The 144,179-nt window shown below is 36.7% G+C and overlaps 2 protein-coding genes across 3 annotated transcripts in view; one reads left to right on the top strand and one right to left on the bottom strand.

The window, feature by feature from the left end:
• The window catches only part of LOC113106226 (UPF0524 protein C3orf70 homolog A-like), an 18,712-nt gene extending 2,545 nt beyond the window's left edge, over positions 1 to 16,167 (top strand). Inside the window, exon 2 of the mRNA XM_026267926.1 lies at positions 13,191 to 16,167. Within this exon, the coding sequence (XP_026123711.1) occupies positions 13,191 to 13,828 (638 nt within the window). The 3' untranslated portion in view covers positions 13,829 to 16,167. The remainder of the gene's footprint in view (positions 1 to 13,190) is intronic.
• A 10,455-nt stretch (positions 16,168 to 26,622) lies between these two features.
• Positions 26,623 to 140,751, bottom strand: LOC113106217 (VPS8 subunit of CORVET complex). Of its 2 annotated transcripts, XM_026267907.1 has the most exons (46): positions 140,562 to 140,751; positions 140,178 to 140,246; positions 138,879 to 139,009; positions 138,675 to 138,771; positions 138,326 to 138,358; positions 138,190 to 138,244; positions 137,943 to 137,948; positions 137,236 to 137,360; positions 137,050 to 137,136; positions 136,901 to 136,968; positions 136,025 to 136,178; positions 135,045 to 135,104; positions 133,733 to 133,840; positions 133,362 to 133,442; positions 133,098 to 133,268; positions 131,796 to 131,870; positions 128,240 to 128,275; positions 128,059 to 128,149; positions 127,716 to 127,762; positions 126,919 to 127,008; positions 126,143 to 126,189; positions 106,634 to 106,856; positions 106,477 to 106,566; positions 99,946 to 99,997; positions 99,065 to 99,107; positions 98,913 to 98,985; positions 94,871 to 94,990; positions 94,665 to 94,736; positions 93,049 to 93,168; positions 92,745 to 92,801; positions 92,572 to 92,654; positions 90,480 to 90,564; positions 90,294 to 90,392; positions 88,042 to 88,131; positions 86,024 to 86,070; positions 72,571 to 72,721; positions 69,989 to 70,078; positions 66,817 to 66,999; positions 66,613 to 66,694; positions 63,870 to 63,952; positions 57,842 to 57,922; positions 50,976 to 51,145; positions 49,308 to 49,476; positions 48,018 to 48,071; positions 45,299 to 45,379; positions 26,623 to 26,817 (listed from the first exon to the last, which is right to left on the bottom strand). In XM_026267907.1, exons 1-46 carry the CDS (start codon positions 140,631 to 140,633, stop codon positions 26,674 to 26,676), a joined length of 4,245 nt encoding a protein of 1,414 aa, XP_026123692.1. In that variant the 5' UTR covers positions 140,634 to 140,751; the 3' UTR covers positions 26,623 to 26,673. The 2 variants fall into 2 exon arrangements, with proteins under 2 accessions (XP_026123692.1, XP_026123700.1); XM_026267915.1 differs by lacking the exon at positions 137,943 to 137,948.
• Between the last annotated feature and the right edge of the window lie 3,428 nt (positions 140,752 to 144,179).

The raw sequence follows: 144,179 nt of genomic DNA, 5'->3' as shown, positions 1-144,179 counted from the left end.
ACTGGGAGCAGAACTTCTGTTGTACCTGACTTTGTTTTTCAGTTCACATCTCAGCTGTGCACATCCCTTCAGGAAACACAGGCTTGGATTTCTTAAACAAACCCAACAATTTCTATATTTTTATGACTGACAAGTTGAAAAAGAAATTAATCAGGATATGACAGAGAGTTCACATAGCTCTGTCAAAGCTCAAGCGCTAGTCTGGGCTTGGTGCTAAGTTAAATGTCAGCACAATTTATTCCTAGCTTCAAGGTCTTAGCTTTGACTTGATTTTTTAAAGTTCAACCTTTCAATTTTTTTGAGAAAAAAATCGATCATTTTATATTGAGTGGTCATTTCACTCAATATAAAATGACAAAGTACAACATCAAACTCACCCATTATATAAAATTAAATTGAGAATGTCAGTTATATTCTGAATTCACTTCCTGAATTTAAATTGATGTACAAACAGGATGCAGAATTCCAATTTGAGATAAAGGAAATAAAATGAACAGTGTTTGAAACCGAAAGAAATTAACATGCTGGAAAAATACCAGAAAGTGTCAATTTTAATAATATAATTAATAATATATTTGATTTTTCACTGAATAACATATACTCTCTTTTTTTTTTTCTTTCTGAAAATAATTTTTAATCCCAGAATTAATTTTATTTCCTGAAAATCTGTGTTTCCAGGACATTTTATGCACTGTATTGCAAAATTATAATGTGTAGTTTAGAGAAATATAGAACAAAATATTTCTATTCAGAAAAATGTAGGCTATTATACAGGACACAAATAGGCAACTAAGTCTAAATTAATGATGTTATTATTTATATTTTGTGTCCTATTGCTGTCATTCTAATTAAGATTCCAATTCAACTTCCTGTACTAGTAGGTTGTGACCACTACAGGAATACATTATTATATTAGTGTCAAAGCCATGTGTACCCAGACACAACAACATACTGTAACTGTAAAGTTCATTTGTCACAATAATTATCTGTTCTCATTAAAGGGAGGATGTGAATGTTCGCAACACTATGAGCATTATGTAAACATGCTAAATATTAATTTGATACTTTGTGTGATGCAGCACAGGCTCTCAGGCAGAAACAGTGTTGGTTAAAATGGAATCACAAGGTTAGTCTTGGGAGCTTGACTGACATTTGCTCCACTTGTGAGTTGAATTGCTAGAGTTGTATCTTCTTTCATGACCCGGAAAAGATAATACCATTATTATACAGTGATTCTTTATGTGTGCTGTCAGGCTTGTTTTGGGCACTGTATAAATGAGGAATACAGTACAATTAGTGGACCATTATGCCAAAAATAAACCCTAGGCAAAAAAAAAAAAAAAAAAAATACCATTTCCCACTTATTACATTACTATGTTTTAAATAAAAAAAGTTCAGGAGAAACATATTTCATGTTGTAGACACACACACACACACACAAACACACACGCAAACTGATCCCAAGATATCGTACAATACCATTGTCTTTTAGTCTCACACACTGTACAGTATAAAGCCCAGAGGCAGTTATAAATGTATTTATACATATTTGCAGGAGTGAATAACTGAATACAGATTGGCTGTATCCTTTGAGTTATATCTTTTCAGAGGAGTTCTTTTTCAGACCCTTGAGAATTCTGATGTTTCCTACTCTCATATTCCTCTTTTTCTGTCTTTTATTTGTCTTTGCTGTTTGGTGCATGTAAACACAGCAGGCATTGTTTTTGTTTACCTCCCTAAAGGTTAGCAGAAAGATATGCCGTTTGGGGACTTCAAAACATAGAGGATGCTTTTAAGAGTTCACTAAATCTGCTGTGTGCAGTTAGATTTTTAGTACTTATTTCCAATTTTTTTAATTATTATTATTATTTTTTGCATCCTAAAGATGTCTCTGAGATCTAAAATGAACGACATCCCTCAAAAATGCCAAAACTAGGGGTTGTCCCTGACTAAGGATTTTCATAGTTGAATCTGAATTTTTGAATCTTGCTGATATTCGACTGATACGCGGATCGTGTGTTTTGGGGGGTGGCAAATTACATCACCAGAGCCAAGTCAGACTTTCGACAGTCATGATTACATTAACAGGGAAATGTGTAACAGACGCCTTGCAGATACAAAAGGGGTAAATAATGTTTTACATTTTGATTAAAAGATACATTAAACGTAAGCGAAACCCTAAAAATTCAGTGCACTCATTATAACGTCATGTAAATGAACATGTATAGTAGTTATTAATGTTCTGCATTTCTGCATTTCATTTATCTCATATAAAACACGCTTCGTTATTTATAAAACATTATGTTATTATAATGACTTAGCCCAGAATGCATGAATGTGTCTGTGAGGCTTCGAATGACCTCCCTTTGTGAACTTGTTCTTCACACAACATCGTGCAACTAAACTCCAAAAATTCACCGTGCTTTATTATAATAGTGTTATTATTATTATGTTATTTGAATGATAGTCCCAGTCCCAGTTATTAAAGGGGTCATATGACGTTGCTAAATATAACATTATTTGGTGTAATTAAATATGTTTATGTGGTTTAAGATTAAAAAAACACATTATTTTCCATACAATTCATAATATTGTTTCTCCTCTATGCCCAGCCTTTCTGAAAAGCAAGGTGTATGCTGATTGACCAGCTATCCAGTGCTTTGTGATTGGACGAATACCTCAAGCGTGTGACATATTGTAAATGTTACACCCTTTACTATTCTGTGATGCTGTCTCCCGGCACGATAAAACAAAACCAATAAAACCCATTACAAACGAGGCATTTGTTACATCCAGTGGGGACATAATTACCGTTTATAATGACTAATACTGTCTTTTAAAGTGGTGTATTGCGCTTTCATATTGCGCTGCGTAAACTTAAAACCATGTCTGCATTTGTGATCGGACAAACAACAAACAACAAACAACAAACAACAAGCACTACTTTGCACTCAAAACATTAGTTTGAATAGTCAGTGGCAAATTTTTTTAAATATAAAAAGCACCAGACTGTCCTTGTAAAGTTGGAACTGCACCACTTTATAGAAACAGCCTTTGTGCCACAGATGTATTGTAGGCTACTGGTTAAAGAAACAGACCTCATCCTCCATAAAGGTGCACACATCTGAATATTTGGGTTGAACTGTTCTGGAACAGTGTTGTAAATACAACTTAACCTCTAATTTCTAGTTGTGCCCTCTTTTGGAAGACCAAAAAAATAGTTTTGCTTTCACAATGAAACACATAGCTTCTCCACAACATGGCAGCGGCCGCAACAGTGTGAACATTTGGGCGGTGTTATGCAAATCTTCCCACATTGTGACGCAGAAATGTGGGGGCGGGTTAGAACGAGCCATTTTAGGAGGGCGTGGTTGACTCTTTAATCGATTATAAAGAATATTTATTTGGATTTGAGACTTTAGTCTTTGCAACTTTACAGATTTTCTTTATGCACCAAGAGCTCCAAAGAAAAATAAAAAATTTAAAATCGCATCATATGACCCCTTTAAAATTCTGCATTGTTTGACCACAAAGCTGTGCTTGAACACACTGCTCAGACTACAGCCGACTGTAAACTAACACGTGTTATGCATCTGCGTGAGAGGACTGTCTACTGTATATCAGCAGCTATCAATAGTATATAGTCATCATTCAAAATGGGAAACGGAAACAATGTTATACAAGATATACGCAGATAAACGAAAGCAAATAAAGCAGCGCTTGCTTACCATTTTGAATATCAATTATGTTGATAACTTTCTTCATTTTAAGCAGCTCATATTTGAAAATATTTGCATATTGGAATGCTTGGGTAAGATCACTTGACATCAGAACTGCCTTCTCTCTGTTTCGCCGGCATTTACTTGCTCGTTTTCATCACTTGCGCTTTAATTCTCAGGCATTGGCTCGTTCACTAACCTGAAGATCCAATTAGATTTCTCACTCTTGGCCCTAAACTACAGTAATTCAAAATGTTGAATTGGGCAAACTGCTGCTGATATGAGCTGACGTGGAAAAACTAGCAGCAGAAAAACTAGCCCGACAGATGCTTGCCGAAGTCCAACCATCATCTTGGTGTGTCCCAGCCTTAAAATGATCACCAGGGGCCGCAGGGTCATCTGTCTGTACAGTTACAGTAGCCAATGGGATTTAGAGAAACAATAATAATTAATTTGTGATGATGGTCACGAGTCTGAATCAAACAAACTTTAAATAAATATTATTCATAAAAAATATAAACCAGATGGATAGTGTTCTCCTCAATAAACAGCACTCTAAAACTGTAAATATGCGCACAGCGTGAGATGATGCTCAGTCTGTTCTTGAAGCCAGTCTTGACTGCCAAGGAAACATATCAGAGACACAGAAACTGAGAGGGAGAGAGTCAGAAAGACTAAGAGTGAATGTTCTACCTGAGATGAACCGAGATCGATGTGCGAACATGGCATTGCCTGTCTAATCCTGACGATTGATTCACACTAAGGGATTTTCAAGTCCTTCATCATCAGTCTTCATCCAAGCCCACCTTCACACTTCTCTGAGACCAGTCCAATGTGTAATTAGAGATGAGCAGGACAGAGAGATTGCAGGAGTGTAGAGCTCAACTCCTCTCATCTGTGACTTCACTTTTCTAATCAGGGTTCTCTCCTAACCTTTTATCAAGACTTGCATCTCACACAGTCTGAGTGGGAACCAACCTCACGGTTCTTGAGATTCTATTTTAAGGATGCAACAAAAAATGAACTCCTCCATATTACTGGCAGCCACTTACAGTACCATTTATGTGAAGTATATGATCAGAAGAGAGAAAGTAGGGCTCTTACAGTGAGAAGTTTTAACGTGTACATCCAGGCAAAAATAAAGAAATATGACTTTATTTAATAATCTTTATGTCTTTACAATCCCATAGGTTATTTTTTAAAGTCATTTTGAACCGCAAAATTTGCTGGTTTCAAATAGGGAAGACCTATGCAATGATTTTTCAAAATTCATGTTTTGGTGTACCCCAGAAAACAATAACATGGAATTGGAATTTGTCTGTTAAAGGGATTGTTCATGGCAGTCATTACTCAGACCATACTATTTTGTTTGGATAGTCCAAGCAAAATTGGACCCCACTGATTTTAATTGTATAGAAAAGAAACGAAAAAAACTGGAGAGAAGTAATCATTTTCCACTATACATTGAGCATGTCAAACGTGTTGAGAAGAACCACTGGTCAAAATCCTAGAATTAACTAGCTTAACCAAAAAGGATTTCTTGGAGAAACTTTAAAAAAATCACCAACTAGATTTAGGTGGTGATTAATCACCAAACCGACACAAAACTAGCATAAACCTGCTGTACCAAGCCCAAAGCACATATAAAAATACAATAAAACAGAGTACTCAAATTCAAGTAATACTGTAGACAGACCAAGTCCAAGTCATTGGTTTGCAATTAAAATGGACTTCTCAATTCTCAAGAGCAATGTATACTGTAGAACTTGCTGGTTTGTAGAATGACATTTTATTTAGAGCTAGGTCATAGTCATAAGTAATTGTAATTAGGACAATATAACATTTAAAGTACTGTAAATGCAAATTCATAATTACTCAAAACTGTGCCTCGATTCAAGTTTAAAAGTCTCAAGCTCTAATTTCTGTAAAACAAGATGATATGGAAAGTCCTGCTCATGTCTGCCTATAAACACTTGAATGAAGCACAAGCACAATAATTTGAAAATAAGGATACCAACACTCACAGGAGCAGTTCTTATCTGTAGAGACATTTTGAGTGGTTTCCAGTTAGCAGAGATTTTAAATGTCCTCATATGGACCTTAAGTGATTCTTCACTGATAAAACTCACTGCGATACTTGCTTGATCACTCAAATGCCATTTATTTATATGCCCCGCATGTCTAAAAGTGGTTTCCAGTTTCATTAGCTTTCATCATTTCATCAAAAACAGACTGGAAACTGCAGCTCTGAAGCTTTCTGTTTTGCTGTAAATGGTGTGGGTGGGTAAGCTTTCAATTAGGTAGTGCTCTCCTCCTAGCACTTGGCATGGACTGCTAACCCGTCACATGGTTATTGATTTGTACTTGGCCTATAATATACTGCATTATACGGTCAATGACACATGGTCAGTTATATCTGTCATGTGCAGAATGACCCAATTACTTCGCTGATTTTGTCTATACAACAATGATTTTCTCATGAAAACTCACTGGTGGCCTATTATAACTACTTTCAAATGTTTCGCTTTTCATTATTTATAGTCTTTTTCAAGCAGCTTTCAACAGATTTAATAATAATAATAAAAAAATAATATATATATATATATATATATATATATATATATATATATATATATATATATATATATATATATATATATATATGTATGTATGTATGTACAGGCCCGTCGCAACAAGGCAGGCAAACCAAGCAATTGCTTGGGGCCCCGAACTGACCTGGGGCCCCAAGACAACGACTGGTTAAGAATAAAATGCAACGACACTGTGTGAGCGCCCCTTTGATCGTCAATGCAGTAACATGTAATGACACTGTTATCGGGATCCCCCTCAAGGGGGCCCCTCTCAGTTGTCGGTGACAGCAGCAGGCCAATAAGGTCAAGTGATCTCTGCTTTTTTTTTTTCGAATGGAAGGAATATGGTTACTGTAATATGTTTTTTTTTTTTTTTACGGGATAAGGAAAACGCAGATCAGAAATCGCAGACTGCAAGGAGTCAGCAGTGTTTTGATTTGAGGGCTCAGGCAAACATAAAGAGAACGTCGTGGCGTGTTTCGATTGCAAGAATCGCGGAATCCAGTCATAAAAACGGAATTTACAGTTTAACGCAGAATGACACGTAATTTGCCAAATTTTGAATGAATGAATTAAAAATAGGTCATTGCACTTACATCAAACCACGATACAGACTAATATCTGTAAATATTAAGCAGGAACAGTCTGTTTAAATATGAATCCTGCATGTTCTGCGTGTCTCTGTTAATGAAAGGAGCAGAAGCGCGCGGTGACGCTCGCGGTGATTTCAGTCTTGCGTCTGATGTCTCACTAAATAAGGATGTGAACACATGAACAACATCTACAGGACTGCTCTTAACAAAAACTTTAGTTTGCTTAATTTTCAATAATTAAAAGATAAATTAATGTTTGGTGTTTAATGTGCATCTCAGAAAATGCTTTATTTAAAAACCCACCTGAATGGCACTTAAATGCACTTAATTCATCTGTCAACTTTATTGTCATTGTTCAAAATACAAGTACAGACAGAGAAACAATTATTAATAATTAAATGTTTTTTTTTAAATGTATGCATTGCATTCTATGCATTTAAAAAAAAATAAAAAATCTAAAAAAGGAAACTTAGTTGTTAATTTAACGCACCCCTGAGCTGGTAATAGTGACCTCTTTCAATATGCTAACAGTGAAATGGTAAAACGTACTTCACAGGTAATTTCAGATTTTTGTTTCAATTATTTCCCAGCTACACCATCAACTTCATCCTCAACATCAACAGATGCATCACTTCTCAGTGCTGATTTTTCCTCTATAAAGCACAAGGTACCAAAAGCTCTATAATTATAGCTGATATCCTGCACAGCCCAGAGTTTAAACTAAGTTTGTGCTGTCATATTGTCCCACCAAACTATTTTTTCAAGCAGTATTTGCACTGTAAACTTTTTTTAATTTATATAAAGTGCGGGTGAACTTAAACTGTATGGCTATGCTGTGGTTCCTGTAGGCTTTGCGTGTGTGTGTGGGGGGGGGGGGGGGTGGCTCTATGTCCATTTTGCTTGGGGCCCCCAAATTCCTTCAAACGGCCCTGTGTATGTATATACATACCATACAAATGTGCATGTTTATGTATAATACATTTTTGGACAAATATGTGTGCACATACGTATATAAGTAAATTATATAAGTAAATCTGAAAGAAGTGTATTTAAAACATTTATTACAAAACATATATACAAATTAATCTACATACACAGAATATATATTTTTTTACATGTTATTGCTACATATAATAGCATATACAAATCATCATACAAATATTATACATACGTATTTTACTATGGAGAGTTTATTTATGTTATATACTTAGAGAATCTATGTACAGTGTGTGAAAATTATATATGGCCTTACAAGTAACATTCTTGATAAAGGACAATAAATGTCATTTGGGAACTCATGGGAACATTAAGGTCAGCAGCACAATTACTTTAATAATGATTAAACACTATTTATGTTTTATTTGAGTCTCTTCTGTTAATTAGCATTACTCACATCAACACATCTACATCAGATCAGATAACATATACTCTGTCTGAAGGATAGTGATGGATATAAACACACTTTTACAGGCAGTATGAATGTTTTTGTTCCTAATAATGTCTTTACTTTTGTGAAGCTTAATCTAATAAGACAGACAGGCCAGTAACAGTTAGAGTGGCAGAAGAATACTTGTTCTTGACAGGATGTTGATGTGATTATTAAGAGGGATAGTTTTTTTCTTAGTGGCTAAGAGTTTCTGTACAGGCCTCAAAGCATCTATCATTTGACATTTCACACATGACTGCAAACACTTGTTATTTCAGATCCATAGCGATGTGGAGGCAATTGTAATGTAGATACATTCATCCTTCTTTCAAATTCTTTAGCTTGGCAGAAGAAAAAGTGAAAGTGGCATGGTCACAAAAATGATCAGTAACTATACTGAATAGTGGGCTTAGAGGTTATTGGCTCTTGTTCTTATGACTCTGGGGCAAGCCTTTTTCCTTCTTTTTATTTAAATATCAGTTAAGTAGGCTAGCTCTGTCTTTTTTTTATCAAAACCAGATGAACATGCCATTCTACCACAGCTAACATGAATCTAGGTGCTTAGGTAGCATATTTAAGTCAATTCCCCATGTCATATGCTTTGAATGAATTTTTTGTCATGTCTGTGCATATAATTCATATTCATTCAAGTGTCCCTGTACATTTTTTTGTCTCTCTGTCCTATTTCCCTTTAAATGCTCTCTTATTTTAATAATATATATACATATATATATATTTTTTGCCATTTTTACCTTTATCATATAGGACAGTAGGTACTTGACAGAGTGCAATGTGGAAGAGAAAGAGAAGGAAAGGATCGGAAAGTACCACAAGCCATTTACCTGATACAATGAGCCACACACGTTTTAATGTATATTCCATACAACCCCTTCCAGTTTCTGTTCCCATAATTTACAAATTGCATATACTGCACATACATCTAAAGCAGACCCAGGATTGAGAGTCTTGAAAGAAGTTGCACAGTCAAGGACAAAGATAATGAGAAAGTAAGTGTTTATCTAATTTCAGAAAGTGAGAAAGAGAAGCGTTTGTCAGTCTGGAGAAGCAGAACCTGAAAGTGATGCTGGTAATTATGGTTCATTGTCAGTAACTGCCACAGTTGAATGACATTTTTCAATGCTGTTGGAAATTCAAGGTGGTTTTCCTAAGGGGTTGAGATAAATAGTAAATCTACAAGGTGGAAAATAAGCTGGATAGAGCAGATAAAAGTGTGCTTTTTTACAGAAAACAGTGTTTTGGAGCAGATATCTGTGATACCAGACTTCTTTTTGTCATCTAGAGATTCGGATTAGATAGAAATGATTCTTTCTCCAGCCTCACAGCCAGCTGGGCCTCAGAATGTTCCAGAACAAGGAATCTATTCTATCTTGGTAGGGAATTCTGCCTTTGAGATACTAGCCATCAAACTCTATTCACTCTACGGGGGAAATGCAGTGGAATTGCTTTTAGATGAGACTGCACTCAGTGATGCTAAAATAACTACTGTTCTGTGATGAGCATGAGCACGGAGGAGATGGAAGGATATAAAACAGGAGCGACGACAGTGAAGGATGAGAGAGGACCAGGCCTGGATTTTAGTTGTGTTTGGTTTTTGTTTGTGCACGGTAGTCGTCCGCGAGGGGCTGCCACGCTGTTATTTCTTTATTTTTATTATTAAAGTATTGTTTGATTGTCCGCCGGTTCCCGCCTCCTTCTTCCCGTGAATATGAAGTTTGAACAGCGTTACAATTTTTTAGGCCTGGGCGAAAAATCGATTGAATGAATTAATTCGAATTTTTTGTTACAGGCGATTTAAAAAATAAGTAAATCGAGTTTTTGTGTAATGGTGCATTTTTAGCTCCCCGAAGCTTCTCAGTTAACAACGGCTCTGTGTAGTAACAGCTGCTCGATGTGAAATCACGCACCTGAGGGAATTTACCGCTGATTAGAAAACCGGCTTTACTGGCGAGATGCGCATTAACGATCGGCCGATCATGATCGGGGCATTCCTACTTTCGATTAAATAAAAGCAAAATTTGCTTTAAGTTGTCTGCTGTTTGTACTTATTGCTTTCCTTAAGAAGGGGGGGGAAATCGGAAAAAAATCGGAAATCGAATTAAAAAAAATAAAATTGGAGATTTTTTTTAATCAAAATTAATTTGAGATGAACCGAGAGAAATGAACCAAGAGAAAACATTACTGTCTCCAGCCGCGAGAGGGCACTCTATGCTGCTCATTGCTCCTGTAGTCTACACTGAAAACATAGAGCGCCCTCTCACGGCTGTAGATAGTAATGTTTTCTCTTGGTTCTTGGCTCTAAACAAATGTGACTTATAGTCCAGTGCGACTTATATATGTTTTTTTTTCTCTTCATGACATATTTTTGGACTGATGCAACTTATATTCAGGTGCGACTTATAGTCCGAAAAATATGGTAATGTATATGTTTACCTATACAAAGACTAAAAAATATAAACTATATGAATGCTTCACTTAAATACTGTGCCTATACACAACTAACCTACTGACAGATTTTGCCTATAAATGCTTCACATAATATTGAACATGTGCAAAGAGAAACATTGTATCTCAAGTAGCTGGCTGGGGAACAGTGCAAGATGATTTGTAGTGCATGAACATGAAAAAATACACATATTACTAAGTCTTTTGTGGGGTTATGTACACACAGCAGTGTGTGTGAAAATTGTCTTGTGTGCATAGAGGAGAGTGTGTTACTACAGGTGGTTTGTACAGGTGATTTGAGTTCAGGGCTCTCACAGCCTGGGGCTGTTGAGCAGTCTGGTGGAGTTGGCTCTGATGTTTAGGGACAATCTTCCTGATGGTAGAAGCTGAAAGATACTGTGGGAGGGATGGGTGGGGTCCTTCACGATAATGTTGGCTGGCTTTACACGAGCATCGCGTAAGGAAAATGTTCAGGATGGAGGGGAGAGGGGCACTGATGATCACTGTATTCACTGTCCGCTGGAGCATATTGCGATCTGCTGCACTACAGTTCCCATACCAGACAGTGATGCAGCTGGTCAGCACACTCTCTATGGTCCCCCTGTAGAATGTGCATCGGCATCTACAGTGAAACATCGTGATGGACTATGAAATGTGGGGGGCGGGAGCGGGGTGTGCCCGAAGCATGAAACAAATAATGTTTTCTTTGGAGCCACTAAAAGGTTAGCTTGCTGGCGATAGCCTGTTGAATTACAGTGCATGAAAGTTCACTTACCATTAAACAGAGTAAGGAGAGATGACTGAGGATGATGGCAAATTATTGCAGATCCTGAGCATCAATGACAAACATCTAATCTTGTAAAATGGCAGTAAATACTGCTGCTTATATAGTATAGAGTCCTTGTGATTGCAAAACTCAAAGGTGAAAGTGAAAGTAATACGCGAGCGCGCATTCAAAAGTGGTTTCCATAGCAGCGGCTCCCTGATGCCTGCAATTTATATACAGTAGCCCATGATTATGCAATGATATAATTGCGAGAAAAAGCATAACATTTTTTTCTGTATTACTCTTCATTTCCTTTCCGATCACGGAACTGGGATGCGGCAGACTGTGGGAGAAGGGATGGGGGGAAGGAGTCACAATGTCTGCTTAACATCATGATGTCTGTCAGCCATCGGTGATGGATGATGGCATCGTCTAATATCCCTAACCTAGTGGTGAGAATGGATGAAGGGAGACATGCTCTTTTAGACGGTGAAGAAAGTATAGGCGCTGTTGTGCCTTATTGGAGAGGGACATGGTGTTGGTGGTTCAGGTGAAATCCTCTGTGATGTGCACCCCCGGGAATTTAGTGCTGCTGACTCTCTCCACAGTCGAGCTGTCAATGGTCATTTTGGGATGGTCAATGAGGAGTTTCTCCTGAAGTCCATCACAGCCTCCATTGTCTTCCCCACATTGAGGGACAGGTTTTTATTGCCACAACATTTGGCCAGCTTTGCCACTAACTCTTTGTAGTGCATTTCATCGCTGTTGCTGATGAGACCTACCACTGTTGTGTAATCCGCAAACTTGATGATGTGGTTGTAGCTGAACTTGTCAGTGTAGTCGTGGATCAGCAGCATGAAGAGCAGCAGGCTGAGCACACAGCCTTGTGGGGCACCTGTGATTGGATTGGAGTCAGTGCTATGGGATGGTAGTTGTTTGGACAGGACACAGGTGATTTACTTGGTACCTGATTGTTGTGAATTTAAGACGTGGCGATGACAGCCTGGCTCAGCGAGGTGTTAAAGTTATCTGTCAGGACCTCTAGCCTTGCGTGGGCTAATCCTAGATATGGTCTTCCTTACGAAGGCTGTAGACAGACAGAGTGCCTGGTCGTTGGGATGTATGGGCAGTTTTTGTGCAGGTGTGTCATTTTGCCTTTCAAACTGGGAATAAAAGTGGTTGAGTGCATTCGGGAGGGATGTGTCATTATCACAGGCCTGTGGTGGGGGCTTGTAGTCAGTGATGGTCTGAATTGCCTGCCACAGGCCCTGTGTGTCTCTAATGTCTGTAAAGTGATTGTTGATTTTTTGATTGTTGAACATCTATCACAGCTATCACTAGTACAGCAGACAAATAACTAACAGCTCAAGACTATATCAACTGTCTATATTAAGCTCAAGACTATATCAACTGTCCAAAGGGATTTGAATTTAAGTTTTCAGCTAGAACTAATTTACTTTTGCTCAACCTCACTTTTTTGGCATGTATTTTTTAGAAACTTCTCTCACATTCAGTTGGTAATACCAGTTTCTCCGGCTGCTCAGAAAGAATTGTTTTGGGGGCATTTATTGTATTCGTTACACATGCATGTGCATGAGCAAGTGGTAAAATCTGCTATTTTTCTTTTTGCAGGTAAATATGTCTACCAACCCATGACCAGTGTATGCCAACTTCCAAGCACGCCGGTTCCAGTTGCCCCCTCAGGTCACACTCTCACCATGAACCTGTCTGTTTCCTTGACCGAGCGCTTTCTCAGGACAGCCCCCAAGTTCAAGGCTCCACCCTGCCCAGAGTTGCCTGAGTTCTGTATAATCTCTGACCTCTTTGTGGATGATTACATGGTAAAACGTATCAACGGAAAGATGTGTTATGTGCAAAGGCCGCCTCCACCTACACCAAAGTCTACACACCGACCCCAAACACCGGCACCTCAACCTGCACCCCAACGTACTAACAAGCACACACGGCAGGTGGGCCCAACTATTAAGCACAGCCAACCAAACGAGAAGAGCTCGGGCCCTAAAATGGACCACTGCTCCTCTCCCTCCAGCTCAGAAGACTCTGGAATCAATGCATTTGGTCTGCACTACATGGAATCCTGCGATGAGGACTTCTTTGTGGATGATGATGATGAGGAAGAAGAGGATGATGAGCTGAGTACCGATGGAGACTCCAGTCCTGGTAGCCTCTGGGATCAGGATGAGTGCACTTTACTGTCACCATCCAAATCAATGGTTGAGATCATTGAGAAGATTGAGACAACGGTTTGAAGTGCCTGTCAGTAAATACCACAGTTGAAATTCCTCAGTCTCGGAAATACTTCCCTACACTATCCTACCAGCAGGTGCATGCGTCTATTGAGCCAATGCAAGCACACGCTCCCTTTTATGGCTGCACCATCCGAGGTTGTCCCAGAAGAACCCTCGAGAGATGAGTCATGGCAACTCTCTCCAGTACTTACTACAACTCTCATTTTCCCTCTAGTCCCTTATGCATGGTGAGGCTAATGTAGGTTACACGCAAGTAAATGCGCTGACAAATACATATTGTGAGAAATTCACCCAAATGGGACTCAAAAGATGAATATTTCATGAATGAAAAGATTTAAGACAGTCAAACTCAAAAATATGATGCTATGACTCTCCTTAGAAGGATCAGATACACTCTGTCCAATGCATAGAAATGGAAGAGAGCATGGCTGATGCAATATAAAAAGACCTAGACTAAGATGGTCTGTGTGTGTTAGAAGGATGAAGAGAACGCTAGAGAGAACCTTTCAACATCCTCCTGTTAGAGAATCAGTCAGAACAGTGGTTAAATCATGCATGAGCTCAGAGGATGGTAATGAAACTTTGCGATAAAAAAGAGATTGAGGTTCGTACTTGAGGGAATACCCCTTTTCTTAAACTCTCTCACATGCAGAGATTCCTTGGAGGCAGTCAAGTGTTCATTACCAGACATTTCTTGTCTGGCACCAGACTGTGGGGTGGATCAGTCCTCCCATCGTCATAGTCTTCAGAGTTTGTGGCTTCTTTAGGAGTGGAAAACAACTTTTTGACAATCAGTTAGAGAAAAAGTAGGTTTAAGCTAAATTCTGCAAATAATATTAGAATAAAATTGCGTTGCTCATACCCCAAGAATCCCATTGTGGTCTATGTTCCATTCTGTCAAGCACACATTGGCAAAGCCAGAGGACTGCTTAATGGCCATTCACACAAGATGTGTTTTTGTTTCCATCTTCCCTATTTTTTAATTGTTGGTCAATATAAATGTGCTGGACACATGCTATTGTCTCTTGCTGTTTTTATTAAAGGTGCATTTTAAGGGATAGTTCATCCAAACATTACAATTCGGATTTAATTTACTCACTGTTATGTCTACACAAATCTGTATGACTTTCATCTGTGAAAGATTTTGAGAAATTATTTTGTATATATTGTAATTTGCAGGTTGCTTTTGGCAAAACAACTTACATTGCATTCAAGGTATACATTGTATAAGGTAAACATTGTATTAAACCCATAACCTAGACATTGCTGGTAGCATGCCTGAGCTACAGGAACGCTAAAAACCAGCTTTCAGGTCATTTCTGTCACCCTGTCTAGCTGTATTTAACGCAAGAATGCACCCTATGTGAAGGGCCCCTTAAGTGTCTCTTTGGCTTTAGGGTTTAAGAACATTTGGCCCATTCAGACTTACCATAACATATCTGGATCTTTTTTTAATCATTGTATTAAAATATATCTTATTATATTAAGAACATTTTTACATTTCCAAGAACAGATATAGACTAGCCCAAAATGTAAAAAAAAATGTTTTTTTTTTAATTTAAAAATGCAAACACACGACCTATGTCGGGTCCAGGGTGAAAAGAAGTGTTTCTTCTTGACACGCTTCTACCATCCCCAACCCCCCACCCCCACCCCCCAAAATAAAAAAAAAAGAAAGAAAGAAAGAAATTTAAGACAATAAATTTACTAACTGGGTCTACGAGCTGAAACCGCCAAGTATGTACTGACTTGTTAAAGCCAAGTGAACCCTTTTAATCATCCAATCTCATTTATTTCAAGTATTGGTTCAAAAAAGTTATACTAGCTTACTTGTCAACCCCATGTAATATATAAGCACATATGTAACTTCACTGCCTGAATAAAAATACACACTTTGGAGTTTTTTCTGATCATGAAAAGACAATGAGCCATTGATGGTGCAGGTATGATTCTCTCCTTGTTACTGAATGAATGAATAAGACTATCCCTGTCTCTGCAGTTTTGATATCAGGGACTGATGTAGCTACAAATATATACTGTAGACATGCAAATGTTTATCAAATATTAAAACATGCCCTATTGTTTTGCTTTTTTTCTCGTATTAACTATTGTTAACTCACCTCATATTTTTTCTTATAAAGAAATATAAAAAATATGAAATGTTTCTGTCTTTCATTCTGAGAATATGCTCATGCATTTTGGTTAGTTCCAAACTGAAGTTTTACACATGCTGAAAGTGTTAATATATTTTCCCTGAAACAATCTTTTATGGATCTTCAGCTGTTAAAGAGTGGATCCTCTGCATTGAATGAGTGCCTTCAGAATGAAAGTCCAAACAGCTGATAAAAATACCACAATAATCCACAAGTATCCACACCACTCCAGACCACCAATTAACATCTGGTGAAGTGAAAAGCTGTGTGTTTGTAAGAAACATTTTTTATTTGATTTTATAATTTTAACTTGATTAACTTGTATTGTACATAACTGTTAACATCTCGCAGCAAGTGCAGAGACTATTATCTATACCCTATACCCTATATCAGTAGAAGTGGGATTGATTGACAGGGAGGAAAGATAGTACCGAGAGCTGCTTGTACAAAGGCCACAATTCTTTTGCAGTTGAGAGGCAGGTGGAATGAAGAGCCGGCACAATCCTTTAAATGAACACTAGAGAACTGGAGTGCCTATCACAGCTACTAGAAACTGCTACTGCCAATAAAAATAAAAATGCAATACTACAGATTTAAACTGATCCTTAAACCTCGGATCATTACAGTTATGTGCATTATAAATATAAATAACTTGGTTGCACTTTATTTTACAGTACGTGTACTTACATGTACTTATAGTGTACTTACAGTGTATTTATCTAAGAAAGTTCTGGTAATACAAGGTAACTACATCGGTTAGGGTTAGGTTTAGGGGTAGGTTCAGGGTTAGTACCTAGTTATTACATAGTTATTGTAATTACTATAATAAGTACATAGTATGTACATGGGGAACAGGACAGTAAAATAAAGTGCTACCAATAACTTTGTTTATGTCACAGTGTGACAAATGGCATGTGGAACTTATTCCCGCTGAAGCAGTGTTCCCGGGAGAACGCTTTGAGTGTAACCCTGTTCCCAGGCCTGTGTGTGCGTTTGTTGCTGTGACAACCCCAAATGATGGATTGGCAACAGGTGTGGGGGATTTACTCAGAGTTTGCGTGAGGCCTCATCAACAGTGGAGAGGATAAAAAGCAAGAGAGAGAGGTGGTGCGTGTGGTTTTTCTCCCTTGTGAAAAGTCGTTTTATTGGGTGGTAATAGTTACTGGAGGACGGGTGAATGAAGAGGACAGTGTTGCTTGATGAGGGATTTCGAGAACAACAGCAGGAGAGTGAATTACCCTGTTTGCATTGGAGAGGAGCTGAGTAACTGAGAACTGAGTCTTGTAATTGCACACGTTTGACACTGAATTGGATGTGGTTTGGAGTGTTTGGATCACGATCATAAATATCACTGAGTGGATTGTATTGATTCATTACCGATCTCTTACCTCTCCCTCTTCTATAAATGGTGATGTGAACTCTGCCTGTGACTGTGAAGAAAAAAACATCTCAGAACATCCTCAGTGGCAGTGAGGATTGCGCCCTCCCCCTTCCCCTCGGACAGAAACCCGAATGTGAGTGCTGGCTTTAAATTGCACTTCGTGAAGTGAGTTTGCAGTGGCTAAAATTGATGTTTTCCCCCACAATATATGTTTGAAGTGGAATTGTCGTGTGTGTGTGTAAGCTACATTCCTTTTTGCCATGCACTCTCTATGTGTCATGAGGGCTGACTGTCAATAGTAAGAGTCCTGCGACACTGATTTGTTCCAACTGTCTGGATGTTGAGGATTTATCATCTGGGATGTGAATTAACCCCTCTGTTGTGCTAATAGGAGAAGAGATGCCCTGTTGAAATATTTACTATCTGCCTCAGAAAAGCTCTGTGCAACCTGTTGACTTCGAGTCTGCTGTATCCCTGCCATTCAACTGTATGGTGAGAGGTGTTCGCTCCTTCCAATACATGCGAATTGTATACTTGCCTGAAACATCCATTCTGTCTGTCTCAGAAGAAGCCCCATTCAGCCTGTTGACTTCGAGTCTGCTGTATCCCTGCTATTCGTCTGTATTGTGAGAAGTGTTCGTTCCTTCCAATGCATGTGAACTGTATACTTGCCTGAAACATCCATTCTGTCTGTCTCAGAAGAAGCCCCATTCAGCCTGTTGACTTCGAGCCTGCTGTATCCCTACTACTCATCTGTATGAGGAAGCCCCATTCAGCCTGTTGACTTCGAGTCTGCTGTATCCCTGCTATTCATCCGTATTGTGAGAAGTGTTCGTTCCTTCCAACGCATGTGAACTGTATACTTTGTCTGAAGCATCCATTCTGTCTGTTTCAGTAGAAACCCTGCACAGCCTGTTGACTTAGAGTTTGTTGCATCCTTGTGGCCCACCTGTGCTGAGAGAGGTGACTGTCCTTTGTCACGAACGTGAGATGGGCACGCTTTGTCTGGAATATCCACTCTGACGGTGTCAAGAGAAGCCACCTTACTGTAAGACCGTGCACCTGCCGTATACGTACTCGACTGATATCATTCACCTCAAATTCCGTACCTGTGGAAGAAGGAAGGAAGGTTGGAATTACATACTTACCGGAGGAGACTTACCGGACCCCTCACTTGCCAAACACATCCCCACCTCAAGGCTGTGTATCTGCCGTGTACGGACCTGACCGATATCCATCCGTCCCAAATTCTGCATCTGTGAAGAAGGGAAGGGAGTTTGGAAGTATTTAATTACCAGAGGAGACTTACCAGACTGCGGGCTTGCCGATTGTATTCCCACCTGTGAAATACCTACTTGACCACCCATCTGTCCATCTATTGCGGGGCCCGCACAGAGGAAGAGGGCGGGATAGTCCCCGGTCGCTGCATTGTTTACCTTCAAGCCCTGAGGGTAACAAAGAAGATTTTAGGTTAGGATTCCCAATTTGCTTTTACTTCAAAATAAAACTTGTTAAATTTATTCTCTGTCTCCGACTCTTCCCTCTGATACGCTCCTCGAGGTGGTCCTGGTTTAGGGGTGGGCGCAGTCCAGCTTGGCCCTCCTGACCTGTGACATTTACATTACCCCAAACTGAACAGTTAACTAGTTTTCTCTTTATAGATTGAATGCAATAGTACATGAACTAACAGGTCAGACAACTGCAATTACATTGCATTTTCAATGAATGATGCAATGCTATGTAAACTAGAGCAGATGTCTGCAACAGAGCCCAGCTTTATGGATGCAGGGTGAAGAAAATAAGGTAGTCTATCAAGACTTGGAATCGAACAACCACTGGAAGGGGTACCAGACCGCATCAGTCTTGCAAACAGAATGACTAAGGCGAAGCATAATAAGATGAAAACATGAAGAAAACAGTTGACTGTAATGCTCACATCATTGTCCACACAGATCTGAAGAATCCACTCAGTGATAGAGCACACAGGAAACTCGTGCTAATGAACAAACAGAAATGTTGGATCCGGCATGCACTCATCCCCACAGGTTGTCAGGGAGACATTTATCTGGGGATGCGAGGAGAGAGAGAGACATAAAAAATATAGCTACAAGGTATCCTGTAGCTAGAGAGAGGGAAGTTAGAAAAAGTACAAAGAAGTGCACAGTCAGTCTCAAGCCCATCTAGAAAGACAGAGCTCATCTCATTAGATATGTGCTCTGTTTGAAACAATTAGTGGAGAATTAGACCATTACCCCAGGGCTGGAATCAATTGCAAAAAGTAAACAGTCTTTTCTTTCATTGTCAGAATGTGGTGGTGGGGTTCACTCAGTTTGATGGGGTCTGATGTTGTTAATCTTCATGCAAACAGTGCAGCACAGCAGGCAGAGAGCTAGACTGAGAAACATCTATAGAATTCAGCTAATTAATCCAAGCTAACCTAAGGCAAAAAACACAACACTAACATTCTGAGACAAGCATTCTTTTTTGCTTTGAGCTGAAAATTGGAAATAAAATTCAGAATACCACTTTAAAAAGTTTTTTTTTTTTTTTTTTTTTTTGTGCTGGGAGACACCTCTAAATGATCGTGTTTGGTTCATTTCAAGAAAATTACGCAACATGTTAAAATAATATTTCAGTGAGGTGGCATTTGCAGCATTCTTATTCTTGGCTTGTTATCCAAATAAAGACTTTATCAAAAGTTAAGACACCTACAGTGGATATAATCTCTCCCTTTTTAAAATAATCACCATTGTGTTGCTTTGTAGCCTGAAATGATGGACAAAGTTTTTTTTTTTTTCCCAGTTGTATTTACTCAGTGCAACTAAAAATATCCCAATTAAAGATATAACACTAACAGAAAAAAACAAAAAACAAAACACAGATTCACCGAGATTAAAGGATCACTTGATGGCTTTTTTTTTTTTTTTGAACAACCTAGTATGTTGGGATATGTCTCTGTCTACACTAATTTTGCAATATCTGCCCACACTTCTTTGCATTACTTCTCAAGTTCAGTTAAATTTAGGGTGAGTGTTTGTGGACTACAGTCTTCAAGTCATTCCACAGATTTATTAGGAGATTTAAGTCTGGGCTCTGACTAGACCATACAAGGAAATATCAACATTTTCTCCTTCAACCGCTGTGTGCTTTGGGTCATTGTCATGTTGGAAGGTAAACCTTCTTCTAACTGAGAACTTTCTGGCAGAGGACAGCAGATTTTCCTCAAGAATTTGATGGAATTTTGCCCCATTCATTTGTCGTTCTACCCAGACAAGAGCTCCAAGAGTTCCTGCTGCAGAGAAACACCCTCATAACAGGATCTTATCACCTCCATGCTTTAGAGAATGCTGTTATTTGGATGTTGGATTTCCTCCAGACATGTCGTTTGGTGTTGAGGCCAAATAATTCAATTTTAGCCTCATTTGACATCAGGAAGGTGTTTTGGCAAAGCTTAGTTGTGACTGCATGGGACCTTACTTGAGGAGTGTCTTTTTTCCACACAAGCCACATTTTTTGAGAATTGATGATATTGTTGTCACATGCACATTATCACTCTTTGTCATAATTCCTGCAGCTGCTTCAGAGTTGCTGTAGGTCTCTTGGTCATCTCTCTAATCAGTTTCCTTCTGGCTCTTTCATTCAGTTTGGAGCAATATATTGATCAGTGGCCTGTGTCTAAATAGCTTCCACTTCTTAATAGTAGACTTCACTGGGCTTCTAGGCACCGATAAAGCCTTTGAAATGTTTTTGATCTCCTGTCTTGTGCCTGAAATGACCACAGCTGATCACAGCTGAAAGTCATATGGCTTTGTGTGTCATTACACCTGATTGAGTTTACAAGTCATTTTTAAGAGGGGGTGATCCTTTTTCCAACTCCGTGATTTTTTATTTATTTTTTTCCTGACATGTTGGTATTATATCTTTTACTTGGATATTATGCGTTGCACTGAGTAAATACAGCTGAATAAAACAAAAAGTGTTTCCATCTTTATTTCAGGCTGCAAAGCAACAAAATGCTGGAAGTTATCCAGCATAACCAAAGTACAACAGAAGTAGGGAGATGGTGTTTCAAATAGTTTGTTTACTCTGAACACAACTAAGGACATGATGATGATGAATTACTATTGTGAACAGAGGCAAGGTCCTTGAAGAGCAATGAATCTCTCAAAACATATTGGAGTTTCTCTCGAGAGTGTGATAGCAGAAGGCATCAGAAAACACTGGAACGTGACGCAAATGCACTGAGAAGCTGTCAAGCCCACCAAAGTTACATGTGAACGCACCTCTCTTGTTTAATGTCCAGCAGCGATAGGCTCAGAGTCTCAATGAATGCTGGATTGTGAGGGTGGGTGGTTTCAGGTAAATTGCCCAGACAAGAACATTGACTTTTGAATTAGCAGGACACTAATAAATTCAGCACAGCCAATAACAGCATTGGCAGTGCAATTATTTAACAGCACATTCAGTCAGTTTCACAACTTGTAAGGCCTCAACAATTACCCTCTATATCTCATTTAGCTTAGAGTCCTTTTTTCTTTTCTTTTCCATGAGATCAAATATTTACAGTGTGAGCATAGAAGTGCCGCGCTGAGACATGGTGCGGTTCAAATACTCAAGAGAGGCCAGCTGTGCTTGATTCAGATCATTAAAAACTAAGAAAAAGGGGACTGGAGACCAAACACTCCTCCACGAAGCTCAATCAGCTCAATCATAATGGGAACAAAACCTCTAGCACTGCTTCGTTTATTATTCAAGATAGGGTTTTTGCGGATGAATCATAATTCTTTTAGTTGTGTTAATTGCTATTGCATAAGTCATTGTTGGGGAAATTACAGAATACATTTTCGACAAACATTTTAGTGGATGGCCTCTCATTTAACAATAAAAGGCATAAATCAGTCATTAGACCAGCAGAAGCTACAAAGTCCATATAGAAATAAAAATCCATCTGTTGTGGATGGTGATTATGGTTCCAGAAGTGATACTTTCAGTGTGTGTGTGTGTGTGTGTGTGTGTGTGTGTGTGTGTTTGTTTAAATAAGGGACACTCTCTGTTTTATATCACATATGCAACAAGTACAAGCGATACTTGACTACACTGTAAATAAAAATGAAATTCTAAACAGTCATAGTGCACATCTGCAGTATGGGTTAGGGTTAGGGTTAAATATGCTCAAATGTATTTAAAATGCAATCCCTTTCATTTTTACCATGAGACACACATATTTCACATTTTTTCCTGTTCTAATTCTAATCAGATTTTTTGTAACAGGTTTTTGTTTGGCTGTGAGACACTAAAACAGGAAACTATGTTGTATAATAAAGTACGTATCGATTTGCCAACCAAAACCAAAAAGCTGTTAAACATAAAAGCTCATAAAACATCAAATTGTAGTTCTATAAGAGAATATTAACACTTTACTAAATTATCACATATATTATACAAATGTCATCTTAACTTCTACTTAGGCAAATTAAACTACGGTTAACCAAAAAACTTCTCTTCTCGGTTTGTTTGTCCTGAAGTTGTTGTTTTGTTGGAGCAATATAATAGACTTTGACAGACTGTTTCTTGATTCACTCCTCTTGCTTTTCTTAAAGGAGAACATGCTCTCTGTGTGGATGATGGAGTTCTGAGGATGAATGAGTCTATAGCCAGCATGACCAGATCTGCAGCTTGAATCCTTTCATCCTTTCAGCTCTTATAGCGGCCCAGCCTGGATCTTCCTTCCTCGGCGTAGTGTAACCTAGCAACAGCCAATGTTTTCACATTTCACACAGTTTACGCCAATTTACATTCGTCTCCTATTCTAATCGGACATTTTTTTCTTACATTAACACATATACAAAAATTATTAGAATGCAATAAATACTGAAGCGCTCTTGGCTGTAAGATACTAAAAATGCAACCATTCTGTATTACAAAGGGTTTGGCAATCAAAACGCTACATTAATTAACCCCTAGAAAATACATACACACATACCTAGTTCACTGAACACAGGTTGACTCTTTGTGACATGAAAAAAAAAGGACGCTAATCCATGCTTCAGAATCTTGAAAGCAATTGCACTAGATCACAAAAGACATCTAAATAGGTGTCCTTGAAAGGCTGCACTTGAAGCAAGTTTTCTTAACTCTTTTTAAAATAAAAATAAAAACCCAAGCAATGCACTTCACAGTTCCTGCACTTGATTTCATGTCCAACTGTTTATGTATTTCATATTTATATGAAGAACAAGATCAATACAGTGCAATATGATGCCGAATCTTCACTCTTCCCATCTCTCTGTGCTTTTTAACAGCAACGCTTTATTCTTGCGTTGAAGATGTGCGCTTTAAAAAGGCTTCAGTGTTAATGCATTCAGTGAGATTCCACTATTAATGCATCAGACACCTTAATGTGGTTGGCAATGCATCTATGCATATACAGAAAAAAAACTGATCTTTCTCTCACTTTTTTGAAAAATAAATAAATTTAAATGCATTACACTTCATTCATATTATGAGTATGAAAGGTCACACTGGAAAACTTTTCACAAATGGCCTGTGATAACTTCTTGACCTGAATGCACATTTTTCATGTTTCCTCTAGCACTTTAGAGACACAGGCCAAGGCTCAGCACAATTAGAGGGATTCAAAGCCATCATCGAAAAACACTCCATTCTTTTGATTGACTCTCTTTCACTGCCCACACATGGAAGCGCTCACCAACACTTAGAAATTGCCTTTTATCCGAGCTGTTCAAGTGCAAAAGGGAGTATTAAAAGTAGGAGGTGAGGTAGAAACAGTCAGGCCTTCTATCTATGTATAGAAATGTAGTTGTAAAAATAAGATCCAGGTACCATATCTTACTTCAATAAGCATTTTAGCTGTGGCTGTGTTGATTCTTTCTATATAAAAGATCATATATGAGACCCTGGACCACAAATTATTCGCAATTGAGATTTATTCATCATCTGAAAACGGAATAAATATGCTTCCATTGATGTATGGTTTATTAAGATCGGACAATATTTGGCAGAGATACAACTATTTGAAAATCTGGAATCTGATGTTGCAACAAAATCGAAATATTGACAAAAACACTTTTGAAGTTGTCCAAATGAAATCTAAGCAATACATATTACTAATCAAAAATGTAGTTTTTATATATTTACAGTAGGAAATGTACAAAATATCTTCATGGAACATGATCTTTACTTAATTTCCTTTGGCATAAAAGAAAATAATAAGATAATTTCGACCCATACAAGTTTTTTTTTTTTAGGCTATTGCTAAAAATATACCCCATAAGACTTGTTTTGTATATATAAAATATATCTATATATTTATTTATTTTATTTAATTCTACATTTAGTACTGGCCTTCATAAGTTATTAAATTCATTTTCCAGAAGATAAAATAAGTATAATTTACCCTGCTCATCCAATCCAAAAAGTTCACCGCCTCTGGCTCTAAATGAGTCATTACCTTCTTGAGCATCAGTGAATGTTTTCGTGTTTTGAAATTGTGGTGTATAAATCCCTCAAATTGTCCTCGGTGTGAAAAGACGGATCTCAAAATCAAACAGTCACTGCTGGAAAGGGTTCAAATATGCAGAAGATGCTGGAAAACCAGGGAATGTGCAGAACCTGGAAAAGTTTTCTGAAGAACAGCAGGCAGCTGAACTGTTCAGGACTCGTGAACAACTAGCACAAAACATAAAACAGTAGTGGATCATCCTGGTAACAACACACACTGTTAAGAATCAAGCCTATGAAAGAATCAAGCATATTTAACAGGGTTTATTTTCTAAATTCCTAAATGTTCCTGTAGCTCAAGCGGTAGAGCACTGCGTTGTCAATGATTTTTTTATTATCTTATTTTTGTTAACATTATTAACATTTTGCATATTCTACAAGGGGTATGTAAACTTATGAGCAGAACTGTAATTCAAAGGGGAAACACTTTTTCATACCCCGTTGGCAGATATTTGTTCTATTAAGCAAAAATTAAGTTAATTTTGCTCAGAGAACAAGAGTTTACATCTTCATTTTAAAGGTATCTTTAAATATTTGTATTGGAAATCAAGAGAAAATACTAAATAAGGTTTGCTGCAATGCATGCAACAATTAATTTCCTTAACCTTCTGAATTTAAGACTTTCTGCTCTGGTTTAAGACCTTTTTAAGGCCTTTAATTTATAGAAGCACAAATCCAGACTCTTTAAGACCTACAGAAATGAAGCTACACAACACACAGCTGCATCAACAGGGCAGTGTTTGCAGTGCATCTCTGTGCCTTACACTGTTTAGGACACTGAAATGAGCTTTTGATGAGAGAACAATCCTCACTCAGAGGCTGTAGGGGAACAACGCCTGCTCTCTATCTCTTAAAGAACTCTGTGTCTGTTCTCTAGCACACACATCTCACTGTTCCCTGTGTAAGAAACAGTGTGTATATTAGAATCAGTGATACTGGAGGACCACTGAGAAAGTTCTGCATGCCTGGAATACTGAATACTAGCTGGTCTGGTTCAGTGACCGGTTTTAAAAAAAGAAAAAAAGAAAAAGGTCACAATAGACCATTAGGATAGCGGAGAGGATTGCAGGGGTACCCTTAAGCAAAGTCCTAGCTTTGCACAGCCAAACACAACCTCTCTGAGCTTTACAGATGCTAGAGAACAGAGGCACAAAAGCAGCTTCTTCCCTCAGAACACTAAAGCCAAAGGATCGCTCACAAACACTTAGCGCTGCCTCAGTGGTTATCTTTATACTGCAATATTTTTGAGACATGCAGCATTCTTATTTATTAATATTTTTTTGTTAATGTACTTTATTAGTGCTTTAACGGCAAGGAAATATGTTAAATTATATTTAAAATAAATGTAAATTAAGTTTAAAATATTTTCATTAAATTATTTTTAATGTTAAAATTAAGTACTTGTTTGGTAACAAAGTCAACTTCCTCGTGCCTGTGTGATCATAAAAGGCAAATAAAACTTTTTTTGTATACATTTTTTTTTATTTAGTTTGCCTTAGGTAGTTAAGCTACTATTTACAGTGCCATCGGCCGAGTGTAAAGTCATTTGAATATCACTTTAATCTGTTTGACAATATACATGTTTTTACTCCATTGAGCATTTCTGAAACTTATGAAAAAAACAAACAAACATATATTAACTAGTAATCACCAAAGCTGTGACGATTAATTTGTATCAGCCGATTTGACACAGTAATGACTGGCATTATTTGTTGAAACACAACATCTCAGACATCTCTGTACAGACATGGTAGTGGTTTATTATGATTTGTAACAGTGGGCGGAATCATCTACTCCTCTACCAGTGGCGGAGGAGAAAGCTTTAACTGGAAATTCTCGCTGTGGTAAATACTTCCAGTTCCTGGATGGACAGGGTTCGACAGGCCGGCCCTCTCATTGCCATGAGAATGTGTGAGTTCTGTCAGAACGGCAAGCTGAAAAACAAAGAAAAAAACAACAACAATCTGTAGTCAATAATTAAATAAACCGCTAAAATACTTAATACTTACAATAACATTAATATTATATTAATATAATATTAATGTTATTTATTATCAATTTTTTTTTTCTTTTAAAAACATCCCCCTCTGGTTTGCTCACAAATTGCAATCAGATAATAATAAAAAATATTAATAATTATTATTATTATTAAACAAATTTCTTAAAATTGAGCAATACAGCACAGTCATTCACAAGAAAAAATATATTATATATTAAAGATGCTGCTGTAAGGCAGGAAGAACCTCTAACATTGATCTCCTGAGATACGGACAATACAACAGTGAATAAACATGTAGATATCTGTTTCCACATGTCACTGAGAGAAGATGCGGGAAAGCTTCTTTCTCATCTGTTCTTTCTGCACCTTCCCTTCACTCAGAATGATCAATAGCAAAACAGAATGTTCAAAAGAATCAGTAATATTCATAATCATGTTTGGTATCATTTGAAATGTCTCAGTGTGACTAATGCAATGGTAGATTCAAAGGTAAGTAAGATCCTAAGAGTTAAGAGATATTTTGCGTAGTGTAGAGGGTGTCTTTCCCGGTGTTTTTCATGCAAATTACCATCTGTTCCCAAAAGGTGTAAACCTCTCCTCATCTAGGTCTTTTAGTTGTTATGTGGTTAGATTAACTATAGGGGCTAGATAAAACACTATTTAAGTATTATCAAAAATGGTGCGGCATACTTCATAGTACTAGCATAACCTTGAATTATTGTTTGAGCTGTAGATATAGATTCCTAACGAACAAGTAAAATAAGGTGAAGTGAAGAGTAGAATAATCAAATGTCAAAAGAATGGACAAACAACCCATTTGCATTTCAATCCAATTTAATCTCATCATAAAATAGATTCAAAATAGAATTTAATTTAAATTAAATTACTTTGCGCACCAAAAAAGCCTGAACACACAGGAAACCTTCAGACACCATTGGATACCTCCACTGGGCCAACTGGGTGGACACTAACTGCCACAGCCACACTGAACCTAGCTGCAAATAAGTAAAACAATAAATAAAAAACCCATTTGCTAACAGTACAAGATGAATAAACAGTGTTAAAAGCTTTTTAATGTATTTCAAAGTGCCTTCCCTGTAGCAATTTCAGATCTTTTCTGAATACAAGCTTTAATTAAAAAATTTAATCATTTAAAAAAAATGATTAGTATTTTTTCTGCACCCAACTGACAAAGTTTGGTCACCTGTGATTTTGTTTACTGAGTACCATAAGGCATCTGCTTATACATATCTATGGTTTCCACCATCCAGAGATGTCCGAATCATGTTCACAGATATAATGAATTAATAGTTATTTAGATAGTGAATAAATTATACAGAGTAAGCGAGCAAAGAACTTTTACATTGTCCAGGAACAGTACAGTCATGGCCATAAATTTTGTTTTGCAAACTTTGCTGCATAAGCTGTTGTAGTGTTCATTTACATTGTTTCTAGATTAATGTGTAGAGTGATCAGATGCATTTGAAATAATTGCTAAAAGCTTCATTGGCCAAAAAAATTGTCTTTTCAACCAAGGGAAAGGCTCTCTCATAATTCTGCCCAAAAATGGTATCAAAACGTCCTGAAAGAGCGACTTCTTCCAACAATCCATGAGGAGTTTCGTGCATTTTCCAGCAAGATGGAGCACCATGTCACAAAGCAAGAGTTATAAAGAAGTGGCTGGAAGATCATTACACTTAAAATTTGGATCCATGGCCAGGTAATTCCCCGGATCTCAGTACCACTGAGAAACTGTGGTCAGTCCTCGAAAGATGAGTGAACAAGCGGAAGCTCACAAATTTTGATCAACTCTGAGAACTAACAAGACAAGAATGGATCGCCATCAGTCAGGATTTGGGCCAGAAGCTAATATTCATTTTCATTTTATTCGCGACAGCATTCATGGATTTAGTTTAACTGTACAGCAGAATTTTTTTCCACGTGTGTTGTCATAATAAGTTTCTAAAAGCGGAAACTGCATGGTAGTGTGGTTATAATGCCATTGATAGGCACCAATGAACAGGGACGAGCCATTGTTTAAAATTTTAATTTCTCTGGATTTATAAATCCTTGGGAACTTTTGGGATAACAATTACTCAACCTCATGAAATATATAACCGTGCAAGTAGTCTTTGGATATTTTAATAAGAAAATGTGACAAAAATTGTGCCTTTAAATACGGAAGTTCTAAGCGGCCATGCATTATAATTTTTTTTCCTTTTTGTTTTCTCGTTATAATGAATTAATTTTCTCGTTATCTCGACATAACGAAAGTCGTTTTCTCGTTATAACGACTTATTTTTCTCGTTATCTCGACATAACGAAAGTCGTTTTCTCGTTATAACGACTTATTTTTCTCGTTATCTCGACATAACGAAAGTTTGTTTTCTCGTTATAACGACATGACAGTTTTACTATTGCTATAGTAACGAACTCAACTTTGACAGGCATCTGATGGACAACCATGCAGGCGCTCTTACTGTAGCCTATATTTCAGCAAATGTAGCTTCGCCTAGGTAATAACGTCTACAATACTAAATATAAATAAAGGCTGATCAATCACTGTTGATTTTTACAGAGACAGTACAACGAACTTTTTGTTTTTGTAATTAACATGTTTAAATGGGACCACCGCAAAATTAGAGCTGCTTGGATTAAACTCACTTGTCATTTTCCCTTTATTTTAAATAAAATAATATATAATTTGTAATTTGTAGTAGTCATTATATGATGGCAGATATCATGTGTGTTACAAGCTTCTGTTTGAAAAGAGCTTTTATGTGTACGTGTAGTGTGTGTGTGTGTGTGTAGAAAAAAACGATTACAACATTATAGAACAAAACTGAATTAAATTAGCCTATGGATTTTACATATACATCACATTTCTCATCAATATGGTTAACAATAAAGATTAGTAATAAGGAAAAGAAGCACATCAGCCTACATCGTTAAATCCCGTCCTACTGTAGAAAAACAGAATACAGTGATGTCAACCTTGGTTTTGATAAGCAGTTATTTTATGACACAGAACGCGTTGGTGAAACTCATGCATCTAGCAGGAACTTAATACACAAAATATTCATATTGATTCAAACATTTAAAATTTATGAATTAATTAAATGTCAGTAATGAAGACTGCACAAATTATAGCGATCTCGAGGAAGGTCCGCGTACAGTAAAGTGGAGAGTGTACAACACACCATCATTTATATTCAGGTCTATAGTGCCACCTGCTGGCGCAGTTTTGTAACTTCTTAGAGAAAATTAAGTCGTTATAACGAGAAAACTAACTTCGTTATGTTGCGAAAACGAGAAAATGAAGTCGTTATTACGAGAAAACGAACTTCGTTATGACGAGATAACGAGAAAATTAAGTCGTTATAACGAGAAAACAAGAAGAAAAAATATTATAATGCATGGCCGCTTAGAACTTCTGTATTTAAAAGACTTAGTTCACCTAAACATTTAATTCTGTCATCATTTAACCACCCTCATTTTATACCACACCTTGAGTTTATTTGTTCTCAGGAACATTAAAAGAAGATTTTCTGATAAATTCATTGACGATGGATGTCATTGATCATCAAAAAGTATCACTTTTGTGTTCCACAAAAGTAATTATACATTTTTAAAGTGACATGCAGGTGAGTAAACGATGACAGAATTCAGATTTTAGGGTGAACTATCCCTTAACATGCATTTCATGCAACAATTAATGTCAATTATCATGATTTTATTGACCACTGAACCAATCTGTTGGTGTTGGTCAGTATACGTTATGCAGTAACCTGGGTTGCACCATGAAGAAAGATATTCAGAAAAGTTAAAAAGCTTAAATACAGACTCACACCACCATTCATTAGCAGCATTAGCCTGTCCAGAGTCATTCATTAATGTGTATACTTTCAGCAGGGACCTTATTACAGCCAGAGCAATCAATGTGCATTTAACCAAACCGCATGAATCAAACAGCATAATCTATCCTTCTCACTTTGAAGCCCTCCTTTGCATCTTTATCTTCTCCTTCCCTCTCTGATCTCACTCATACTTTCCCCCTCTCTCATTCCAGTCCACTCCTTCTTTAACGAGTATCTTTTTTTTGTGGGCAAACCAACTTTCAGCATCAAATCCATTAGCGTTACTGTTTCAATTCACTCATTTCATGTATTCTTCTTTCTCCTGCTGTTTATCAGCAGTCTTTAAATCAGACTGCCATTTATAAGCCATAGTTCTATTTCTCATGCTTCTTTTCTTTTTTCTTTACTTCTCTATCTAAACCGGACACCTGCTAAGCAAAGTCTCCGGAGAGTGATGGATAAAAGCAAATACAGACACGGAAAGCACGTCAATGGCTAATAATCGCTTCTGTCATCGCGGTGGCTTTATCATTACCCCCATACTGTTAGCAAACAGGCTAAACACGGAGTAAGAAGTCTGGACACGTCTGATGCCAGTAACAATCTTTCTATCATATTTTACTATGAGCAATTTTCCACACTGCTAACCAGGGTTGATATTCCTCTGGGAAAAAGCTTTAGATACTACAATAACCATGTTTCATTCAGATTTTTTACCACTTTTATAGGATAAACTTATAGAAATGGTTGTTTATTTGCTTGTCTACTTTACACTGTAAGACAGAGACTACAACACATCTGTACACAAATTCATGCGTTGTACTTCTGAGTGTGTTAGCTTGCAACAGGGTGGTCAGGGTGAGTCATTCATGGAGGCGATGGATAGAAAGTTCGCCTTTGTGTGAAAACTATGGTGTATGATTTAATTACACTGGTGGAGAGCTGTCAAAGTGCGGGATATGAAAAAGGACACACTTTGTACTATGTTTTGTGCGATGGTGCCTACTGTAAAATCCATATATGGATAAGGGCCTGAAGAGAGCCTAAAGGTTTATTCACACTAAGAACTGTGTGACAAAGCAACCAATTTGCCCGAACCACATAGACATTGAGCTGTTGATATTAGCGTCCGGGTAAAAGGAAAATAAATCAGCTTAATAGGAGTCTGAAGGAATGTATATTTCTTTCAGAATATTTTGTTATAGAAATTTGTGCTTGATAAATGCAGAATTCTCATATTTGTGACTATGTATTCTAGAACTGTGTTTTCTAGTGTGTGGGAGATCATTTGTAATACAGTATATGAATGTTTCTGTGTGTTTGTAATGGTTATTATGATGCTGCAGGTAGACTTTCTCATTCAGTGTCTGGTTTGACACGTCACTGTATTTGGCTCAAAATAACTTTTCAATGAGAATGAAAGTCTAATGGGTTTTGATTGACAGTTGACAGTGATTAACTGATAACAGAATCTTAATTTCTGGGTGAACAATTCCTTTAAGTTGCAGGTTAAGTTACCTTTTTAATTTTGTGCCATTTCTTTAATTGCCTTTTCATTATTTTTTAAGATTGCTTAAAGGAGAAATGTTTAAGAATGTGCAATTTTGGGCCTATACCCGAGAACTTGGGATATTGTATTTTGACTGGAAGCAAAAGTTTAGAGTTAAAACATTTTAATGATGGATTTGTTTCTACAAACACGCAGTTTCTCACTTCACACGATGTTGATCGATGGGCTGAAGTCGTGTGTTACATCTGTTAACAGTTGCATTAATCAGCTGTTTGGACTCATTTTGATGGCACCCATTTACTGCAGCGTAATCCATTGGAGAGCAAGTGATGTAATGCTAAATTTCTCCAAATCTATTCCCATGAAGAAACACATCTCATTTACATCTTGGATGAACTGAGGGGAGAGTACGTTTTCAGAACATTTTGATTCAACTATTCGTTTAAGGCCATGGATCAGATCTCCCAGGTCACGTTGAAACATTTGTTTTAACACAAATTAAACATTTTTTAAGAGTCAATAGCAGTAAATAGTACCCCTAAGTGAAAAAAAAGATCCATATAGTCTATCATACGCCCTTTTTTCTCCTCCCTCATTCTGTCCTTTCACCTCTCTTAAATCTTGTCCTTCTAATTCATTCATTCCGAACACCCTCCACCATTTCATTGCTCCTGCAATTTCATTATCCTTCCACTCATTCCTATCAACACAATCCCTTTCCTCCAGCTCTATTTCTCTTTATTGCATGCTTGTCTCATCTGTCTTCACATACATTTCTTTTTCCAGTGGCTTCATCCGTCTTCCTCGCCTTCTTCCTGGAACTGCAGCGCTGAAGGGAAATGGACCGACTGGGACCTCAAAGACAGCAATCAAAGCTCAGCCCTGACAAAGCATCAGAGAAACCCTGACCTCCTCCCACACGCACACAGATTTCAGAAAGACTATAAAATAAAGCACACACAAACACATGAACACAACACATCTTTCACTTCCTCCTGGTCAATATCAAATGATCCTGTTAGGTTAATCAGCGGGTTAAGCATGTTTAGCACTTCAAAAACTCCCATACGGTCACACACATGTGATGGTGCTGACATAATTACGACCGGAGTTTATTGCCAGTGTCTGGTAGCCTTCTCATTAATGCTTTGAAGAAATACACACACACACACACACACACACACACTTGTTTTGCTATCTTAGTAAGGATATAGCATAGACCTCTAGTATAACAGGTTAATGATATTTTCTATCACCTAACCCAGGGGTAAGCAAATCGCGGCTCTTTCATCTGTCTCCGGTGGGTCCCTGTAGCATGGGCAGAGAATATGCAGAGGACATGTTCTCCTGACTTTTAAAGGTCCCGTTATTCGTGATCCCGTGTTTTAAACTTTAGTTAGTGTGTAATGTTGTTGTTAGAGTATAAATAATATCTGTAAAATTCTAAAGCTCAAAGTTCAATGCCAAGCGAGATATTTTATTTAACAGAATTTGCCAACAACGAACGACCAGTACCTCCGCCCACATGAATATTCCATAAAGGGGGCGTGGTCTTGTTGTACTCCGATGGAGGAGGGGGAAGAGCTGCGTTTGTGTTTGTCGCCATGTCGTCGAAACGCTTTTATTTTAATCTCGGAGTCCAATCACCTTTGTTTGGGCTTCCCAGGGATGCTGTACTTAGAGATCAATGGTTACAATTTATGTTTAACTCGGTTCCTGAAAATTATAATCCACATGTAAAACTATGTGCAGCACATTTTTCTGTGGACAGCTTCCTCAAACTCAAAGTATTTATTAGCCAATTACAATATATATTTTTTGTCAATTAGACAAACATACATAATTAAATATTATTATTATTATTATTACATTTGACATTTCTGTCCCCCTCACCTCTGAAATGATTGCTGTGTCCCTTTCCTGTGATGTATATGAATTATTAACTATATGCTGTGTTATCTTCATTTTAGGGATCAAATATGTTTTGTGGCTCCACGTGAAGTTTATTCTGTGAGAAAGGGGCCAAAATGGCTCTCTTTAGGTTAAAGTTCGCAGACCCCTGACCTAATCCAATCCCTTCCCCCAAACACAGAAACATGTACAGAACGCTAGACTTCAATAAAAACATATTTTGGATGATTTATAAGGCTTTATAATGACCAGTAAAATGTCCTCAATAGCGGGTTGTCAAAGTATTTCACAATATAATGGTGCTTTTCCACTGCATAATCGGCATGGTACAATTCTGTAGGGTTCCCTTTTGGGGGTTTTCCACTGGGAACAGTACCAGGTACTTTTTTATTTTAGTACCACTTTAGTTGAGGTTCCAACTGAACTGTACCGTTACCAAAGCATTACGTGTAAACTCTGCTGATCACGGATTGGCCGGAGAGAATCTTTGCTACCTGTATCACTTAACTTGCGACACAAATACAGAACCCCGAACCCCGAAAGCCGTACTGAGCCAGGTCGTATCACGCAGTGGAAAAGCGCCATGATGACATTTGGTCCTCACAAGTACTGTCAAAACATGCATAGACACACACACAGTTAGTATTCTCGGGTGTTGGGAGTGTCTCTTTAAACACATATACACATCAAAGCGTCTGCTTTTCACTTCTCATTTTAATTAATCTCTCACTCGAACACACAAACATCTTCAATCTGTTCAGCTCAGTTTCTTAATACATATGTGAATTCCATAATCTTTAACCTAGACAAAGGAACAATGGGAGACACTAACCACACAAGCACAAATACACACATTGTCTGACACTCCTGTCTTTTTTTTTTTTCATCTACTCATCCTCTGAAAGCATTTACTGTTTAATTAAGGAGCTCAGAACTGAGCTGTGCAGTTCGTCTGTGTTAATTATGGGAAGTCTGCTGGGAATGTGTATGTGTGTGTGCTGACCAAACAGTTGTAATAACACTCTTGAGGATGATGGTGTGAAAGGATCGGCACAAAAGACTGATACATTTTTACCTGACTATCAGGCCTAATGGGAGATGGCCACTGACACTGACTGTTTGGTGTGGATACCATTTAAAAAAAAAAAAAAAAATTAAATTGAAATCTTATGCTTAACAAGGCTGCATTTATTGGATCAAAATATAGTGAAAACACTAATATTGTGAAATATATATATCGGTTTTCTATTGTAATGTATCATAAAATGTAATTTATTCCTGTAATGTAAAGATGAATTTTCAGGTGAATCATTCCTCAAGACAAGGTCCTTCAGAAATCATTCTAATATACTGATTTGCTATTCAAGAAATATTTCATTTTATTATCAATGCTATTAATTCATTTTGGAAACCATGATATTATTTTCATGATTTTTTTTAAGCATTATTTATTTAGAAGGATTTAAAATTGAATGTGTCCTTGCTGGAAAAGGTATTAATGTGGTTTATTTTTCTATTTTATTTCTTTTTTAAATTTCACTAACCCCAAACTTTTGTTAGGTATAAGACTATTAGCTGCCATGCCTTTCTTTAACAGTTGTTCTACAGAAACATGACGAGCCCTAAAAAACAATCAAATGGTTTTCTAGAAATGGACCTAATTTCTCACTCAACATGGCTGTTTGAAAAAAAGGGTGGGGGGGACACACTTCGCATTCTCTGTGCAGTCTATCTATGATGAATGAGTTTATCAGAAAAAGATAAAATGCATTGCATGCTGACCATGAAGTGGGGTAAAAGCGGTGTGTTTCAATACAGGATCTGTACAGTATTCAACTTCAGAGACCACAGCCTTTTCATTTTACTGTGAGGAGATTTACTTGCACTCTAAAAAAATCTGGGGTTATTTTTTTAACCCAAATGCTGGGTTGAGCCTTATGGGTAATTTTTTGGGGTTATTTTTTAAGTGTTTGGGTAGTTTTTGTGTTACCCAGCTCCTGGGTCAAACGTAAAAACCTAGTGTTTGGGTTGTTTTGCAGCTCCTGGGTCAAATGTAACAAACCAATATTTGGGTAGATTTTGTATTACTCAGATCCTGGGTCAGACTTATCCCAGCGGTTGAGTTATTTATCGCAGGTATTTGCTTCTCTTCTGGAGAGAGCAGTTCTTACCATCAATTGAATTGATGCATTCATCTTTAAATTACAGGTTTGTATAAATTTTATTTTGTCTATAAAATCATTACTGTGCTGAATATCGTTCAATTTTACACAGAGCAACATACAGGCGCGCGGTATGAATCACCTTTAATGAGTGTCGCAGTATTTTCGAGTGATGGAAAAGCCTGATGCTTTGCATAAAATAAACAATTTTATTCATAAAGATACAGAATACAAATATTCCCTCAGAGCTGTTTACTGTTTGTTTTTGGGCAGGTTATAAAGGCAATTGCAGTATATGTCGGCTACGAGTGAAACGGGGGGGGGGGGGGGGGATTTGGAAGAAAGTTGTTTATAAATTTTTTACCTACCCTGCCTTTAACCCAAGATGGGTTTCAGTTCTATATTTACCCAGCCCTTGGGTTAAAAACAACCCAATTAGGGTTGTTGTATACAACGACTTACAGATACATTTCTGTCACTCATACAGAGTAGGGAGAGAATGGTGTGATATGAGGAAAGAGGGAGATTGAACAGTTTTTTAATGTCCGTTTTGTGTGATAAGGTGTCAATGTTTCTTAAAACATTTTTATTAGATTTAAACTGACTGACAATTTTCAAATAAATGAAAACTTTGTTTTTGGTCTTTGGATTGATAGGGAGATTGGAGAATTGATGAAAAGAACAAGTGGAAATGGTATTGTGTAATGACAAATCTGAAGTAGTCTATTTTTTTCATGCTCTTTTTCTGTCTCACATTTTCACTTCATTCCTGTGTCTATTCCTTCTTTTCATTCCTTCTTTTCAGTCCACACACAGAGGAAAGATTGGCTGTTTGCATATTAAGCATATTAAGATTGGCATTTGTTTCGACTGGAAGGATAGTCTCTCATTAGCACACAACCACACACACACACACAGCTTATAAAAAGTATTCATACTCCTTCATTCTTTTTCACAATTTATGTTGCAGCCTTATGCTAAACAACGTTAAATAACTTTTTTTCCCACATCAATCTACACTCCATACACTATAATGACAGGAAAAAACAGGGTTGTAACAACTTTACAAATTTATTAGAAAAAAAAAAAAAAGTATTCATACGCTTGGACAATTTCCCTCAGGAGAATTCATATTAATTGTAGATGTTACTACACTTTCAGTGGCATTAACCTGTGGCAAATTTATTTGAATGGGTATAAGTTGGAAAGCCATACACCTCTCAATAAAAGGTCTAACAGCTGAAAATGCATATCAGAGTAAAAACCAAGCCCTGAGGTCAAAACTCAATCCTCTCCTTCTCAGTGAAGACGCATGAAAACACACTTGGAATTTGCAACAAAGCACCTAAAGAGCTTTCATATTGTGAGAAAATCATGATGTTTGAAGGAAACCAGGCACTACTCATCACCTACAATCCCATCCCAACAGTAAAGTGTGCAGGTAGCAGCCTCATGCTGTGGGGCTGTTTTTCAGTGGCAGGGACTGAGGGACTCGTCAGAGTAGAAGAAAAGCTCAACACAGCAAAATATAGAGATAGCCTTAATGGAAGTCCAGTCCAGAGCATTCAGACACTAAGACTAAGACTGGGTAGAAGCTTCACCTTCCAACAGGACAATGACCTTAAGCAAACAGCAAGAGTGGCTTATATACAACTCTGTGCAAAGTTTGTCCCATCGTACCAAAAATACTTGAGACTGTAACGGTGTAAAGTACTGTGGAAAGTTTATCACTTATGCAATGTTTTAATTTCAGTTTTCATTATGGTGTATGAAGTGTAAATTGATGTGGGAAAAAAGTTGCTGTTTAACAAAAGGCTGCAACATAAAGTAAAAAAAAAAAAAAAAAAAAAATACCATTTTAACAGAGCCCTTTCAAGTTACAATTTATGTTTAATTAGCTCTAGACTTTGTGGACACTTTCTGGACCTATAAAAAGTTGAAACCCACTTTTTGCAATAGGTCTGTTAAACTTTAGGGGTCCAAAATGTTCTGGTCTCATTAAACCTCTTCTTCCAGATGCTGACTCTCAGAATACCAAAAACGGCTCTTTCAAATTATTTAGGAAGGGATGTGAGGGAGTTTTTAAGGTGTGAATACTTTGCATTACGTGCACCATCCACGCATACACATACGATGTGTTGTATTCATAATCATTGATATCCACACTGAGTACACAAGCCCATTTGTTCATCTCTCAGAAGCTCAGTTTGACATGATGTCATGTTTACAGTAGTTTGTTTCCTCATTACAGAGAGTGTGAAGTCTTGCACAGACACAGGAAAAGATCGACAGCACATAAACAAACATACTTCAGCATGCCACATTCTGTAGATAAGTGTACACAGCAGCAGTCTATCTACCATGACTCTTAGGGCTGAGGACAGATGCTGAGCTTGAGAGTGTTAAGAGTGATACTGTAACACTGACTCCCTATGTCTTTAGAGGATTAGGGTCAAACATTCCCCACACTGTGATTGCAACATCACATGACCAAACCAAAGTTCTTATAGTTTTGAATTTATTTTAATATCGTTTTCAAATTTGCCATACAATTTGATAGTAATAGTTTTTATTAGTTTAATTAATATTGTTATTAGTTTTAGTTTAGTTGATATTTTGTAAACACATTTTTATTAAGTTTTTATATAGTTTCAGTTTTAATTAAAGTTTAGCAGAAGAAAGACTTTGGCATAATTTAGCCTTAGTGAGGCAAACATCTAGTGACAGAAAATTAACGCATGCTGAGATTGATTAAATGGTAAAAGTGTACAAATATACGCCAAAATGAAGCAGTCAAGCCTTTTTATTAAATAAATCTACATAAGTTGTGCTTAATGTCATATCTAATGATGTGTATAGAGATATTTAATGACAATAAATGTAGCCTAATTTGGTTATGATGGTTAGATTTCTTGTTTCTTATTTAACCATAATAATGAAATTGTAATGGTCGTGACTTGCTCACTTTACTGTGAACAACTGCGCATAAATCATATCTGGGACTAATGAAATTCAATAATAATGGCAATTGCATTAAATAGTAAAGGCTTATATTTGAATATGTTCTTTTCATTTATGAATAATTATAAGCATGTGTATGATGTGATTTAGCCTATGCACATTTGTCTGAAAGCCTGGCAGAGTGATCACAAGATGCTAGGCTAAAGTTTTGTATTGTTTACAGAAAGGATGCGCGTTCTCATATTTTTATCTGTTAATTATCATGTTGCGCTGTGTGTCTGTTTTTCTTCAAAGCACCAAATTAGAATGCCTAATTTTGGTTTGATTGCTTGTTTTATATGAGAAAATTTTGCCTACCTGATGTAATAGATTTAAAGCGGGTGCGGTCTGGGTCACAACTCACAATCTTTATTATGTCGAACAGTTCTGGTCTGGTACGGAATTAAATTAGTGCTGCTTTTGGATAACGGGTCGAGTGTGCTGTTAAGTACTGCTGGTGCGCATTTACCAAACAGGATCCATGCAGAACTCTGCTTTAAACTGCTTTGCGTCAGATAACCCCATGTACGCAATGCGCCATATACAGGTAATTCCCTAAACTACCACACAGCTAATATATTTTTTTTCAACAAGGAATAATAACGTAATGATTATTTTTGATAATTAATATTTCAGTTACTTTTTCAATAGCCGTTGTTAGTTTTGATTTAAAAAAAAAAATTTGTTAGATGTGACCACATTTATATGTGAAAATGAAAACGGTAATTTATGAATAATGTGAGGTTGCATTAAGTGAAAAATATAAATAATTTATACTACACATGCATTATTACTGTGAATTATCAAAAGCCAGACACAGAAAAAGTCAGCTCGCAAATGTGGGAGTATTTTGGACAGGTGTTAGACAGTAACAGTAATTTAAAAACACTTTAACTGCCTTTATGTATAATGCACTTTAAAGGGGCCCTGCTGTTATGACCCTTTTCACCAGATGTAAATTAAGTCTCTGATGTCCCCAGTGTATCTTAATTTTAAACTCAAAATACCCCACAAATTTTATAACTTGCTGAAATGGCCACTTTTAGGGTATGAGCCAAAACACGCCGTTATTGTGCTTGTCCCTTTACATGCAAAGTAGCTTGTGCTCCTGCCTCCCTTTTCAGAAGAGGGCGGAGCTTCAAAAGCTCATGCTTCGGCACACAGGCAACAACAAAACAGGACAATATCACGCAATCTGACTTTACTGTACATAGTAAATGCGCGTTTATGAATTAAACTGACAGGGAGCACGGCGTGATAATTATGACATATCTCGTCTCATGATGCCTTCACGTGCTATTACATTATGAGCTAGACAATTTCAAGCGGTCGACTTCACATTGCTTCCAAATACAATTTGAAACTACCACATTCCTATTTACAATCATTCTTGTAGCACGTGAAGGCAGCATCAGTGAAAACAATTTGAAACACAGTCACAGCTCTGTTTTGCATCTCTTAGCAACATGATGGTATTTCGTTCCGGAATGAAGCATTCGTTAAATGACTGTTCAATCGCAATGACTCCTTTATTAAGAGTGACTTGCTGTTTTAATTTCACATTTAAAGTTTCAAATATTTCAAATATCAGTATTCAACATTTTATGTTTACAATATAAAAATTTGATGAATGTGTAACTGCAGGTTAAAAGCATTCGTGTCCCGCATTAATCGGTGTTTAAATGCATCTAAATGCCACTTCAGATGCAGCTTCTGTGTTTCCTCTGCATTGCAAAGAGGAATTTTGTTGATTGATACTTTAATTTGCTTGATAACAGCCCAAATATTTTATTATGCCTGACTGATTAAAGATAAGAATTTGACAAATATGATAATGCACACTTTTAGAAAAAAAAAAATGTCTTTAAGGTAAAAAGGACCATAAAAGGTAAAAAAAAAATCTATTTAAAACTTATTAGAAAAGATTCATTTCTGTCAATGCTGTGAACTGACCACCACACAGAATATCTGTCAGCCGTCCACTTTAGTCATCAATATATTAGCACAGTAACACTCAAATTATTTTTAGCAATACAATTTTTCATTTTCTCTCTTCTTCAGCACTTTCTTTTTCTCGTGGTTGTTAGTGGAAAGCAGTGACTGAGTGACTGACAGCTAATATTAACCCATCTAAAATATATATAAATATAATGCAATATAATTTTGTAGTTGTGATGCTCCTAAATTTCTGATGAGGGCTCCTTAATTTTTCACCAGTGCTACAAAGTAAAGCAAATTATGAGCTCTGGAATGGATAATTATTACAATGTAATATATATATATATATGTGTTTACTATTTTTCATTAGATCAGACAATGCGCTGTAAGATATATCACAAGGCATAATTATACAGCATTATTTATTTAATTTCTATACTTACTGCATGAATTATTTTAGCCACATTTATCGTACAGTAAAAAGTTGATTTATGTGAAGTCTGAAGTACTGCGTAACCTCAATTCATTTTACTTATATAACACAAAGTGGATAACAAAAATGCATTACACCATTAAATGTGTCATAATCCATGTCAGACCACCTACATATATGTTTTCAGTGATTCAAATCACGACCCAATCAAAATGTCTCTTGGGTGCATTTATGCCTGGCTTTTTATGTGATTAAGTGTTATTTTATGACAGTAAATGGATATTAAATCCAGGTGTAAATGGGGCAACTGGCCTCTTTTATTCAAGGACACATTTAACCAAAATCCCATTTGACACTGAGGCAACTTAGTTTTTAGTCAGCAGCACCTTCATTTGATTCTGTTGAGTGTCTCTATGTTTGTGTGAGTGTATGTGGGGGTGTGTACATGTGGGTGAGATTATATGTAAGTGCATCTGAGTGTATGTGATGGATAGAGCTGTGAGTGGAAAAAAAGGCATGAATAGTGTTCAATACTACAAGTATCTAATCTGGAAAATTTATATAATATAAAAGTAAAAGGAAGAAGGATTGCCTTCCCACCTCCCATATACACACATACAAATGTAATGAACTGTACATGCGCACACCTGATTTGAAAACTGGACTACTGATTTTAAAAATGGACATACAGCATGATTAGTACACCAATGTGATGGTTGGTCAGAGGGTAGAGGACTGTGTGATTGAGTTCAGACAGGATACTGACAGTCAAACACTTAAATGAAGACATTCGAATTGTCTCTGTCTGATAAGTGATGACCCTTAAACAGTAAGACTCAATGACTCCAGTAAATATACAAAGGCAACACATACATACACACACACCTTGTATTGCATAACAATCTGCTGTTATGCAATATCATTGTAAGGCACTGACAAGAATTCTCAATGGCTGAATGAAAATCCCACAAGATCTGCAAAGGAGCTGCAGTTCAAGTGTTTACATATCCCTTCGAGCAATGAGGGGCGCAACCACCAAGGCTCCGCACAGGTCCACCACTGTGGCAACAGCATTCAAATGTGCGAACAGCGGTTGGCTTTCTGCCTTTTATAAAGCATCATCGCCAATTCCTCTTAATCTTTCTCAGTCAAACTATTCACTTTGCACGATTTGACTCAGCCCGATACAGAAGATCCTCTCCATCGAAAAGCACTTCTTCAATGAACAGAATCACAAGCTGCTACTGTGAACTCAACCTTCAACAGCAACAGAAAAATATTGTGTCTCCACTGTATGCAACTGTTGTTGTGTCATGCTGCAACAGCTAAAAGCTGTCTATGCTGTACATGACAAAGTGATCGATGCAAATCCATCTGTCCTGTGTCCGTAGTAGTGCAAGCGCTTAGAGTATGTCAGAAATAGAAAGGGCCGTCAGCTTAATGTCGAGATTTGTCGCGTTGCACCCACTGATCTATAAATATAGAACTGGATTGCTCATGATGCCGCCATATTGGTAATCCCTAGTGTGCGTAAACGTTCTATTGAATTAATAGGAAATTGTATGATTTTAATGAGAAAAGATCACCGGTCACACTTTATTTTAGGGGTCCAATTATCACTATTAACTAACCACTAACTATGACTTTTGCCTCAATTAACTCCTTATTTGCTGCTTATTAATAGTTTATAAGGTAGTTGTTAAATTAGGCTGCAACCAGCTGATGCCTCTCCTGTCAAATAGCTCCAATCACTACCATTCTCCAATTAGACATGGGACATACATACGTGGCACCACTGCTTGGTAAGTATGCTCAAATGGCTTGCAACCCTCCCTCCCTCCCCATTATAAGCATGAACATATTACCATGCACCTTCTGGTTGTTGTCTCTTTGTTTCAGATCTTTCAAGTTCTGGCTTTCAAGTTCTGGTTGGCATGGACCTCACTGCCGAGAGACACTCATCCTCATAACCAAGCTACAGGACAGACGTCCCACTGCTACATCTATACGATTACCCATGTTTGCTTTTAAAGACATTAATAAGAGTCTTAATTGTTATGTTTTTCAAAGCTGATGGTTCCGGTGGGGTTAATGTTTAAGTTCTTGTAAGTTCAATTAATTCGAGAGCAAGAACCCCAATAAGGAAAGTGGTCCTGTCTGAAATACGTTTGTGTTTAATAATTCCTGAATAATTAAGTTTATAAAGAAATATATTATATTTTGTGTTGGATCAGTTAGCTACGTGTGTCGGCAGTGTGTAGCAGACACATCCACCCACCTAAAAGGTTTAAATATATCTCTTATCCTGCCCATCAAAAGGAAACATCAATCAAAGTAAACATTAATGTACATACACATAACATAAAAACTAATCCCATTTGACTGATTTGCTTCAAATCGGTTGATTTTAGGTCAATGTTTTAGCTGTGACTCAATGGTGTGCTCTGCCGGTAGGGATTAGTAAAATGGTGGATCGAACACTACCGGTGGCTTCACTGCCAGTTGGCAGTTTAGAATGCAATGAGGGATCCAGTCATACAGTATATAGAACAGTGGTTGCACCGCATACGATTGAGATGGGTTTTACTTTTACTAGTAACATCGTGTTGGGCTGCTCAAAACTGGTGTAGACGTGGTTAAAGTGAAACAACTGTATGCATGACCAAAATTTGAGAACCACACTGCCTTAGAGAATTTGCAAGGCTTAGCTTTTTCATATTTTGGAAAGTAAAATATGTCTATGTAGTCTTCAGTTCTCAGGTTCTCAGTATCATGTACTGCCTCCCTGAGTATCCATGAGTGCTTGCAGCCTTTTGTAATAAGGTAGTCCTTCAGTTACCCTTTAAGATGGATCTCAACATCACTGAGCCAATGTGGGGATGAACTCAACTAGCATGCAAGAACTTAAAGTACCTGGGGGCTAAAAAAAAAAAAAAAAAAAAAACAGCCCACAAACTTAATGTTCTGGACAAACCAGGGGCTTACGCACTGCTATCAGAAAAGGCTGCAAGCAGTTACTGACGCTTGCGGTGTCAATTCTAGACATTAATAACCAGGGTATTTACAGCTATGTACTGAACATGATAATGAGTTTGAATTAAGTTTTTTTTTTTTTGTCTTGTGGGATACAATATCATTCAAAAGTTTGGGGTCTATAAGATTGTACTTTATTTGTAAAAAAAAAAAAAAAAAAGATTTTAATACTTTTATTTGCCAATAATTTTGGCATTTCTATTTCAAATAAACTAAAACGTTTTCACAAAACAAAAACATGAAGTGGCAGTTTATAAAATTGGTAATAAGAAATTATGAGAAAACAGTTATTTTAAACTGTAATATTTCACAATATTACTGTATTCTTATCAAGAACAACAACAAAAAAATAGCAAAATTCCAATTTTATTGGACATAAGAGACTTCTTTCAAAAACATTACAAAATCTTACCAACCTCAAACTTTTGAACTATAGTGTATACATCAAACAGCTTTACCATAACTAAAATAACATTTTTATGACAATATTAAATGCTATTTAATAAACAGATTCTGCAAGTGGCCTGTCAACTTTTGAGTAATGAGAGAATGGAAAGAAAAGTCATCCATACCCTAGATGGTCCTCTGTAGAGAGTGCGGAAATGATCCCAGGCCTGTGTCTGCTGGGCATCCAGAGTGGCTTCAGTCAACATCTGCAGAGAGGAAAACACACCAACATAACAGCTCAACACACTCACAGAACCACAACACTCCTGACTCATCCTCCAGCTAAACCACTTTAGAATGGCCAGATCATCAACAGATAATCCTAAAGACAATTCAATTTAACATTTCGGTGAAAATACACTAACAACATATATAAAAACATTAGAATGTGAAGGGGCAAATCCTGCTGCCAGATATGGACTTGATAAATAGCAAACTGCACAACCCTTCAAGAATCAGAAGGGTGTTAATTGCATCCAATGTGACATTTTCATACACGAGCCTAGGATGTGGTAAAGAAAGGTGATTAAATCCTGACAGATGTGACATTAAAAAAAAAAAAAAACGACATCAACAGAAATATCAAGCAGGAAGAAAATTAGTAGAATGTGAAGAATTTACACAGGTAAATATACATTATTTAATCTATAATAATCCATATTTAATCATTGTTGGACCAGATTTACAGACAGGCCCATGATACACAGTGACAGATTCTCTTATTTGAAGACACATTCCAGTGACCTTCACACCAATCAGAATCATTTCATCACTTGGTTTGGCTCAAATCAGCCTCCAGTGATCCAAAACCTCTCAATCTCTGTCATCCGTCAATGACTTCTCCAGTCCCAAAGGCATGAAGTCAAGCACACACCCTAAAGATCTGCCAAACTTCACCCAGAGATGGTTTTCAACAGAATGTTCCTTAATTAAATCAAGTGCATCCTCACTTTACCTCACTGGGTCTTTATATATAATCAGAGTTGGTTTGGAGTGGCACAAAAGACAAATGGTACTGTCACTGCAGAAGAGTAAATGCAATTATTGTGCCCTCCTTTCAGCAGAAAGAAGGAGATGAACATTGTCACGCTGTTTCAGCTGTCTCCGTACGCAGGGCGCTGAGCTGGAGGACTTGGATTTTGTGTGACAGTTTTGGGGGAAAGCAAGGATAATTTGGTGGAGCGTTCATTAAATTCGTTATTTACACATGACTTATTTAAATAAACCAATTACACACTTTTTGATAGCCCAATGTATTTCATTGCTTAAAAAAATCATTAAAAGCCACTTTTCTGCACCTTGAGACATCAGGAGAAGTTTTTTAGCCAACTAGACAAAGTGTTGAAATTTTTTAGAAACATCTGACCTAATTCTAAAGATCTACTATTTTATCTTTCTTCTCGTGGGACATATAAAAAAAAAACGCATTGAAAAAATATAGTAAAAGTACAGTCTGAGAATTAATTGGTTGCTATACCAAATATAATTGAAGTGGTCGATTTTACCTATTCATTTAGCATTATGCTCACTGGAAAAAAACGTGACTCTACATACATTTTTGCAAAACTTCAAAAATGTATATTAGGGTGACCATATTTTAGTTTTCCAAAAAGGGGGAGTAGGCTTCGGGGGTGGTGTTCAGGGACTGGGCGGGGTTTGCATAACATAGTATACATAGCAAGATCCTTTTTGTTTGTTTGCTTGTTTCGTTTTAATAATAAATAAAAAGTAAATAGAATAGAAAAAGAATGCTAGTGTTACAGGGTCGTTTTTTTAAATAAAATCAAAGTCAATAGAACAGAAAAATATATATTTTTAAAAGGTTTTAGGTCATTATTTATAATACATAAAAAGAAATCAAGTAGAAAAAATTGACAAAGAATAGAGAATGCTAGTGTGAACTTCTCTTTTTTTCACTTTAAATAAAACAAATAGTTAAAACAGAAATAGAACAGAGAGTGCAAATGTTAGAGGTTTTTTTATACAAAAAAAAACAAAAAAAAAAACCTTGCACCAGGAGGGAACAGTTACTGTAAAAGTCAGTAAATAAACTTGGACATGAAGAAAAGTGCTGAATTTTGCCTGTTATAGATAACAGCGTGCTTAGTGATGCGAATGGCTGAGAGTTTATTGAAGGAGAGAGAGGATGAAGGGATGCTGGAGAAGAGGAATAGGTCAAAAGGTTCATGTCACTTCCTGTCTTGTCTTTAAGGCTCACTGTCACATTGCATAAAACGCCAAGTCTCTTGACCGACAAGCAATGAATGCTCAATGAAGAGAGAGAAAGAGAATGGCTCCAAAAGAGTGAGAACCCAGAGACAGAAATGTGGATGAGAGAGACGGAATGAAAGAAAGAGACAGACAGACAAACAAAGAAGGACTGTTTCATCACTTCATTCCTGCCAGTAAACAAATGCATGAAAGTAGGGAGAGAGTGTAATGCAATCATAAGCAAGCTAATTTCCTTTGAACCAGCAGAGAAAAAGCCATTTACGTTTCATGGATGAATGAACACACAAAAGGCAGAGTGGAATAGAGCTATGATTCTCTGTCTAGCTGAAGTAGAGCAATGAAAAACCTCTAAAAGTGCTGAATTGAGTCAGTCATAGAAAATGGAAAATGCAACAATATTAAAACGGTTTATTGTAAAGGTCTGACACCAATTACAAACTAAATCTAAAATCTAAATACAATTAAATGGCAATTAAGTTTGTGGCTAAATGAATTGACAATATAAATATAAAACAATTTAAAACAGAACCTTTCTTTCAGCTGACGTAAGATTTAATCATGCTAAACTAATCAAATCCAGTGTAGCTGTAGAATGTGATTCAACTCACTTACCTTTCTCCCATGAGCCTCTGTTACAATCTCATGATGAGCAGACGTCACTTTTGTCTGAAACACATGAGGTGACAGGTTAAATGGGATTGACAGAATATCACAAAAGCAGTTCAGAGATACAGTCCGACTCGAATACAGATCTGTTATCAGAACTATGTTTACTACATTCATCTGGTCATAAAAAGGTGAAATTATCTGTCAAGAGGGTCTGCAGAAGTCCTCTCTATGATATCATTTTGCTGTTTTAGAATTTTTTTTTTTATATGTTCTAGGTTTCTACATGTTGATCACACCACATGACTTTCATCTTCCAGATAAAGCTTTTGTTAAAAATATAGATTTTTCTAAAAATAAAAAAAAACCTTCTACTACTACTAAGCTTATTGTTAAGAATATGATTCTTTTTATTACTCGAATATGGACATGTAAAATATGACATATACAGTTTGGCCCTATATCAAGACTTATTTTTCACGTTACATTTAAGGCCATACATTATATTCACATTCTGAAACGAGAGCACAGGAACGAGATGGAGTGAAAATCAACAAATATATATATATATAAATCCAATACTGGAACATGAATACAATCCACACAAACACGCCAGGAGAGAAACACATACAGGACCAACGACTGACCAATACAACTGAAATGCAGGATTTATTTAATCAAATTTTTTTTACACATCACTGACACATTAATTCGGCACTTTCAGCTTACTTTTATATTTTTTATTTCATTCACAGTACATAACTAACCGTCACACTTACAGAAATGGAACATTTGTTTTTTTAAGGAGCATTGCCGATTCAATCAGCAGGAATTATGGGCCATGTGTTCAAGGTCTTTTTGTCAGCTTTTTGAGATGCTTTTTTATGCAGTTGTGCAAATACTCTAATCACACTGGTTGGACACCTCTGTGATTAGGGACACTAGCTTTGCTCACTTTTGTGCCTACTGCCATCAGCCTTCTAGGGTTATGACTAATACAGCTGCATGCGGAGAGAAATCCATTTGCATGCCATTTACATACATCACTGCCACATAACAGAGATCCAATTAGCGTGGATAATACACACACTGCATGCATATAAAAGTTCTTTAGAAGTCGTATCGCCTTTAATGGGAACACTCTGTAAAAAGAACACCTTCGCTGTGTTCTTTTTTCTATTTTGGGGCTTGACTGACATGGGCAGTATGAATTAGATTCTTTAGAAGCACATTGGGGTGAGTTAAATATGCCCGATTTTTCAGATTTGGTTGAACACACTGATGTGACCGACTGACCTGTGCCAGAGAAGTGGCGCGTGATCGAGAGCTCCCTGCGCTGGGTCTGTCCGCTGGCCGCGAGCCCTGGTTGGATGTGCATTTGTAGCAGCTCCACGAGTACTGCCTCTCACTCAAAACCCCCGGCTCTTTACGCTGAAGACACTGGCAGTGGTACAGGTGTCCACAGCTACACATGAAATAAGAGTTCAGAATGAGTAAGAATAATGGGACTCAAATATGGGATCAGAACAGGGTGAACAATGGCAGATATAATGCTTATATTTATAATAGAGGTCTCACAATAACCATGATATTTAAGAAATTAAATACTGATATCGCGTTAATATTATACATGCAATAATACTGTACAAAATCCATCAGAAAAGATCTGGTTGACACTTCAAAATAGTGGTTGGTTTATTGCACCTTAAAGGGATACTCTACCCCAAAATGAAAATCAGTCCCTCCAGAAAAACGCGACTATGCGATCGCCTGATTTAATGCATAATCAGCCAAAGGCCGCATATTTATGAGGGGTAGCATTTTTTCCAATACGGCGCTCTTTTGCCGCATAAATTGCCGATTTCAAAAGCAAAATATGCGGGGCTAGCATGATTTCATAATATATATCAGTAGAAAGTTGAAAAATGTTGTGTTTACTACACAGAAGTAAAGCACCATTTTCCCCCTATTGCCATGGGAACCTTATGAAGTGACATAATTACGTGACGTGAACATCATCTGCAAACTCTTAAACTGACAAGCTACGCAATATCGCGTTCATAATCGCAGATGAATCGCATGCGGTTATGAACGCGATATTGCATAGCTTGTCAGCGAACTACGGCTCTGTCTATTAAGCAGCCCTATTTTCTTCTCGTACAAAAATAATGGCGTTATGGCAAAGAGGTCAGCACACATGCTCCACAATTCTGCGCATTCAGATGAAATAGGTTTGAGTCTAGGCTGCGATGTGTCCTGTCTCAACATCCCCCTTCTCAAAACGTCCCCCTTCCCAAAAATGTCCTGCCATACAGCATTATACTGCACTGTATGTCTGTACTGTAAATGGCAAAAACATGTGCTAATGCTGATCCTTTTTGTACTTGTGTTAAAAGTTTTGGTTGCATGGACAAAACTGATTAAAGAATAGAAAAATATGTTCATTTGTGTTACAAGAAAAAATGGGGAATTTATGAGGGAATTTTCATTTGTAGGTGAACAATTAAGTAGTAAGCTATTAAGCAGCCCTATTTTCTTCTTGTACAAAAAGTATTCTCGTCGCTTTATAGCGTTACGGTTTAACAAATGATGGCAGATGGACTAATCTGACGATGCTTTTCATACTTTTCTGGACCTTTTACAATATATTTTACTTGGCAGTCTATGGGACAGTCACAAGCCTCCCGGTTTTCGTCCAAAATATCTTCAATTGCGTTCTGAAGACAAACAAAGCTTTTAATGGCTTGGAACGACATGGGGCTACATGATTTATTAAAATTTGTTAATTTTGGCCTGGATTATTCTTTTAATACTGGTTGGTACCCATCATAAGCAGGTATATAAATATAAAGATAAATTTGACTGATAGCATTATTTAGTTACTTGTTTTTGTGAAATATAACCTTATAACCTTGTGAAATATAACCTTGAATAAGGTTTTTTTTTTGGTCTTCCTATGAATACCTGAAGATAATGATCTCCTCCTCGCTCTCTTGCCGTCTCTTGTACTGCTGTAAGCAGATGTTGCAGTGGTACTGTCTTGGGTGAAGCCCTCTACTGACTGCCTTGCGCAGGTGTGACAGAGACCAATGAAGATCTGAATTCAATAGATTGGTGGTCGTCTCCAACAATGTCTGAGAGAAAGAAAGGAGAGGTAAAGTAAACCATTGGAAAGCTTTAAAGAAGTTATGGCAAAGAAGTCAGCACACATGCTCCATAATTCTGCTTATTCAGATGAAATCTACACATCCATCACAAATTTGCGACTCTGTTAATTAAATACCTTGACCTGGTTATGCTTTCAGCTACAAATAAGTGTCTACTACGAAATGCATTTTACCATATCTGAATACATTTGAATGATTTTCCCCTTACACAAGGATGGAAAATGCATGAAAGCCAGCATATGTAATCTTCTGAACAGATTCCAGGAAATGATGAACAGCTACAGTTTCTAACAATATACAATTTTTCTTATGTGTTTTAACACAACATCTTTATGTTGAAAAAGTTCATGTTTAAGTTGTGTGTCAACTACCCTATTTCAGTTTAATTCATGAGGGAACACATTTATTCATTAACAACCACAGGAAATTGAAGAATTTTCCCATAACTAATTATCTTATTTATATAATAATTATATACAAATTATCAGGACTGAAACCAATGAGGCATGTGAAACGACTCAGAAGCTAAATGGGAAAAAAATGCCATTTCAACTCTCTTAAGCGTATCTTTTTTATCACAATCAAATATCTTTGTGAATAAATTTGTGAAATGGATTAACATTTGAGCTTGTGCTACCATTAAATTGGTTTAGTTTATTTTCATGAGTGGAAGAATCTCTGTTAATCTACACAGTCTCCTCACCAGAGGCAACTGATTTCAGCAAGGTCAGAAAAAAAGACTGAAGAGAAGGAGAGAGAGAGAGAGAGAGAAAGAGAGAAGAGAGAGAAAGAAAGAGAGAAGAGAGAGAGAGAGAGAGAGAGAGAGGCTTGATGTACGTTCTTTCCTTTTGCTGTTAGTGCAGCATTTTGAGTATTACACATACATATCGGCAAGCACATTTACTTCTGACAGACATTTCTGATGATTTGAGAATACATTTCAAAATATTTCATCAGCTATTGGGGCAAATTCTGCTGGGTCTGTGTTGAAATGTATTCCAGGACACGCTTTCCGAAGGGATTGTTCAAGTGTGTGTATTTACAGTATGTGTGTGTAATTGACATCTCAATTTTGTGGCTGCAAATTATTTACTGCAGGGATTCCAAGAGGAGAGTCTCAAAAGCAAGGGGAAATTTGTGTGTGTGTTGGGGGGGGTTGGTATGTCAGGTGGTATTTCTATTTCCTTTGAATGACAAGCTGCAAATTCCCATTGGTCATGGAAGAGAAAGAGCAAACATACAATGACACACACTTACTTCCACATACAAACTAAAAGACTGCATAACCAACCTTATCTGGTGACATCTTAAACATACAAACAGTGCAAGTGAAAGAGATAAAATGGCAAAATATTTTCATTTTTAGTAGCATGATAGGAGCTCAGCAACAGGAGATTCTCCATTCACTAAGAGTTTAGTGAATCAGTTATAAAAAAAAAAAAAAATAATACTTGCATGTTTAAAGAAGTTCCTTTGTGGCATTTCATGTTTTTAATTTAACAAAATAAATATTTATTTTAAGTTTTAGGAATAAGTTTTACTGGTTTTATTCAGATTTTTTGGTAACACTTTATAATAAGGTTCCATTAGTTAAAGCTGCAGTCGGTAACTTTTGACGCTCTAGCGGTTAATAAACAGAACTGCTTGCGTCTTGCGGAAGAACATCGTAGCCGGCACAACTTCTATTTCTCTCTGTTTATGTCAATGAAGAATCACAACGGTACTAGGTTACTCCGCTGCGGTACCCCCGAAGCAATCTAAAATAGTCAGAATATAAACACTTATTATAGTTAATTTTAATTTCAACATTTACTAATGCATTATTCAAATCAAAAGTGCTTGTTAACATAAGTTAATGCACTGTGAATCAGCATGAATGAACGATTAACATAAAATAAAGATTAATAAATAGTGTAAAAAATGTATTGTTCATTGTTCATGTTAGTCAACACATGAACTAACATTAACTAATGGAACCTTCTTTTAAAGTGTGTCACGGTGCAGAGTGCCTTCTCAGCTTGTGGTCTGTGTTGTCCTGTCTGTTTGGTAGCTCGTGGTCTGGGCAATCAGTGCTGATCGTGACGGGGGTGTGCAGATCACAAGCTGATTCTTCCCCACCTGCCACTCGTTCCCCACTCCCCTATATGTCTCTGCCTTCCTGTCTGTCATCGTGAGTAGATTGTTTTGTCTTTGCCCGTGTTTTGTGTAGTGTCCAAGCTTCATTCTAACCTTCTGTTTTCCTGTCTAAGGATCCATAGTTCGGAGATCTGGCAGAGCAAGTGGTCCGCAGTGTGCCGGCCAAAGATTTAATTATTGTTTAATTATTGTTTATGTTATTTTTTGACGAGAATAACCATTCTCATTTTCCCTACTCTGCATCTGAGTCCTCTGTCTAGCCCGCACCCTGACAAAGTGTTAACGACTTTTTTTATTGTTTAAAGGCAAGTCGTTTAATAATAATAATAATAATAATAATAATAATAATAATAATAATAATAATAATAATAATTCCTTACATTTATATAGCACTTTTCTAGGCACTCAAAGCTCTTTACATAGACAGGGGGTATCTCCTCATCCACCACCAGTGTGCAGCATCCACCTGGATTATGCGACGGCAGCCATATTGCGCCAGAATGCCCACCATACACCAGTTTACTGGTGGAGAGGAGACAGAGTGATAAAGCCAATCAGCGGATATGGGGATTGTTAGGAGGCCATGATGGTCAGAGGCTAATGGGCGAATTTAGCCAGGATGCCGAGGTCACACCTCTACTCTTTTCGAAAGACATCCTGGGATTTTTTTAATGACCACAGAGAGTCAGGACCTCGGTTTAACATCTCATCCGAAGGACGGTGCTTGTTGACAGTATAGTGTCCCCATCACTACACTGGGGCGCTAGGACCCACACAGACCACAGGGTGAGCACCCCCTTCTGGCCTCACTTGCACCTCTTCCAGCAGCAACCTAGTTTTCTCAGGAGGTCTCCCATCCAGGTACTGACAGGCTCAGCCCTGCTTAGCTTCAGTGGGCAACCGGTCTTGGGCTCCAGGGTGATATGGCTGCTGACAAATGTTAATACCCCTTGAGTCAGATAAATACTGCTCTAATAAACTCCAATTTAATCTGATAGACAAATTAAATCAAAGTTTAATTAACCAATTTAGGGTAACTTGACAGCACTGTATTGTACTTTATTTAATTGTATTTGATTTTATTTTACTGAATCCATTAGATGCAAAGTTAATTGAAATGAACTAATTCAGGTATGTTATTCTGGGGCTGAAAATGCACATTTTCAGGAACTTTTAAGGCAAGCCCTAAGAAACAACATATACATTAACTAACCCAGAAATGTATTTTCTAGAGGTTGAAAAAAGACAATTTCCACATCATGTCTAGACCGGACAGGGGCATGATAAAACCAGTCACCAACAGTAAACTAATGCCTCATTCTGTTTCTGATGTTCTTCATATGCTTGGAAAACTTCCAGGGACAGGGCTAATGGATTTCAAAGGTTTCAAAGAATTGTGCATTGTACTTAAAGTCAAAGTTCCACTCATACTTCATCAGTTGATTAATGTACACTGTGGCCAAAGGAAAACTCCACTTTTTAAGGTTCAGTTCTCAAAAGTAACAACTTGATTTAGCATTAATTTTTTCAAATATAGATTAGAAAGGAATAAAAAGGAACACACTGAAGTCTGATGCAAATTCCTGGATGCAATTAGCCTATAGGTGACGCTAAGGTGGAGAAAGCAACTCTACACTAATAAACAAAAATCTATAAAATAAATTAGCATTGCAAAAACGATATCAATAAGTGTCAGACAAGTTCAGCTGAATTTCAGACAACAAAGTCACTTTATTCTTCTTTCTTTTGTCTTGACTTTCAGAAAATAAAAAGCAAAGCCCTTTTCAGTAAAGCCGAAATGAGGAAGGAATTTAATCCAGTTGCTACATTATAATAACACAAACCCAAATAAGAATTTGTGCTTCAGAAGTTTTCAGGCAGCTTTAAAGAAAGTTGTGTGAGGTCTTGAGATGAGGGGAGACGATTCATGGGAAAGTATTTAGTTGTTCATTAAGCAAAACTGTAGGGTGTATGTGTGCATGCCACTGATAACCATTACGGTTTCTAATACTTCCAGAGAGCCTTGAATCATGCACTTGTTAATTAATGAAGAAACAGCCATTAATGAGCTCTCATAACACTCCACCCTCAACTGACCTGTTAAAGCAGCTGTGAGGATAAACTGGAATAAGTTAAGTATGATACTTCCTCTAAATGGCGTCCCTCTGTTAAAAGCTATTCAGTGGGATTGAAAAGGGACAGTACTTATGTATGTGTGTGTGTGTGTGTGTGTGTGTGCATGACCCATCACGGTGTTGTTTTTATGAATATTGGTGAAACATGTCCTAACAGGTCCATACTCTCTTAATAGTTTCAATGTAGAATATTTATTTTATTATTATTTATACCAATATTTATAGTATAGAATACAAATTAAAACCACTAGAATGTTGTAAATAAGCATGAAAAAGCCAATATTAGAAACTGGTTTCTTTATAAGTAGGTAGTAGGTACACTTATCTGATCAGCTTATTTTTTTGCTGATCGATTAATAAATACAAATCCAAAATTTGCTAAACGTATACCAGCAACAGTTTGAAAACAAATCTTCAAAAAGATCTGCATTACTTTTAATTCATTCAAAAAACAAAAACACAACTAGAATATGGAATTTTTACTGTACATTTTGATTGCATTGCAAAAGAGAGTTATGCTGTTTTCTAGTGCAAATGTCTAAACGATTCTTAAACCAAGAATCAAGATACACTGAAAAACAAAATAAGATAGATACCATAAAGATTTTTTTTTCAAAGGATCTCACCTCCACATCTCATTCCAATTATCACATAAAACCCTGTGAACTTAGCTGCTGTTGCTTCAGCTGTGTGTACAGTAAGAGAAGATCTCATTATAATTTAACTGCACTAAATGATGTATCTTTCTATGCTGCTGTCTGAAGCAGCAAGTGTGCAGTAAATATGAAAGTAAGACATGAATGATGCATCATGGGTAGCTATATACCCATGGACAAATTTAACAGGCTGTCGGGTTGTGTATCAACACCTAACAAACCCTGTACTACCACCTAATAATAAACAAATAAATAAATTTACATTGACATTTAGCAGAATCTTTTATCCAAAGCAACGAAAAAATTAGGTTAGTCTAACACAGTACATGTAGCAAGGGCTTTAAGAATAGAGCAAGCTAGTGTTGGAGACCTTTTTTGCTTTTGTCAAATGTATAATAAATAAAGAGAAAACAGATAGAATACAAAAAGATTAGATTAGATTAAAGATTAGAAGATGAGTTGGGCAGGTCATTCAACCAGGAGGGAATTTAATTTTAAAGTCTAAGTGATTTTGTGTCTCTTTGGGATAGCACAATAAAGTGATGTTCACTTGCAGAACACACGCTTCTAGAGGGCACATACGTTTGAAGTAATGAATTTAGGTAATGGGTGCAGAGCCAGAGGTGGTTCTGTAGGCAAACATTATTGCCTTGAATTGTATGCAAGCAGCTATTGGTAGCTAATGAAAATGACCTCAGGTGTGAACTTTTGGAGATGATGACATGTAAATGTTTCTGATGTTATTTAAAGATCATATTTTTACTTTCTGTACTGCCACAGCAGACAAAATAAGTACAATTTACCCTGATTATCCAATTTAAAAAGTTTACCCCCCTCCTCCACCCCCATGTTGCTATCTTGAGCATCAGTGTATGTTTTATTACAGTTGTGGATGAGTCCCTCAATTGCCCTCAGTGTGAAAAAATGGATCTCAAAAGTATACAGTCACTGCTGAAAAAGGTTCAAAATGTAAGAAGATGCTGGAAAACCAACAAATGTGCAGGACCTGGAGGATTTTTCTGCTAAAAAAGTGGGTAGCTGAACTCCTCAGGAAAAAAAAGGGACTCATGAACAACTATCACAAAACATAAAACAAACAGTATTAAGAATCAAGCGTGTAAAATTTGAACGGGGTCATTGTTATATTATATTTTTATATATGTTATATTCAGTTATTATTTTGTCTTGTAAGATATATGTAAACTATGGAGCCCCGCACATGACATGCTAGAAAAAAAAATGTTGGCACAATTTATTTGTTTGTTCCCTCAATTTACTAGATCGTGCACAATTTATTCATTTGCTTAATAATGCCCTTGTTTTAAGTAAATCTTGACCTCAATATAATAATTTGTGCCCTCATTCTAGGTAAATTAATAATAATAAGTTGTGCTTCCTGTCCAAGTACACATTCTCATAAACATGTTGCTTCTATGTCATGTCATGTTATGTAATAACAGGACAGCAATAAATAAAAAAATTTTTTTTTTGATCATACACACACACTCCCACACGCATACAAGAACTTGAGACAAACAGTGATGAACATGCTTCTCTATGGTGTAAAAATGCATTTATAAAAGAAAGTATTTCAACAGTAACAAAGCTGATGAGTTCAAATTGCTATATAACACAAACACAAAAATGATGCTTTTAAACACAGATACACATACACACAAGCACACGCACACTCACATTCTCTCTCTCTCTCTCTCACACACACACACACACACTACCTGTTCATAGTTGAAGGTTTCTAGCATCCCTAAAATGAGTCCCTGAATCTCAGCCAGTTTTCCTTTCCCATACACAGGGTCCTGCAGGAGAGAACACATTTAAGAGATACATTATTTTCTCATAGCTTTGATCACACTAGCAGAAATCTGTGTCTGTCAGTATAAAGTTTGTTTAAAGTATAAAGTCAATTTTAAAAGCATTTTCAGCAATAAACCGACTTAAGCACAAATTAAGAGAGAAAACACAGTGCATGCTGCCAGACTACAAACACAATGACAGCTGATAACTCCTAGATGACGAAGGAGTGCGGTCTCAGAAACATCACACACACACACACACCACTAGCTGCTATCGCAGGACTGCACACACTTGGGTAATTCTGCCCTCAGTAGGGGCTCAGATTGAAGCAGTCACAAAGATCAAGACCTGGAAGACTCTCACACACATACAGGATCCTGTTCATTCTGAGAGGCAGAAATGTACACACATTCCAATGTTATTGAGGGGAAAACACATGAAGCTCACACAATGACACCAGATTTCTGTTCATCCATTATTTTATATTTATATTACTTCTATTCTTACTCTCCATTTCTTCACACTTTCTCAACATGAAAAAGTCATTTCTCCTCAGACTGCCTTTGTCAGCTTGTTCTCCTACAACAACACATTATACTCTATTGATCCTGATAAGATACTTTCATTGATCCCAATAGGGTACTTTACTGATCCTTTATGACGAGAACGGAGAATAAAACTTTATATTATAGACATTAAACTTTGTAGTTATATTCTGCCTCCTCCACACAAAATGAAAGAAGCTAATTCACCAAGCCCAAAACTGCACATCCTCATTACAGACCATTATTCACGCAAACATCTGGAATATCAAATCCATTGAGCTCAGGTTTGAAATCCAACATATGTTTTACAAGAAGAATGAAAACTAACAAAACTGAATTAACTTGACTCATTACTATATAGCACAAAAACTTCAACTACCACTTATGGAGCAACCCTTGGCGTCTGAGACATACCTCTAATCCACAGGGGCTTCCATATGAACTAATGAACCCAATATGATGCCATTTCAAGCTCTCCTTTCTCTTTGAACTGTTACAAGCTGTCCGTGAGTATCTAAGATACCTAGTTGCAAAGACTAAAGTCTCAAACACGAAGATATATTCTTTTTTTAAATGTTAAGACTCGTCCACACCCCACTAAAATGCCTCGTTTACACACGCCCCCCACGTCTACGTCATGATGTGGGAGGTTTTGTTCATGCAAAGAAAGAAGGCATTATAACTTTATTGTTGCTGCCACTGCTCTACCGCCATGTTGTTAAGACGCTGTGTGTTTTGTTGTGTAATAATGATACATTAAATAATATATTAATTTTGGTCAAATGTATACTAATTGGTTACAATTTTAAATCACTGATGAACTGTTATGGACTTGCTGCAGCCTCCCAGATTTACAGAATGATATAAAGAAAACAATTTAGCACATAAAGAATGTATATGCTGCAAGATAATAATTGTCTAAAATAACATCACTTTCTATTTCCGGGAAAACTGTTTCACCCTGAAGCAAATGGTTCTCATGGTTTTTAGGGACCCCCACGTTTTGCAGTACGCCTCTGGAAGCTATTATTAACCTTCTCTGAGTTGTACAGCATGACTACTGCTTCAGGAAGAGACAGAGAGAAAGACAAGAGGTGGTCTACTAATTATTTCAGCATGGTTGACTCAGATCATCCTTGACTAAACTCCTTACTGGATATGCATGTCACTCTAGTTGCAAGTGTTATTCAGCCTCCCAAACAACAGCTATCACTATTCAGACCCTCTGTAAACAAGCTGTAAACAAATCCAAACAGAAATAAACATTTAAAGGTACAGGTTGTAGGACCTGCCACGAGAGGGCGCACAATCAAAACAATAACAATCGCATGGTTTGATGACGCTGAGGAGGAGCGTGGAATGATGGGTTCCCTTCTCGAGGCGGTAACTCAACATTACATCAGCTAAGATGTATATGGGAACTCCTCCCTTCTCCACTTTCGCTGACTCGTTCCCGCCTCTCAGGGAACCAAGGTTACGATAGCAACCGGAGACAATTTGTTGTCTTCTACCCAACCGCTGACGGCCATCAATCAGACGGAAAGATAAATCATGGATTTAACGCTAGTTCAACGATTTGCGCGAGGAGATTACATACAAAGTCAATGCAAAGACACGATCAAAGATGCTGACTGATAACTAGGAGAGAATAAACCAGTTAGCTACACAATGTGTGATTGACAAATAAAATCAATCATAATATTATGTTTGAAAGGTTGTTTTCTCAGTTATTATTATTGATAAGCATGATTTGGCATTAAAAAACTGATAATGCATCATTTCTACAATTGATCATTTCTTTTTTCAGCAGATTTATTCATTATTTTTATCTTTATACAAATAGTTGTTTTAATTTATTTAATAATTTATTAAATTATTTTGACAATAATTCAGAATTGTAGTAATATTTATATGTATTATAATATTGCATGTCATTATAAAAAGTGTATTTAAGAAGTTATCACTTTTAACTACTTGCTTATCAGTGTGCCTATTACATATTGTCTGTTTATTAGTAATTATAACGCATTTATTCTACATGACCATCTAAGCTACTTCCCTAATCCTACCTGATACATAAACTTAACAACTACCTTGCTAACTATTAAAAAGCAGCATATTAGGAGTTTATTGAGACAAAAGTCGTAGTTAATGGTTTGTTAATAGCTAGATTTGGACCTTAAAATATAGTGTGACCAAATGCACAACATAAGATTGGCCCCTATTAACTGTGAAGAAAGTCCAGGTGAAAAAATCCTGGAATTGCCCTTGCATGCCAATGACTGCATGCTGCTTCAATAGATGCATTTTGCAGCATTGAGGTTAACGATTCATTGATTAATTGATGGTTAATTCAAATGACAATCGATCATGGAAATGACCGAAAATTGACATGCCTAGTCTGGTGTAGACAACCACCCCTTATCTTATAAATCTGTGGAGTGCTAACAAATTGGAAATCAATTCTTAGCTTAAATTACATGAATATAAGTACGAGCAAGCACAGTACGTACAGCTGCAGGTGCCTCTGCCCAGGTGTAAGTTCACATTCAAGATGACACCTGTTGATTATGTAATATCATGATTGCGACCATCTGTTAATATAAATTGATAGGGTTCTTTCTAACCTTTCCTGTTCCTTGTCATTGGTGCATTTGCATTCACAGCAGTGCACTAATGATTACCTGCTGTGAGCAAATGCCATCAAATGTCACCATCAGCAGCCGGGCAGAACCAGAGCTGCTCAGATAGATGCTGAGGCAGGGAGATTAATGAAACAACATGAGCCACAAAAAAAGAGACCATTACTAAATCATAATGAACATGAACAATGTCAAAAACTATAATGATAGTAAACGTCTGGTCTTAGATTTACTTTCGCCGTAACGTGTATGCTTCTTGGCGATGTACAGTAGTACTGTTCAAAAGTTGGATTGGTAAGGGATCGGTAATATTTTTAAATGTTTTTGAAAGAAGTCTCTTCTGTTCACCAAGGCTGCATTCATTTGATCAAAAATACAGTAAAAACAGTAAGGGTGTACTCACACTAGGTTTTTGAACCACGACCGAGCATGTTTGACCCCCAAAGCACGGTTCGTTTGACTAGTGTGAGCGTCCCGTGCAGCACTCAGGTAAGGCCCATTCAGCCTGGTTCTGTTGGGTTCAGGCGCGGTACACAAGCAGTGTGAGCGATAACTGTACAGGAGTACGGAACAGATACCGCTTTGAGTCATCATTACGACCGCAAACATTCTATTACTATTACTATACTACACTACATTTCTCAATTAATTGAATTCAATCAAGTATATTTAGGTTTATAATGGCTCGGGTTCTCACCTAATAATTGTGCTCGGGCTCAGTTCAAGGCAACAATGCCTAGTGTGAGTACATCCTAATATTGAGAAATATTATCACAATTTAAAATAAGTTTATTTCAATGTGCATATATTTTAACGTAATTTATTCCTGTGATACAAAGCTGAATTTATTTTATCCATTACTCCAGTCTTAAGTGTCAGATCCTTTTGAAATCATTCAAATATGCAGATTTTCGACTAAAGAATAATTTCTTATTAGTATCAATGACGACGACAGTTGCACTGCTTCAATAATACTACACTTCAGTTACGTATGGGCAAAAACATTACCTCTTTAAACTATAACTCTTACATATAATGTAAATAAATCGTTAATATATTTATATATTTTAATCAATTATGTAATTACATTATGCATATAGCTTATTACTATATTAACAACACGATTTCTAAACTATGAACTACAAAAATGTACTATAAACTAATAGTTTGCAAGTAAGTTCTGTCATAAAGTGTAAGTAAACATTTTTAACTGTGGTGTATCTTTGCAAAAAAAATTAAATAAATCATAATCCCTGATTTGAAAGAAATGACAGAGGATCTAATGACAGCAGGTTAAAGCAGAATAGCAGGGTGCTGGTGTAATAGCACTGATAAGGAGGGGCAGACTGGAAGATCGATGGGGGAAAGCTGACAGCACTGAATATGTGCAGATGAAAACAGATAAAGGCATTCCACTGCCCAAAGCCTCAACCGTTTCATGAGCTGCCGCATCGATCTCATGGAAAGCAAAAATATGTGCAGTGTGCATGTGTGTCAGTCTGTGTTTGAATCTACACAAGACTCTGAGCTGTAAGGCTTAGGGTTGGGCCGACAGACCATGCCATCGTCCATGCATCGTGATGCAACACCCCCCGCCCCTTTTTGAATGCACGTTCGTTTTTTAGTTTCACCATCACTTTTCAGATTCGCGAGATTTGCGCAAGTTCTCTGTTTATACTATGGAGCAGAAATACTTATCACATAATTTACTAGTTTGTTTGTTCGTCAGTGGTACTGAAGATCTGCAAATCATTCCCCATCGTTCTCAGTCATCTGTCATTACACAGTGTCTACACCGGATGCAAAAGGAAAATACTTTTCCGTTACTTTGAAACAGCAATAGAAAAATCTAGAAGAAGCTCATCATTGTGGTCCAGGGATTTCCTGAACGTTAAGACTTGTCAAGCCCTCATTATTTTTACTAAAATAAGAGGAACAATGCATGGAGATGCAGCTGATGGTTGCTTAGCAATGACAGACACCTCAGGAGATCAACGGGCCGATCGCTTTGGAAAGAATGAGAAAGTGGCGTATTGAGAAAGCAGATATTGAGCACGGATTGCAAATGCAATGATAAACAAAAATGTTTAACAAAAATCAAAAATGTTAAAAAAGAGGGAAAAAAGTAAATGAATAAAATTTTGCAATAAACAAATATGTGATATTTTTGGGTTCACATAACGATATAAAAGAAATTAAAAGTGGAATGATGCGAAAACCTTATGTTGAAAAATAAAGTAATTGTAAACTGATAATCCGAGTCAGAAAATCTGAATTTAAATTAGAATATAACAGCAACACACCATGAACTAAGGTATATAAAAACAATTTATAAGCGACGTAATGGATTGCAATTACAGTACAACGGATTTTATGTCACATAGCAACTGCACAAACTAAATTTTAGAAACCATAACCCTGAAATGTTTAAAGTTTCAAGACATACCCGGATCAGCTGAATTCAGAATTTGTCTAAATGTCCATGTGAGGGTGTCAACATTTTTGCACAAATAAGCAACATGGGATTTTGAGTTTGAGCCCGCTACCCTATTGTCAAGGCAGAAGGCTGTAAGTCTTTCCAAGCAAATCCCATAAATCCCACAGAACAATAACAATCTCACACATACCACAATCACTGGAACACACTGAGCGACCCACAATGCACACAATGACTGCCATTTAGTAACAGGCAGGAATAAAAGCAACATAGTTTTAAGACAAAAATTGTATTAACTGTTAAAAACAACAAAGCATCTACTTACTTGTAGGATGCGCTGAATGATGGCAGGTGGGGCGATAAAACTGGACATGCTGTTTAAGACTTTCATAGTAAGCTCTTTTAATGCTGTGGAAAAAGAGAAACAATCAGGACTGACTGAGCACTCAGCTAAATTCATTATACACCAGTGGCTCTTCTAATGTCTGAGATTTTTTTTTTTAAATGTAACTATTTTTTTCATCAGTTTTAATTATTTTCATTTTTATAAAAGGAAGCTTTAAAACACTTACAGTGGGTACAGAAAAGAACCCCCCCCCCCCCCCCCACTTAAAATAATAACATGTTGTTGCTTTGCAGCCTGAAATCAAGTCAGACACAGTTTTTGGTTTATCCAGCTGCACTTTAATAAGTGCAACTTGTAACATCCAAGTGAAAGATACAAGTATAACACCATCATGTTAGAAAAAGATTAAATAAAAACAGAATTTGAAAAAAGGATCACCCTCTTGGGTCAGTATTTTGTTGAACCAACTTTTGCTTTAATTACAGCCTTTAGTCTGTTGGGATATGTCTCTGTCTCCATTAATTTCACAATATTTGCCCTATCTTCTTTGCAGAACTTCTCAAGTTCAGTTAAATTTGATGAGTGTTTGTGGACTTGAGTCATTTCACAGATTTTTGATGGGAATTAAGTCTGGGCTCTGACTAGACCATCTTTTCATCTTTTCTCCTTCAACCTATGTATGCTCAGTTTTGTTGTGTGCTTTGGGTCACTGACATGTTGGAAGGTAAACCTCCTTCCCATTGACAACTTTCTGGCAGTGGACAGAAGATCTTCTCAAGAATTTTATGGTATTTTGCCCCATTCATTTTTCCTTCTATCCTGACAAGTGCTTCAGTCCCTGCTGCAGAGAAACAGCCCCATAACAGGATCTTATCACCTCCATGCTTTACTGTAGGAATGCCTGTATATCCACATCAAGATGTCTCTTCCAATATCACAACTTGACAGATTGGCAAAATTAAGAATTCTGAGTTTCCCACTTGTAAATACAAATTCTCTTGTAAATGCAGAATTTCTGATTCAGTTTGAAGGCTGCATTAATCTAATTTAATCTATAGATTATCATTTCTGTATCTTTGATTGCACTTACTGGTAATTATAATAATTGCCCTCACCTAAGAAGGAGCCTGTGTTATTTACATGACTTCCTTCCTGCATTAAAGTGTAGTTTCGATTTAAGCAATTGCCCTTCTATAGCCTATTAGCTGTGCTAATTAGAAGGTGGCCACAGTTTCCACTTAGTGTCTTAGACTGTGTATTTATCTGATGTCTTCCACATCAGCGGAAGTGTTCGCCCCTATTTGTGTGAAGAGAAATTAGTGTAAATACCTGTGACTTCACCGAGCAAAGAAACCGTCAACGCACTTAAGTACTATTTGTATCCTCCCTTTAAACATTCTCCTTTTCTGTCCTCTCTTTGCCACCTCTCTCCTCTCCTCTCTCACACCCCCCCTCAGGTAGGCCGGGGTGGGGGCATTTGTCTGCTAATTTCTAACAAGTGGAAATGCTCAACCCACACTCCAGTATGCAATTATAACTCATTTGAATCTCATTTGATCACTGCAACAGCTCCTATAAAATGCCAGTTTGTGGTAATTTACTGCCTTTCAGGGCAAATTCTATCCTCCTTCCAAGAGGAGCTGGATGGGCTGCTGTCCTCTTTCCTGGAGGATGGCAGTCTACTTTTAGTCTTTGACGACTACAACATTCATCTTGACAAGCCTTTTGCTACATACTTCCATTCACTCCTTGGTTCATTTGATCTCAAACGACTTACCACTACAAGCACGCACAAATTAGGCAACCAACTTGACAATTTAGACATGCAATTGTATTGCAGACAACATTTTGGTATAACCCCTACATACAGTATCTCTGACCATTTCTTCATTACATTTAAACTACATTTTGCTACCTAGGTGCCACCAACGCTATACCTTTTAGGCTATGTTCACACTGCGAGCCTTAGTACTCAATTCTGATTTTTTAACATGGTTCTGAACTGACGATGTGAGCAAAAGAACGATACAAACAATTTTTTTTTTCTTTTTTTAACAACAAAATTATCCCAATTCTTTCTCAAAACTAGTCCAAAACTAGCCCAATGATGTTTAGGGAGATAAACATTGTGTTAGTGGCATTGCATCAACCCACTAAAAGTTGAAAAACATCCCGCGGCTCCAGAGGAAAATGTAGCCCAATTCTGCAAGGAAAATAGGGATTTGGCAACACTTGCGCAGCGTGCCGTCAAGTTCAAGACATTGATGTTTGCATATAGAACAGCCACAGGCTCAGCACCCACCTAGTTCCACTCACTACTACAAATCTACATCCCCTCCAGAAGTCTGCTAGAGAGCGACGCCTCGTGGTACAATCACAGAGAGGCTCAAAATCTCTTTCCAGAACATTCTCATTCATCATTCCGGACTGGTGGGATGATCTTCCCTATCTGGACTGCTGAATCACTGACAATTTTCAAGCAACAGCTGAAAATTCATCTGTTTCAAAGCTACTTTATTCAGCTTCATCCTAAAAAAAAATACTTCTTTCTAGCTTGTACCTATTTGATCAATGCCTAAAACTTGGTATTACAACCACTTCCTGTGTCTGTTTGCCTCTTTAAGAAAAAAATCGCTTTATGTCTCCCCCAACTGTAAGTCTCTCTGGATAAAAGTGTTTGCAAAATGACTAAATGTAAAATAAATGTAAATGTTTGTCTCACCATCTGAAGTGTGTTTGGCATCGGCACCTTTGAGTAGTTTCTGTGGTGACATCATCGCCTCGAGGAGAGGAAACCACAGAGCCTGAGAGTGAGAGAAGATTGATGTACACACACACACACACACACAGTGAGAGGGAATAAGAAGATCAATACATTCTGTTCATGAAGAAGACAGCTCAGGATGATCAGACTACACACACACACCTCTCTTTGCTGCTGGTTGAGACCATGTGAGCTCCTCTGACACAAAGCAATGATGTCATGGAGAGCTTCCTCCACTCTTCGTAACAGACTCTGCACTTCATCGCCTGTCTCCCCCTCTTCACCATCAGGCTTGTCTGCCTCTGAGCCTTTCAGGGCAAGTTGGTGGAGTTCGCCCTTCAGGGTCTGAGAAGCAGATATCAACAGATCGATAGCACATTTCCACTTGCCCTCTCTGTCTCACCAGGGATATTTAAGACACTGTTCTCTGAAACACCATCCAAATGAACTGGCTATTTCTGAAGATGCTTTCACATTGGCAGTTTAGTCTGAAAGAGGGCATAAAAATTTGATTGCTAAAATGTGAACGCTGCCATGCAGACCGCAAGTGGTATTGAACCTGAGACTTCATGCAGAAGTTTTTCTGAGTTCAGTTCCTCTGGAACTGTGGCACAATTTGGATGAATGTGAAAACAAGTCAAACTCAGGTGACATGAGATGACGGAAAATACACCAGTGTTCGATAAAATCGAAACAAACAGTTATCTTTCTCTCACAACCAAAAACACACTTCTTTGGTGACATTATTGATTTTGTTGTTTAAAAACAAAATAACAAATGCTTCTTGAGCAAGTCCTGCACAGCAGAAGAGTATATAAGTCAGAATGCATGAAATAGACCAAGTTATCAAGCTATCATATATTAGTATCAATGTCGAAAATATTGCAACTTCATATTGTATGCAGTTCTGCAGTTGTTTCCACAGGACACATTTTTGCATTTAAAAACAGATGAACATTTAACAGAATGTCAGTGAGGTTGGTCTTTTTCAAAGTTGAATATCAGCATTGGCGATCTAGAGATGCAGAATAGTGAGATGCAATGAAATGAAACAACTAAAGACTTTCTGCCACATAGCAAACTTCAAATTTAGAGATTGTGTTTTTTTACAGTAATATTCAGTAAAATGAAAGTTGTTTTATGTTTAAGTTGGACGTTTAGAGGAGTTTTCAGAATTTTTCTGTTTCAGTATTCAGTATTTCAGTAGTTACCATTATGCAGATGAGTGTTGTCTGTACTTAGGTATGGGCAGTAAGTGAGTAATAGCTATGCTAATGTCGGTACTGACATCAGTCTTTTCTTTTTTGTTCATTACATTGTGTATAATGATTTACACAATGCTGCATAAATAAAACTTTATTAAATTAAGTAAGGGTGTTGAATAAATTTTTGATCATGCTATTTTCAGTGTAGAATGATCTTAATTTAGCATGAGGGGAAAAGATTTCACAAGGGGTTCAAGTTGGTCACACAGATTCACAGTATAGACTAAACGACTTCTGTGTAAGTTGTGCTTCAGATATAACTTGGATGAAATGAAACCATAACGTGAAAATCAAAATGCATGCATTTTCATAAAAACTATGTCTGTTTTTTTCTAAATGATAATTTCTGTTTTAATTTAATGACATGAACTGTACAATTAGGCTGCATTTACAATGTAATGGATGCACAGATCTCAAATTTTGACATCTTGATATTTTGTCCTGTCTTTTACATTTACTTAACACAAACCTTTACTTCATTTTTTCACCAAGATGGGCCTTTTGAACCTGAAGTGGACTTGATTGTTCCGTCTCGCAAATATGTTACAACAAAGTGAGAGCACTCCTAGCAGAGTATCCATGAACATACACACTGTGTTCAAAAGCAGTCTCTGAAGTAGCTTCAGACATTAATATAAGGTCATGCAAAATGGTGATTCTCCATAAATAGTGACCACATGAGGGTAATATCAGTTACAAAGAATTTGAGGTGGTTTTTAAGTGCATGCTCTGATACCATTTACCAGAGAGTAGCAGTGAAATCCCGTTTTAGTGATATAAAGCAAGAGTAGTCCTGGTCTTCATTAAGAATCTGCTTGTAAACATCCTGTCCTTGATGTTTAATTGTATGTAATAAGATCTGCTTCCTGTACCTCTCTCTCTAGCACTCTGTAGTTCAGGGCAGTGCAGCTCCCACACCAGACTCTGATATACCTAGTCAGGACACATATAATAGTGCACTTACAGAAGCTGAGCAGGATGTGATGGCATGCCAAACTTCTCTAATTTGTGCAGAAAATCTGCTGACATGCTATTCTGACCAAAATGCTGGTGTGACAAGATCGGGTTAACTTCTCTATGATGGTTATTCTCAGAAAATGCTGACCCTCTCGACTCTGGAAGTTTCCATCTATGTCTGGTCACCAATTTGAAGTTCCCTATAACCTACAATCAAATTTTTGGTCGTACTAGTCCGGAGCTGCACTGCCAAGAAATACAGTATAACCTAATAACATTGCAGTCATTTCTGGTGAAACACTCATGAATTAATAAAGTCAGGAGGAGTGGGAATAAGCTTACAACCCCTAAAGTGTTTAGAGTTTGTTCCTACTTACATCATCTGTGGTGTTTCATCAAAAAGCCCAAGATTTTACAGCATTTTATACCCATACCTTGGAACATCATCTACTACCCTCTCCATTACTGATTTTCTTAAGTTACAACTCCACCTTTTTAAGTGTTCCTTAATCAATTTTTCACAATATGTTCAGAAAAAAAAATACAAAATTGCAAAAGAAAATAAAATATTGTCTGATAAACAATTGTGTCACTATTAAATTAAAGCAGGAATAAAAAAACAATACTCAAGTATCATCAGCAAATCCTGACATTGCTCAGTGATTTACTAAAGAGCAAGTTCATAATTAAATATTAGTGTAATTTATAGATGGGGCTCACAATCCCCAATATGGGCAAGATGCTGAATTGTACCTGAATGTAGGTGATGATGGTAGGGAAGCAACAGATAATGAATTATGCTTTATTTTATTACTTTGTATTTGTTATTAAAATATCAAGACAGTTTTATAACATTGGGGCAGTTTATAGATCAATCTGTGTTAGAGATTCCGGGGCCGGGTCAAATTCAAGGGTTATTACTTGCATTTGCTCTATTATGAAATGTTAACAAGCTGTCAAAAATTAACTTTTTTTTTTTTGTAAGGTATTTTTTATTGTATTTCAATCACAATGGAGCAAATGCCATTTAAAGCAGTCAATAAGCATTTCAAGCTAGCATAAATCCTCTTGGCCAGTTTTCTGCAAGCTTGTGTGGTGCGAAGAGCTCAAACCTGTAGCAGCACTTCAAAAGCTCCCTGCACATCTCCCTTCTTCTCCAGCAGGTAGGCCGTGGCCTCATGCAGCTTGTGTTTCTCTGTGATCTGTGATTAGACAAGACAGAGAGGTGCCAGTCAATTGTGTTGCAGTCAAATTGTCAAGATTATCAAGACGAACGATCCACTCCAAGCTACCCACTGGAGGAACAGGCTCAGACTCCGAGTGAGAGGTGAGATAGTTTGTTTCTGAGAAACCATTCCCATAATGAAACATTCGAACACATTCTGAAACCAAACAGACGTCAAAGGCAGAGAAACACAAACAGGCATCCATGAACACAAAAAACAGGGCAACTGAGAGCATCACAGAGAATAAAAATACAATACAGACTGACATAAACACAGCAGCAAGCAGATGGGTTTGAATATGGAGACATACAAATAGCAGTGAAACAGGAATAAGGCAAGATGGCAGGACTTCAGAGCTTACTGTGTATGCACGTGTGTGTGCATGGTGTCTGTTCAAATATTTAGCAGGTGCCACTCTTACTCTGTAACTGTATTGATTCTCTCTTCTGCCCGTCTGTCTTTCTCAGCACTTCAGCACATGAGATATCTCCCTTCCCTCCCTCCATTATTCATTCCTTTGTTCGTTCCTGCAGGCATCTTTCTGCCTGAGCCTGTCAACCGGCCCTCTAATTACATCAGATTGCCAATCTTTACTTGCTCTATCATTGGTTTCATGTTGACTGATTAGATAGTGTGTGGTCTCCTAATCTTTAACATGCCAATGCCAAACCTGTAGTTTGAGGAATGAATTCAGCAATCATCTGTATTTCAGTGCAAAAACTTCTGATTATCTTATTTACTAACAGCCTGCAATCCTTTTAAAAAGGACCCTGATAACTAATAATGGACAGTGAAAGTCATTGGTGGGCTTAACTGGCAGCTCTAACTACAGTACGAATCAGTACAGCTTTAACGGCATCTGCAAGTAGTTTCAATAGGAAAAAAAAGAAATGCGTTGCATGGGGAAGTTTAGTGCGGAGCTAAAGTGTTCTCCGCTAAATGTATTTCCAGTCTGTGTGTGCAGCTAGAAGTAAGTTTAAATGTTCTTATCTTTATTGTTAATATATTTGTGTATTGTTGCTGTTGAGGCTATTCACGGACTGCAGATATTAACGATTCACGCGTCTTGATCGTGATCCAGCAAACATCAATCTTCTTGTGTGAATTAATGTGATTATAATTATTTATGACATTTGTTTACAAGCTTATCAGAGCTGTTACATGGATTATATGCTTATTTGCACATGTACCGATAAATGCATCAAGTATGATATTCTAAAATTGCACCAACATGTGGTTTACATACGGCACATAGTTTGGCGCTCCTTGCATCCTAACCGGATGTGCCATAATGATTGCAAACTTTTACTTAACAGCCCAAACTAAGCACTCCATAACAAATCCAGTTCACCAAGACGCTAAGTGTGGTGAAATCACACCAAAAAGAACCATGAGTAATGAAGTCATTTGCAATCTTTCACTTTCAGCGTGAACATAACTTCCTTTTATGTAAATTAGGCTAATTATAGAGTCTTTTTTACAAACTATTTTTACAGCAAATCAATAGTCGTGTCAATGAGTGTAACTTTGGTGTAGCACATAGTACAAACTGAAAAATAAAGGCCAATCTGTATTAAGTTCTTTCTACATATTAAGCATAGACTTTATTCAAGACACATAAATAAAAAATAAAAAAAACTATGCTAGCAGCAGTATTTGGTGCGGCAGGATTTTAAGCAGTTTGGGGTGGCCAAAAAACGGCAAATGGTGGTGACACTATGCATACACATGTTTTGCAAACATTTGAAAAAGATTTTCAAAAACATTTCTCATCTAGTGTACAAACCCCTTAAGTTGTCCATCAAGGCAGTATAACTCACTATATAACAGAAAACTTCAGAAAAAAAAAATCTTCCTACTTCTAAGAAAGCTATTAACATCAACTTCAATGACCTTTCCAAATCAACCAAGGTGGTAGTTGCAAATTTACTTGATAGTTATATTTAATTCATATTTATGTTTTCAGTACTGAAAAGTATTAATGCAACAATTTACTCAATAATTGTGTGTGCTAAGTATTGCTTTTGCTTATTAAAGTATCAAGTCTTTAGCTCTGCAACAAGTTAATGTCTAAACCTTAGTCAAAGTCTCTAATGCACTACACACGAGGATTGCTGATTATGTGGGAGGCATATGTGCAGTAAATATTGGATTGCCCATTAAGAACGTTTCAAATCAGTCACTAGGATCAGAAGCATTTTGCTGATTTTTTTTTATTTTTGTGGAATATGTTACATGGATCTGAAAGTAATGTCCTCATTTTTGGTAGCTGAAAGCATCACAGATTATATCAAATAAAAATAAAATAAATAAATAAATAAAATGGATGGATGGATGAAAACGTTCAAAGTGAAGGGGATTTGTAGAGCTTTCAATGCCATAGAATGTAGCTGTTTAAATGAAGGCAGCAGACCACAAGAAAGTTCACAAACAATCAATATGTGTGTATGAGTTTTATTGATTTATACCTGAATTGCCTCCTCCAGTCGGTAGTCCTGAGAGGTCTTAAGGAAGGCGGTGACCTGCTGAGGACTGAACTGGCACTGTAGGTCCACTAAGAGCTCATGAAGGTCTGGGCCCAATCTCAAGACAGTCTGAGGATTCAGACCCTCTCTGAAGCTGTTACAGAAAAAGAAAACCATGAATTAAGTCAAATGAATCCATTATATACTAGAGTAAACGGTCTTAAAACCCTGTCAGAAAAAAAACAAGCAATTTGTTAATAAACATGATTTGTTGCAAAACGGTCATTTATTTGGATCATCAGACTACAGCTGTGAGCATTACTGAACAGAATTACTAAACGCAGCACATCAGAGTAGCCTGTTCAAGACAGTATTTCAGTTAAGGGTCAGAGAGAATATTTTCCATAACATTGTGAAATATTTTTTTTTTTAAATGATTTAATATAAAAAATAGGGTTATTCCACTACACACCTCAATCTTAACCAGGGCTTGAAAACAAAAAAAAAATATATATATATAGGTTCACTCCTAGCAGAATCGATATTTTAACGTTTCTGTTTTGTGTTCCTCTGATATTATTACCGTTCCGAAACCAGTTCGGGTGGAAAAAATACCGGCTAATAATGTTATTTTTTAAAAACAATATTCTTTGCCTATAATTTGCCTAATAATAATAATATAATAATAATAAAGCATAGCGTTTTCTTTACTCCAAAAAAAAAAAATACACACGTATATATATATCTCTATCTATATATATATATATATCTCTCTATCTATATATATATATCTCTATCTATCTATCGATCTATCGATCGATATATATATACACACACACACACACACACTCCCTGGCCACTTTATTAGGTACACCTTGCTAGTACCGTAGACTTAAATCTTTGTGGCATAGATTCAACAAGGTGTTGAAAACATTCCTCAGAGATTTTGGTCCATATTGACATGATAGCATCACGCAATTGCTGCAGATTTGTCTGCTCCACATCCATGATACGAATCTCCCGTTCCACCACATTCCAAAGGTGCTCTATTGGATTAAGATCTGGTGACTGTGGAGGCCATTTGAGTAAAGTGAACTCATTTTCATGTTTAAAAAAACAGTCTGAGATGATTTGAGCTTTGCGAAATGGTGCATTATCCTGCTGGAAGTACAGCAGCAGAAGACCACACTGGTGTGGCCTTCTGCTGCTGTAGCCCATCTGCTACAGGATACGACTTGTTGTGCATTCAGAGATGGTATTCTGCATGCCTTGGTTGTAACGAGTGTTTACTTGAGTTACTGTTGCCTTTCTGACATCTCTAACCAGTCTGCCCATTCTCCTTTGACATCAACAAGTTATTTTCCTCCACACAACTGTCACTCACTGGATATTTTCTCTTTTCCTGACCATTCTCTGTAAACCCTAGAGATGGTTGTGCGTGAAAATCCCAGTAGATCAGCAGTTTTTGAAATACTCAGACCAGCCCATCTGGCAGCAACAACCATTCCACGTTCAAAGTCACTTAAATCCCCTTTCTTCCCCATTCTGATGCTTGGTTTGAACTTCTCCAAGTTGTCCTCACAACATCCAGATGCCTAAATGCATTGAGTTGCTGCCGTATGATTGGCTGATTAGCAATTTGTGTCAGCAAGCAATTGAACAGGAGTACACACACACACACACACACACACACACACATATATATATATGCAAAAACAATATACAGTATAGTTGTTGCCATGCCATCCACTCAATACACTGCCGTCTTTCTCTCCTGGGGAAAAGTTGTCCCTTTTCACAGAGCTCCAAATAGAAATCATGCGCCATCTATGCATCATTCTTGCTCTCTTTCTCTCCCTATCAAGTTATCATGTAAGGTGGTATTCTCAGATCGCAATCATAGCCAATCTTTCAAATCAAAGCCCAATCAGCCGCCATAAGCTCCTGCTGCATGAGGCATGTGAGAGTGAGCACATCCTCATGTGAGATGTACTGTTCTGTCTGGTAAGGTTCAGTCTAAAACTATGAGGCGTATGAGAATGATGATGAAATGAAGTGGTCAAAATCATACAGAACATAAAAATATTCTGAAAGTGCAAAGGTGAATTAGGATAAAATAAAGCAGAATACAGGAATATAAACATTCTCTGGCAGGTGCTTCCCTATCCAAGTGACAGTGAATGAATTTTGTTTTTGTAAATAATAGAGAACAGATATTTAGTATATAGATAAAATTTTTACCAATTAAAATAAAATCTGTCATTGTTTAATCATCCTCATGAAGTTACAAATGTGTATGACTTTCTTTGTTTGTGCCCTTACAATACAAATAATTGTACAAAAAATAAAAAGTTAATGAGGTAGAAAAGGAGACACATATTTATTTTTGAAATATATGACATTTACATATTTATCAATACATAAATATGATTGGAATGATATGTGGCTGAGTAAATAATGACATACTTTATTTTATGGCAGAATGGGGTAAGATTTGTCAGTGGGCGTCACCATTTAATGTAGCAAACTCTGAATATTTCTGTCACAGAACCAAATCTCCCATGGCTGAGATATCTGTATACCAAAGAACATGGCTGGAAAAATAAATTTTTACATCATAGCAAATTTATCTACGTAAGGTGTGATGGCCCCGATGCAGCCACACATCAGTGAGCAGTAATGTTGCGCACGCACATGCATACAAACACTTATTAATCATATGTTCTTGTAATTTATCCTGCACATTCTTTAGTATTTTGTTTTGTTCTTTCAATAGTTTTGGTTCATCAATTTATTTGGCAAGACTCAAACACGGTTTATTTTTCATTAAGATATTTATTTGAGTTGTAGTACATCACTGACTGATTGAAGTGCACACAATTAAGTTGATGTTGTGCAGTACATGCATCTATTAATATTACTTTCTTTGAGTTTAAGTTGTGTTGCTGAGGAGTGGATGACTGGAGCTTCGGATGGTTCGGCTAGTTCCGGTTGTGGTCCACGTGAATTAAGGGCCGGCATGCCACCTTAACTGCTATTTTAGTTCCGCCTGCCGCTACCAACCAGCATATTAACTGGGGGAGATCTTCTCTAATGTTTGTATTGTATTTTCTTTTCTAATTCTTTCCCTAGAGTTATTATTTGTGTTAAAATCATGCACTTAATTATAGTGTAATTATTGAACTGACCTTGGTCTTGATTTTGTTGTTGTATTAGTGAAGTTGTTGGTTTTGTCTTCCCTTATGTGTTAATGTGGACTAGTCCATTTGTATAAATGTGTCCTGGATTGTTTAACTGGTAGATCAGTTCAGTTTGTCTTTACACGCACTCAGTGTTTGAGTTTAGTTTGTTCTATTGATCTCTTTTATAGGCCTAAACATTTGTTTTGATGATTTGGACTCCTTTTTGAAACCTTTGTATATGATTTATTTATTTTTTTAATTCAGTAAAATATATTTTTTATGAACAATTTCTATGATTCTCCTTCCTTGACTGCTTGGTCCCTCACATAAGGATATTCCTGATTATTTTCAGAAGGATTAGTAAATTTTAGGGCTGCACGATTAATCGCATGCGATTGTCATGCGTGTCTCGTCAGTAAAGCTGGTTCTGTGATTAGCGGTAAATGTTCATCACCTGCTTTCAAATGGAACCCCACTTACTACACAGGGCCGTAGTTTGCTGAAAAGCTAGGCAATATCGCGTTCATAACTGCATGCGATTCATCTGCAATTATGAACGCGGTATTGCATAGCTTTTCAGTGTGCTACGGCTCTGTGTAGTAAGTGCGGCTTCATTTGAAAGCAGGTGATGAACATTTACCGCTAATCACAGAACCACCTTTACTGACAGTGGGGTAAGTTATGCCTAATTTTTATCAGCATGTATCCTGTCCAACCAGAGGACCGAATACACTGGATCATTGCTACACTCAGTTTAAGAATGCCTACAAAGCTTGCTCACTACCAGCTTTCGGCAAATTGGTCCATGCCGCCATTTTTCTCACACCGGAATATAAACAAAGGCTTGTTCAAGATCCCCCAGTGCAGAGGGTGGTAATGCGATGGTCCGCCCAATCAGAAGCCATGCTACAGGCAGCTCTTGATGACGTAGACTTCATCTGACATCAGCGAGTTCACGGATATAGCATTAAGCTTTGTAAACATGCTAGCTGAACAAACTACGGATACAATATCTATAAGGACCTTCTCAAATCAGAAACCGTGGGTGGACAGGTCAATCCGTGCAGCAGTAAACAATCGCACTGCTGCTTACAACGCCAGTCTTCTGTCAGGAAACATGAGCAAGTACAAAGCATAGTGCTATGCTCTCCGACGAGCAGTAAGAGCCGCCAAACACAGATACATTTCCAACTAAATGACTCCCGGCACATGTGGCAAGGACTAAGGACCATCTGTGCCTTTGGAAATAAATCATCTGCAGAGGTGAGAGCAGATCCATCGCTAGCTGATGAGCTAAACACTTTCTACGGCCGCTTTGAAAAAAATTTAAGCAACGTGAATCTGCCGATCATCGCGTCAGGAAGCAGCAGTCAGAGCAGCTGCTCTCATGTGATCACCGTGTCGGAGGACGAGGTTCGGAGGGCACTAAAGCGAGTGAATGTAAGGAAAGCAGCTGGACCTGATGGGATTTCCGGCTGTGTTCTGCGGTCCTGCACTGATCAGCTTGCTGGTTTGTTTATTGTGAGTGTAGTTGCATCTGATCAAATGTGCATTTTTATTCATTAGCTTGGGTTAAACTAATTTTACTTTGTTGGATCAGCAGCTATGCTAATGATGTCTCTATTTTGTTTCTATGTTTTGCCTAGGATTTACTAGGATTTACACAAGCTCCAGTCTGGATCCAGAACACCTGAGAAGAGATGATGCTGACCCTCAGATGATGCTAACCCTGAATCAACAAACAGAACTAAGAAATATTGATACAAGTGTGACTGCATCATAGAATAATTATTAATTAATAATATTAATGCTGTTCATCGTCTGGCTGACTACGTCTTTTTATTTTTCTAAAAATCCTGTCAAACGTGCACAAACTGACAGGCACCACCATACGTTACTACGAAATACTGTGGAAACATTATTTTTGTAAGTATTGTAAAAAGCGCTATACAAATAAACTTGAATTGAATTGAACACACATTGACAGCAATAACAGGAACTATGTAAGGCTGCTATTTATCGTCTATAGCTCAGCTTTCAATACTATAGTCCCCATCAAGCTTGCTTCTAAACTCATAGACCTAAGCCTGAATTCTTCACTCTGCAACTGGATTCTTGATTTCCTCACCGGCAGACCTCAAGTGGTGAAACTAGGCCAGTACACCTCCAACTCCTTCACCCTGAACGTAGGAACCCCACAGGGCTGTGTCCTGAGTCCTCTGCTCTACTCTCTCTACACACATGACTGCGTGTCTTCCCACAGCTCCACATCTATTAACAAATTTGCTGATGATACTGTGGTTCTGGGCCTCATTCACAACAATAATGAGACCACATACTTGGATGAGGTAGAGAAATGGTGCCAGGTCAACTGTATCTCTCTGTGTCAACTGTGAACAAAACTGATTGTGGACTTCAGAAAGAGACAATACTCCTCTTATGATCAGTGGGACACCTGAGAAGAGGGTGAGCAGCTTCAAGTACCTTGGTGTAAACATCTCAGAGGACCTGACTTGGACTACCCACATTCAAACACAGGTTAATAAAACCAGGCAAAGACTGTACCATCTGCGACAGCTGAGGAAATTCAGGGTCTCACCAGCAATCCTGAAAACTTTCTATTCAGGGGCCATAGAAAGTGTACTGACTCAGTGTATCTCAGTGATATGGGAACAGCTCCAATCAAGACTGCAAAGCCCTGCAGAGATCTGCACTTAGGTGAGCGCATCTCCGGGTCTACTTTACCATCTCTGCAGAACATCTACCTCAGACGTTGCAAAAGCAGAGCTGTTAAAATCATCAAAGACTCCACCCACCCCAGTAACCATCTTTTCACTTTGCTGCCATCTGGTAAGTGCTTCCGTAGTCTGATGGCAAAAACTGAGAGACTCAAGAGGAGTTTCTTCCCCCAGGCCATCAGTTACCTAAACTCAAAACCAGCCTCTTAACATCTTCATGTCTCCACTTAATATTAACTTTATCAGTAAGATATTCATTTTTCAATACCACACACTGACATACTGAAAGTGTCAACCTGTTTGCACATTTGCCTCTTGTACATTCCTGTGTATCTTAATATTTAAGACTACAGTATAATGCACATATGCACATTGTACATACCTGTGTATCTTAATATTTAGGACTACAGTTTACTTTCATGCTAATTATTTTTCCTTCTATATTTAATTCTACAATATACATTTTTTAAATACATTTTATTCTTATATTTTTATTGTTTATTTGTATTTCATTCTTACATAGCTATATTTATGTATATCGGTCTTGTTTTCTTTAATAATTGCACTGTCCACGGAGCGGACCTGACTCACATTTCACTGCTGGTTATATATGCTATATATAATTGTGTATTTCAGCGGTCCCCAACCTGACTCTGTGACGTGTAAACATGCCTTAAAAATATAAGATACCGCAAAAATCCACCATGCCCGGCTCTACTGGTACAATCAGCGCAGGGTTATGCCAATGTTGTTTTGTGTCAAAAATGTAAAAAAATATATATAATGAGCGAGTACATCATGAATCTATTTTCCCAAACCGTGTTTTTGTCTTTTCCTGAATCACTACGGTACCCTTATAATAAGTCTTGCAATCTTGCCTAGAGTAAGAAAATCTTAAAAGTTGCACAGCTTATGCCGCTCTCTGAAAGTGTTTTATTTAAAGATTCTGCCAGAGTGTATAGTCACAAATGAGTTATTATTACAGTTAAGTCTGTAGTGTGTCAATCACTGCTGTGAGTCCCAGAGTGCCTGCATCAGGAAAGGAGGTCTTTATTTTTACAAATTACCCTAAATGAACTCAGCTATGTTGTCCAAAATGAGGCTCTTGTGACAAAATGAGATGAGAGGTTGCTAAGGACAGGAAGATTGTGAGGTGAAACATGGTTTGAGGACTGGTTGAGAGGAGATAGACGTCACATGGAGAGGACAGTGTAAATTCAGATATTCTTCCATAGATGAGTTTTGGCCCTGAGGTGCCATATGTCCTATCAAGGGGACCACAGGTCAGCTAGACCAAAAGCAGCGTTGTAGCTCAGAGGGTCTGCCATGACGCAGAAATGAGCAAGCACTGATGTGTGACTGTCTGAATCTAAAACAACTGTGAATCTGGGCCAGGTGAATATGCTACAATCCAAATTTAAATTTATACATTCTCAGTAATAACGTAAAAAAAAAATGGGTGATGCTACGCACTTGTTGTGTATCATTCCATGGTTGTTAGCTTGTTCTGTGTGGTTGCTAGCTAGTTTCGTGCTGGTTTAAGTTAAAGTTTCAATGAAACAGAAGAATGACAGATCTTTTCTTCTATATTGTGAAAAATATCCAAGAACAACAAAATTAAAAAGTAGGTAAACTTTTTTTTTTCAGCAGTTGAGATGATACATAAATGCTAGCATTTAACTGATCGTAAGAAAGGGATTTAAGTGATCAAAATGATTTGAGAAGTCCAACACACGTCACTAGAGAGAAGTAAATTAAAAATGACAGTTGTTTACAATAACCAAAATGCATTTAAAAATAATACTTTGATTCCATGCCGAGTTTAAATAAGCCCATTGTCATATTCTGTGGGTCAATACAAGAAGTTAGTTGTTACACAAATACAGGTGCATCTCAATAAATTAGAATATCGTGGTAGAGTTTATTTCTTTCAATAATTCAACTCAAACTCGTGTATTAACCCTTGTGGATTGTTCAAATTCACTACCCTTTCGAGTTGTTCGTGGATGAAAACATCCACTCAATTAAACTGCTGTAAAAATTTATCAGATTCATATTTTTTTCAATTTTTTTTTTTTGCATAAATCTGTTAATCAACTTCAGTCCTGATCAAAACTACCAAACTACCAAAAAAAAAATCCAAGAATTTAACTCTTTAATTGTCAAGTTCATAAATGATGTCACTGATTTGGGGGAAAAAACACACAAAATGACTTATTTTCAATATAAAATTAATTGTGGCTAGTTTTTTTTTTAACTTTTTATAACAGTCTTGGGCATGTCAAAGATTAGTAGCAACATTGGCTTTGATGCATTTTTAGTTTTTGTGCAGCATTAGATTTACATTTTTTCTCCCTAATTAGTTGTTGGTGGCTGTTTTTGCCCCATTGACTTCCATTATAACGACATTTTTTGATTGCAAAGCCATGACACCATATAATCATGCATTCTTGATTGTTTGTGGTTTTTCCTTTTGGGAAGTGGTAAAAATATATATTTTTACAGTTGATCACTAGGTGGGACCATTAACCCTTTAGATAGGCCTGTGCAAAAAAAGGCTTAGTTTCTGGCTTGTATATGGAGTTATATGGAGTATCACAGCAAATTATAGTGTTTGTGTGTGTGTGAGATTCTTGATTGTTGGTGGTTTTCCCTGTTGGGAAGAGGTAACATTTGTTATTTTTACAGTTGATCACTAGGTGGAACCATTAACCCTTTGGATAGGCCTGTGCAAAAAAAGGCTTAGTTTCTGACTTGTATATGAAGATATATCCACAAACAACTCGAAAGGGTAGTGAATTTGCCCACAGTGTACCATTGAGTTTTTGAAAAAATTCAAAGCATTTTCCCAAAATATGGGTCAAAATAAGATTTGTCACCAAAAATCATTCCATTAGCTTAAACACAGAGAAAGTTGTGTCCAAAATAAGACTCAACTTTACCCCCTAGTGGACGAAAACGTCCCCAACACCCACAAGGGTTAAATAATTTGAATGCACACAGATTGAAGTAGTTTAAGTCTTTGGTTCTTTTAATTGTGATGATTTTGGCTTACATTTAACAAAATCCCATCAATTCACAACAAATTAGAATATGGTGACATGTCAACAGCTTATCAGCTCATAACGCATGCAAAGGTTTCCTGAGCCTTCAAACTGGTCTTTCAGTTTTTTTCACTAGGCTACACAATTATTGGGAAGACCGCTGATCTGACAGTTGTCCAGAAGACAATCATTGACACCCTTCACAAAGAGGGTAAGTCACAAACATTCATTGCCAAAGAAGCACAGAGTGCTGTATCCAAGTATGTTAACAGTAAGTTGAATGGAAGGAAAAAGTGTGGAAGAAAAAGATGCGCAACCAACTGAGAGAACCGCAGCCTTTGGAGGATTGTCAAGCAAAATCAATTCAATAACTTGATTGAACTTCTAAAGGAATGGACTGAGGCAGGAGTCAAGGCATATAGACATGCCAAGGAAATAGGCTACAGTTGTCATATTCCTCTTGTTAAGCCACTCCTGAACCACAGGCAACATCAGAGGCATCTTACCTGGGCTAAGGAGAAGAAGAACTGGACTGTTGTCCAGTGGTCCAAAGTCCTCTTTTCAGATGTGAGCAAGGTTTTGTATTTCATTTGGAAACCAAGGTCCTAGAGTCTGGAGGAAGGCTGGAGAAGCTCATAGCCCAAGTTGCTTGAAGTCCAGTGTTAAGTTTCCACAGTCTGTGATGATTTGGGGTGCAATGTCACTGCACCAGTTTACCAAGAAATTCTGGAGCACTTCATGCTTCCTTCTGCTGGTCAAGCTTTTCCAAAGACGCTGATTTCATTTTCCAGCAGGATTTGGCACCTGCCCACACTGCCAAATCCACCAAAAGTTGGTTAAATGACCATTGTGTTGGTGTGCCTGACTGGCCAGTAAACTCACCAGACCTAAACCCCGTAGAGAATCTATGGGTTATTGTCAAGAGGAAAATGAGAAACAAGAGACCAAAAAGTGCATATGAGCTGAAGGCCACTATCAAAGAAACCTGGGCTTCCATACCACCAGTGCCACAAACTGATCACCTCCATGCCACACTGAACTGAGGCAGTAATTAGAGCAAAAGGAGACCCTACCAAGTATTGAGTACATGTACAGTAAATGAACATACTTTCCTATTCACTAAAAATAATATGTCTTATGAAGAATTCTAATTTGCTGAGGTTTTTGAGGTTATAAAGTATTCTAATTTGCTGAGGTTTTTGTTATATGTGAGCCAAAATCCTCACAATTAAAAGAACCAAAGATTTAAACTCCTTCAGTCTGTGTGCATTGAATTTAGTTAATACACGAGTTTCACAATTTGAGTTGAATTACTAAAATAAATGAACATTTCCACGACATTCTAATTTATTGAGATGCACCCGTATTCACTATTAATTAGGACTTGTAACGGTAAGCAAAAATCACGGTTTGGTACGTACCTCGGTTTTAAAGTCACAGTTCGGTTAATTTTCGGTACAGTAAGGGAAAAATATAAATAAATAACTATGATTACAGTGCAGCATTACCAATCCCAGCTTGTAGGCCTGCTCATATTTAAAAATATATAACTTTTCAAAAGTGTAAAGTGCAGCATCAGCAGTTTCAGTTTTTAGACCTGCTCAGATTTCGTTATTGTGTTATTGAGCAAAGGTCTGTTTAAATGCCGAAGGGAGCTGCGTTTGAATTACAATCATTTTTTTTCCTAGTTGTAGTGATGTTCACACTCGCGTGATGCCTTTTGAAAACCTTAGGCCGGTGACACACTGGCATATTGCACCTGTCAAACATAGTTTATTTTGCCGTCAATACTGTTGACGGTGTCTTTTATCAGTAGGCTTTATATTTATGCTCAACATGAAGTATAGATATTGGTGTCGTGAAGACAAGATCCTGGTCTGTCGGCAGCCTCCCTCTATGTCACCTATAGTACCAGCAGCGCACCAGCGCCGCGTCAGGCAAGATTCTGGTGTGTAAAGACACAGAAAACGCGAAGCAGCCGTCACGCAACTGACACGCAGCAGAAACGGCACGCAGAAAGTGTGTCACTGGCCTTAGAATCAGCTGCAGGGCAGGATTTGCGCTGAACACGGAGACTTCCACCACTTAATATGTTCGTTTGGAAACAAGAAAATGTACCTATGTTCCGCACACAAAATATTGCATTCGGTCATTCGGTACACACGAGCACCGTGCCGAAAGCCCTGTACTGAAATGGTCCGGTATGAATACACGTAACATTAAACCTCTACTATTAATTAATTTTGTTTTCTGCTTATTGATAGTACTTGTTGTAGTAGCTTTGTTTAGGTATGAAGGTAGGACCTAGAATATGGTAGGACCTAGAATATGGTAAAGAATAATAATGCATTAATATGTACTTTATAAATACTTGTATACAGCCAATATGCATGCTCACAAGCAACTAGTTAATAGATGCATACCCTAATCCAAATTGTTACCAAAAATCAATTTTAAACTAATAAGGTGTTTAAATTTAAAAGTAAATAAAAAATGAAACTGGCTTGTCACTTCAACTTAAATTCTATTAAGCTAACATAAGATTATGTTGTATAACAAAAAATTAAGTTGAAATTGGTTAAATTTGATGAGTTAAAGTAATGTAAAAAAACATATGCTGACATTGATCAAACAGATTTTTAGTGTACATGTAATAACATGAAAAATGCTAAATACTAATAAATATCAAATATTTACTAATGCCCCGAAAAAAATTATGTTGTAGTGATGTATTGTGCATTCCCAATATTGTGGTATTCAGAGTTTATGGGATTTTTCTAATGATATTGTCCACAAAGTGAAAAAAATCTGATGACTGAAAATTATTCTTCAGATTAAAACTAATTCATCTCACAGTATAATGCATGCACTGTAAGATGGTCTGATCTCTCGGTTATTCTCAGTTCCGCTGTGTAAAGGCTACTGTACTATCAGACTGTCCTCTCTGTTTTATAACTACAGGCTGTCAACAGCACCATGTAACTCACTATAGATATCGATCTTAATCCTCGAGTCCTGTTTGCCAAGGGCAGCAGAAGAAAGACAAACTAAAATGTGGGAGCCAGGCATAATGGACAATATGCAGTGTACAAGCAAATTAATTTTTAGGTCTAGAAAAATGTATGTGTGGGAGAGGTCATATGAGAAAAGAGATGAAGGAACAATGCTTAAGACAGTGATAGAAGATGACAGAGGTGGAAGTTATTTTGACAAGAGACTCCAGCTAGAAAAAGTACTGCTTCTTGTTCACTAATAAAAATTTTTTTTTTTAAATGTCTAACGTGTGCTTATCCATATAATGCCATCATATGGTGATCAACATCAAGCTTTTAAAAAATAGATGCAAAAGTATCACAGAGTGGTCCCGTGAGGTGTTTCTGGATATTACAAGTGTTCTGTTGTATATAATAGGGTTTGGTGAGAAACAAATAGAAATTTACCTTATTTACTAACAAATTCTGTTCAGTGGTCTCTGCAAGACTGCGTGTTCATGACTATATTAGCATTGCAGTTCACTCCGACTCACCAAGAAAAAGCACACAAGTTGTGGAAAATCACAAATAATTAAAACATGACAAAATCCAATCCATGCGCTTTCTTCTGTGATGTAAATATATCCATTGGGCTCATCTCAGCAGCAATTGATCACGTTCATCTGTCAACTGTCATTTTGACTGTCATGACAACAGGAGTTCTGATCTGGAGTCAATGAAGAAGATTCAACCATGAACAAAGTATCCAGATACATTTTTGGGTATTTCTCAGCATTGTTTTTTTTTTCATGTCACATTTCATACCCACAAAACACTTGAAATATACAGCACGTCTCATGGGACCCACTCTGTGGTCTGAAGTTTTAACAGCCACCAGGTTGGGTAAATAAAAATTAATTAACACTTTTATATAACAAGTTCAAATAGATGCTGTTTTCTCTCTATTCATCAAAGAATCATTAAAAAATATGTATACTTTTTACACAAAAATATTAAGCAGCATAAACTCTTTTATTCATTGATAAGAAACATTATGGAGCACCAATAATAATAACTGATCATATTTGAGAAGCACATCAGCATTTCAGAATGATTTCTGAAGGTTCACGTGACACTGAAGACTGGAGAAATTCAGCCTTGTATCACAAGAATAGTTATATTTTAAAATAGAAAACAGTTTGTAATAATATCTCACAATATTACTTTTTATATTTAAATATTATTAAATATTATTTGATATAAAAAAAAAATGCAACCTTGATGGGCAGAGGACACTTCTTGCAAAAACATTCAAATCATATTTCAAATAATTATTCTAAAATGTTGGCAGTGTAGTTTAAGTAATAATAATAATAATAATAATAATAATAAAATGTAATGACCAGTATTTCCAGTTGACCTGCCATTTGCAGGTTTGGCATGGATGGTAAGGAAAAACATTACAAAAAAAAAAACAGCACAAAAAGAGACAGTGTTGCAGAGGGTGCTGCTATTATTACCTCGGGTTCAGGAGGCACTTCAGAAACTGGAACGCCAAATAGTCATCCTACAGACATAGAGTTCAACATCAAAAAATAGTAGTGCGGTGATGTGAAATTATAACTTTGAGATCTTGTATTAATGTATTGCAATTCTTGATCAATTGCACCGAGTACTACACAAGAGGGTTTAAAAGAGATACTGTGCTTTGAATTTCCCTTTCTCATTACATCTACTTTCATGTTGCATTATCTTAGATAACTGGAATTTTCAATTTTTCATCCCTACTGATATCAAATGATTAAAGGGTTAGTTCACCCAAATATAAAAATTATGTCATTAATAACTTACCCTCATGTTGTTCCAAACCGTGAGACCTCCGTTTATCTTCAGAACACAGTTTAAGATATTTTAGATTTAGTCCGAGAGCTCTCACAGTCCCTCCATTGAAGCTGTGTGTACTGTCCATGTCCAGAAAGGTTAGAAAAACATCATCAAAGTAGTCCATTTGACATCACAGGGTCAGTTAGAATTTGTTGAAGCATCGAAAATACATTTTGGTCCAAAAATTATGTCTTTATTCAGCATTGTCTTCTCTTCCGGGTGTCCTGAGATTTTATCCTACCCGTCAGATTTTCCTACCCGGGTTTACTGCACATGTGCACATCAATATCGCGTCCTTTTTCTCATGCTAAACAACAATATTTAATGTATCTACATTTCTGTAAGAGTAGGTTTAGGGTTGGGGTAGGTGTAGACTTTTATAAAAATACAATCTAATTGGAAGAAAATAATATTTGGTTCCTGTAGCTGTATCCCTTCTAGCTACAACCGCGAATATAACATGTAATTACTGAATTTGCAGTACTTTAAGGGTAGGTTTAGGGTTGTTGTAGGTGTAGATGTTAATAAACCATAACTTTACAGTAGCATTTTTTGTTGTCGAATTGTACTATCCAATGTTTTAGTGAGAGGTAGGAAAATCTGACAGGGTAGGACAAATCGAAGGAACGCTGGGTCTGTTTTGAGCGCGACTGCTGTGACAGTTGATGTACGATGCTGCTGACTTGTTATCTTTGTTACTGGGTGCGCCAGAAAACACGTCAGCAGTGTTGTACGTCAACAGCAGTGTGAACACACTCACAACAGACGCGGAAGAGAAGACGATGCTGAATAAAGTCGTAATTTTTGTTATTTTTGGACCAAAATGTTTTTTCGATGCTTCAACAAATTCTAACTCTGATGTCACATGGACTACTTTGATGATGTTTTTCTTACCTTTCTGGACATGGACAGTATACCGTACACACAGCTTCAATGGAGGGACTGAGAGCTCTCGGACTAAATCTAAAATATCTTAAACTGTGTTCCAAAGATAAACGGAGGTCTTACAGGTTTGGAACAACATGAGGGTGAGTCATTAATGACAGAATTTTTATATTTGGGTGAACTAACCCTAGTGATAGCATGTGTCTGGCTTGTGCTAGTAAAAATATGCTTAGTTTGGCCAAGAGTGTTCTTGTCATCATCAATTTACCAACTGCTCCAGACTTTAATGAACTACACATCATTAAAACAGCATTAACGTTATTCTCACACTAGTCTTTGACTGTGGAAAAAAAAAATCCCTTAACACTTGTTTATTTTCTCCCCATTTCCCTCATATCTTCTCATCGGCACATGTGTTTGCACAGGCACGCTTTTCAATTAGCATCTTTCTGACAGTGTGCGAGATAACATAAAACCCAATTACACACAGCACTGCAGAAAGAACCACATCCATTTACTGATTCACACACACATGCACGCGGTCCTCAGGGAGGCCTCTTTCCTCTCACACACATTCACTGACACTATCTGAAGATAAGTGAATAGGAGCCAAGAGAATGCAACACAGACATTTATACACACACCAAAGGAGAATCAAACACACAATACAACACCGACAGGGTCCTTTAGAAATGCTTTTCTTAACAGTCCAGCCTGTTGAAGGATACACTCTGTGTGTCAAGCCAACATCAAGCCCAATGCTGCATACCTGGAGAGATGTGATGATAGACTGCACCTCATCTGCAAAGTGCACTGCAACTAGCTCTGCTGTCTTAGCGGAGTTAATGCTGACCAGATCCTGCAATGGAGGAACAATGACATAAGAATTCATAAAATCAGCCAATCCACCAGTGTAGTATTTTCTTATACTTACTAGTATTAGCTGAGTCCTAGGGTCTACTAGTGAAAACATTGTTTTCATTCTACATTACAAGTAATAGTAATGCCATAACAGTTTGCATAAAGTGTTTCACTAAAATAAATATATCATGCATTTCAGAATTTCTGTATGTTGATTTAAACCTGTAAATTCTGACATATGAAGTAACAGTCGAAAAATATATATATTTTCCCTGCCAATTGGAATAGATTATTAAACCTTTAGACAAAATCTTAAAAAAATTTGTGCCTGTGTGTTAATTGCTGACCATATTTGATACATACCAGTAAGTCTTATTGCTCATATTATAATATAGCGAGATTATAGAGAAAAAAAAAAAACTACTCAATATTATTCATTGGCCCAAACTGAGCAAAATGGTGTAGATGCTAATATTTTCATGGCCAAAAATTAAGATGAAATTCTGATAGCTTGTGAGCTTTCAGTATACAATATAGACTCTATATACTCTATATCCCAAGTAAGATGATATTCAAATTAGGGCTGTTAATTTAAAGTGGTAATTTAATTAATTAATTATTGGGGAAAAAATTATGTTATGAAAAAAATGCCCCTGTATGAGTTTTTGTCTCATTTACATCATATGATAAGCAATATCACATGAGCAGCGAGAGCAATACCACAGAAAGGATGTTTTTATCCCAAATAGCACAAGTGCAAATGTGATTTAATACATAATAAACAGTTATGTAAATAAGAAGTTAATACTGTTATATACACAATATTGTCTGTTTTTGCTCAATTTTGCCTTAGAAATATGAAGCCACAGAAGAATTGTTGTACATCTCCAAGCATTACAGTGGTGATTCTTTTTAAATGAATCTGTGATTTGAAACAAACTGATGAACCAATGATTCAATGGCTCGTTCATAAAGAGAGCCATTTACTTCATTCCTGAATGGATCAGCTATCTGAACGAATGGAATTAATGACTCAATGAATGACTCAAAGACATTTTACTAGCTGTTTTAGTTTCTTATTTAGAGTATCATTTCAGTAAAGAATAATTTCTATCAAAACTACAAAAAAACATTAAAGAGATAGTTTAATAGAAAAAAATACAATTCTGTCATCATTTACTCTCCCTCATGTCATTTTAAAACTGTATGACTTATTTTCTTTTTTTGTTGTACACAAAAGAAGGTATTCTGAAGACTGTTGGAAACCAAGCTGTATTGGCGATCAATGAGTTTCTTTGTAATAAAAAATTAATAAATAAATACTACAATGTTTCTCAAATTATATCCTTTTATGTTCCATAGTTTATGTAAGGCTGTTATAGCATAATGTTTATGTGTAATAAAACGTTGAATCAAAAAAAAAAAAAAAAAAAAAAAAAAAAATTAAAGCTACTTTTTGGAATGTATACTTAATACTTTTTCTCATTTAATACAATAATGGATTTAAAATATCTTCTGTGGGTAATTTCACTGCCAAATTAAATTTTGATTCAACATTTTAATTTAAATACTTACTTTTATAATCAAAGCTTTGTAATTTCAAAACATATATAATGCAATGCAGTACAATGATGATTGAGAGATGAACAATTAAACATTCCTTAAAAGCCAGATGGATCATTTTTGATACTCAAAACATTTGAACATGATTTTTTCCCCCCGAAAAATGATGTATGATAATCAAGTATATCTAAGTTGCTTCAGTCCAGGTAGTGTTCATCTTTAAATATTACTAACAACATTGTTCTTATTCACTTTATAAAAATCAGTAAAGATTTTACAGCAAAAAAAAGACAAGCGAACCACAACCTGAAGGTGGAAATTTCTAGGGTTATATAATAAATGTTTTTTTTGTTGTTTTTTTTTACTCAGGCTCAACTGAAAGGCAGTCACAAATAATGCAGTGGTATTGACTGATTTTCAGTGCTCTCAATTTTAACAATCAGACTAAGTCATTTGGACAAAGAACATTGACTGGGCAAAATGTGAGAGAGAAGGGTCTGAGAGATTAGGATCTGAAATGAGCTTTCTGAAGCCGGAGCTCTCTCTACCTGGAGTGTGCTCTAGGGGACAAATCATTTGAAGCCTTGTTTGACTCACCTTGATGTGTTGAAGAGCTTTGACCCACACCAGCTGCTTCTCCTCTGAGCTGTAGCCAGGCATGGACAGGATGTTGTGTATGTAGTTGAAGAGCTCCTCCTGGAGTTAGAGATAAAGATTTAGTACAGAAATAACAGGAAATGACAGGAAAGAAAAGAGTGAAATGAAGGGATTACAGCAGAGTACCTTTCTCAAAGGGTCTTTCAGGTAGCAGTCAACGATTTTGTTGTAAAGGTGCTTTTTGTCATACATAAACTCGCAGATCTGATAACTGGAAGAGTGAAAACAAAATGACAATGATGACTAATGAGCAATTATAACAACAAAGTGGTTCGCGCTTTTTCTGAAATTAGATTTTCAGTATCTTGAAGAAATTGATATGATATATTCAACAGCCATCGTTAGATTTGTCAGTGATCTAGCTGTGAAGTCCAGCTTAGAATGGATTCCGTATTAAGCTATGTTTCCTTTGTAATTACCATTAGTGCTTTTGAGACAATTATTTTTTTTTCTTTCTTTTTTTTCTTTCATAACAATTTTCACCCCTTTATCCTTAAAAGTGATTATTATTACTTTAATACAACGTTTTACTGTAATTGAAGTGAAAATACTTTGCAACAAATTTAGTTAAATCAGCATAAATTACAGGTGCTGTACATACGATTTTGACTCTAATAAAGCATAAAAATACCACAGTATGTTTGCAGATATTTAAAAAAACGTACCAAGTTAACATACTTGTTTATCTGAAAAACAATGTTCCAGTCAGTTATTCTCTTTTGAAAATGTGCGTTCGGGGGCAGAATGTCCCACTGCCAGTTTACCCAATTGTATTTCAGCACCCCGGGTTGCCAGTTGGTGGAAAACACAGTGTATATCATTTCATTCATCATTAAGTGCGCTCGTTCCCGTTGTTGTTGTCAATCTAGCAACTTGCATGTGCGTTAAGTTTGAGGAGGGGGGGCCGGATGAAAAAAACCCTCTCCAATATTTTGAATTTGGACTGCAATACCTAGTTCAACCATTCGGTCTCAATCATACATGCAGCACCTTTAAATATTTACTGTAATAGAAGGAGAAAAAGACTGCGGAACAAACTTAGTTCAGTCAGCATAAATTAAATATTTTACTGGGTAACACTTTAGAATAAGGTTCCATTAGTTAATGTTAGTTAACTCCTTTCGTTAACAAGAACTAAGCAAGAACAATCCTTCTACAGCATTTATAAGTCTTAGTTCATGTTAATTTCAACATTTACTAATGCATTATTTAAATCAAAAGTTGTGCTTGTTAACATTAGTTAATGCACTGTGAATTGCCATGAACTAACAATGAATAACTGTATTTTCATTAACTAACATTAACGAAGATGAATAAATACAGTAATAAATGTATTATTCATTGTTTGTTCATGTTAATTAATACATTAACTAACATTAACTAATGGAACCCTATTCTAAAGTGTTACCTTTTACGGTAATAGAAGGGAACAAGACTGCAGAACAAAGTTAGTTAAATCAGCATAAATAACATTTAACTGTAATAGAAGGGAACAAGACTGCGGAACACATTTAGTTTAATCAGTATAAATTAAATATTTAACTGCAATATAGGGGAAAAAGACTGCGGAACAAAGATAAATAAATCAATCAAAAAATCAATCAGCAAAAAATTAGAGGCTATGCAACTATGATATACACTATTATTTAAAAGATTTTTCATATTTTATGTCTCTTATGATTACAAAGGCTGCATTTTTTTTTTTGATCAAATAAAAAGTAAAAACTGTAATATTGTGTAACTGTTTTCTATGAGAATATAGGTCAGAATGTTTTTATGTAGTCTTCAATGTCACATTATTCTTAAGAAATTATTTTAAAATGCTTATTTGCGGCTCAGGAAACATTTCTTATTTCTTTTGATTCCAGAGTGAAATATGATCTGGACGACCAGGTTTCATGATGCTCACCTATGTGAACTTTAGTGCAAGTCATTCTTGCAAGAAAATATTTAACTAACATTTGTGTATCTAGAACAGAAATGTTTCATTATAGTAACCTAATTAAGGTACATATAAGTGACATAACAAGGTAAATCTAAGTTATCAACCAGAGAACAATAAAATATTTGTCTCCTCAAATCTGATCTGTTATGATCTATGAATGGTTTATGTTGTACTTTTAAAGATGGATGATCTTATCGTTCAAATCTTATCGAGAGACTTCAGCTGTATATTTGTCCGGTGGCTGTTCTGCTTTCTGATTAGAAGATATCTTACAATTCTGCCTTCTCTGCGAGGTCAAGGAGATGCTCCTCGTCAAACTGGATCACACCACCAACCTGCAGGAGCTCCAGCAGAACCTGACGCATGTGAAGAGCATATGATCAATCAATGCTTTAACAAATCTAGAGTAAACTTAGTCAGTCTCAACATGGTTGTTGTGTTCCTACCTGCTGTCTTTCTGTATGTCTAGAGTCATCATCTGGACTACATAGAAACTCTAGAACCTGTAAAAGAATGAGCAACAGATAAAAGACCCAAAATCATGAAACGTGCAAAATCATGAAACTTTTAACATGCAGAAAAACGAGCAAAACGCTTCTAATGCGGGAGAGCTATTTTTACAGAAGCTTTTACAGAACGGTCTTCGACAAATGAACACCTTCTTTGAAATATTCTCTTGATGTAACCATTATAGCTCGGATTACAAAACAATGACAGTAGAGTGTGAAAGGTGAGGGGCTGTCACTTCACCTGGTCAAACAGCTTCCGGTTGACAAAGAGGGTATTATCAGGTTTGGCAAGTTGTCGTGCCAAGAAGGTGAAAAGACAGCCAACCTGAGACGGGGTGAAGTCAGAATTGTCCACCATAACCTGGAGAGTTTGCACACACAGAACTTGTTAGTGTGTGTATATGCAGTGTGAAAAAAAGAAACGTTTCTCAAATTATTTCTTTAAGGATTATTGGAGTGTGTTTTATAAGTAAATACTATATCAGTCTTTCTACTTCAAAAAAAGGTTACGTTTAATTGAATGTTATGTTTTTTTTGTTTTTTTTATTATTTGTGTTCAAATACATTGAAATGGAAATTAGGGCTGTGCAAGTAATTGCATGCGATTGTCACCCGCATCTCATCAGTTATGGAAGCATATGGGTAGCAATATTCAATATTCAACTGTCTTGTCCATGTTCTCTCACTTGAATCCTCTTGTGTCTCTTGACTTTCTGCAAGCCCCGCCTTTTTAACGCAGTGATTGGCATGGCGGGAGGGGGCGGACACGTGATCGGCTCGGAATGCATTTTCAATGTGCACATTGCTACATTCATTGTGGGACATTGAATGAAAATCTCAATTGAAATTGAAAGTGTCTTGACTGTGAGTGTTAATGCAATTAAGAAAAATTTAATATGAATGATAATTTTGCCACAGTTTTTGCTTGTTATACATATCTAATCATTTCTGTAATACATTTTAATTTTGCAACTTATAAAGCGTTAAAATTAGTATTCATTTTACATACTAAAACTAGTGTATGAAATGGCAAATGAAGATTATGCAATTTAATTTTCATTTTGCACCAAACGTGGCACAAATGTATTGGAAAATGTAAATGTAAATACAGAAATTCATTGCCATTTTACATATTGCATATTACATTCTAAAATGAATATTGCTACCCATATGCTTCCATAATCTGTAAAGCCAGTTCCATGATTAGTATTAAATCTCCATCTCCTGCTTTCAGATGGAGCGGCATTTACTACACAGAGCCGTTCTTCACTGACAGTTCATTATTGTGTTCAGCAATATCGTGTTCATTATCGCAGATCGAATCGCCAGTGATAATGAACGAGATATTGCGTAGCTTGTCAGTGATCTACGGTTCTGTGTATTAAATACTGAAAACTGAAATTCTGTGGAATGGATTCGAATATGTTAAAATGTGTTTAATGCATTTCAGTTCTGTTGAATATTCAGTGGAGTCATGTGGGATGCCATGGGGGCCAAGGAAGTGCTCTCTTTTTTTTTTATGAATGAGTCAATGATTACAGATGGAGAGAAAGGGAGAGTGTGTGGATGCTGATTTGAGTTGCTGAAGGCTTTTGAATGAGCTGTGATGAGGAGGGGGAGGAAGACTGCAGGACCGAGTCGGTTCTCCAGCAGATAAAATTGTCCAATTCGCATAATTTACATTCCAATAACAAAGTGAAGAATCATTTCAGACCCAAATTCCTTTTACATAGACTGGGGGAAAGTATTCCCGTGTGTGTGTGTGTGTGTGTGTGTGTGTGTGTGTGTGTGTGTGTGAGAGAGAGAGAGAGAGATTTTTAGGCCAAAGACAGACAGTGAGAAACACGTTTCTGTCACCTTCAGTAAAATGTCCACAATCCTTTGCTGATACTCCAGAGCCTGTTTGTCATTCTTGAAGTCCTCAAATGTCTGTGAGGCAAGGACATATTAATATTCAGATCTGATTAAAGGGCAGATGAACTACACTCTACATGTGTAACACATAAGTAGAGTACTGATGATTTTAGTAACACATATTGATTTATGGATTAGTTTATGCACACCAGCGCTAGGACGTTGAGGAACTCTCGAGTGTCGAAGTGCAGAAGAGTTCGGATGTAGGGATACACTTCCTCTTCCTGTGCAGCCTCCACCGAGTGCAGACGAATGAGAAACTCAAACACCTGGAACACATTCAGAGATACAGCATAAAATGGACAGCACTGCTTTTCAATTAAGTGTTTTTTTTTTGTTTTTTTTTACATTAAGATTACATTTGCCATCATCTAACACTTACTAAACATCAAACTTTTAAAACACAAACTGTTTTAATACAATGTTTATAGTAATCTTAAGCAACTAAAATTTGTGTATCTACAACAGAAATGTTTCATTATAGTAACTTAATTAAGGTACATAAGTGAGTTAACAAGGTAAATCAAAGTTATCAACCACATTTCCAGAGAATAATAAAATATTTGTCATAATATTCAGATCTGATCAAAAGGCAGACGAACTATACTCTACATAAGTAACACATAAGAAGAGTACTGATTATTTTAGTAACACATATTGATTTATGGATTAGTTTATATACACCAGCGCTAGGATGTTGAGGAACTCTCAACAAATCTCTAACTATATTTTATACTGTATTATAATGTTGCATATTATAATTTTACAGTTAGTTACAATGCAAGTAATGTATTTTTCGGACTATAAGTCGCACCAGTCCAAAAATACGTCATGATGAGGAAAAAAACATATATAAGTCGCACTGGACTATAAGTCGCATTTATTTAGAACCAAGAACCAATAGAAAACATTACCGCCTACAGCCGCGAGAGGGCAGCATAGAGCAGCATAGAGCGCCCTCTCGCGGCTGGAGACGGTAATGTTTTCTATTGGTTAATTTCTCTTGGTTCATGTCAAATTAATTTTGATAAATAAGTCGCACCTGACTATAAGTCGCAGGTCCAGCCAAACTATGAAAAAAGTGCGACTTAAAGTCCGGAAAATACGGTAGTTAAAATAAGTTCTAATGTAACAGTGCTCTCCTTAATTCAATCCAAATCTAATTTCTTAGATTAGTTTCTAGGGAATATTACTTTTTATTAATTTTTACAAAATATCCATTTACATTACATTTATATACCATGTTATGATTTAATTGATTCTACTCTTGAATGTATTAGAATTGTTTTTGTAATTATTTATATAAATATCATTAACAATGTCGTGCATGACAATGTGCTTCACAAGAAACGTACAAGTACATTATGGAAATATTGGGAAGATTTTTAATATATAGGCTTCAAGTATATAAAAAAATGTAAAATAATATTTGCATTTCATATATTCTGCAGGTACATGCTCTTAGGCATGTACACAATAACTAAATCAAAATTCAACCCATTATCATTAGAGTACGGTACAGGGCTGACTAGTTGCCATGGTGACCAGGTGGTACACTTTCCTGCTGTATGTGTGTGAGCAGCACGGAACAAAAGATTAGCCACTATCTCCCATTCACACACACATAAAGAGAGGTCATTCTCCAGGACATCACCTGGAGGCGCTCATCTTTGTGACACCAATGTTGTGTTTTACTGCAGGAAGGAGGTTTTATTTCAGGAAGGATTTGGCCCTGCAGATGTGACCGTGTATGTGTGTGTGTGACTGCATGGGGATGTGTGGATGTGTGTTAGTGCAATGAGGGATCAAAGAGGAACAGGAGTCTTTCTGTGCACATGTGTGTCTTTAAACATGACCCCTTAGGGGCCACAAGATGAGACGCCACTCGATGATAACATTTACTACCTGCTGTAAAAAATGAACTATACACTGCTAAACATACATATATTTATAACATTACTTTCAAATCAATTAATCCTGATTAATAGCATCCAAAAAAAATGTGTATTTCCATAATAGATCTGTGTGTGCTGTGTCTATGTATATAGAAATACACACACATACACGTAGAACAATGTAAGAAATATTTGCATGTGTACAAATAATTATATTTGATTTATATTATGTATAAATAAATACAGTTAGCTCCATATATATTTGGACACAGGCACAATTTTTATTTCGCTGCAGACCAAAAAAAAAAAAAAAAAAAAATCCATCAGAGAGATAGCGGGAACATTAGGAGTGACAATTTAACAGTTTGGTACATTCTGAAAAAAAAAAGAATGCACTGGTGAACTCCACGACATAAAAAGGCCTGGACATCCATGGAGGACAACAGTGGGGGATGATGGGAGGATCCTCCAACAATCTCCAGGGGGTAGGCCAAGAGAAGATTTCATGAGAGCAAATACAGGGGGTTCACTACAAGGTGCAAACCATTCAGAAGCCTCAAGAATAGAAAGGTCAGATTGGACTTTGCCAAATAACATCTAAAAAAAAAAAACAGACCACTTCTGGAAAAGCATCCATCTTTAAATGGATGAAATTTATATCATCAACCTGTACCAGAATGACAGGAAGAAAAAAAGACTTGGAACAGCTCATGATCCACATCATCAACATCATCTGTGACACATGGAGGAGAGGCGTGATGGCTTGGGCGTGCATGGCTTCCAGTGCCACTGGGTTACCGGTGTTTACTGATGATGTGACTGAAGACAGTAGCAGCCGGATGAATTTTGAACTGTATAGAGACATACTGTCTCCCCAGATTCAGCAATTACATTACATTAGAGCCCATGAAAATGGGGCAATGTGTATAAAAATGGTTGTAATTCCTAAGCCTTTTCTTAAAGTCTGCACTTCAGTTTCATTTGAATTCTATTCCGGTGGAATACAGAGATTATGAAATTATGAAAATTGTGTCGGCGTCCAAATATATATATATAGACCTAACTGTATATTACATTTATTCCTTAAACATGTGTGTTAATTTATATATATACACATAAATATACACCGTGCACACATACATATATTATGTAAACACAAACTTTTATTCTGGATGCGATTAATCACGATTAATCGATTCGACAGCAATAATTTATAAACATATATACATACATATACAGTACAGACCAAAAGTTTGGAAACATTTCTATTTTTATTGTTTTTGAAAGAAGTTTCTTCTGCTCATCAAGCCTGCATTTATTTGATCAAAAATACAGAGAAAAAAAAAAGAAATATTGTGATATATTATTACAATTTAAAATAATTGTTTTTACATTTATCATACTTTAAGGTATCATTTATTTTGGTGATGCAAAACTGAATTTTTAGGATCATTATCACATGATCCTTTAGAAATCATTCTAATATGATGATTCATTAACAAAGTTGGAAACAGTTCTGCTGCTTAATATTTTTTCAGAACAAGTGATACTTTTTTAGGATACTTTAATGAATAATAAGTAAAAAAAAAACCACTACTGGTCAGTGATTTGGGGTCAGTAATTTTTTTTTCTTTATTTTCTTTTTTTATAAAATCAATACTTTTATTCAGCAAGGATGTGTTAAATTGATAAAAAGTGATAGTAAAGAAAATATGTTATTAGAATATATACTATAAGATTTTTTTTTTTTTTTTTTTGAATAAATGCAGCTCTTTTGAACCTTTTATTCATCAAATATATTAGACAGCAGAACTGTTTCCAACACTCATAATAAATAAAAACATTAGAATGATTTGATAGACTGGATGTTACATGTGACACTGAAGGCTCGAGTAATGATGCTGAATTCAGCTTTGCATCACAGGAATAAATTGTTTTTTTAAAGTATATTCAAATAGAAAACTATTATTTTAAGTTGTAATATTTCACAATATTACTGTTTTTTCTGTATTTTTGATCAAATAAATGCAGGCTTGATGAGCAGAAGAAACTTCTTTAAAAACATTAAAAATAGTAATGTTTCCAAATTTTTGGTCTGTACTGTACATACATATATACAAATACATAGTTGTACATGTGTGCATAAATTTTATTGGTCACTGAGTCACTAATGCTACCCGCTTTGTCACACCATCCATGTCAGTTGTCCCTCCCAGAACAAATCACTTGAGCACTTTGGATGGGCAACAAGGAGAAACGTCCCTTACTTCAGTTTGGGTTTAATCAGTCTACTTACCTGATTTTTCACCTGAGGGACCAGATCTTCAGGAATGTCACCTAACGGATAGGCCCGTCCTGCCAAACAACAGCTGGCAGAGGAGAAAGAACAGATGGTTTATGGCACACAACTCTGTATGAGTACAGTACTTATGCAGAAAGTCAGCTCACCTGATGTACACCAGCATTTTATTTCCCATCACAACATGCTCATCTGTGGAAGGAAATGAATGGGAAAACCAGATTATGTGCAACTTATTTTAGCATTAGCTGACCAGATTTCAGAAGTGAAAACCGTCCTACTTAAGCAGTCAAAACCTGTGGCATTTACACTGTTATTAACTATAGAATGATCTATTAATAACAATGTCATTATGCAGATTTTATACATTTGAACACAGCTTGTGAAGCTTGGAATGACTGGCATTGTAAAAAAAAAAAAAAAAAAAATATATATATATATAATATATATATATATATATTCTGACTTATTTACGCTATTAATGAGTTGGATTCTGATGCTAAATATGACCAAAGTTAAAAAAAATGAGCTATAAGTATTTCAGTGCCTAATACACTGACTTCAGGGTTCAGAATGTTTTCAGAAAGTCTTTTTTGAATATGGCCATGTGTGCTGTCAATGGGCGGAATTTATTTTATAGGCACTTCTCCAAGAAGAGTGAGTGCAGACATATACCAGAGTGAGAGCAAAAGCACGCCCATCAATGTGCTTCAATCGGGTAATGAAAGTCATCTGCAGCGCTTTACAGGACTTGCTCGAGAAGGATGTCACCAAAGGAGTGTGTTTTGGTTGTGAGGGAAAGATAACCTTGAAGCCCTTAAAGCTTCTCTCTTGTAGATAAACAATTTTTGATAAAAGTTATCATCTTGCAATTCCGGTTTTATTTCAATTAGACGTGCAGCCTTACAATTTTTAATGCACAGTAAAAAAAAAAACTGGGATATTTTTGGGATAGCTACTGCCATCTCCTCAAGTTTAGCAGAGTATCTTGATGTATGTAGGATGTTGTTTTACGTTTGCTCTGTTCTACCTGTGAGAGGCTTTCCTTCACGGAGAGGAGGACCAATGGCCTGAAAGAGTTTCTGAAAAAAACAGGAAAAACAAGCAGTTAATTATTATTATTTTTTTTTTTTTTTTTACAAATAAACATGAAGAGTAACATAACTAATTTAAAATAATAATAATAATTTTGACACTTCATTTTGGCCTCAAAGCTATTTAGCTATTGTCTAACAACAACCAGCCATTAAATAAATTGTATCTATTATGGAAAGTCACTTTAGAGAGACAAGCAAGTCATCACAATTTTATAAAAGAATTTACATCTTTTTTTTCTTCCTGGAATATACAACAGTAAAAAAGAAGTAAATACACTCTGTGGATTCATCTTGACTTTAACTCTTTTTTTCTTTTTTCTTTTTTTTTTTGACCAGCAAACAGACAAATATACAGCATGTTAAGAGAGTTCCTCATATTGTGTTCAAGTACAGGGGTTAAAGCGAAAAAAAAAAAAATATATCTTGAGCCTGAACTTTTTTCCAGGGGTTGGACATATACACAGGGTTATTTGGCAGGTAAAAATAAAATAAAATTATTTAGCTTGAAACCAACTAGTAAAGTATCTGCCATGGCCTTTAGCCAATTTTTTTATTGTTTTGTTCAAAATAAATAATGGTAAATTAAACACTAGGAAAACAATATAAAAAAGGGAAATATACAAAGACAGTTTAATAAATAAAACTACAATTCAGTTCAATTAACAATAAAACAACACTAAAACGTTTCAAGAACTGGTAACTTAAACAGCGTTCGTAGAGATACTGAAAAATACATTTCCGGGACTTTAAAGGACTTGCACTACTTTTTTGGTTTTCAAGGACTAAAATCAGAACTCCCGTATCAATCAATATTGTTGTTATCTTTCAAATTCTAATAAATAAACTAATAAAACAAAATGGTACAAATAAAGTGCAGCACATGTAAGTAATGCAATGATTGTGGCAAACTTAACATTTGAAAGGATACTATGGCAAAGTTACCGCTTTCCTTATTCAAACTGATTTTTTTCTATGTCGTACACTTGGAAAATTATGAGCTTTATCATGCTCATAGACACTAGGGGTGTGACAATAGGCTAGGTGCACAAGATGGCGCCGGTGAGCTTCAGCGACGCGAGTGTGTGCATACTTATTTCCGGTCTTGCGACGCTCGCATTGACTGTAAGGGAAACTTACATACGAAACTTGGCTAGATGTATATAATTAAAACCTCTTAAGCTCAAATGCTATTTTGTGGATTTCCGTTTTCCATTTTCTTTCCTAATTTGAAAAGCTTCCCATTCTTTCCTGCAATGGTGTAAACCCTGAAATTTGGTATCATTTTAAAGGAAACCATTTGAAATTATATAAAACACTGTTGAAATTGATAAAAATGACAATATATGCTGTCTGTGTTATAATAAATAGGGAAAAAAACAAGGTGCTTTTTTATTTTATTTGTATAAACTGAAGTTTGAAATAGTATAGCTCAAGCAATGAAGGGCCTAGCAACTTCAGACCAATGTCACGTGCTTCCGGCAAATGTCAGCTAATAGAGGAAAAAGGAAATTTCTTTCTATCCTAATTTATGCAAAAGTTATTCTATTCCAACTGAAGGAAGGAATAATACCATTTTTGTATAAAATGTTCGCCTACATAAGTATGAAGTCGTCTTTTACACACCTGCAGTATGGAATAATGTGATATCTGTATATTATTTTACAGAAAACACTCAGAAGTTACATAAAAAGCTGCTGTTTGTGACAAATAGTATTATTTATGTTGTTTCACATATGATGAACCATCTCAATACAATGTGCTTTTTTTGTGTGTGTGTTTTCTGAACAGTCTTTGAAAGAGAATAAGTCAAATTGCACACTAGCAACATGCATAAAATTATAAAAAATATCTGGTCTATCACAATCTAAAATAGAATCCACAATCTCCAGCTGCATATCAAAACGCTTTATATCTCACCAATGGAAGCACGTAGAAACGTAAAAATGGTCTTGTTTGAAAGAAGAGATTCTAATCTAAAAGATTATATTGAGTATATAGGTATGTGTGTGAATGAAGCGGTACTAAGATGGATAAATAATAATTTGCAATGAGGTGAGAAATTTTACATCGCGATTCTGTTGAAGATCATTCGATCTGTGATTGTCACACAATAAAATGAGAGAATGAGAGCTTTCTTGTGATATATGACTTGACTGTTTTGTGAAAAATATTTTAAATACACATTCTTATGAAAAATTATTGGCAATCGTTAGACGGAAATTTATGGGGGGGGAATATATTTCTTGGCTTAATTTGACTACCTTATGTATCATAAAACCCCAATTAATGGTATTCTTTGTAAAGAAAACACTAAGCTTTCAAATGAACCCATATATGGGCTGATACCATATAAGGAAGGCTTTGCAACAGTGGCGGCTACTGGTCTGTCAGAGAGGGGAAGCTCATTTTCGGCCTACATCATAAAATTGTCTATTTATTTAAAAGTAAATTCTGCCCTACGTTCCTTTTCAAGAAAATGGTCTGTGACCCTGTCGTACCGAATGAACGATCTAAAAAAAAAAATATTAAACTCTGTAAAACTGAAACAAGGAATGTGGTGTATAATTGTTTGAAATATATGATGAAAATCAAGCAATTTCGCCAAGCAAATATCAAAGAAATAGGTTGCAGCAGTTTTTATTTTGACTGAACTTGAGAAATCCGCAATGGGACTGAGCGCGAATAGCTTCAGTGATTCCTTATAGTACAGAATCGCTGTCAGTCAAAAGGAGATGCAGTCTTTCGACAGACCCTCCAATCATCACGCAGAAGCTCGGAGTCCGGGCCAGCCCTCTCCCCATTCACCCCCAGAGACGCTGAGCGTCCGCGGGCGGGACATAATCGCAGCGTTTATCCAATGACCGTCTAGTTTCGAAGCGTTGAAAAAAAAACATTCAAAGCAGCCCCTTTGAAGTCAATGGACGCTGGGCTTCAATAGGGAAATGCACTGTGACGCTGCGGGAATGTATGAGAAGGAAATCGAGTCAGCCGACCTGCTATATGTAACTGATTCTGAACAAACTCGTCTTTGAGATTAACGTTTTCTAACGCATTTTTAGTCAATAAAATGTTAATACAATAGTACATATTTGACCATTAATTTTGTGACATTATAAGGGCAGCCGAGCTTCCCTTGCAGTCTTAAAGAAATCGCCACTGCTTTGCAAATGAAACACGAACATTTTGCATGCTATTTTTGGACCCGGTACCAGGTCCGCAGAGTTGAAGAGGTTTGATTTTCAACTTTGACAGCGGATAGTGGTATATCAAAAACATGGGGAAACATCCTCCCTATATTTTGCGTACCTCTGTGTGGAAATTCATCAAGATACAACGCGGAGATTGCTTTATTCTTCTGTTGATTATGCAGATCAGCGTCAGGTTAAGTCCACAGGGATTTCTTCTTTCAAACACAAACCACTCAAATATGCAATACTTTTCATTTTCGAAGAGCTGGTTTTGTTCTGTTATGTAAGATCAATGTTTCTGACTGTCAAACAAGACGCACAGAGATTTCTGATAAAGCATGTTTTATTAACTTTTTTTGATAACATAATTTATAACTAACTGTAAAATTAAACGTAATATAATTATGGTAGGTTTGCCTTAAATATAAGATCGCTGTTTGCATTCATGTGTGTTTTTATCTGTTTATTTGTTTTGTGAAAGATCTGCAGCATAAATCATTATATGTCTATGAGCAGCCATATTGTTATTGTTGTGCATTAATTATCAGATTAAACGCATATTAAAATTAGTCACATATTTTTTACTGTGTAAAATAATAAAATATGTTGTGAAAATAACAATGAAACAGACTGATGTATGTGTACAATTGAGAAATGGATACTTCTGAAGATAAATCGCAGCCCACGTCTCACGAGGTAAATATTTAATATAAAAAATAATAATAATAATAATGCAAACATTTTAGATAGATAAATAATTTGTACATTTACATATTTGGTAAGATAAAATACATTATATAGCTGTGTATACACACCATGAGTTCAACTTTTATTTCGTGAACAGTAGTGAACATTAGTGTATTTAATTCATTCACCAGACAATCCACTGGCTCAGTTAACATTTATAGAACAGTGATAATATTTGCATATGAAGTGATATTATAAATCCTGTTAACATATAGAAGGTAATATTTGGACTTCTCCGGTTCTCGGCACTGACTAAGCACAACCGGAAATATCTACGCACACACTCGCAAGACCGGAAATCCAAGATGGCGGAGATATGCAACTAGCCCTTACACGTAGCTCAGAAGGTGAGACAAAATGGAGATACTTAGTTCCCTAGAACGAGACAATGTTTTAATACTTTTACAAATACAAATTATTTAAATGTTTCAGAATTACAATGCAACTATATTTTGAAATGTTTTAACTAATCAAGTGCTTCTAATAATCTACTGATTAATTTGACAAGTGAGATATTTTTTAGTAACACAAACAGAACTAAGTGGAAAAACAGGCTTTAATATGACGTTTTATATATTAAGTAACGATGAGGCAATAATAATTGGCCTCAAATAAAGTATCAAAGCCAAGTACATGATTTTATTGAACAACATTGTTGAATACATAATGTAATATGCCTGATATTATAACAAATATTATAACCAACGGCCTGATGTTTTAAATCAATTTAATTGTATTATTTGGCCACATGCAAAGTCAGAAACCTTTATTTTGAAATTGTGATGTACAATAAATCGCATATTTAGAAATATGTTCATGTATTCTCCTGTGTTGGCATAGGTTTAAATAATTTACATTACAAGCTGATGTTGAGCTCTGCTGCTTTTTTATTAGCTTTTATATGTAAATATTACACTAATCTGAAATCTTCGATCATTGCGCCTTGCAGCTTTTTCAAGACCCAGGCTTCTTTTCCATTCATTAGATAATGCACCTCTCATATTTATAAATACGATGATGTAATATCAACAAGTGTTTTTAAATGTAGGATGACTTTTTTTTCCCACAGCCAAACACTGCACGCCGGAGATCCGCCACGATGCTGGAGAACTTTAAGACCTGAGTACTATAAACAACACAAGTCTACTCTCCCTCCAGACTCACAGCAGCACCTGAAAGACATGGTCACGTAATCCAGCACAACACACACTACAGCAGAGTGCTGCTGCGTTTGGTCAGTGTGTATGTGTGTGACATTTTGGCCCTGAAACAAATGAATCCCTTTCTCAGTCGCCTTTCATCATGGGCTTGAAAAGATTCCCCTGACTACAAGGCTTTCATCTTTTTTTCTAGCTTAATACTGAGAAACACACCAGAAAACACAAACTTTATGGGCAAAAACACACTTGTGTGGGTCAAAAAATGTGCGCGCGCGCGCGCACACACACACACACATGATGTGTCCACCAAAGGCTTACCAGGTTTAATTTAGTGTTTTTGGTTTTGTGTGGCAATTATATCATCAAAGCATTAAAAAAAGAAATATATATTATATATATATAGTATTTACATATAAAAAAAAATTAAAAGCTGGAATGCATGACTTTCGCCCAGCTTTTGTCCCAATTTACAATCTGGACGAGACAATTCTAGTTGTCTTCAGATTTTGGGTAGTTGGAGTTACAGTGTTTGATGGGCAACAGATGTTTTTTTTAGCTTCAGTCCATGATTCCATCCAGTTGAAAGCAATGAAAATGAATAATATTTTCAGCTGATTTGAGAAGACATATAATAGTGACGTATGATAATGTATGATGTGCTTTACTAATGTGTTTGTTAAAAAAAATGTTGACCATGTGCTCGGTTTAAAGATTAAACTAAATCTGTTCTTTCCATAAAGCCTCTTCACTAGACTTCAGTAGATTCATATGGATTTCATTTACATACAGATCTCTTTTGTTCATCTCTTGATGAACCTTCTGAAAATAAGAAGTTCTAAGAAATGTCAAACTCACCAAAACAGGACAGAAAGCTCTCAGGTTTCATTAAAAAATATCTAGGTGTTTTGAAGTTATACGAAAGTCTAACAGGTTTGGAATGACGTGGGTCTGATTTGACATGTGGGTCTGAGATGATTTTGACTCTCTGGTGAACTAAAACACTTAACAGATTTAAAGTCATTGACTTCCAGCTCATGCTTTAGTTTGTACAGAACATACCAACCATGTCTAACCACCCAAGACAGGATCCAACACAACTCATTACATTACTACAACTACTGCAGTCAGTTCTTGTACATCTATGTTCGTTTTCATCTGTCATGCATCTCCTAGCAAATAAGTGCATGTTTCTGAACCGTTTAGCATATAATGCCCGGTTCTTCTCTGTAACCATTTACAAAGTCTGCAAATGTGTGATGCCTATTGTTTTAACATTTTCAGATTTGAAAAGTTGTGTAGCTATTGCAGTCTTAAATCACCTTTTAACACAAACACACAGAAAAAAAACATTGAACACACAATAGCATACCTCCATGGGGCTGATGTAGTCATTCATGCCACTGTTGAAGACGTAGATCATGGCGTCATACAGCTGGTTATCCCAGCACATCTGCACCACCTACAAACATATCATGTTTTTAATAAGACATGATATTGCGCCATACAGATGATGCGTTCGCACACACCTGTTGTATGTCCAGATTGGTGATGTCCATATGGACCAGGCATCCCTCCACACTATCCATCATGCCATTCTCCTGGAAATAGCTGAGGAGGTCTCTCATGACGGCAGCAGTCAGACAGCCAATCCGCTCGCTCAGAATGTAAGGCTCCAGACTTTCCAGAAACACACCCCTGGCCACCGAGTTCTCCACCAGCCGAGGGTAGATCTGGTTAAACAACAGGTCCCTGGGCAGAAGAGAGATTTTTGAAAAATGAGATGGGTGATCACATTTTCCATTGCCCATCAAATTTCTCAAATTTTTCATCAGGTTTTCAAATATTTTTGCATGGAGTTAAAGGTTGTGGTGCTGTGAGGTGCCGTTCACATATTGCGTCTATTGCGCGCGCAAGTTCATTATTTCCAATGTAGGCGCGCGGCATGCGTACTCATAATGGAAGCGGCGCGGTCGCGACGCGCACGTGGTGCGATGCGCCCGTTTTTTCGAGGCGCGTCCGCACCGCATCGAGTTAAAAACATCTCAACTTTTCAGAGAGCCGCAAGTGCACCGCGGGTCATGTGACAAGAACTAACCAATCAGCTTCATCCTTTCCCGTAACAACTTTGAACACTCTGCCAAGATGAAGGAACAGCTGATCATAGTTGTATATGGATTTCCATTTTGAAAAAAATTTAGTAGCAGAGCTACTGCGAGCGATTTTTAGTGCTGCAAATCCATTTATCCTTTGCTGAAATGTCCGCGTCTTCATGGAGCGAGCACGTCATGGTTGCTTAGCAAAGGCAGACGCCTCAGGGGCGCAACTGCCCGAGCGATTTGGAAAAGAAAGAGAAAGCGGCGCGCCTAGCTTTCAACTAGAAACTAGAAAATCACTGGGCCTGTCCATATACCCACACTTGTGGTCTTGGCCACTTGATAGCATGTGCATGCAACAGGAAGTAAATGCCTCAGATCTTAAAAACGCCAGTGCCCTTGATGCAATGCTTTTTTTGAGATTTTTTTTCAGCTTAAGTTAAATATTAGTATTAATAAGATATTGCGTATAATTTGGTAATAAAACAGAGTGTTGCACATTTTATTGGTGCAAAGATGACTGCATTTCTTTTTTCACTTAATTAGAAGAACTACAAATTAAACTGTTATTAAATTGTGTCGTCTGTTATAGGGACTACTGAACAGACATTTAGAAGTTTATTTTAAAAAGAAAAGTATTGGAAATCAAAATAAAGCTCTGCCAATACTTGAATTTTTACAACACAATAAGTATATCCTATAGGGCAATGAAAAGTTCTACACTCGTGGTATTCTTGAACTCTTGGGCCACACCCAGGAAATACATCATGGAAGTAGACAAGTGGTCAAGTGCAAAGACAGCAAGTGTGGGTATTTGGACAAGTCCATTAAGTACAAAACAATAAAAGTCATATGACAAACTTTTTAAACACAAAAGAAATGCATAAAAGGTCATTATCAAACTTCAGTCTACAATTATTAGCAAAAATTCCACTTTCAAAAATCAACCACAAATTTCAGTTTCTGTTTATATAGATCATACAGGCATAATTTTAAAGGGTGGTATTATGAATAAAGCACATGGGCAGCAAGTCTCTCTAGTGCAGAGGTTTGTCACATGCTATTGGCAAGCTCCCTGGTCAAAGTACAAACACCGAGCACAATAACGTTAAAATGCACATACAAACTATACAATATAATGCATTAGTGACAGATTTGAAAACTGACATTTAAAATCTCATATCAATCTGCATCTGGATATCATTGAATTATGAAATGGAACAATTAATATCTGAATCAAAAACATCTCAAACATCTCAAACATCAAGCAAGTATAACACAACACTAAAATCCAAGCCTGTATAAACATCATTATTTAAAAGGCTGCAAGCAAATACCATACACAAAAAAACATCACCGCTGACAAACTGGAAGTGCATTTAAAACAAACCTACTGTGATAAGAGCTTATCAGTTATTTAGGAGACAGTATCGCAAGCACCTGAAGTGTGAGAAAGTAACAGAACTCTGCCAGAAAACAGGAAGTAAAAACAGGGATTAAAGTCTCTGTGGAGACAGCATGATAGCAGCCCTAGGCCGTGGGACTGTAAAGCTTGAGTACAAAGCTTGAGGCTGTGAATATTGGTGTATGTATTACACACACACACACACACACACACACACACACACGCGCCTATGTTTGGGATCAGTAAGATCTTTCATATTTTTGTAAGAAGCCTCTTATTCTCATCAAGACTTCATTTGATCAAAAAAAAAAAGTAATATTGTGAAATTGTATTACAATTTAAAATCAAGGTTTTCTATTATACAGTACATTCAAATATAATTTATTTCTGTGGTTAGCTGAATTTTCATCAGCCATTACTCCAGTCTTCAGTGTCACATGATCCTTCAGAAATCATTCAGATATCACTTTTTATTCATCTAAGAATCCTGAAAAAAAGTCACAAAGGTTCCAAAAAACACCACAACTGTTTCCAACATTGATAGTAAAACAGCATAATAGAAAGATCCTGAAAGATCATGTGACTGGACTGGAGTAATGGTTGCTGAAATTCAGCTTTTCATCACACAAAGAAATTATGTTTCAAAGTAAATTCAAATAGAAAATAGTTATTTTAAAATAATATTTCACAATTTCACCTTTTTTTCTATATTTTTAATCAAATAAATGCAGATGACCATAAAAAAAACATTAAAAACATTAAAAGTATTATTGCATATACAGTATACAGTATATTAGGGCTGTCAACGTTAACGCATTAACCAATGTCATTAATTATATTATCTTTTAAGTGTTCAAATAATTGAACACAATTAATGCAAAATTAATGCACAGTTTGTATTCTCACCCAATTTCGCTTCGCTGTTTGCAATCAGTTCATTTTAAGTTGCTAAACACCAGGAAAGTTTTCAGTGCAATGATCCAGTAAGTGAATGCATTCAAAAAAATCCATGCAAAACTGCACTAATATAAAGGAAAACAGGCTGATTACATCAGAGACTGCACATTGCGTTTTCAGGGAATTTTCCATTCCAGTGTGTCTGGCTTTAAAACAGAAGCTCTGTCATATTCTGAAGAGCGTGATGAACGAAACATCAAAACATCCCCAGCTGTATGGCCAGGTGATACGCAAAACACATTTCATGTCTGGACAACCAGCATCTCACTGGCAAAGTTTTGATGGATGAAGATTCCAATCAAGGTAAAGATAGAAATTTCCATGACTTCCAGGTTTGCTATGATCGTGGAAGCCCTGTTCTAAACTACTGGAGATCCACCCAGAGAGATGGTGTTTTGCTCAAAGGGATCACAGTTTGTCCCAGTATGACAGAACACATTTCCATAAAGCGTCTTTGAGAGCCCCAAAATACATAGATAGATCAATGTCAACATACGCAGACACACATTCACAGAATTATGTTGAGAGACTCTGGCATTGTGTGAACAGCAGGGCTCTTCAAACAAAACAACATCAGGGAATGCACCTACTCACTGTAACCACTGACACAAAGTGTCACAGCTGTCAGTGTGTCTCACATCTAGAGACAAAGAACCATTAATCCCATCTCTAGCTCAAACATGAGTCAACGGTGTATATGAGGACAAAAGCAGAAACCATCCAACAAGCACATAAATGAGACATTTCCTCGCATAACCTTTTCCTTTGTGTGTGTGTGTCACTGACAATAATGATGTCCAAGATGGTAAAACTGAGAAATCATTTCAAAATCTATCTATCAGAACTCAAAGCGGCCGTAAAGGGAAAGCTAAAATAACATTTTACACAAATTAATTTGTGTATTTACATTTATATTGTATATTTATTTATTGCTGTAAATATTCAAATTTAGACTGTAAAAATAAATGCATATAAATAAATGGGTCATAATATATCAGGAAACAAAGAACATGGAGGGGGGGGGGGTCGACAAGTCTCAAAATTCCTCAAACGAAGTTAGATAAAGAATCTAAATAAAAGATGCAAAACATTAAACTGACATCATATTTTTGAGTTTATTTTTATTACAACAAAAATATAAGTGCCTTCAAATATGGTCTTGGACAAAGGTGTGTCAAAAAGGCTAAGAACTGCTTCAGTAGATGAAAATTAAAACAACTGCTTACAGCTTTATTTACTTAAATGTTTTCAGCTGGATTACCGTGGAGTGCCTGCTCATGTACAAATAAAATCAAGGAGTGACAGGAGTGTATGCTGATAACAAGAGAAGAGAAGCAGAGAAGAGCGGAGGTTGAAAGTGTGTGGCAGCTGCTGACCTTTGCTGGCACTGATAATACAACAAGAAACTAATTTATACAGACTGGAAATTAGCTTGTCGCAAGGACAGAAAATAATGATCTAGTAATATGAGGAGAAATATGAGGAGCATTTTGTCTCCGGTTCGTCTGGATTTTAAATTACGTGATTTGCCACAGAAGTTTTACGATAAAATTAATTGTTGAATTTCATCTTAAGTTTAGTGTTTACACATCTGTTGATCTCTGGAGTACTTTTATAACTGGAGATGAGCACAGGACAGATGCTTTGCGAGGTCTGATTCACTGATTTGCAGACTGCTGCCGTTAGGTCTGCATGCCAACCCTTTTTCATTATTGTTGTGTATGTTTCAGTTCTACAGCGCTGCTTAGAGCAAACAAAATCTTTCACTTTATCCACCACTGCCATCAATCATCTGCCTCAGTGCACACTTTACATTTAAACTGACTCTTATGCATTTGGCACAGTCACTTTTATTAAAAACAACTGCATTGCATTTCAATGTGCAAGGTTGTTTCTTTTTTTAAATCAATTTGTGCATTCACTGGGAGTTACATGACATGACTAATCGAATTTTCATGCAGATCCCGTCTGTAAAGCCGCTCCTGTGATTAGCAGTAAATCACCAGCACATGCTTTCAGATCAGTTTCGCCAAATCCGCGGTTTTCCCGTGGAACTGGGCAACTTTAACACAGTTGCCGCAGGTTGCTTTCATGTCCACGGGTTGAAGTGCCCCCAATAACCTGATATTCAGCCCCTGGAATGCTAATTTTACTGGAGGAACCCCACCGGAAAATGTTAATTTTACCCCCCGGAATGTGATTTTTACCTGAGAACCCCCCTTGAAACGCAACTGGCCTAGTTTTGAGTAGCAATTTGGCAGGTTTTGTTGTGAAAACTTGGCAACCCCGTTTCAAATGAGGCAGCATTTAATACACAGCCATAGTTCATTGACAAGCTACACAAAAATCACATTCATAATTGGCAATGAATCACCTGTGATTTTGAATGCGATTTTGTGTAGCCTGATAGTAAACTACGGCTCTGTGTAGTAAATGCCACTCCATTAGTCTCATCCTCAGATGTCAAGCCCATGGCGAGATGTTGGCTAAACATCTGATGTACGTGGAACACAAAAGTGGAAGACGTCATTGGATTGGTTGAATTATTCAGGATTTCTGGGAGACGTGTGTGTCGCATTCTTTAACATTCCACCTGGAAACAAAAATGCTGTGGCGCCAAACCCCTCACGAAAGAGGAAAGTCGTCGAATTAACAATTGTGACAATGAGCGATTATCAGGATCAACTAAATGCAGGATATTCAAAGGTATGTCAAATATTTAAAGTATTTAATTTGCAAATTTGCAATAAAAAATATTTATTGTTTGCGGGTATGGAATCTTTAAAATACTTTGAGAGTTTTGTGGCGACATTTCCACAACCCAAAACGTAATGCTGAACGAAACAAACTGTGATTGATTGTTTGACATGTGGTTCAGACAGCCTCATGAGCGGGCCTTGGCCAATGAAAGCTGCCACAGATTCCAGACCCTCAGCCGCCAGTCTGAAGGTATGGCTATGTGAGACTACCTCTCCAACCAAAAGCACGTGCTGGCGATTTACTACTAATCACAGGAGCGACTTTACTGACAAGATGTGCATGAAAATCGCATTCAAATTTTTGCACAGCCCTTATGACTAGAAATATTAAAAGTAATGAAATAAAGCAATGCTGTTGATGATGTTACACTATTTCAAATTGTTGGTACCTTATTATATTTCAGTAACTATTTTAGCATCAGATTTTTTGTGGCACTCACCACAGTTTTGAAAAATGTGGGTGTGGTAACAAATGTACACTGTGGTGAATGCAACAAAAAGAATAAATATATTACACAGGTTTTTAAAAGCTCACAGCACTTTACACAAATACATATCCTGTGACAACTATAATGTAATGCACAAATACATTCACCAGCCACTTTATTAGGTGCACCTGTTCAAGTGCTCGGTAACCAAGCAATGGGAAGAAAGCAGATTTAGAATGTGGCATGGCTGTTGGTGCCAAATGGGCTGGTCTGAGTACAACGATTTCTAGAGTTTACAGGGAATGGTCCAAAAAAAACAATTATGGTTATCAACATTTCTGTGGGTTGCTCATAATGGCGGATGGTAGGGGCAGAATGTGGTCCAAACAACATGAAAGCAATAATCGATCCTGCCTTATATCAGTGGTTCAGGTTGTCGTTGTGGTGCAATGGTGTGGAGGACATTTTCTTGGAACACATTGGATTTCTTCAGTAACAAATAGGGATGTCAAATTTCGATTATTTCCATGATCGATCGTCGTTTAAATTAACGATCAATTAATCGATTAATCGTTAACCATAATACTGCAAAATGCGTCTATTGCAGGCACGCAGTCAGCGGTATGACAGGATGTGCAAAAGCCACACACACACACAAAACGCTTTCTCACTTGAATTAAAGAGGTTTTAGTCTGAATAAAATGCTAGTAGCAGGATTATAAAATGAATAGATGCGATTATGATCATTTGATAAAATGAAGAGAGCGCGCCATACTTTTGAGGTCATTTTACTTTGTTGACAGTTTCCAATCCCGCACGGAGAACGCTGAACGCGCCTCTTTAAATGGTTTTGTGGTGCTCGTTGTTGTATTTTAAAGCACAATTGCAATGTTTTCAACTGACATTATTGTATAAAATTATCCGAAATGTGGAGCGCGTGTGACTGCGCTGCACATTAAGTGAACTACATCGGCGCTGCTGCACCAAAACACAGTTGCTCACATTAATTTGATCCTGCTGGATTCTGTCCTAGAAAATGTCAGATTTTTAAAAATCCGGCATACAGCGCATTAGATCGTGACAGTGCATGCGTGCACACGAGGATGAGCGAGCGCGGCTTTGGCTAGATTTATTTGGAGGTTATTGCTCATGTCTCATTCGGCACAAATCGAAATGTTTCCATATTCGCAATATATTTGAATGTTAAACTATTATTTATAATGTAAACTAGGCTTGTACTTAACACGCATTCGCATATAGACGGAAAAGATGATCCTCTTCATATGAGCAAAAACGTCCTTGGCATAACAGGAGAGTGGACCGGTATACTACGGTCTATTTAAACTGACCAGTGTAACCTTTTAATGTTTAGTTGACATTTTATTTTGATAATGAACAGACTGCGATGTAAGTTTGAATCGCTAGAATATACGTGTGCAGCAGGCTCCGGGGGCGATCGAAACAGCTGAGACATTAAAAAAAATATATATATTTTCCGCAAAAGTGTTTACTTTCATTTGTGCACACTCACAATAAAAACAGAAGATTTGTGCTCTTGTAAAATAAAGCAAACAAACAGAATGTGTTGTCATCCTTCTTTTTTTTTTTTTTGTGAACTTATGGAGCGCCCACACTTCTGTTTTAAATCCGTTAATCTTAATTAGCCTATTTAAGACGGATATATTTCGCATAGCCTATTTAAAAAAAAAAAAAAAAAAAAAACATGAAAACAAATTGTTATTTTTATGTTGGGCCTATTACTTAGTAGGCTATACATTTTCCTTAAAGCATCCCATTTTGTCCCAGGGCTTAGAACCTGTGCCCTAGTCAGGTCCATGCAGAAACTTGTGAACGATGCTCGGCGTCACCGTTTAGTGACATCAGTGAATGCTCCAGGAATGTGTCGGTCACAGCGCCTATTAATCGCTGTTTTGAATCCAGCAATTATTTATTTAGAAATGATAAGATCTGATTATGACAAGTGTGGTATAAAAGCTTTGTTTATTAGAGGAATAATAGGTTAACTGGAAAATGTTAGATCGCGACCATGCTTTTGGACCCCATAGTCTTCATTTACGCGGCTTTGTTCTGGTTTGCCGGTTGGTCACGAATTTCCACAAATTCAGTATATTTAGGCATCGTTTCTTTTCCTAAATCTTCATAGTCTAACCCTCTAATTTCCCAGGTTTATTTTATTATCTTTCGCTTTTAATAACCGTTTTCGCATCTCTTACTGTGGTAAACATGGGAAGGGAAATTAAAGATTTCATGAATTAAGAATTCGTTCGATTTATTAATTTGTTCCCTTATTTCACTTAAATCATGGGTTATTTAGGGAACAAAATTAATGAAACATGGACAATTGCCACATTAATAATTCGTAGGAATGAACTAACAAGTTGTAGGAATGAATAGACTACCTGTCCTGTCACTGTGTCCCGCAGCCCTGCAAAGCGCACGATATAAAACAGTTATCTGATGAAATGATTAGTAGCCTAACTACATTTCTATTGCATTTAATGTTGAAGAACTTGTATGTTGTTTCTATTTTAATGTACTTTAAAGTTTAAACAACATTAAAAGCTTAATTTGTACATTGTGAATGAATGATGATGCTTTTATATATCGTCACCGTCACTCACAGCCGCTCGCACGTGTTGAGTGCGCATGAGCCGCACGCAGCCCAACATTGAATCGGTTAACCGACCATCGATAGCCTTAATCGATTGCATCTCTTATCGACAATTAATCGATCATCGATTAATCGTTGACATCCCTAGTAACAAATGAACATTGTTGCTGACCATTTCCTTCCCTTTACAAAAGCTCAAAGCTCAAATGTTCACAAAGCTCAAACTATCTTAAACTGGATTCCTGAACATGACGAGGAGTTCACTATGCTCAAATGGCCTCCACAGTCACCAGATTTTTAATTCAACTGAGCATCTTTGGGATATGGTGGAATGGGAAGTTTGCATCATGGATGTAAAGCTGACAAATCTGGAGCAAATGCGTGATGCCATCATGTCATTGAGGAGCAAATGTCGCTTTTCCACCACATGGGACAGCTTGGCTCGGCATGGCCTGGCTCAGTTTGCATTTCTGCTGCAGTTTGGTATGGCTTTAGAGTGGGCGGGATTATAGACATGTAGTTATGTCATTGCGCTGCCTTTACTGCCATGCTGAGCGACCTCCTGAAAAACATTTTCATTCCGCATAGTCCCATCAAGCTCTCGCTGGATCCACTCCTCGGCTATCAGTGAGAGGAAAGTCTGTACTTACTTCACAGACCACAAAAAAAACATTATTTTGTGGTAAAAAAAAAAGAAAAAAAAAAAGTGCGCTCGTTCTAAACTGTTGTGTTCGTTCAAAAAAAGTTGCGTTCGATCCTTGCTGGCTGTGCTGATTTAATCTAGCGGGTCTATGTCAGGTTGTCGCAAGTTCAATGGCACAGGTAGTGCCGATTCTCTCCGGCAAATCAGTGATCAGCAGTGTTTACAAGTCACATTTTGGTAATGGTACGGCTCGCTTGGAACCTCAGCAGAGGTGGTACAAAAAAAAAAGGGCCTGGTAAAAGGTATTGTACACAGCAGTAACCCCACAAAAGTGAGCTGTGCTGTGCCGTATGCTGTGCCATTTCCATAGGAAAAGTGCCAAAAATCTCTGAGGAATGCTTCCAGCACTGTGTTGAATTTCTGCCATGAAAAAAATAAGGCAGTTTTGAAAGCGAAAGAGGTTCCAACCCAGTACTAGCAAGGTGTACCTAATAAAGTGGCCAGTGAGTGAGTGTAAATGAACATTTGCATTTGTACTCGCCATCTACAATATAAATGCACTGTTGCATTTTTAATAGCTTGAGACTATTTTGAGGTGTTTATATACCATATTGACCCGAATATAAGACAATTTTAAGAATAAGAAAATTATGTGGTTCTTATATTCAGGGTCTATATTTACATGTCAGTAATACAAATACAACAATAGGTGGCGCCAAATATGTCTAAAACTAGTGTGCCATGAATTAGGTAATGTAATGTGTGTTGTAAAGATCCCGAGTGAAAAAATGAAAAGAAAAGCTTACAGTGGCATGAATCGTGACTGTCATTAGCCTGATGGGAACAAACTTCCTCTGTAAGTGATTTTAAAAACGTAAGACAGTACCCAGATTTGAAAACTACAATAAGATTTCATTTCTACTGTTATTTTTATTTTATTTTTTTTGGTAGGTTACTATGAGATGGATAAACTAAAATAGGTCTATAATTCAGATGGGCTACCTGTAATGTTTATGGTATATCTAAATTTTTTTAATTTTTAAATGTGATTGTTTGTACATTTTACCAGTATTTACCATCATTTTAAAACAAAAATTAAAAAATGCATTATGAAAATAATTGAAGAAATAGTTTTGTTTTGTTTTTCTAAGTAAAATAAACATTTTGGTACATCTGAAAAAGTTGGGTCGTCTTATAATAAGGGTCGTCATATATTCGGGTCAATACGGTAAGTCATTTAATAGGCTATATCTATCATAGCTCTAAAGACCAGTTACACTCACAGCATGGATGGATCAAGTTTGTGACTGTCTCATTTGTATAAGGAAGAGACCTTAGAAACTAATACAGTGAAAATAAACTGTACATGAAAACAAACAATCACAATCTCATAGTTTGAAGCATTTTTCATAAAAAAGCAACATATGCTGTTGTGATAACTATCTTTTATGATGTGCAAATAAATCTCAAATGGTTACCAACCTAGATATATATCCAGCTAGACTCGGAAAAGCTGAAACGAGTCATTAGTAATTCGAATACCACTCCCATGACAACTACACATCACCGTGGAACATATTTGCATAATACCTATGCTCTACGTTGGCTGTTCGTGAACAACTTGACCTGCACTAAAACACTGTAGCTTGTTCGTGTGGTTAACATAATGTCCAGAAGATGCTGTGAAAGTAAATTTGTTTTATTTTCACTTCGAAAGATGAGGCTGCAAAGAATTAGTTGTTAAATTCCACTTTACCACACAGTACAACACCAGTCTTTTTGTATGTTCCCATAATTTTACTGACAACTGCTTCTCTAATTTTGTTGAGTTCAACACAGAATTCACAAAATGCCTGCTCTTGAAAGATGGCTCAGTACACAATTTATTTGAATCAGCTGGCTCCATTGAATCACAACCTGTAAGTATGATAAGTAATAGATATTTATATTTTCTATGTAGTGTTAAAAATACGGAATTATAGCAATGGGCATATCGCTTCCGACACGCGCTGTACTCGGTAGACCAACACAATGGGACATCTAAACAATCAGAGCAGAAACGCATTGTTCACAACACAAGATTTTAAGCCTGATATGCAAGTTAACAAGCTCACCAACAGGGCAGGCTGTGATCAGGGGAAAATCAGCGGATGATCAGCTCATGGCAATCTTTATGTGTGTGTACTACTAAAGACTATAGAATAACCAAGACGTGTCACTCGTAGAGTTTTGAATGGCGAAAAATGCAATGCTCAATATGGCAATATCGCAGGAAGCCCCGCCTTCTGAATGAAAGAGCCAATTGCTAATCGGTAAAGTGAGCAAGTCACTACAGCTGCCGTTAGAAGCGCCCTGTTGCTACAAAAATAGTCAGCGTTCCAATACGTGCACTTAGGAATGCGAATGCACACTGGTTGATCAAGCCTGAAAATATAAGCTTTATATAAACCTATTTCAGCAAAAGAAACGTACTCGTTTACGGACGTAACCTAGGTTCCGTGAGATATGGAACAAGTACTGCGTATGGGGAAAAAGCTCATTTTTTTGATCTTTGAAAACAATGGACAAGTCAAAATTATGTTGTGTTAATCAACTATATGCCACAAATGCTACCAAGTGAGCTTGTATTGAACCAGAAATATTCCTTTAACAGTAATACAACTTGAAACATGCAGGGTTTCTCTCACCAAAGCAACGAGTGAAAAAGTGAAAACCTGGAGTGAATCTAGAATCGGGGGCTTTCAGCAGAGAGGAAAACTGCGGTTGCTACACACAAATTAAACATAATTTGGGACAAAGCTTTAGGACACTGGTACTGGATCAGAGGGGAGATGAGGTTATCTGCTGACACTGACTAAAACTGACACATTGCTAGAGAGCGAGAACAGATGGAGATTATAATCAGCATGAGAGAAAGTGCAGAGCAGTAATGAGATGTCTGAGAGTTTGGCCCAAGGATATTGCGATTCCAGTTTATCTTTGTGTGTATGCATGCATGTGCTCACGTGTGTATTATTACAATGTTTCCATGAGCCACAGGTAATGAAAACACCATAACAAGAAGACAAGAATTGCATAAAGAGCAAAAAAACTATGTGCGGTTAACAAAGATGCTCCGAATTCATTTATTTTTTTCACATTCATTTCTTACAAAACGGGAAAAGTGCAATTATTTTCCAATGAAGTTTTTTAAGTTAGTGGCCTCCTCTGAGGATGGGAATATCATAAGATGTTAATTATTTATGAATAAGTAGTATGTGCGTGCGTGCATGTCAAAGTTTGTTTATCAAACTAAGAAATTTATTCAGAAACTTTAGAAGAACAAACTACAACAAATCACCAATAAAATGTACAATGTTGATATGTTGTTTATTTGAATAAGCCCTATGGTATTTCCACTGTATTTTTTAAAGTAACACATAAATACCATGGTCTATGAATATGTTCATTATGGGGACTTATTATGGGGCCAAACTATGTATTTTCAAAACTTACTAATTGATGGGTTACCAGAATGGCCACTGTATTAAAATATTATATTTATATGTGTGTGTGTGTGTGTGTGTAAAATACTTGGCCCTATTTCAGTTAATATCAATGGTTCCCCATTAGCTTTTTTTGTACAATTCTGTTTAGTGACACTACTGGAACTGAACTACTTTTAGTAGGCCTGTATATGCAGTAAACGAGTTAAAATTCTCTCAATCTCACCTTCATTTTATTTATTTTTCTACATGGAGAACCACTGGACTACTAGTCGGTTGTGGGATGACTAGTCAACCATCATGAAGCAATCCTATTCAGTAAACTATTCATTATAGTAAAGATCAGCACTGTGGAATTACCACAATATACTACCAAAGTACCACAAATTAAATATCTTTTATTCAAAATAATTAACAGGAAGATTATCTTTTGGCAAAACTGCTATAAATTCTGTGTGAGTGAATAAAGTGGTTCGACTAATGAAGGGACAGCTGGAGGTTGAGGAAGGGGTGATCAGTGGTGCTGCATCCCGCTGATCTGAGACCTGCTGCTGACATTGTGCTGAGGAGGTGGAGCTAACACGATAGAGAGCTTCAGAGTTTTGGTCGGGTTAATTGAGTTGCTGAGATCTGCACTTCATCACACTTCTTAAGTTAACAAGCTCTGCTCTGTTGAGTGTTAACACACAGAAACACATGTGCTAACCACTGTGCCTTAACACTGAGCAGTACATCGTTAGAAGAGTTCAAACATTCTCTCACCTGCTAATCACTAAACACAAGCAAACAAGCACATACACACACACACTCATCGTCTTCAGATTCTCTTTAGTACTCACACACACACACACACACACACACACACAAAGCAAAATATATCTGACAGTAGCAGAACTGAAGCGGTAGAGCTGTTCTGTCCGACAAATATGTCCTAAGACCTATGAAAAGATTTGTCCGCTTTCACTCCCTGCCGGGATGCATTTTTTTCCCTCTCAAATACCTTGCAGCACATGATGCCTTCAAGTGACCTGAGAAACTCAAATGGGTGTCTCCAAGTTGGGCATTCATTATTAGATGTCATGTGTTCAAGTTGGAATTTTAACACCGAATAAACCAAACAATTGACCCTTCGCAGAGAGCTTGATTAACAGGTGATCTGACCAATCATAACAAAGAATCTTTCATTTTGTCTGAAAAACAAACCAGACAGGAGAGTAGATAAATGTCAGCCGAATTGAACTTGAAAAAGTTCTGCAGTTGAAACAAGATACCTTGATACAAGATGCCTGTTGATCAGTCATGTTTATTTTCGTTAAATAATAAAGAGGAAGAAATGATCAGTTCGCATGTCACTTGAACTGAGGTACTACAGTGATCTGTCACAACACATTAAAGAGCCACAAAATGGTAGATTTATTTTTTTAATTTCTTACAAAATAATACAAGTTGAAAGCAGAGACTTTATTTCATACCTATCGTATCTCGTCACAAAACTGCTTGTTTCACATGGATAAATTTTATGAAGCTTTAACCTTTTTGGATCTTTTAAATTTTCATTTCATTTTCAATATACATGTTGCCCCTTGGTAATATTATTAGAAAATACGGGATTAGTTTCCACTGTTATGCTGATGATCCTCAGCTTTATATCTCAATGAGACCAGATGAAGCCTTCTAAATTATCTAAGATAAACAGAGTGTGTTAAAAATGTAAAAGATTGGATGTCCAATAATGTTCTCCTATTAAATTCAGATAAAACAGATATTAATTATTGGACCAAAAAAAAAAAAAAAACAGTACACAGAATCTTTTAGACTACAATTTGCAACTAGACAGATGTACTGTTACTTCCTCTACAGTACAAATCTGGGTGTTATTAGACAGCAACTTGTGTTTTGAAAACCATATTTCCCATTCTTCAATCTTAGAAACATTGCCAAGCTACGAAACATGTTATCTGTTTCTGATGCAGAAAAGCTAGTTCATGCATTCATGACCTCTAGACTGGAATATTGTAATGCACTTCTAGGTGGCTGTCCTGCACCTTCAATAAACAAGTTACAGGTAGTCCAAAATGCAGCAGCTAGAGTCCTTACCAGGTCAAGAAAATATGATCATATTACCCCAATTTTACAGTCTCTGCACTTGCTACCTATTAAGTTCAGTATCAGTTACAAATTATCATTACTTACCTATAAGGCCCTAAATGGTTTAGCTCCAGCGTACCTAACTAGCCTTCTACCACGCTACAACCCATCACGCTCCCTAAGGCCACAAAACGCTGGACTTTGAAGTCCACTAACGGAGGTAGAGCTTTTTCACATTTGGCTCCCAAACTCTGGAATAGCCTTCCTGATAATATTCAGGGGTTCAGACACACTCTCTCTGTTTAAATCTAGATTAAAAACACATCTCTTTCAGCATTCGAATAAAGCATCTCATAAATTGTGAGTGCAGTTGTATCTGATCAAATGTGCATTCTTACTCTTTATCATTGGTTAAACTAATTAATTTTAGGAGCTACGTTAATTATGTCTCTATTTGTTTCTCTGTTTGTAACTAGGATTTACACAAGATCCAGTCTGGATGCAGAACACCTAAGAAGAGATGATGCTGACCCTTCAGAGGACCCCAGATGATTCTAACCCTAAATCAACAAACAGAACTAACTAATATTGCTAAAAGTGTGATTGCATCATATAATAATTGCTGTTAATAATGTTCATCGTCTGGCTGACAAAGTCTTGTATCAATATTTCTGAAAAAATCCTGTCATACGTGCACAAACTGACAGTCACCACTTATAAGCTACTACTAAATATTGTAGAAACTTAATTTTCTGTAAAGTTGCTTTGTAATGATTTGTATTATAAAAAGCGCTACAGTATATAAATAAACTTGAATTTAATGTAATATATATTTTTTTAGATAGTAAGATGTTCAACATTGATGATAATAAGAAATTATTACAATATTAGAATGATTTCTGAATGAAAATGTTACACTGAAGACTGGAGTAATGGTGGCTTTAAAATTCAGCTTTGATATCACAGGAAAATATTACACTTTATAATATATTACAACAGAAAACAGTTATTTTGAATTATTATAGTTATTTAAAATTGCAATTATTTTAGTAATGTTTCAATATATTACGTTTTTTTACTGTATTTTTGATCAAAAAAAAAATCCTTCCAACCACAAACTTTAAATTTTTCATTTTCTTTTTTTGTATTTATGTATTTTATTTATTTATTTTACATATGGTGGGCCGTTATCGGTGTTAACGTGCTGCGTTAACAGGAGACTCTTATCGGGCGATAAAAAAATATGGCCGTTAATCTATTCTCAAAGTTGGGTTGGGAGCTGGGTCTATACTAATCAAGCTATGATGACTTTCACCTTGATATTTTATATAACCGAGTGGCTGAGGACAGCCTAACAAGATGCTCAGGACAGTTGACGGGCCACTGCTGCGCATCGTCACGAAAGGTTATCTTTTTCCGCTTGTCGATTTAAACATTAAAGCATCCAAAGACAAGACGCGGAAAAGCTGAACAGAGTAGCTGGTTACACGCGCTTTGTTCGGTGCACACGAGAGAGAGCCGCGTATCACGGACAGCGACACTGAACCGAGCTCTCTTCAGCGAGGTTCTCCTCGAAGTCCCTCCTGCACCGAACAAATACAAATCGCAGTTGGAACAAACAAAAAGATGTGAAAGAGCCCAATTCAATACTCTTGGTGTTCTGGTGTTTAGTGCTCACGTTGAACACTTGAACAAATACATACAAAATATGTCAAAATATCCACCTTGGAAATTATGCTCGAAAAAACTCAGATTTCTTAAGTGAAAGTAAACAGTTGAGGAAAAAAATGGGATGTGTATTATATTGGATGCGTTCATCATCTCTTAAAGTGACCGCGCCTAATTTAGCTACTGGCTGCTGTAATGTTAATCCAAGAAAATGAAAAAGAAAATCACTCACTGCTCTTGACTGAATTACTTCGTAGTTTTAACAGTCAAACCAAAAATTATTCAGACACCAGATATACTTTTTGATATATATAGCAAAACTGTAATAATGTGAAAATGTTGAAGGTGTCTGAATAAATGTAGGTTTGATTGTTTATTTCATTTTTAAATTGAAGACTATCCAGTGCTATTTTACATTTAATTATTTGGTTTCTGTACCTTGACACCTACAAACTTGAAAAAAAAAAAACTTAAACATTGTGTAAATAGCACAAAAAAATAAAAATAAACGAACATACAAATTAAACAATTTCAAACAGGGCCCACTGGTACAACCTTCACTGGGTCCCTGCTGACCCCAGCTACGGCTCTGCTCACGCCTGTTTCACACATACTCCATCTGCAGTGCGTATGCAGTCTGTGTGCGTTACGTATGTGGTGCAGCACGGACTCAATGTGCTTTCACACAGGAGGCATTTGCAGTCCGCTACTCGGTGCGTAAACGATCGCTGCACTGCTGAAGACGCAACGCTCCTGGAACGCAACTGGAATCCGTTAACATGGGTGCGTAAAAAATATGCAATCCATACGCAATACAGACGGATTATGTGTAATACAGGCTAGTGATCGACCGATGTATCTGTTTACCGATATTTTTCCCGATATTTAAGCATTTTTCCATAATCGGGTATCGGTTTTGTAAAATCGGATTCGCCGATTTACGGCGCCATCTTGTGGCCGTTTTGAGATTTCCGCCATTGCAGCCTGGGCGTCTGAGGAGATCAGTCAACAGTCAACTCAGTGCACAGGTAAAGTATATGTTCTACTTGGTTTGCTTTAATTAATCAACTTCGTTTAACATAACAGACATGCACAAATGAAATCTGAGACATAAATTCCTGATATAGTTAATTTATGCAGCTTGTTTCTAAACAATTGAGACGAACTCATTGAGACACAGTGTAATTCGTCATGTCCTGCCCAAATAAAGACGTATCTTTACATGAATTAAATAAAACAGATATGAATGAGTGCATGTTGAAAATAAAAGCGCTGAATTTAATTCTCTATCTGGTCTATTTGCTCACCATTAGTCTAGAAGAGAAAGTTCGTTCATTTTGCTTAGCTGACGGATGATCTGGAGGCTTAAGCACGGCCACTGAAAGAAACTTTTGACAAGATTATCTTGTTTAAACACCCTAGATTATATTATAATTTACTACATAACAATTATTTCGCTAATACACATATAATAGCCTACCGCTTTGTGGAAATTAATTATTTATTATCTCCACGCGCGATCGCGGTTGATTAAGTTATAGTCAAACAGCACTTTGTCAGTTGGCATTTCATGATTTAACGTTAGATTAAATTTAGATCATAAAATGCCAACTGACAAGTGCTGTTTAACTTTATATAGTCTCGGGGAAAAAAGTTCGTTCATATTGCTCAGCACCTGGGTTGATGATCAGGAAGCCTCAAGCAATGCCACTGAATGAAACTTTTGACAAGATTATCTTGTTTAAACACCCTAGATTATATTATCATTTACTACATAACAATTATTTCGCTAATACAAATCTAAATCTTCGGTGCCCAGTGAACAAGCTTTCAGTGAAGTGGGAGCCATTTATGAAAACAAAGGAAGCAGGCTTACAGGGCAGAATGCTGAAAGACTCTGTTTTCTACACTAAAACCTAGTTCTGCTTAACTGGGAGTATTAAGTTACACTACTAAATAGCTATGCACTCCTAAATAGCCCTCCTGCCCCTACCAATATGTTATAATCATTTTTGTGCTTTATTTTTTTACCTGTTTTTATTAATTTTTTTTACCTAATCAAAGCTTTTATTTTAAAACAAAGACACTTAGTAACAGTGCACTTTAATTTTTGGGACTCAGACCCCTCTATTTATTTGTGTATAAATATTTTTTTTTGTATGCAAGGAGGGAGTGATTGTTATAAATAAAATGGTTTGTTCAGCTCATTAGTGTTGTAATAATTGTCAGAAGCAGAAGTATAACAGTAAATAAATATCGGTTCTGCATATCGGTTATCGGGTACATAAAAATGCAAATAATCGGTATCGGTAATAAAAAATCAATATCGGTCGATCACTAATACAGGCGTAAGTTGTTTGCACCTTGTGCAATGTGGAATTAGTTTACAGCTTTTTCAAGCACTTTGTGATGCATTTTGGAAACAGGAGATGAGCCCCTTTTCTAATGCACCACCTAGCTTGATAAACCCCTTCTCAAAGACTTACTGTTTGTCAATTTTATTTGGGTAACACACATATTCTGAATTCCTTCGGCAGAATTCGAATGAGCCATTTTAATATAGATTAATCTAGATTAATTTCAAGAACACAGTGAGATTACTCTAGATTTAAAAAAAATGAATTATGCCCACCACTAATACTATTATATATATAAAATTATTATTATGTTGTTGTTGTTTTTCTGTGGGATTGAAATGATTTTCAGTTGTAAATGACGTAATGCCACAAATGTTGTTCACAGAGAATAAATTATATTGAAAACAGAACATTTAATTAATGCTTCAGGCTAGTTTGCAAACTCTAGTATGATTCCCAGAACAAGAACATGTGTGTACGGAGTGTGTGTGTGCAGGCAAAGAGGTGTGTATACACTCACGTTCTCTGTAGAAGGAGACAATAATCCACCATGACAGGAACTATTTCCTGCAGAGGAGAAGAGAGAAAGAACAAGGAGGAGCAAGAAAAGACAGAGCGATGAGATTTGTAGACACAGAAGAACAAGAGGAAAAAAAAAAGAATTAATTAATTCATAATAATAGACTGTATTAATAACACCAGGGCTGGCAAAGTAAACTAGAGAACGAGAAAGAAATCTTTGTTTGCAGAACAAATCATTTTGAAAATATTGTGAATCCAATCTTATATATTTCCCAATCCAATGAACATGGGAAGTAATTAAATGTGCACATTTCTCTTGTGGTAAAACTGGCTTTGAAAGTGTGTCTGACAGACAGTTAGAGAGGCATAACATTCCACATTGCCCTAGATATACAGAGCTAAATCTGCCATTTGGCCATGATGAGTGCCTTATTTCTGTGATGACAGAGTGCTTCTTAATGGTAAAACGAAATCAGAGAGCAAGCGAGACCCAGAGGCAGAGGAGAGATGACATTAGTGCATGTTGTTTCCACTTTATGATGCGGTTTAAAAACGGAAGCCGCAGGCCTAAAGACTGACTCTACCATTCTCTCAGTCTGCTCCCCTCACTCTCACTTCTCTTAAAAGCCTCTTTAATGCTAGAAAACTCTTCAGCTCGGTCTTGCGCTCTCGTTAAATAATATCTAAATCTTTAAATATATGGAAAATATTTAACTTCTGGAGAGAACACCATTTGAGGCTCATTTGAGAGGCCTTCCACTGGTGACCCATTACCTGGAAGTGCTGCTCCATCACCTGGATTTTTCCTTGCTCGGGACACTTTTTCAGAGAGCGCTCCACATACTGTAACAGAATTTCCACCATCTGTGAAGAGAGAGAAATCAGCCGAGGGATGTGTTATTTATTTGCCCAAAATAATTATAATAAATAGTTTTTATGTACCTACAACGAGTTCATTTAGGCCATTATAACTATTACTTACAGTGCTGATTCTGATCATCAGTTTAGTTAGAGAATTGGGCTCAAAAAGTTTTAACCAATGGATTTAATGTTAAGTTAAAGGCTACATACACAACACATGGAAACTCATTTCTAAGCATGAACCTACACAGTTCTCGGTCTGAAATCTGACATGCTGTACTTACACAGTATAAACCGGTGGGTACCCACTACTGACCCAACCTCCAATTCTGAATCAAAGTAATAAGTCATCTTTTGTGGACATACAATCACAGATAACACTAGAGGCTTTCTTTTTCTACACTGGATATCAATTGCTGTTTGAAGAGATCTCCACAATAATGCTGCAGAAGTTCTCATAAATGCATTGCACTCATAGGTTGCTTTGCAAAAGACCTTCGACCAGTCTTCACTGTTCCACCAGTGGCACGACATGGCACAGACAAGCCTCTTTTTCTTATTTATTCTAAAATGTTTCACCTTTAGTGCATATATTGTGCATACCTAGTTTCAATTGGTTCCTTCAGTTTATGTTCCAACAAGAAAGGTTTTTTTTTTTTTTAATTGAAGATGTATTTACAGCAGTGTCAGTGTATTAGCAAGAATCTTACCTTGTCTGCGACCACACCTTTTCTCTTAGCAGGGTCTGCAAATAGTCCTGTTATATAAACACATCACAATAGGTCTACATTACGATCTGGATTTTATGGCATCATTACAGCATTTGTAGCTTTTCTCATCTTAATTCTATTGTTTTTTTTTCACTTTGGTAGAAAAACTCTGAGGTTCTTGGAAAAAGACAGACTATATAAATTGTAACTTTTAATGATTACTAATTAAAAGCTTGAAGTCTGAAAGCTGCGATCGTTTTCACAGAAATTGAGAAAATAGTCATTTGGTTTAACATTTAACAGAAGCGTAAATATTAGAGTGGATGTGAACAGAAGGACTGACCTAGCACAGCTTTGGCGGTGCCCTCGTGGAAGGACCAAGCAAGAGACAGAGCCTCCATGAACTTCTCTTGCTTCAACAGATGGTCCACACGCTGCAGCACATCAGAACTCCCATTACTATCAGATTCGCTAAAGCGGATCAGATACAGCATCATGTGATGGGTTACAAAATGACGCCTTACCTCACGCCAGTTCCTCAGGGTCATGATGTGCACAGACTACAAAGAAGAAGAAAAAAAAGTGATTTAACAAATCTGAAACAGGGCTGAACAAAGGTGCTCTGATGACCCCGAGCAGTCCAAAAGAATTTTGAGCCAGATTTAACCAATTGGACGTTGCTGCGCTTCAATTGCTCATCACATAGATATGTTTTTCTTTAAATCTTCCAAAATTAAACATTGGGTTTTCCGTTTTAAACACTGAACATTGTTACTTCAAATTGTGCTGAATTCAAGTGATGCTTTTCGGGGGGGGGGGGGGGGGGGGGGGGACGATAAAAGAGTAAGATAAAACTTTAAACTATAATATTTTATTAAACGTTTTAAACTATAATAATATTTTAATATTTCACAATATTATTGTTGTAACACATTTATGATCACTACATGAAGTTTAAGTCATGTAGTGTGAACTAGGCTTTACTGACCACAAAATTTAGAATTCTAATGGTTTTTCTTTTCTTTTTCATTTTTTGTAATTGGCACCCTAAAACATTTATTATATTTAGAATGGACCAGTGAAAATGTATTAATGTATTTGCCATTAAATGTACTGCTAGAGCATAAAATTAGAATAATTCATACAACTAAGGTCACGTTGGAGGTTTATTCAAGCACTGGTTGAGTTATTAAATAAGCAGCACTTGGGGGAAATGATACAGGCCACAGGAATTAATGTGACCTCCCAGAGCTGGCCCACTATCACTTCTAATGGATGACCTACAGGCATTTCTACTGCAATCCTTCCAACTGCCCCTCTCTCCTTCATTTCTCTTCCCTTCCCTCCCTCTGGCTGCAGGTAACAGGAAATTCAGTGAGGACAGCACGGAGAGCAGACCTCAATGAATATTCAGGGTATGTGTGATGTGTGATTAGCATAATAGCACTTGAGTGTGCCATAGCTCAGTCAGAGGGGCGCTGGAGTCAGCCAAACACGAGTCAACCAACTTGTGCTGCCAGTTTGAGAGTTTACATGATACCCTTGCAAATCTCATGTATTCACTCATTATGTAAAATAATACAGTAAAATGTATTAATTCATTATGTAACTGTTTTTATGGATCTTGGGCAGAAGCAACAGTTTGAAGTTAAAACATCCTTTTTTCTCTTTCTTACTAACACACAGCTTTTAGCTTCACAAGACATTCATTTATGGACTGGAGTCATGTGGATTACACGCGGGTAATTGTGATGTTTTTATTCGCTCATTCTGACAGCTGAAGATCCACTGGTTAGTAAGTGATGTGATGCTAAATTTCTCCAAATCCGTTTTGATGAAGAAACAATTTCACCTACATCTTGGATAGCATGAAGGCGAGTACATTTTTAGTAAATTGAAGTTTTTGGATGAACCACTGCATACGTGACCAACACCACCAATTAAACTTTTTTAGCAAGTCCTTTGTCCAACATTTATCCCAGATTGTTCACATGTGGCAGAGAGAGGGATCTTTAATGGCAACTTCAACTAAATTTTTAGACAGTACTCTATACAGAAAAAATAAACAAAACAAAAAAACTAACACCAAAAAAGTAACCAACATGACCAGGAATTGGATAGAGAAGTCACCCCTCTTCGATTTTCAATTAAGACTACCAAACTTGATAATGTTCCATCAAAACTAATCAAACAGGCTTTTGATATAGTTGGGTCTAGTGTTTGATCTATTATAAATAGTTGCCTTGAATCAGGGGTTGTTCTGGCTTCTTTTAAATATGCTGTGGTGAAGCCTCTAATTAAAAACATTAATTTGGACTCTAAAGTGTATTGCAATTAAAATTGCCTTTTTTCTCAAAAATGTTGGCACGCCACTAATGTTAGCATTAATATCACTGCTAGCAATGGAGGATGAAATAATTGTCCCCGTTCCTGGTTTGGTGTACAAAGCTGAAGTGTGCTTTTGTGGTAACATCCACCGCAGGACCGTGGCGAGGGCACCACCTCGGTCCCACTGTGTCCTGTGTAAAGAGGGGCTCGTGCAGGGCGAGGTGGGCGGAAGTATTGCGGCGCGGCGGTTTTTGTAATATACATTTTATAGGTATTATACATTTTTAACTAATGGATCCTGCAAGCACTTTAATTCCCGACACCCCCACCCCAAGTACTGCACAAAAAGTGGTTCAATAACGTTGAATGTTGCAGGGACTGATTGTTGCAAATGCAGATCACACTGTGATCTGGTTAAATAATTTTTATATACTTATGACAAGGTTTGCATGTGGTGGTGTTCTTACAACATACAGACCTATCAAATCTTAAGTTAGATTGCATCATATAATCATTGCTGTTAATAGTGTTCATTGTCTGATTGACTACGTCTTTAATTGATTTTTCAGTACATTTCTGCCATATGTACATAAACTAACAGTCACCACTGATAAGCGACTACTAAATATTGTAGAAACCTACTTTGCAACGATTTGTTTTGTAAAAAGCGCTATACAAATAAACTTGAATTGAATTGTGTTCTTAATGACAGTTTTCCTAAAAATATATCCTATTCCTAAAATAAGAAATATCCTAATATATTGCCTTGCTGACAGTATTGCAATGTATCGCAATATATCGTACAGTTTTTACATGATTTCAAAGGTGTACAGCACACTGGCCAACTAACTGTTGTTTTTAATGGTTCTTTAAAAATAAATTGCCTTGCCTAATAAGAGTAAGAGAGAAAAATGAAGATGATCAAAACAAACTCTTCTCAGTAAACTTTCAGAATTACAACCCTTACTGTAGCTCTAGTACTTGCACTGCCGTAAGCTCTTGGGAGGAAAATACATTTCACATGCTGACTGCTGAGACTGTGCCAAGTTCTGTAGTATCCTTATTTTTGCAATTTTGTCAAAATTAGACACAGATCCATTGCTAAGTGCACAAGTCTGTTTAATGATGCAACTGCCCACAGCACCATGTACTCTCATTTAAAAAAATAAAATTATTAACCAGAATTTCATTTTTTCCAAGCGCTTTCCATTTGGAAAGGAGGTCACAGAACACCACAGCCGAAACATAAAAACTACAGTTGTGCTCAGAAACCCCTCAAAACAAACAAGCAATTAATTTACTATCCCTGGATGATGCTATTAAATTAAAATTAAATTACATTTAATTAAATAAAAATAAATGTATGCATTTAGCAGACGCTTTTATCCAAAGCGACTTACAGTGCATTCAGGTTATCAATTTTTACCCATCACGTGTTCCTGGGGAATCGAACCCCCAACCTTGCACTTGACAACACGATGCTCTACCACTTGAGCTACAGGAACACTATTAAAATCAAATATTCCAGAAATAATGACTGACCACATAGCAAACTGCATTTTTAGCACTGGAATATGATTAGTGATTACCAGTTATAAGAAATACAACAGAAAGACTTTGCTATTAGCAGAGTTTTTATACCAGAAGCTCACATATAACTGATTTAGCAAAAATACAGAAGGCTGAAATGTATAGAATTCATTTTATATGCTGTTTTGTGCTTGTGTTCTGTGTTATCATGTGTGGCTTTACCTTTGTTCCCAGGTACATAATCTGGCCTGCATAGCCGCAAACAGACTGGTAACATGTCTTCTCTCCAACTAGAGCCTGAAGATGCACAGAGGAATAGTGATTCAATATTTCTATATGCCAAACACTTTCTATAGTTCCTCTACATCTCATGAATTGGCCACTGGGTTCTTCGTGTGTTTATATAATGTTTAGATAAAAGACATTAGCATTGACTCTTGAATCTGGTCTCGCAAAACCTGGTTTCAGCTTAAGGCATATTGTTTATCATATTTAAATGATATACAGACTGCCATCGACTGACTCCTCTTGTCTACATGAATATTTCTAGGCCAGAATAAGGGGGACAAGCAGTAGGATTCTGGAAGTAAAAATTCCATACATTTTCTATTTTTACACCCTCAAGCCATCCTAGGTGTATTTGACATCCTTCTTTCAGATGAATACAATGAGAGTTATATTAATAAACACCCTGATGTTTCCAAGCTTTATAATGGCAGTGGATTGCAACCAACAGCTATAAGCTCAAAAAAAGTGAAAACATTATCATAAATGTGCTCCACATGGCTCCAGGGGGGTTAATAAAGGCCTTCTGAAGCAAAGCGATGAGTTTGTGTAAGAAAAATATTCATATTTATCACGTTACAAATTAAAATTCGAGCTTCCGGCCAAACAGCCATTCGCAGTCTACTCAAGTCTAAAGCGCAACTTACGCAACTTGTGACATCAGAAGTAGTGTAGTGCGGTATGGCGTGACGTAAATATCAGCAGTACATCACATTACTCGCATAAGTTGCGCTTTAGACTTGAGTAGACTGCGAATGGCCGTTTGACCGGAAGCTCGAATTTTAATTTGTAACGTGATAAATATGAATATTTTTCTTACACAAACTCATCGCTTTGCTTCAGAAGGCCTTTATTAACCCCCCTGGAGCCATGTGGAGCACATTTATGATAATGTTTTCACTTTTTTGAGCTTATAGCTGTTGGCTGCAATCCACTGCCATTATAAAGCTTGGAAACGTCAGGGTGTTTATTAATATAACTCTCATTGTATTCATCTGAAAGAAGTCACATACACCTAGGATGGTTTAAGGGTGACCAAATCATGGGCTGATTTTCATTTAAAAGTGAACTACTCTAATAAAGTATTTGTGGCCTTAAATTGATATTTTTTCAATCCTTATGAAGGAAATAAATGGGAACAAATATTTCCAAACCTAAGGTTGTGTTTCACAGTATAAGGTACAACATGCACAAGACTAAATGGTGAAGGCTCTGCAATGTCGTGATCCTGGTCTTTACCAGTGCTTGGCTGACATTTCCACCAGTAGCGAGGGATTTAAAGTGGCTGCTGTTGTAAACCAGCTGCAGTTCGGCCAGGTCCACGGTTTCCAGCTCCTCCTGACTGGGCCTGTCCACCACTCGCAGCTTCTCTGTGCTGTCCATTAACACAAGTGTACGGGGGTTTATCCACTGCCAAGAGACATGAGACAACATGAAACCGTGCACACACTGCTATACAGGTAATCAGACTCTCATATGACTGCTAGTGAGGGTCTAACTCACGCTCAGACTGATGAGGTCACGGTTGAGTTGAAGCTGTCTCTGTTTGATGACATGGATGGTCCCAGACTCATCTTTTTTAACCTGAGCACCAAAACAGTGGAGTGGTTTGATTACTGTAGGACCTTATTTAAAGGTGAAGTATAACATTTCCACTGACAGTATTAAACAGATTTATGACTTGTTTTCTAACAACTTTCAATCATTGATAAACAGCATAAATGTCTTTGTTTGTGGCAAAGTTATCCCTCCCCAAACTCATGCTGTTGGTGTGTATGGCCCCTAGGGGCGTTCAAACCAAATAGAAATGCCACATTTCCCCTTTAAGTCTACATTCTGTTTATGACTTTTAAATCAGTGTCGCTCAAACAGACCAGAAGGAAGTGGATGGTGTCTCCTCTACAGAAGGCCAGAACGGGGTTGATAGTTTTCTGTACTGCCACAAACTGCCAAGCCAGCAAGGGAACACTCGCAGGATCCGTCTGCATCCAAAAACATTTACAAACGTATGAGATATTTAGAACTGCCAGACCAAAGCCACAGTTATCCTGCCATGTCTTTGTTTGCGCAATATGTTCTTGTTGTCACTCTCTCGCTGGTGCTCTTTGGGCTTTGCACTTAACAGGCATCTTTTCCTACCAGCAGAAATAATCACCACTTTTCATTACAATTACTTTTCCTATGAGAAGATGTCATGAAAATGTTTGCAGGCACCTCAGAACTCCATCATTACCCAAATCAATAATGAGAGGCAAGACTGAGTGATATCTGCGTGCTAATGGGCATCTGGGCCATGTGCTCTGTGCTAAATGAATGCAATTTAGCTCAATTTAATTGAAGGAGACAATAGACCAGATGAATCCAGGTCAACAATCACTTCAGAACTTTTGTTTAGAGGTTTGCAGCAATCTTAATAGGTAGTCTGCTTCATTTTGAACAAAAATGTTTAATGGCATCTTACTATGGAGCTCTATGTTTGAGTTGCATGGAATTTAAATTTAACTTCAAATAAAAGCAATGTTTGATTTATTAATTAAAAAAAAAAAATTGTGAACAATCATTTACAGATAACCTGTTCTAAAGTTAGCATTGAAACAGAAGTTAGGTCTGACTTTCATATTGTGATGCATTTCTGCGTAAAACGCAAATGTATGTGCAATATATGTGCACTGGTTAATTATTCGCAGTGATACCAGTAGCATGAACGGAGAGCAGAAATAAGATAAAATCATGAAGTCATGGCAACTTTAAATTTAAACACTCTCATGTCAGCAAATCCAATAGAACTGCAACAGGACTAAATTCAACAAAACATCTCTTTATCATACAGTTAAAACGCATGATGATCAATGGCTGCTCTAGAAGTACAGTTGTGATTTTGAAGATGAATGCAAGTCTTATGGTTTGGAACAACATGGTTTGGAACAACATGGTTTGGAACAACATGACTGAGTAAATGATGACAGAATTTAGATTTTTGGGTAAGCTATCCCTGACATATGCACGGACACGCTGAGATCAGGACTGAGCATTGTTAGGTAATAGTATACGTGCTGTGAAAACAAATGCTAACATAAATCTTAAATACAGAGGTTATAAGTTTTTCTGTTAGATGCCGTGTCGATGGGTGTTGGATAAGCACACATATACACACATGAACACTGAGGATGAAAGTGTGTACTGCACCTTGCCATATGGAAAAGTCATCCACACTTTGAGTGAAGGCTTCAGTCCAATCAGCAGAATCTGTCCAAATAAAGAGTTCAGAGGCGGAATAAGACTACAGTCAAACAGAAACCATTCGAGTGTGTTTGGGATGCTAGCAGCTGGCTGGTGCCCCAAACAAACAAGCAATTCACAAGATATAACTTATCTGAAAAAATACAAAAAAGAAACCTTTTGGAAACACTAATTTCACCCCATTTAATGCAGTGATACAGTGACACATATAGTGATACATAACGCTCAAACATTTGGGATTGGTAAGATTGTTCTGTTTTTGAAAGTCTCTTATGCTCAAGAAGGCTACAACTATTGTAGCTATACAACTATAATGAAAAATTCAGTTATAGATATAACTATATTATTACCATTTAATATAACTCTTCTGTTTAAATTGATTTTAAAATGTCATTTATTCCAGTGATGCAAAACTGAATTCTAAACAACCATTACTCCAGTCTTCAGTGTCACATGATCCAGAAACGCATTATGATATAAATAAAAATAAATAAAAATGAGGTGCTTATTTTTCTTCATTTCAGTGGATACGATAGAATTCCAATATTGGGACTAGGGCTGCAGACTGTAACCAAATAGTCCACTTTTTGCAAATGTCCTGCATTCTGGTCACACAGGTATGATTACAAAAGAATCTGATTATGTGCTGCTTTTAAAAATCCAAACATTTCCAAAAATCTTTTGAAAAAACACTAATGTCCATGGTACCATCTTAATATGAAAATTACTTAAAAAAATATATAATTTAAACATCTTTACCATTCAAAAAATAAAGGTGTTTTGACAAAAATCATAAAGTTTGATAAAAACATAATAACCACATTTCAGCCTAATAAATGACTGTGTATGTTTGGTCTGAACAAAAACGGTGATATTGTGACAGCTCTAGTAGTCAGCAGTAGACAGCACTGAATGTATAAGTTTACCTTGGTGAGTGAGGCCATGGCCAGCAGTGAGTACTGGGTAATGGGATGATCTCGGAGTTCAGGTCCAGCATGTAGAGGCTCAACACAGCAAACCTCACCTTTAGAACCACTGAATAAACACCTGGATTCACACGTCCTCATTCCCATCACCCTTCTAGATAGAGACAGAGAGAGAATGTGAGCACATTCAGAATCCAGAACCGCTGTAATAGAGTCCCAGGAGTACAGCGGTGAATGATACAGTAGATACCTGTCAGGTAAGACTAGAGTCATAACAGAATTCATCAATTGATACAGATTCACATAATTAGGTTTCTGTTGGGATCTCTCAGAGTTTGAGTGATGTGACAGAGCTCTATTCTCTGCCAAAGGCATAAGAAGCAATGGTAAGAAAAATGAACAGGAAATTTCAGGTAAAATATTACAAAAAAGTGAGTATTAGTAATTGTTCATGCTGAAATAGAGTGGGTACACCATATTGACTAAGTTGGACTGTGTTCATAATTTAGTATATACTTACATGATATTTAATAAAATGTATTTCAGAATGGAATGCCAAAAAAACGATTTTTTTTAAATCAACAGAAAGGACGAATGGAGAAATATATGGAATATATACTAGAATATATGGAAATGTTTACTCTTAAATCATAAATGTTTTTTCTTAGTAGATATTTTAAGGAGAACTGACTACTTGAAGTTGTACATTTAAGTTGATAATGGGTTACTGTCAGATACATGAGGCTCTACTGCCCCCTACACACCAGTTATCTGTAGTAAAATAATATAATGTCAGATTCAGCTCATTACATGTAACAAAAACAAAAACGATGCACTGCAGTTTAAACATCTTGAATTTTAGGAAGCACGTCTCACCTGAATGACAGCTCAAACACTGATCCGCCACTGTCATTACACACAGCTAGCGCCGGGTGGTCGGTAAACTACGGAAAGAGAAAAGTGCTTTATTCAGTGTCTAGGAACAACAAAGCATGTAAAGTGCAAATGTAAATACAGTGCAGAACCTTCACATGTAGTATGGCAGTGCCGGGTGGATGGGCGTCAGTGATAGTGCGGAGCAGCTTCCCATTGGCCAGATCCCACATGGTGATCTGCATTAGGAATAAAATACCACTTTCCATAAACATGTGCCTGGACATTCGGCCTCACCTGATCATAAGCTATTTGCCATCTAGATTACTGCGGCTCACCTGTCCTTTGGCAAAGCCACACAGCAGTCGTGTGCAATCGTGATTAATACTGAGAGCTGACACCGCTCCATACTCCGCTCCTGTCGCTGTGGTGCCCAGACAGAGACGCAGAGCCTGGTTCTGATCTGAAATCAAAATACAGGCAACTGATTAGACAAAACAGCATTAAATGTCATTACATTTAACAAAAATGACACATACAGTGGTTTGTGTTTATGTAAATATACTTCCAAATGCAGCCGCAAGCAAAATACAAACAGACAAAGAGCGTGCAAACAGCCAAGGCAGATTTCTCAGCTCATATCATTGTTTCAGAAAAACGATGGTTTGCCCTTGCCACAATATCTTCGGTTGAAGGCCTCAAAATGTTTACCATACTGTATAAACTACACTAGAGTACACAGCATGCTACATGGTTTAACATCTGATATGGTCATGGTGTGTGTGTGTGTGTGTGTGGGAGGCAGAGCACAATAACAGGCTGATGATGATGATGATAGTCGTGGGTCAACACGATCAGCTGTGGCTCAGTCGCACACTAGAAACACTGCCAGTGTGAAAGCACAGTGCATGCAGCTTCAATGCCACTTCTGCTCTGTTTACACCTCCAGTGTGAAGCAGGCATTACTGTGTAGCAATGCTAAACATGATGCAATGGGGAAAATGTGGTGTTAATTAACGTAGTTTGTATTATATTAATACATTACCTTTTCCTGAACATTCCCCCCGTGACGAGCCAAGACAGAGAGATAGTCCCAAAGTAGTTTAAAATACACTCACTGATGAATACTATTACAGTAAAGCATATAAACAGCATTCTATTGTTTTACATTAATTATCAATAAAACACTGTGATAAACAAAGCCCTAGGAAGACTTTGATTAAACATAAATTCCACTGTAGTGACCTCTAGCAACTACACCAGAAGAGTACAAAGGACTGAAGCATGCTTACCGAATACTAGGACCAGACCATGTGACGTCCCAACAGCGATCACATTTGAAACCGTCTGCAAACACAAAAGCATTTCAGACAAGAAGGGACTTTTATTTATTTATTATTAGAAATCACAAGAAAGGTAAATACTCACTATTGCCGTTGGCAAGCCAGCATCAACTTTATCCTGAATAGAGAGGGAAAGAGTAAAAGCACCACATTATAAAGTGAGCAACACAATTTCACTGGAATATTAGTAAATTCTGTTTGGAAATGTCTCTTATTAAAACAGGATTGTGCACCATTCAAAACTGAACTGACTGAATTTGAATGAAATGGAAATTGAATTAAATAATAAACAAATAAAAAAAATAATCACATGACTAATGTAAGTGTAATTATAAAATAAATGCTGAATTGTATTACATTACCCACAAACATTTACATACAGCATATTTATTATAGCATAGCATAAGTAATAGATTACGTGCTACTAGTCTTACCGCAGCAGATACTATCTGAGCGGAGATGCCTTTCAGCACATTGCGTCTGAGAACAGATCCATGTACTGTAGCATTCGTTTCCACTGCTTTCCTCCTCCTGAGGTGAACATACACAGACTCATTACTAAAAAGAAAACACGCATCACAACATCAATACAGAGTAAGTGCTGTTGATGTGAAGCCAGGGTAAGAAAGAGTCCTTTCCTCTTCAGGTGTGTGCGGTCTCCACTGTCAGAGCTGGCCAGAGACGAGGTCTCACACGAGTGGGCATCAATGTTCTCCGTGTTCAAAAGACACGTGTCCTCCAGAATGAATGGCTCGTCCTCATCTTCAGGCTGAAGACAAGAGGGTTGACAACCAAAATATTTACTGTCACAGAACAAAGGCAATTTCTGTAATTCTAGTTTAAACAATAATAATAATAATAATAAATCTTGTTCTCTCTCGCTCTACTTTTGTGCATCTCACTTCTGCTCTAGTTACCGTACTAATCCAGCTTATACTTGAAACTGGGTATTGTGTATATAATTTGTTGGCTCTTATTATGATACATTTCTTGCAGTGTTACTCATTTGAAAAAAAAATTATCTACAGTAAATGAATAAATCTAATGTCTACTAAATTAAGATGCTAAAAGAATGCATACAAGATAATTAAAAAATACATGGTAAACAAATAAAATGTACCAATCAAACAATTAAAAAAAAAGGATTTATCACAATAATGTAAAAAGTGAGTGATAAAAAAAGATTATTGTGGCAGCTCCATGGTGTATGAATGTTATCAGATGATAATACATTATCCATGTGAAATAAAAAAAATGCAATATCCATTTACGAAGGTATTTTCATTGTACTGTATAGAAGTACTTAATACTTTTTTTTCTTTTTTCTTTTTTTACCTTTTGCTATTTTTGGTTGGTGTAATACATGAATAAGAAATAGGCACACATACTTTATCAATGCAATTATTGAACTGAAACACTTGAATAAATTTAGATTATCATAATTATCATATAATTATATATAGAGAGAGAGAGAGAGAGAGAGAGAGAGAGCAGCAAACTAGCATATTAGAATGATTTCTGAAGGATCATGTGACACTGAAGACTGGAGTAATGGATGCTGAAAATTCAGCTTTGCCATCACAGGTGTAAATTACAGTTTTAAATATGTTCAAATATATTTTCAAAATGCAATAATATTTCTGTTTTAACTGTGTTTTTGATCAAATAAATGCACTGGTAAGCAGAAGAGACTTAAAACTGACCCGACCACAAACATTTTAGCAACAGCATATTTAATGATGCCTACATATGACTTTCTTTACAAGCCATTTTAATGAATGAGAGGACAATATTTAGTTTATAACTGATAAATTATAATCATACTTCAGTTTATGTTATTTCATAGCTTTTAGGACTTTTAAAAATGCTCATAGATTTAAAAATGCTCGTAGGTGTAATGTGAAGATAGTGTAAGATGACTGTCCTGACACACTGACCTCATTCAGGATGCTCTCTAGGGTCGGAGGAGTGTCCACTTGAGGGATGTCAAACTCTTTATCGTCAATCTAAGATAGAAACGTCCTTCGTATGAAATCATACATGTATCACAGTAGCACACTGCCATTTTTCGATGTGAATACTGCAGGTTTCTTACCATACACACAAAATAACAGCTTTACATGTTACAAAACATTCACATTTACAAAAACATATTCCACAAACAGCGAACTCACTGACTATGAGAGACGAGCACGTATTAAACGCCCTGATCTCAAGCGCAGCTTTAGTAAAGTGTCATTAAGAACAACACGAAGCTTGTGACGAACCAGATTCAACAAAACCACCACAACAAACACTGAAGCAGTCAATCTCAGTCTTACCGCCTCTATTTCCATTAAATTGAGCTGCGAGGACGCAGACACGAGACTGCGACTGTCCGGAGATTCAGCCATTACACAGTCATAGAGAAGCTGTCGAGTGTAATATCATTTAATTTATATGTTTATCAGATGTAGTCATAGGGCTGTGCAGCAGCACTTTACGTCCCTGATCGTGTCGGAAGAGGCGGGACCTGACGGCTTACGTATTACGTAACTTTCTTCTTCTTCTTTATCCTTCCGCCACCTGCTGGGATGGAGTGTGAGGCGATGACATCAAGGGAAAGGCTAATAATAATAATAATAATAATAATAATAATAATAATAATAATAATAATAATAATCCTTCTACCTATATTTTATTATATACATTTGTTCTTTTCAGATAATTAATAACAGCTTTATAACCTTTATGACAACCGTTTAACATGTTCTGTACTTTCATAGAATTAATGCCAGCAGATTTTAATTCCTCTTTCAACTGTACTCTTTCCCTTTCATGTGCCCTACAGATAATCAGCACATGCTCTACAGTTTCTGGAAGTCCACAATGAGTAGATTGACCAGATCCATGTCTCCTTATCATCTGGAGTGATTTATTACAGTTTTTGCCCGTTGCTTGAACACTATAGACCCATGCTTAGACTAAAGTAACACAACTTGAAGCTTTTGTTACCATACCTCAAACACATGTACCCATACCTTAAACAAAAGCGCTGCTTTGCACTCTAGTTGCAATTCTGCAACACACTTACTCCTTTATGCAACACACTTGGTCCTGCATACTACACTCTATTTCATACATAAGACACTTTGTTCAAAAATGAAATCTCAGGGTGCCATTTGGAAAACACATGTATCCAAAATACAAAACACATCGGGTAATTGCTACCACGCAAATACTCAACTGAAGACACTTACTTGCAAAACTGAACACCAATCAGCCAGCTACAAAAAGCCCTCAGTTTAGCCATTTCAAGAACTTTGCAAGCATGGATGGAGGGAGAGCAAGAAGAAGAGGAGGAGGAGGAGGAAGAGGAAGATTAGGAGGAAGAGGAGGAGGTTGAAGAGGCCATGCACGAACCCCTATTTCTGATGATATAAGAGCAACTTTGGTGGACCATGTCATCAACCATGGCCTGACTGTGAGGGAAGCTGGGCAGAGTCCACCCACACGCCGCATGTCTCTTCTGCAGGCAATGGAACTGTGGTGACATTCAGGTGACAGCAATCCATGGATGGTTTCGACGTGCAAGGGGATATTTTCCCCGGTGCCTAGCGGGAGAAGACATTGCTTGCGATGCGGATGAGGCCAACAGACGGCGGGATCCATGAGCCCACGAATGCACAATTTCCATGATTTTCTGTGTTTACAGTATAGTGTTTATATATATATATATATATATATATATATATATATATTTTTTTTTTTTTTTTTTTTTTTTTTTTTTTTTTTTTTTGCTTTATCTGAATTCATGTTACTGCAATGTACAGTGCTACAATGTACAATATTGAGCAGGCCTATTTGCTTTTTTGGTTGTTTGAAAATGTGCCTCCTGAAAATATGCCCTCTGAATAAACAGTGAAAATCAAAGACTGCAGTGTTTTATATAAAGTAGACTAGTGTGTTCCCCCTGATCTGAAAGTGTATGCATAAGATGCAAGTATGTTTCATTTTGTCAGCAGAGTTATACTTTGACAAAGGAATGTTAGGTTTTGATAGCAGAGTTTAGGTTTTGATAGTAGAGCTTCAATTTGACACAGATGTGAATGGTATATTTCCCAGTGTTGTGTCATGTTTACTTGTGTGTAGAGTTTTGGCACAACGAGCGAAGTTTCGCAAAATGTGTTCAAGCAACGGGCAAAAACTGTAACGCACAGATTGGCACAATGTAGCCTACTTCATTTAAATGATGGTAAGGCCAATAAATTGATTAGGTCAGATAAGATTTACTGTCACATTGAGCTAAATTGCAGTGACAGTTCTTTAAAAATATAAAAAAATAAAAATAAAAACCTTAAATTATACCAGTGTATAATGCATGAGCTAGCTATGGTACACTAACCCATCCTTTGTTAATGAGAGACCTTTTCCTCTTTTCATCTGCTGGCAGAGATACACCAGAGACAGCAGACAAATGTCAACCTTGTCACTTCATTGCTCTGAAAAAAAGAAAGACACTGGTTCTGTGTCGTCAGTAATGACAGACCTCACATTGTTACTGCTCTGTTCACTTTCTTTCTGAAATGTGGAAAAGCTGTTAAAATAAAACTCCAACAGGTGCAGTAACTAATATTAATGCTAAACAATCAAAACAAGGTTCATTTGTTGTCTGGAGTAGTAAAGTTAATGAGATACAGTATATTTCTCATTTAGAGATATTTCAGTTCTCAGGGTTCCATGCAGGAGAAGTATTTGATTGCTAGTCACAGATGGATGATCCTACACAGCTCTTTCTTTGGCTGAGAAAAGATCTGGAGAGGAATCCAAAGACAGGGTGGTGTTTCTGGCTCAGGTCCGCGGTCACCATCAGGCATATATTTAGAACCAGCATCTCCAAATACTTTCCAAACAGAAAAGACCTGGGCCAAAATCACTTTAAGACCAGATTTCTGTTTTATGCAATTGCATTGATTATTGAATTGCAATATAAAGACTCTTCATTTGATACATGCAATGAAATAAAATATTGTTTTCTTTTCTTATTTTAGTTTTATTTTAAAAACTCCACACACAGGACTGCAGTATTATTGAGGATGTTTGTACAGAAGAAGGGCAAACATCAGCTGTTGATATGCTTGTGCAGGAAGAGGATGGGTAAACCTTTTTGAAATAGATATGCATGGATGACGGGAAATATACTGCCATTGTGCTGTATTTGGTAAGATCTGCATGCTTGCGTGAGTTGGATTTATAAATGATCTAATGAGACATGCTTGAAAAGGAAGGGAATATCTATTTGTTGCGTCCAATCAGACAATGATGCAAACTGACTAACTATCAGAGTTCATTTGAATGATTCTAATAGTTGAATTAACCAAAAGGCTCACAAAAAGCAGGTGTTACGTTGTGAAAACTATAAATATATATCGCATATTGTTTTAAAATAAATATAAGAATATAAGGTACATTTAAAGTCTGCATAAAATGTCCATATATTCTATGTGGTTGCAAAGATGTATACTGTTCAAAAGTTTAGAATTCATTTTTTAGCTCATCAAGGCTGCATTAATTTGATCAAAAATACAATATTGTGAAATATTTAGTCCTGTGATGCAAAGCTGAATTTTCAACATCATTACTCCAGTCTTCAGTGTTGCATGAGCCTTCAGAAATCATTCTAATATGCTGATTGGTTGTCAATATTTTTATATATATATATATATATATATATATATATATATATATATATATATATATATATATATAAAAAATTATTATCTATGTTGTTGTTGTTGTTGTTTTTTTGTGGAAACCAAGATAATTTTTTCAGAATTCTTGGATGAACAGAAAATTCAAAGGAAAGGCATTTATTTTAAATAGAAAATAGACATCATAAATGGGATTTACTGTCACATTTGATGAAGTAAAAGATTGAATGTACCCATGCTGAATAAAAA

This window comes from Carassius auratus, chromosome 1 (genome assembly GCF_003368295.1).
Source record: "Carassius auratus strain Wakin chromosome 1, ASM336829v1, whole genome shotgun sequence".
Classification (NCBI taxonomy): domain Eukaryota; kingdom Metazoa; phylum Chordata; class Actinopteri; order Cypriniformes; family Cyprinidae; genus Carassius; species Carassius auratus.
Note: the sequence above shows the minus strand (reverse complement) of the source record. Positions and strands in the feature narration are given on the sequence as shown.

What these genes read in the sequence shown, in the direction of transcription:
- LOC113106217 (XM_026267907.1), bottom strand. Translation starts at nt 140,633, where the DNA reads ATGGCTGAATCTCCGGACAGTCGCAGTCTCGTGTCTGCGTCCTCGCAG. An exon ending in ACCGGAAGCTGTTTGACCAG is followed by an intron (nt 92,802 to 93,048) that starts GTGAAGTGACAG and finishes ATTCTTTTACAG; the next exon opens with GTTCTAGAGTTTCTATGTAG. An exon ending in AAGTGCCTCCTGAACCCGAG is followed by an intron (nt 72,722 to 86,023) that starts GTAATAATAGCA and finishes TTTCTGTAACAG; the next exon opens with CTTCAGAGAGGGTCTGAATC.